Source organism: Hydra vulgaris, chromosome 03, assembly GCF_038396675.1.
Source record: "Hydra vulgaris chromosome 03, alternate assembly HydraT2T_AEP".
In the NCBI taxonomy this organism is placed as follows: domain Eukaryota; kingdom Metazoa; phylum Cnidaria; class Hydrozoa; order Anthoathecata; family Hydridae; genus Hydra; species Hydra vulgaris.
Window position 1 is genome coordinate 49446722 of NC_088922.1, and position 144179 is coordinate 49590900.

At 27.8% G+C, this 144179-nt stretch overlaps 5 protein-coding genes and 2 long non-coding RNA genes across 8 annotated transcripts; 2 read left to right on the forward strand and 5 right to left on the reverse strand.

The window, feature by feature from the left end:
- Positions 1-10086: 10086 nt before the first annotated feature.
- LOC101235661 (rab-like protein 3) lies at positions 10087-62872 on the reverse strand. Its single transcript, XM_065793534.1, has 10 exons — positions 62755-62872; positions 51046-51137; positions 45156-45273; positions 44729-44827; positions 29172-29208; positions 18204-18258; positions 15072-15155; positions 14293-14364; positions 10585-10629; positions 10087-10512 (listed from the first exon to the last, which is right to left on the reverse strand). The coding sequence occupies exons 1-10, from the start codon at positions 62801-62803 to the stop codon at positions 10474-10476; spliced, it is 690 nt and encodes a 229-aa protein (XP_065649606.1). The 5' UTR covers positions 62804-62872; the 3' UTR covers positions 10087-10473.
- On the reverse strand, positions 32981-37830 carry LOC136078240 (uncharacterized). Its single transcript, XM_065793533.1, has 2 exons — positions 35707-37830; positions 32981-35623 (listed from the first exon to the last, which is right to left on the reverse strand). Exon 1 carries the CDS (start codon positions 37520-37522, stop codon positions 36512-36514), a length of 1011 nt encoding a protein of 336 aa, XP_065649605.1. The 5' UTR covers positions 37523-37830; the 3' UTR covers positions 32981-35623; positions 35707-36511.
- Positions 62873-77479: 14607 nt separating the features above from the next.
- Positions 77480-79743, reverse strand: LOC100198539 (fibroblast growth factor 1). Its single transcript, XM_065793535.1, has 5 exons — positions 79565-79743; positions 78673-78973; positions 78288-78570; positions 78057-78160; positions 77480-77885 (listed from the first exon to the last, which is right to left on the reverse strand). Exons 2-5 carry the CDS (start codon positions 78694-78696, stop codon positions 77667-77669), a joined length of 630 nt encoding a protein of 209 aa, XP_065649607.1. The 5' UTR covers positions 78697-78973; positions 79565-79743; the 3' UTR covers positions 77480-77666.
- Positions 79744-88642: 8899 nt separating this feature from the next.
- LOC136078241 (uncharacterized) lies at positions 88643-102817 on the reverse strand. Of its 2 annotated transcripts, XR_010637630.1 has the most exons (4): positions 102475-102806; positions 102189-102373; positions 98298-98413; positions 88643-88824 (listed from the first exon to the last, which is right to left on the reverse strand). It is a non-coding gene; the product is annotated as an uncharacterized LOC136078241 (long non-coding RNA). The 2 variants fall into 2 exon arrangements; XR_010637629.1 differs by having other exon boundaries at positions 98298-102373; positions 102475-102817.
- Positions 102818-103391: 574 nt separating this feature from the next.
- Positions 103392-108343, reverse strand: LOC136078242 (uncharacterized). The gene is made up of 2 exons (XR_010637631.1): positions 108170-108343; positions 103392-105703 (listed from the first exon to the last, which is right to left on the reverse strand). It is a non-coding gene; the product is annotated as an uncharacterized LOC136078242 (long non-coding RNA).
- Positions 108344-108618: 275 nt separating this feature from the next.
- LOC105846314 (putative fibroblast growth factor 1) lies at positions 108619-110222 on the forward strand. Its single transcript, XM_065793536.1, has 4 exons — positions 108619-108743; positions 108887-109154; positions 109472-109575; positions 109729-110222. The coding sequence occupies exons 1-4, from the start codon at positions 108705-108707 to the stop codon at positions 109948-109950; spliced, it is 633 nt and encodes a 210-aa protein (XP_065649608.1). The 5' UTR covers positions 108619-108704; the 3' UTR covers positions 109951-110222.
- A 10288-nt stretch (positions 110223-120510) lies between these two features.
- LOC136078744 (uncharacterized) lies at positions 120511-121413 on the forward strand. The gene has a single exon (XM_065794539.1). It carries the CDS (start codon positions 120511-120513, stop codon positions 121411-121413), a length of 903 nt encoding a protein of 300 aa, XP_065650611.1.
- The last annotated feature ends 22766 nt before the right edge of the window (positions 121414-144179 follow it).

Sequence of the window (144179 nt, forward strand, 5' to 3'; positions counted from 1 at the left end):
TTTAATAAATGGAAAAGATTCTAACGTTCTCGTCTAACTTAGAATAATAAATATTAAAAAAAACAAAAACAGTACCTAATATTTTTAAAAAGGGAAAACGGTATAATACAAGAGGCAGCAATCCAAAGGGTTTAATAAATTATCTTTTTAGTGGTTTTTAATATGGTTCATGCTGAAACGGCTTTTATATTAGCATCATTTTAGATTTGATGACGGTCTAAGCTATTAGTTTCAAAATACAACGAATAGATTAATATTTTCAATTGCCAAATAAATGGGAGACTTTTAATAAATGAGCGGGTCAGAATATTAAAATAAGTAAACAATAAAAAATAAAAAAATGTTGACGAGAAAATTTTATTCACATTTTGGATGGCTGCTGCGAATAAAACTAATATTAAATAAAATTAATCAGAAAAGTTTCTGAATTAAGGATGGTTTAGCTTCTCGAATGTCACAAAGTCTATCTTATGAGGTAGCATTATCATATTCCTATAATTGTTATTTACTCAAAATTTTACTTATTTATTATTTTTGTATTTCAAAGTTCCATAAAGTGCATCATTTTCATAAGTGCATAATTTTAAAAAACGTTTAAGTACGTAATTTAAACCTTCTTAAACTCAATTTAAACTTTTAAACGTTTTAAACAAGTTGAGACTCTTAAACGTTTTAAAGATTATTAATTTTATTTTATTTATATTTTTTGTTATTGCTGTAATTTGTCAAAACTATTAGAAAATACAACGTGGTTGCAAATTTGTATTGAATATTAAAAGATACTTTTTCAATAACTTTTACATTATATAATTATTAAAAATAAGAATATAGCGTTATGGTAAATAGTAACAAAAAAAAAAAAATTTAGAATGCCGAATTTTTAACTTTTGTTTTAAATATTGAACTACCGTAAACCGGGGTTACTTTAAACGTTTTTGAGATATTTTTACTTGCTCTTTCGTCACTATTGACAATATTTGAAATTTAACAAAATGAATATAGGGGCTAAGATTGACTCTTACATAATTCAAAATCAAAGTAATATTTAAATAAAAGGATTTTGTATAATATTAATTTAAATAGTCATTCAAAGTTACCCCACAAATGGGGTAACTTTGAACGCGTTTTTTTGTAAAAGCAAAACCTATCCAAAAACGCACTGTTTTGTTTTAATATTTAATAAAAACAACAGTGTAGTTTCACACTAGTTTATTTTTGCTAAAATAAAATAATAACAATAAATTTTATAACAAACACCCATTTAGTATTTTATCTTATTTTAATGGGTAAGTTTTAAGTGGACTAGTTTTACTGACAGCCAGTGCAAGTGGAACATCTTTACATTTTGCAAAAAAATCCTCAAAAAAAATGCTTTTAAAAAGGACAAAAGTAATTTTTTTTTCTTCCCTTTGAGTTTTTTCCTTGACATCAACATAAAACAATAGTTAAGTAAATTAATTACTGCTTGGCTTACTAAAATTACAACTACCATCTGGCAAATGATTGAAGATTATACTTATATCTAATAGGTAAATCCTATATTTCTTTCAAAACCACTAAGCTAGTAAGTTGCTAATTACCTTTTGATCTGAATAAATGTAATGTTTATAAGTAAAGAAAGAGCAAAGGAGATTTATTTTTTGTAACTGTCTGTGCTTTTTTTGGAACAAGAGGCTTTCGATTGATCAAGTATTTTCCTCTAATACTATTAAAGAGGTCATACAATGTAACATCATGAGGTTGCAATAAATGGGTAGAGTTACCAGTTATATAACAAGATACTGTTTTCTTCGCAATATGATACTATTTTCTTTAGTAAATTCAAGTACCTTTTCACTGTATAGATTGCTTAGATTATAACTAATAGGAACTATAACTCCTAGAATTTGACAAAAAACAAAAACAAACCAGTCAAAAGAGTGAATAGAATTAAACCGTCCTGACTTTAACTGTATTGTACATTAGGTGGTCCACTTTTGGTCCTTGTTGTCCATAAATGGTCAGCTTTAGAAACATAACCAGAGACAATTTGACTAGAAGAAAATTTTTGTATATTTGTATACTATGGATTTTCCATGTGCTTTCGGATTAGGTTTTTAAACTTTATTATGCAAGGTGGTAACTTACACCCAATGAACATCTAATGCTTTCATCTTATAATGTTTATTGTTAACATAAAATTTGAAAACTGGCACTCAGTATAATTTATATACTGTCTTACTTCAGTTTTTTATCGTATAAATGTGGGATAGCACAGCTATAAAATGCTAAACAAAAACAAACTTAAAGATAAATAACAGTACTTTCAACAAACTTAATTTTAACACAATATTGAATGTTCATACACATATTATATGACTTATTTTTGATACAAGATTTGAAATTTATTAGTGTTTTGCAAAAAAATTATTTAGATACACAGACACACAGACAAATATATATATATATATATATATATATATATATATATATATATATATATATATATATATATATATATATATATATAATTATATATATATATATATATATATATATATATATATATATATATATATAATTATATATATTTATATATATATATATATGTGTGTGTGTCTACATCGTAGACACACACACACATGTTTAAATATGTGTATGTGTTTATGTTTATATACACACACGTATATAAATATTTATATATCTGTGTGTGTTCACATACAGAAACAATGTGTATGTATGTGTTACTTACTGTTTATACAAATGATACTTTAATTTTTATTCATAATAATATTATATATAATACATGTATGACAAAGGAATTTTTAAAGTTGTTTCATGTTTTTGACTATTATGTGGGGTTACTTTGAACCAAATTCAACAGACTTTATAAATATCTATCTGAAAATAAGATTTTATATAAAAATCAATACGGTTTTTCTTATTTGCAGATGACACTATTTGTTTTATTCTCACAAAGATATTACTGTTCTTTTTAAAATATTTAACGAAGAATTAGATAAGATCAACGAGTGGTTTATAAGTAACCGACTATCATTAAATCTAGAGAAAACAAAATTTATCCTATTCCATAAACCTAGTAAAGCCGAGAATATTCCTCTTAAACTACCCAATCTTTTAACCAATAATAAAATAATTAAAAGGGAATTGACTACAAACTTTCTGGGAGTGCTCTTAGATGAAAAATTGTCATGGAAATTTCATATTAAATATATTGAAGGTAAGATCTCAAAAAATATTGCCATGTTATACCGAACAAAACCTTTTCTTAATAACGAGTCTTAAAAAAATTTATGTTTTTCGTTTATACACAGTTATCTTTCATACTGTAACATTTCCTGGGGTAGCACTAATCACACTAAACTTAAAAAAATTTATAGTAAACAAAAACATGCTTGCAGGATAGTATTTGGGGCAAATAAAAAAACACATTGCGAACCTCTCTTACGTCAGCTTGGAGCTTTAAATATTTATAAGCTTAATATTCATCAAGTAATGTTATTTATGTTTAAAGCAAAACTTGGGTTTTCTCCAGTAACATTTCAATCCTACTTTAATGAAATCTCCCATAAATATCCAACCAAATTTTCAGTGAATAACTTTGTGGTTCCCATAAACCTTCTTAAATTAAGTTCGTACCAAATTCAATATCGGGGACCTTTAGTTTGGAAAAAACTTCTTCCAATCTTTAGTAAAAAACAAAACTTCGTTTTAAACTGCACTTTGCAAAGTTTTAAGGATGATTCAAAACGGTATTTACTGAACATGGAATTCGATATATTAGATTTCAAATACCTTTTTTGAAAACAATTTAAAGGTTTGGACTGAATTGCTTGAAAATAAATTAAATCTTTATCACTTTCTTTAGCTTTTATTAAAATGGTTTCTAACCATTAGTATAAAAGATAACGAAAATAAAATTGTTTTTTTTGTTCATATTTTTGATGATATTAAATAATCGGCCCAAATACTTATGTTTACATATATTGCTTTTTTTTTTTAATTAAACAACGCCTTTTTTTGTGTGTTTTTATAACTTTCATGATTTTCTGTCGTTTTTACTTATTTATTTTTAAAATAATTCTGCTGGAAGATTGTCAGCAACAAATTATTTTATTGCTGAAGTATTTGATTTGTTTTTGTTTTTGTATTTATACTGTCTTTTTGTCTTTTATCATTTATTGTGCATGTAAATTTTTGTGTGACGGGGCTCGGTGATAAGACAACCTGTCTTCTTCTTGCTCCGGCCAGGATTTTTCTTTTATTGTAATTTCTTTTTTGTAATATTTATCAACGGCAAAATAAATAAATAATAAAAAAATAAAAATAAAAAATAAAAAATAAAAAAAATAAAAAATATTCAAAGTTACCCCGAATGCGAAAAAATGTATACAATAAAGTATGTTATGCTATAGCAATCGAACATAACTATAGTAGGCTAACAAACGTCTTTAGATTTTATATGCCTAATAAATTTATAAACAAAAATGATGCAACTTAGACAACAAGCTGCTACACTAGCTGAGGCAGTGTACAAAGTATTCTGACTAATTTTTTTGAGAAAAATATCCGAAATATTTAATTCGTTTTTTAAGGAGTAATAAAAACCAATAAACAAAGTAAAACTTTAAATAATCAAAATATAAACTATTTTAAACACTTTGATGTTTAAGGTTTGAACAGATTCATATAAGTACTTGCCATATTTACAATTTGAAAAAAAAAAGATTTGTATTCAAAGTTACCCCGGTTTACGGTACTAAATTATTCAATAATTAAAAAAAAAAATCAGAATTTTTTTTTTTAAATAATCAAAACTTTTGCCTTAAATCATATAAAATAAAACTTCAAGTGATATGTCAAGTTTTTAACATTTGCTCTTGATTAATATTTAAATTGCTCGTTAACTAAAAAACAGATGTGAAAAAAGGCCTGGAAGCGGCCTCCAGATCTTTTGACTCTGAGATTTTTTTTGGAGGCATATTATTTATAGGAAAATCACTTTTATCTAAAAAGATTCATTGAAAGTAGACAAGCAAGTTTATAACACTAATAACAGGAAAACTTTGTTCAAAGTCATTGAAAGATTTCTTTATAAGTTAAGATGAACTTTACAAAACTGAGTGGTACATAACGAAACTAAAGTATATAAATTGGATAATTAAAATAACATTTATTCACAGATACAGGTCTGAAAAAATACTACTGAAATAAGGTTTTATAGAAATAAAAATCTACAGCTTGCATGTATGGGTACATAGAATGTTTTTTACTTTCTCACTAGATATTTCAACACAATGTCGAAAACAAGACGCCAATGGAATCGATGGTTTTTCATGATTTCTTTCTGATGCTCGTGTATTTTTTGGCATAAACAGCCGTGCCTCTTTATAAATAGCTGTAAAACGAGTCTTTAAATACACGTGGCCAGGAGCATTAGACCTATATATAAGCGTTTTAACATTAAAGTACACACCCTGTAAATATCCATGGCTAACATCACCCGAAAGGACCGAACAAATCCTTTTAGATGGGCATTATATAGACCTAGTGTGAACATTTAGAGCTGTTTTTGAAATCTTTTAACTACGTCCGAGCCATTTTTTTCATTTTTAAGTTATATAGTGAAAATAATCAAAATCCAAGATTTTCCAAAAAAATAAACAGCTCAAAATCATAAATTACAGTGATTTTTTTAAGTTGTAGGTATATAGAGATCATAATAAAATAATTTTAGGTCATTTCAAACATCCAAAAGTTTGTCAGAGCCATTTTTCTCATTTTAACGTTCTATGGTAAAATAACCACAAAGTGTAAAATTCCATAAAGTATATTTTCACAACTTGCTTGGTCTGGACAATATTTATGATAAAAAATAAACAGATTCTTACATATTGCAAATTTGAGACTAGAATTAAAAGCTTTCTTCACAAAATGCATAATCCAAAAACAGTTTTTAAATTTCTCAAAAAATTCTAAAATTTACAATTTCTAATTTTTTTTAGTCCAAAACATATATTTCTGAAAAAGTTGAGTTTGTAGGTGTTGTTTGTTACAGATGCTTGCTGTTATAGTCAACAACACAATTGAAGAGTTGTTTTCCATATTCTGGATGAGTTGGGATGCGCTTGTACCGCTCCCAATGAACCTTGAACCTTGAATGCATTGCTTCGGTTGCTTGTTCGCTGAAGATTCCGAGGGAGGTTTGATGTTTTTCTACAAATTCAGAAACATGGTAGAAAACAGCATGGACCTTAGGTGTCACCAATATTGGCAAGAATAGGAAAGAAGTTTTAAACTTCTGAATCGTTTTTTTATAATTTTCCTGCAGAGTTGTTCCAAAGCATGAAGTGACAACTTCTTTGAAATGTCTTAGAGTTTCAATGAAACCAAATGCTTGATAGGCACAAGCTTTTTCTGCTATTCTTTGGAGAATGTCAAGGTTTTGCAAAAGCTGATGACATTCATTGTCAGCAAAGTGTCCGCCATGGTATGGCTGGAGCTGAATGTGCAGCAAAGTTGGCCATTCTTTGGCACCAGGCCATAACTCAGAAAGATTCTTGAAAAGATGATTGACAATTCCAAGAAGAAGATGGAGTTCCATTGGTGGAATCACATCCAAAATGAGTGTTGAGTCATCCATTTTAATCAGTGGTGGATGGATTACATTGTCAAAATCTTTTGCTGATTTTGTATCCGATCCAGCTGCAACATAGGCTTCAAATCTCTCCTTGATTGATCCGAAACTTCTGGATGTTCCACATTCTGAGAGATTGTCAGAATCAATGTTGCACCAGCAACAAGGGTGTTTGCTTGAATGGGATTGAATTCCGCAAATGATGTTGGCCATCTTGAGATCGCATGAAATGCAGAAAGAAACATCATTTAATTGAATGATGTTCATCATCAATTTGACGTTCTCATATGTTTCAGAAACATTTTCAGCGATGGCAACTATGAGCTGCCGTTTGACACCTGTGTCTCGGGCAGATGAGCTTGTCAGCAAGCGAAGACTTTTTTGTTGAGGACTTCTTGTTTCATCATTGAAACAAGAAGTCCTCAACAATTGTTGACAACTATCAGTTGTCAACATTGCTGAAATGTTGACAACTGATAGTTGAAAGAAATCATTCAACGATTTTCCTACAGCAGCAAACTTTTGCTGGAAAAATGGCTCAACTAGTCGAGTTTCTGTTGCTTTGTTAAGTGTTGAGGCAAGTTGTCCCATTCCCGTGTTGGATAGTCCTGTGTTCAACTGAACATTTAACAAGCTTTGCATTGTAAGTGTTGAACTGGTTGATTTGCGTGCAGATGCTGGGCCTAAAAAGCAAATGAAATAAATTTAACAACTTTTTGTTGGACCAGACATGGACCAGATGTTCGTGTCAAAGGCTTGACAATGATTGCAGAGAAGTTGTAGATTGCAGGAAGTGAAACACTCATGTCCCCAGCATCTCTTTTTTGCAAGAGAGTTCGGCAAGCATTGCAAATAGCCTGTGGGACTCTTTCATCTGCAAAGTCAATGTCTGTTTTCAACAATTTGTGAATTCTTCCAATGATAAAGTCATTTAACTCTCGGTCTCCTTTCCTCATGCAAAGAAAACAAACAGACTTTCTGCATTCTTCATGTGTTTTTGCTTTATTTGGCATTTTTGATGCTTTATGTCTTCATTTAAAAAAATGATCTTCATTCAACAAGGAAAAATAATTATGAATGTTTTTTATTTCATAAATTTCATGATAATCTTTATGTGTACACAATTTTTTTGTGTACATAATCTTATTGTGTACTTCATGCCAATGGAAGGGGGATGACAGGGAAGGATTTAACCCTTTTTAATTTGAAAAGTTAGTGCATGCATGAATGCGTGCGTGCGTGTGTGCATGCGTACATGTACATAAAATCATTGCTGATGCTTAGTCATTACAAAGTAACTAAATTCAAATGAAATTCATTTTTTTTAATTTCCAATAATTATTTGACCTTCTGGGATGTTTGAAATGACTTAAAATTATTTTATTATGATCTCCATATACCTACAACTTAAAAAAATCACTGTAATTTATGATTTTGAGCTGTTTATTTTTTTGGAAAATCTTGGATTTTGGTTATTTTCACTATATAACTTAAAAATGAAAAAAATGGCTCGGACGTAGTTAAAAGATTTCAAAAACAGCTCTAAATGTTCACACTAGGTCAATATAATGCCCATCTAAAAGGATTTGTTCGGTCCTTTCGGGTGATGTTAGCCATGGATATTTACAGGGTGTGGTATAGAACTTTCTTGTAATTCATGACTGGCAATTTGAAAAAAATTTTAAATGTCGCTTTTTGCATTTGGTACACAAAAAATGGTTTACGCTAGTTAACATTCAAGATTGCTTACACCAACTCAGGAGAGCTGAATATTTCTCGATCTGACTATGTATATTATTACATTCCGGAATGGAACTATGCCAAGACTCACAATACTTTTGCTCAATGATTTCAATATTTGGACGATCAATAAGAAACTCATGCAATGCTGCTTCCATATGACTGTTTCTTATTACTATTCTGCAGAACACTAGAATAACCCAAATGTTAATTATTTAGCATACCTTTTATTTAGCATACATACCACAGCACTAGCAATGTCGTTACCAGAACAACCCGACGTTTCGAATTTAATGTTGAATTTGGTATCAAAAACATAGCAATACATACATTCCTGTGCTGGTAAAATTTTACATTGAGTACAATATTTTAAAAAAAAAAACTCATACAAAGCTTTTTCAAATTTAACGACCCATCAAAGTATTTTTTGCAGGAAACTCTTCGACAATAATGTGACTCCACTCGTGGAAACAAGTTGATATGGTTTTCTATACTCTGTTCAATCAGTTCAAAAACATTTTTTTTCAATGTTTTGTTGAAATCGGATAATTAAAAAAAAACAAATTAAATACAAAAAATGTTATACAATGCAAATAAGGGTTTATTTCCTCTAATTTCATTTATAAAATGAAATTGGAGGAAATAAACCCTGATGTGAATATATACTTAATTTGATTGGTTGATGGAAGAAAATTTATAATTATTGCTATTTTGGACATAGAACACTCAGTTACACCTGATTCGACACTATTAGAAACTTTAATTTTATTTTAAAAGTAGTACAGGTAGAAAGAAAAATTCTTTTTGTATAACGTTATATTGTAACGTTATATAAAAATATATTTTTACACTTACATTTACATAAATTAAATAATTACATATTTATACCTAACTTAATTAAACTTTTAATACGACACTTGTATTCCGAGCTGACAATTTGTTGATCAGTTTACACGTATTTAAATTAAAAAAACGACTATTTATGAATATTTCTTGGGATGGTACTCCTAAGAAATATAAAAAAATTTCATTGGATTCATAGTAATAGCAAAAGCTTCATTTTTAAAATATTAATACGTCGTTATTATTAAAAATATTTTTTTTCTTATTTGAAAATCTTTGCCTCGATAACTCATTTAAAAAGTAAAAATAACCAAATTTTAGTGAATTACTCAAAATGTACCAGTTATTTTACCATGAAATTTGAAACATATTTTGAACATATTAACAAAATCAATTTGAAAAAAATAAATAACTGAGAATAAAATAATAATTTAGAAATGGTGCATAAAAAGCTAACAAGCTCTAAAAAACTAGTCCTGATGAATATGATAAAATTTCAAGAACTAAAATGCGTTGAACAAAAACCTTTTCTCAAATGAATTTTATCATTATGAAGAACAAAATATCTAAATTTCAGCTCTTTTGCATATTTATTCGTAAAGTAATCGTTTTGCAAACTTTTTACAAATGTTTTTTTTATTTATCGGTTGCTATGGGTTGTTACGGAAAAAACTATTGATTTGGTAGACATAATGCCAAATTATTAATACATGTTTGATTAAAGGTTTATGTAATCTGTGAACAAAAGAATAATGAGTCAAAGTTAATTTTTTTTAATTTCTTGGGGTACCACCTTAAATAATAACATTTAACCGGAAGTTAATTTTTAAAAAAGATACTTGACCGGCGCAAAATACAATTCAGCGTTTCAAAATATGGATTTTTTTATTTAAGAAGGAAATTCGTCAAGTTAAAAATACATAGTACCTCATATCATAGCTGTTTTCTAAATTAGTTAAAATATTTTTTCTACGCAAATCAATAAAACTATTTTTCTATACAAAGTCAGGCTTTAAGAAGTTAGTCAAGTTATGGAATACTTTAAATACTACTTTAAAGACGACTTTAAATATATATAAAGAAGTTGTTTAAAAATAAAAGTTTGTCACTTCCTTTTAGTATTTGATAGTTTGTAAACGCTTCCTTTCGATTTTGATAGTAAAAAAAAAACAACTTTTAATTAATGAATTTTGAAACAAACTTGTTAATTTGTTCATTTGATAATACTTGTCTTATGAAAAAGATTTTAACCATCAGAATACTTTTTTTCTACCTCGCCAATATTCATTCTCCTGTAATAAAATACAATAAAAAAATAAAAAACGTTTAACACGAAAAAAAAAATTGCTTACAAATCTATTTACCTGAGTAAAGTTTCTTCCACTTGGATAGAATCTGTTCTCTATTACCTATATGCAGAAAATCAATTAAAAAACCATTTTTTGAAATATAATGCAAGATTTTTCACTTAGCCATTTTAATTTAGTCCATAGCATAATTAGTAATGTGTTTGGTGGGTTAAGAAGGTGGATCAATAAATATCCTTCGTTTATTTTTTGAATGTTACTTAATCATTTACTAAATGGATTGCCTAAGAATGTTCTCCTCCTTCAAATCAGTAGTTTTAATTATTGTTAAATTTATTTTCAGCAAAATCCAAATAATTAGCATCCTTGTTTGATATATATATATATATATATATATATATATATATATATACATACATATATATATACATATATATATATACACATATATATACATTATATATATATATATATACATATATATACATATATATATATATACATATATATATATATACATATATATATATGTACATATATATATATACATATATATACATATATATATACATACATATATATATACATACATATATATATACATACATACATATATATATATACCTATATAAATACCTATATATATATATATATATATATATATATATATATATATATATATATATATATATATATATATATATATATATATATATATATATATATTGCATGGTTATAACAAATATTTCTTTTGTTCAGCTATGCAGAAAAAAGTAGCAACAGCAATAAAAAAATTTATAAAATAAAATTTAAATAGAAAAATGGAGAGAGTTGATGTAAAGATTGGTGTACATCAGGTTCAGAGCTCAGTCCTTTGCTTTTTATTATTTTTATTTGCTTTGCTTTGAAGGCTCTTTCTAAAGAGTGTTTGTTTGGTTTTTTTGGTGTTTGTTTACCATGTGAACTATTTTATCCAGATGATGTAGGGGAGGTTGGGGTAAAGTGGATCGAGGGGCACAGTGAATAAGAGGCATTTTCTCAAGGATTAGAATTTTGTTCATCTTGATAATATAATCATTTTATGTGCTCATATATCAGCTATCTTTATTCATAGTTATTACCAAATAATTTTTGACTACCGGTTTTTGGTAGGTGATTTTTATTTTTAACTAAAGTAAATTTTCTTACCTTCCTTATGTTTATTATGGAGATCATGGTTAAAATAATTTTGAAAGTTTTTCTTCGGATTATTGATATTTTTGCTTCGTTTTAGTAGTTTAGCTTTTCTTTTAACAACACTCATTTTTCCGAGAAATTAGACTTAAACTCGTTATGTTGGGGCACAGTGAATCGGGGTACAGTGAATAGGTTGGTTCACTATGGCCCATTAACGATCTTAAAGATTAAATTCATGCATTTTTAACAAATTACACGAAAATGAATTTATTAGTTTCAAGTTATAAATAATAATATTTGAATAAGTTTTTAGCTTTTTAATATTTTTTTATAATAATAAGTTTTGTTTTCAATAAATTTTTTTTTAATTCTCAATTTTTAAAATGTCGATTATTTCGATTTCGTACTTATCGAATTATTAAAAGTATGCCAAAAGTATAGTGTCTTTACTCCATCAGCCTCAAACTTATTTGGCTATGCCCCTATTCACTATCATTAATTTACGGCTGTGTTCATTTATTCACTGTGCCCCAGTACTGGGGCACAGTGAATCACATAACACAACTCACTTTAAACCTTTCTGTGAGCCGTTAGATAATAAATATTTTGGTTTCGCTGATTTCTTATTATGAAGGACATATATCTCAATCATTTCGCCATGAAAAAAATAAAATACATATTTTTACTTCTGCTCAATTTAAAAAATGAAGAAATCCGATCCACTGTGCCCCAACTTTCCCTATGCTTGATTGCAGAGACAGAAGAAGATATATTAAAAATATTTAGAGTTAAAAAGTAGTAGAGGCAAAGGGCTTGAGATAAACATGAACAAAAACAAATTATCTGAATTGTAAAGTTAAGAATTAGCAGGTGGAAAATACTGAGAACAATAGTAAAATGCTTCTAACAGCAAGAGATTTTTCATTAAGGATAAAAGGAAAACTATACATCACATGCAATTAGAATACTATAACTTGTCAGTAAAACATGGGAAATTAAGGTTGATAATGTCCAGCGTCTTAAAACACCCGAGAATGATTATCAAATGAATGCATGGTGTGACTCTAAAAGATAAGAAAAAAAACAATGATCACAAACAGATTAAGAACAGTGTGTGTATTTAAAAGAATGTGTCAGGGAACATTAAAGTTTAGCAAGTAGAGTGTAAAAATGTTAGGGTATCACCTAACTTTCAGTTAAAGAATAAGGTTGGTCAAGAAGATATATTGTGAGGAATGACCAACTCACACAAGCATAGAAACAAGAATACTAAAATAATAACTATTTTTAAAAATTTAACAAAATAATTACAACTACTTCATGTTAATAGCTAGTAATTTTTTGCATCAAAAAATTATCTCTGATTTTTATTAAAATTTTGCAACTCAAGTTCAAATAATAGTACTAATACGAAGGTCGGGTCCATAAGGGGGACAATTACTCCCCTCCTTCTCTTTGATATTTCAAAAGGAACTTTTTTTGGTTAACTTATATACTTAACATAGAATGTTGTTTGAAAACGGAAGTAAATTAGAAAGTAAATTATCGGCCATTTAAAAGTAATATGAAATTTCAATTAAATTGTGTGGTGCAAATTTTAAATTGAACAATTAAAATTTTATAGTTACGTAGATTAAGACAATGTAAAACTAATATTATAAGAGAAGTTAACTAAAAAGGTTTTATGATTTGAGGGCTCACAAATCATGAAACCTTCCTTTTTTCCTTAGACGGTTCAGATCCACCCCTGAATAATTTTTCTAAAAATGAAAATAAACTGTAAAATGTTTTTAATCATCATAAATGTTATACCTCCCTAATACATCCCTGATCTTTTTATTATTCTTTTTTATTTATTGTTCTATAGATTATCTTATTTTATAATAGTATCTTTTAATAGTATTTTTATAATAGTACTTTTTTAATAATAATATCTTATAATATATCTGATCATTTTATGTGTTTTCGCTAATTTAAGTTGAAGTTATTCCAACTTAACTTCATAAAAAAAAGTTCCTTAAAAAAAAAAAAAGGTTTTTAATTTCAAATATATAAACATTAATTCAAACCAAATTCAAAACAAGGAAATAGTGAATATCAAGATAATATGAATAGGAAGAATCAAAAAATACTTTGAATGTGCTTTGAATTAATATTTATATAAAAGCATAAATCATAATTTAAAATTTTATCTCCCAAATAAAATTTTTAATTAGGAGTATGGCATACAACTGGCATAAGTCACTTAAGTTTGAAAAAGATTTATTTTCCTGGTTTCTCCCTAATTTTTCAAAATTCAACTCAATTTCCCTAATTTTTTGTACACATGAATTCTCTGACTTTATTCTGTTTTCCCTAATTTTCCTGATCTGGCAGACACCCTGTGTTATTTTATGATGATTAAAACCTGAAAAATATATGAACTAGGGTGTATTCATTTAGAGTTTCTACCTGTCTTAAAAAGTATTGACATGTGTTGTGCATAGACAACACAAGAAGTTTTCAAGTTTAGCAGTGAAAAAATTTTTATTTATTATTTTAAACATTTTAAAATCTCACTTAAAAAAAAAGTTACACAAAATGTAATACTTTTTCAAAATAGCTACTGAGAGCATTCCATTTATTGCTTGTTGTAAGTAGTTGGCTTTCTTGAAAACAGTTCTAAATTTTCAAAGCAATGTTACAGATAATATATACTACACACACACACACACACACACTGACACACACACATATATACATATCATACAGCATTGATACATATAATATTAATAACATACACAAATACACACACACACACACATATATATATATATATATATATATATATATATATATATATATATATATATATATATATATACATATATATTATAAACCATTGATACATTCATATAGCAGATATACATATACAGTTTTATTGTACTTTTTTGAAGTTTAACATCCGCAGCTCCACACTTGAGTAATTTAAATCATTTTTCATAAAGCAACTTTATTAATTACATACAATATTATGGTAAAGTTAAAGCATTTTTTTACAATCTGATACCTTAAACCTAGATACCCAAGTGTATCAGGTTGTAAAAATTTGCAAAGTATTGAGACTTTTAAATAAAAAGACAACTTATCAAGACATTCCGGTAAATAAGTTGCCTTCACCACAGCAAATGAGCATAACCTGCCTTACACATATACTCAAATATATTACAACTTTATTTACATGATTATCAAACAAATATCATGGTAAAATTTTAATGCATATATTAATTTCAATATAATTCTTAAAATTTGCAAAATGTAAGCAAAAACTATAAAAAAAACATGTAACATGCAAACCTGTGACATTTAAAAAAAGAAAAAATTAGTACCATGTCCACAAAAAACACTTCTGTATCATCTGTTAATCCAATATGACTAGTAGTTTTATAACTTTGATCTTGCGATGTTTGACCCTAAAACAAAATGTATTGTTATTAGCAGTCAAATATGGATCCTTGAATGCCAGAATCTTGACTTGAAAAATCTTATAATATAATACAATTCTGAAATCCATGTAAATTAATATTAATGTATAAAAAATATAAAATTTAAATTGATACTAATAAAGAAATATTTTGGTATATTATTAGGTACATATCAATTTTATTTATAAAATTATGGCTGTTTGTATTAACTCATAATTTCATAAACAATCTTACATCCAAACAAACAAACTTTAATACTTTCCTCTTATTGTTAAGATTCATTAAGTTATCTTTTAAAATTTTTTAAGAGGTAAACAGATTCTATCTGTTGACCAGCCTCGCACCCCTTCTTCATCTATTAGGCTGGCGCAGATGTATTTTTAATACATTGTTTCCAGTTTAGGATGTTGAATGCTGGATCTTCTTGACTCAATGCATGAGTTTTGCTTGTGTCTCTGTTTTTATGACTAAGCAACTCATTCTATTATCTCCTAATGAGGGTACAGCTCTAAAACTCAGTTTTATGGTTCTGAGGCCAGCTGGTAGTCAGGTTTCCTGAACTCTGTGGTAGCTCTCAGAGAGGCTGATTATATCAACAGCTGAAAAATATCAAAGTATTAACAGTACCATGTTGCGCATGGATGGTGTCCCTGTTTGTACTTTTCGTGTGCATTGTAGAGGCTACATTTGGAGCCCTTTGTTATGGCTTAGAGTTTATTAATATGAATGAGGCAATTGCTTGGGCTATTAAATAGTGTACTGAGTTCTATCTATGCCTTGAGTAAAGTTCTTTAACAAATTTAAAAATGACTAAAGTACCAAAAACTGTAAAACACAAAAAACGATCATCATCACCAAGTTCTCTAAACCTATCATTCACTAATATTCGTGGTCTTCGAAGTAACTTTTCTTCTGTTGAGTCTTATCTCTTGCAAAGTTCACCAGACCTACTTGCTTTTTGTGAGACTAATTTGAGTTCAGCTGTCACATCTTGCGATCTTAGTGTTGATGGTTATCTTCCTTTAATTCGTAAAGACTCCAATAGTCACAGGCTTGGCCTGGGCATTTACATTCATAGGAATTCACCCATTTGTCGTGAAACTAGGTTTGAATCCACAGACTATTCTTTCATGTGCTTTCGTTTAGCACCACTTCACTCTATCGTCTTTCTCTTTGTTCTATACCGCTCTCCTTAATCTCAAGACTGCACTCTTTTTGACATTATTTCTGATCATATTGACCAAGCCCTCTTTATCTATCAGCTAATATAGTTAATGTTGGTGACTTTAATGCTCACTACTCTGAATGACTTGGCTCTAGTGTCAGTGATTCTGCAGGCATTAAAGCCCACAACTTTTGCCTTTCTTAATCCCTAACTCAAATAGTTAACTTTCCAACTCGCTTTCCAGACAACCCGAATCATTTACTTTCTCTACCCGACTTATGTCTTGTTTCTGATCCTAGTCAGTGCTCAGTTTCTCTACATTCACCCCTAGGTGCTTCTGATCACAGTTTGATCTCTCTAAAACTAATATCTCATTCTTCTTCATCACCTGAATCCCCCTATTATCGTACCTCTTACAACTACCTTAAAGATGAATGGGATTCTTTCTGTGATTTTCTTCGTGATGACCCTTGGGTAGAAATCTTTCGTCTTCCTGTCGACAAATGTGCTTCTTACATAACTTCATGGATTCAGGCTGGCATGGAATCTTTTGTTCCCTCTTGACGATTCCAGGTCAAGCCTCACTCTTCTCCATGGTTTTCCTCACACTGTGCTGCTGCCATTGCCAATCGAAACCATTACTTCCATATCTATCAGCAAAACAATTAAAAAAATAGAGGTCTGTTTATTACTGCTAGAAACCATTATAACCAGGTTTTGTCTAACGCCAAAGCCGGCTATTATCAGGTCATGAAATCTCGTATCTCATCTCAAAAAATAGGCTCCCGTGACTTCTGGAGAATCTTTAATAGTATTAATAATAAAGGCAAATCTTTAATTCCACCTCTCTTGTATGGTTCAGACTTTGTCACCTCACCTAAAGACAAAGCTGAATTGTTTGCTAAAAACTTTTCATCAATATCATCTCTTGATTCCACTTGTTGCGTTCTACCTGATATTGCCAACAAACAGGCTGATCCGTTGCTTGACATTCGTATCACTCCAGCTTCTGTATCTAAAGTGATATCCTGCTTAAACTCTTCTACAGCTTGTGGCTTGGACGACATACCTGTTATTGTCTTGCAGAAGTGTTCTTCAGAGCTGTCGTCTATACTCTCAAAACTATTTAACAAGTGCTTATCAGAGTCTTGTTTTCCAGCCTGCTGGAAAGCAAGACTTTTATAAGCATATATATCTAAAACAGTTGGACCTGCTCTTGCAGCCAACCTCCAACCATTATCACATCGTCGTAATGTTGCTTCTCTTTTCTAGCTAGTGCCTCTAGTGCAATCTAAAAAATTGATTCTCGTGTTACTCGTCATTCAATTAAGTCTCATCCTTTTTCTGTGACTGTTCCTAAGTGCTCCAAAAACATTTATTTGTCTAGTTTTTTTCCTTGAACATCAGTTCTTTGGAATTCGCTTCCATCATCATGCTTTCCTGATTCATATAATTTGCAATCCTTTAAGTCATCCGTCAATCGCTATCTTGCTCTACAATCTTCATCTTTTCTCTTCCAGTAACTTCCAACTTTAATTAGTGGCTGCTTGCAGCCTTGTTGAAAGTGATGATTAAAAAAAAAAAAAAGGTTCATAACTGTAAGGAGATTAGGTATAATTGAAATGAGAATCAAGACAATTATTTTTAAAAAACCTAATGTATAAAAAGAGTCTTGGTGCCCTTATTATTTACTCAATATTTCTAATTATTGGTCTCTGCAAACCTAACAATTATTGGTCTCTACAAACCTGACAACCTCTCTTATATACAAAATAATAAAATGATATTGACTACTTCATTATTCAGACAATTAAAATTGTGGTTTTTGCAAAATATAAATAAAAATAAATAATTTACACATTAAGCAAAACCTCTTTTAATCCAAGTACCAATATAGGAAAGCGTATTATATTTTCTTCAAAATGACTAAATCAAAAGGTATGGAGTTTTTTAAACAGTATAACAAATTAAAATATAATTAATATATAATGAAATACTACATTTATATATATATATATATATATATATATATATATATATATATATATATATATATATATATATATATATATATATATATATATATGCTTTTATTTTAAGTCTAATAATCTGGTTTTAAAATATCCCGTTTCAAATTTATAAATGCCAAAAGTAAAGGCTACAATTACACAGACGAAAAGTGAAAAAGAATATTGTGGTGGCCCATGTGAATTATCAATAACAGATCCAAGCACTTTTAGACAGGTTATTCAGTACTATTGTTCATATAAATCCAGATGCAGATATCGTATTAGTGACTCACCAAATAAGCAATAACATAAAATCAATTTGGGCTACAGTAAACCCAAGTATACCTCTTATAATGGACAAATCTATTAATAGGAAAGTTAAAGATCTTCTCGTACTTGTTAAGGATATTATTCGCTAGCACAGAAAAGCAAGCGCTAAAAGAAATCTTGATGCAAACTTAGACAAACTTTTTGATATTTCTGCATGTTCCTGTTCATTAGATGTGTTTCCCTGTAGTGACGGAAAAGTTTCATGTAATAAAGAAAATTGCATAGAAGAACACTTTGCTCTCAAAGTAATAAAGTACCTCTTGAAGACAGAGCTTATCTTTGTGATCAGAGGAAAAAAATTGGTTCAAAAGGTGTATGTCAACTTTCTTCAGTTGATGGATTTTCTATCAAAAGGATTCAAAGACTTGATAAAGAACGAAAAAAAATATCTCATAAGCTAGTTGATGAAGATGAATCCCTCATACCACACGTAAACTTAACTGAAGAAACAAGTATTTTAACCATTATGGAGGTAAATATTTTATAAATACATGAAAAATTTGTAGTAGATGAAACAAAAAGTATTTTCTTTTATTAACTATTTTTAGGATGAAGGTGAATGGAAACCAATAAATGATCCTATTGGAAAATACAACTTGGTTAAACTTCCAAGATTTGCAATGGAACTAGTCAGAAACGAGTGTTCGTCAAACGTAGGTGCAGCCCTTGCAAATTCTTTACTACATGACTTAAAATATTTCCTGAAAAATGATGTTGATATAAAAGATATTTTGATTGACAAATGCAAATTAGATAGGGCCAAGTCAAAAGTAAAAGTCGTTAGTGAAGATGTGGACTCAGAACAAAAAAAACAGTTAAATTGTCTTGTGGTTGATAGCAAGCTCGATCAGATAACTAAAACAAGTAAAGTAATAAACTCACCTCAAGGAGAAGTACTAAAGAAATGCATTAAACCTGAACATCACCTCACATTTACTTTTGAAGATGGAGAATCGAGTGGAAATTATTTGACTCATAGGACAATTCCTGTCACTGGTGCTACAGGAAAAGATGTGCTGAAAATATTCAGGATAGAAATCAAGTTTTATTTGAATGAATTGAAAACCCAATTGTAGATAGATATATTCCAGAAGAAATACTAACAGACCTTAGTTGCGATCAAAGACTTTTATTTGAATATTGCAAAGGAATAGGTAAGGTAAAGTTTCTGATAAATGGGCTGCCTATAAAATTGGACGGCTAAACCATGCAAGGTGGTTAACACTAGCTATTCGCCTTCTTTGTTTGTATACAAGAGACAATCAACCAACCGTTTCTTTAAAAAAAATGTGTATATTTTATTGTTCAGGTTTACGCTCCAGCGTACAGTGGGCCAGAATTCACTTTTACTGGACAAAATTCATAACTAATTTAATATTAGGGCTATATTGACTAAAATTAGGATGAGTAATAATATGATGTCTGCGCTTCTTATGAAGGTGTTATTTTTTTAATTCGTTGCTATGGATACTAAATTTCGGATAGCAAAAATCTAGTTTTGGTATTTGCAGATATTTTTACGAGTGCTATGTTTGCCAAATTTTATATAAGTACCAATATGAGGTTGCGCTGTTTAAAAACGTGAATATATTTTTTATTTAGTTGCTATGGATACCTAATTTTGCTTAGCAGCAACTAACTTTTATTAGTTGCATATGTTTTATTTGTGCTATGTACACTATTTAGCACCTGTTTTATTATGAGACCCTTGCTCGTGAAAAGCACAACTTATTTAAGTTTAATATGATTAACTAGTGTTATTACACGTGCTATTACGCGTTGCTAGATAAACTTGTTTTCCTGTAGAAAAAAACTGTATTCTAGCTTAATTAATTAGTTTTTTCTAATTAGCAGATTTTACGAGCGTCGACAGAATTTTTAAAATTTGTATGTTTGTATTGTTTCCATGCATTCACAATCATCAAAAATCTTTGACAATGTAACCTATAAGTAGTACAAGCTTAGCAAACAATAATTCACAAGAATTTGAAGTTGACAATGTTGCAACTTTGCTTTGTTTTTAATGATGATTTTTGAAATAATAATGTAGGTCTGCCGAGTTGTTTATTTTTACTATCCTTCATTAATGTGGTATCAAAACCATTTTCAAGCCAAGCTAAATTCTTTATAATAAACCTTGCACCGGTTAGTTTACTTTGAATCCATCTCTTAACATAATCAAAATAAATAAACGAAAGACTGTTGAGTCAAATAAATTAGTAAATTTTGCTTCTTGTGACACTCATGAAGCCTTAATAAAAACAGCTTTTCAACATCTAAAATGAATAGCCACAACCAAAGCAACCAAAATAGATTATTAAATCAATTTGGTTTGACAAGCACTAAATAAATAAGAACAAAATTTAAATTAGGATATATATATATATATATATATATTATTGTTCAGTAATACGTTTTGTATGACTAAGACCGTATTATATGTTTTCCACGTTTTTTAAAATTTTGTTCAAATAAAAATTTTTGAGCGCAATTACAGATATTTTGTTAGGTAAAAGAGTTCAAACGTAAAAGATCAAGGGTGGGATCAAGGATGCATACCAGTATGCTCCCTTGATCCTACCTATATGCACCCTTGATCCTATGCATGTATACTTGATCTGAGTTCAAATTTATACCATGAATGTGTAAGAATTATTTTTAAGTCATCAAAACTATGTCTATAATAAAAACCATTATTATTAATTTTACTACAAATTTATCTTTCTTATTAGAAGAAAAAATCAATTTAAAAAAATGTTATTTTTTACTGAGGCTCAACATTTCCCCAGTTGTTAAAGTATGATATTACTTCTTCACTATTTTCTGAAGTAGAACTACATGCACCTCTTTGAAGGCATCTCTTTAAAGTGTTGTAATTCTAATGTATTGTCACTGCTGTTTAATTATATATATTTTTTCCATCACAATCAAGGTCAAGTTTTCTTTTTCTTGTCATGAAGATATTATTTTGCATTTCATTTCCTAAAGCTTATTTAGTTCATTTTGAACAGGAGTGTCAGTGAGTATTCGGGTGCGCTGATGCTTATGTCCTTTAATGGATACCCTTGATCCAGCTTTTGGAAATAGCATAATTTTTCTAGACTTGTTTGATGAGAGATATTAATAGAAACACTGGATAGTTGACTTCCAGGGTCAGATATAAGCTGAATAGGCAATACACTACAAGCTGAACCTGATGACAGACTTGACGTCAATGATTAATTAAAAGCTGGGGTATGAACAATAGCAGAAACTGGACCAATCCTGCATGAAATGTTAGATAGAGTAAAAGCTTGTGCTTGCAACTGCAGCTATATCATATATGGTCATTAGTCTTAGATTAGATACAATCCAATTATCACAGGCTGCATAAAAATAACGTTTCAGTGGCCCATAAACTGACCGTCTAATGGTTGCATCTTGTGACTACAATGTGGTGGAGAGGACAACATAGTTATGTCATTTTTTTTAGCTAAATCTAAACAGAATTGAAACATGGCTCTAATGGTTTTCAAGAAGTAAAGCACTGGATTAGCTGCTGAACATTTTACATTTTGAATAAAATGTATAATCTACTCTAAAAACATTGCAACATTCATCTAACCAAAAGGGTTTGCAACCCCAACACATCCAGGTGGACCACCATTTATCATACTTCCTTTAAAATGAACTCTTAGGCTTGCAGACTGTATTTGGATTTAATTGATATTCCCTTACATATCTCTTAAGCCATTAAATTTATTCCCCTCTCCTTAGATACACAATAAACTTGCATTTCATTTTCATTAACTTTACCTCTAGGTGGCCTATCCGTTTTTCTTTTTTTATGATACACCATGTTTAACTGTAAAAAATGAAACGTCTTTATAAAGTTTTACTATACTCTTAATTTTTAGACGAACATTTATAAAGATTTTTATCTATAAGAATCTTCTTTATTAACAAACACACACAGATATATATATATACATATACATATATATATATATATATATGTATATATATATATATATATATATATATATATATATATATATATATATATATATATATATAATATATATATATATATATATATATATATACATATATATATATATATATATATGTATATGTATATATATATATATATATATATATATATATATATATATATATATATATATATATATATATATATAGATTCTTCCTGATGAACCTACTGATGATGAAACACATTGTTAAAGTAATCAAAAATTAGGTGTTTTTACTAATTTATATATATATATATATATATATTATATATATATATATATATATATATATATATATATATATATATATATATATATATTAGTATATTTGGTCTACCGGAAAGTTCTATCTGTTTCTATAAAAATAATTTTTGACGCGTTAGCATATGTTTATTTAGTGTGAGTTTGGCTGATTATTTTATATATTTAAAAGCATTCATACAGACATTGCAAATTAACTCATAAAACTTATTTTACGTTTGTCTTAGTTATAAAGTGATATCGTAAACACGGCTACTGATAAAGTTCATTTACATCATTGTATTTTATACGAATTTCAACAAAAAAGAAATGCTGCAGAAGCATGTAGAAATTTATTGAAAGCGTTTAAAGAAATTATTGTTTCTGATAGGACATGTAGAAGGTGGTTCCAAACAGCATATTTTTTTTAAGATAAAAATTTTAAATAAAATCAAAGTATTTTTTAAAAATTAAACTCACAAATAACTCACGTTCAAATTACTTGCTAAAGTTAATTTTTTTTATTTTACATTTGCGTGCACAGATTTTCATTCAATTAAAAAAAAATCTTGATAATATTATTCTAATGTTGAATTTTTTTATTTTATATCAAAACTGATTTTATACAATATTAAAAAAATTTTAACTTCATATTAAAAGATTTGTTTTATGTTATATTATACATTATAAGAAATTGTTTTATGAATGCTAATGAAAAATGAAAGTGTTGTTTGTCTCTTTTTATTCGCCTTCATTAGGACGGGTTGACATTTGAGTTTCCTATTACAGCTCAATAATAGAAAGGAAAAAAGTTAGTAAACCCACAATGAATAATTTAAAATTTATTTAAAAATATTTCATTCATTACTATGATTTCACTTGAGTGAAATAATAATAAGCTACGAAAAAAAAAAAAGAAAATGAAAAAAAAAAAAAAAAGTACATTTAGTGGAGAAAACGTTCCTGTTTTTCAATGTTTCAAATGTTACATACAAAGATCTTAAACAAAATTTCATCTTTTTTATTAAATTATTATTAAACTTTAAATAATAATTTTATCTCTGATTTTAATGAGCAGAGATATAAAATAATTTTTTATCTCTGCTTATTTGAAAAACTGTAAAAATGAGATATTTATAACTTTATTAACACTCGTGCGCAATTTTTTTACTATTTAAACTTGATACTCAATACTAAGAAGACAATTATTTTATGAAACACTACAACAAAAATTACTAGTGTTACATAAAAAAAGATTTTACTAAATATATATATTTTTTAGAATCCTATTATAGAAAATTTTAAGTTGACCTATAAATCATTTATTCATTTATTACATTTACAGCAAAAACTTATGAGAAAATGAAAAGATCAACAAAAAAAAAAAGTGACATTTAAAAGCAAAAATGTTCCCAGTTAAATACAGCAATTATTATATATTTTTATATTATTATAAAATTAATTTAATAAATATTTTCATTAAAACAATAATAAAATATAAACTTCAATTACTCATGAAAAATGTTTTTAACCACCAGTAAAATGAAAATAACTTAAATAAAGCAACAAAAAAAAAAATAAGAAAAATTAAAAACGAATTTTTAAAACCCAATGCTTTTATTTGTTATTAAAACACAAACTTTGCAATCAATTATTTCTAATATTACTATTTTTTATTAAGCCATTGCGGTTAAATTTATTTTTTATGAAGTTTTGCTAATCACATATAAAAGTTATTCTACTTCTTCCCATATAAAAAATAAACTTAATTAAAGTTAACTAAATTAATTGACTTATTGCAAAACTAATTGTCAAATATTGTATTGTCATCAAGCAAGAATATGTATCCAAATTTTGAAGAAAATCTATCATCAGGAAAAGACTCAGAACTGATTGCAAGATTTGATGGTAACAGACAGATTAACAGACAGAGACGAGGATTTAATAAAAGCATCAGAAAAAAGATATAGCTTACGCTACAACTTCGTCAACAAAGCAAATTAAAGTAGCAGGTTGTAAACAATAAAACTATATTGAAACGCTTATTTAAAATTTAAATGATTTTATGAAATTTAAGTATATGCATTTTCTAAATTTTTACATCAAGGTTATTTTTAAAACTTTATTTTTCAAAACTCTGATTTTTTTTCAACCGACCAATATTGACCGGCAAGAATTCATTTTGGGAGGTTAAAAGAATAATTTTAGTCATTTGAGGTGATTGTTGACCGCTGACCGGTCATTATTTTTCCTGCTGAGTTTCAAAAATTTCAAACCAGTGATTTCGACTTTTCTGATCAGTCATGTTCTGGGTGTCCATCTTTGATTGATGACAACATTATTAAGAAAATGTTGGAGCAAGATCCTTTTTTGACAACATCGGAGATTCAAAAGATAGGATAAGTATGGAAATATTAGGACAGGATAAGTATGGAAATATGGGTGCCATATGAATTAAGACAGAAAAATTCGGATGATCAAGTCGCCATATGCACATCTCTAATTGCTTGGAACAGAACCAAGCCATTTCTGAACAGGATAATAACTGAGGATGAGAAATGGATTACTTATAAAAATATCGTAAGAAAATTGTGAACCAGGAAAGTAACATAAGAATATTGTGAACCAGGAAAACCTAGTCCTTCTACATTTAAACCACATTTGACTCTGAATAAGAAGTTTGTGTATTTGGTGGGACATTCAATGACCAATATATTGTAAGCTTTTAAAACCAAACAAAAAGCTAAGTTCGGAGAAGTATTATCAGCAACTGAATAATTAAAAGACAAAAATCCAAGAAAAAAGGCTGGCGATGTTCAATAGGAAGGGCATCATACTGCATCATGATAATGCCAGGCCGCATGCTGTAGGGACTCAACAAAAAATTGCAGAGCTAGGCTGGGAGATTTTGTCACATCCACCATATTCCCGGGACTTAGCACCAACCGACTATCACTTGATTTTGTCCTGACAAAATTTCTTGAATGACAAGAAATTCAAAAACGAAGAAGATATCAAACACAGCAAAACAAAATAAAAATTTGTATTTTATTTTGTTTTGCTGTGGAACAAAATAAAAATTTGTATTTTATTTTGTTCCAAAAAAGGACAGAACTTTCCAGTAGACCTAGTATATATGAATACAATACAATCGTTTAAAGATTGGAATCAGAAACGAAATAAAGGAAAACATTAAGTCATTTGAGAGGGTTCTTGATATGTCAAAACCAATTGGAGTTGATTTGGTACATCTTTTTGTTCTAAAACAATGCAGTTCATCAATTTCATATCCTCTTTATTTAATATTTAAAAAATATACAGAAGATGGTACTGTGCCTGATATTTTGAAGAAGGCTAATATAATGCCCATATTTAAACAAGGGAGTAAGTTGAAACCAACATACCGCGGACCAGTATCTGGCACATCAATACCATGTAAAATATTAGAAAAAATAATTGCTGATAATATAATCAAGCATTTAATAACAAACAAGCTATTAGCAAAGGAACAGCATGGCTTTCTGAAAGGTAAGAGCTGCACAACGAATTTACTAGAATTTTTTGACACCTTAACAAGTGTATTATTAAACGGAATTGCAATTGACATTTTGTATACCAACTTTTGAAAAGCATTTGACAGAGTATCACACATAAAATTATGTACTAAGGTTTATGCTTCCAGCATTTTTGGTATGCCTCTTAAATGGATTGAATCATTCTTATTGAATAGGAAACAATGAGTAGTGATGGGAAAATGCAAGGCAAATCGGGTTGATGTGTTAAGTGGTGTACCACAGGGTTCTGTGTTTGGCCTACTCCTTTTCTTGATATTCATAAACGATTTACCAAGCAGACTTCTTAATAAATGTTGTTTGTATGCCGATGACAATAAAAAAATTGCTCTTATTTATACCAAGGTTGATTTAAAGTCATTTCAAAATGATGAGATATAATCAGACTAAAAATATTAGATTTAACAACTTTAGAAGTTTGAAGACTAAGAGATGACCTTATACAACAATATAAATTATACAACACTTCTTTACAAACAGGGTTGTCTTTGGATGGAATAATTTACTGGAATTGGTAGTGGAGTCTACATCAGTCAAAGAGTTTTAATCCAGACTTAAACTGATTTACTTGCAGATAATATTGAACAAGAAAAATAGATTGCAGTATTTTAGACAACTATTGTGTTTATAAGTTTTTGAGACAACTATTGTGTTCGCTGTCATAGATATTACCTGGCACTCTACCTCAACAGCATTTGAATTATTATTAAATTATGTAAAAGTAGGTGCATAAACGCATTAGGATCAAGGATGCTAACCCACTCCATATTTACAAAAATTCTTTTTTTGTCATATTATATATATATATATATATATATATATATATATATATATATATATATATATATATACACAAATAGCCTGACTCGCAGCACTCACTTGCGAGTCAGGCTATAAGATAGTCGATGTAGCAACACTCCGCGCATTATTTACAGTAATAAAAATAAAAACATTTTATCAAAAAAATTAAAAATAAAAATATTTTATTAAAGAAAAATAAAAATAAAAACATTGTTTATATTGTTAAAAACATTCAGAATGTTTTAAAAACATTCAGAATGTTTTAAAAACATTCAGAATGTTTTAAAAACATTCAGAATGTTTTTAAAAACATTCTGGTCAATTAAATTTGTGTTTTTGTGGTTTTTTTTAAAAACAATTAATTTGTAATTAAATTAATGGTTTTAACTTTCTGACAACACGCAAATGTTGGACGAAAGTCAAAAGTAATTAAAAGTGACGTATATGTTGGCGTAAGAATCATTTTTTTCCTTCCGCTCTTCCCAAATGCAACAATCTATAGAACTATATATATATATATATATATATATATATATATATATATATATATATATATATATATATATATATATATATATATATATATATATATATATATATATATATATATATATATATATATATATATAGCTTACCAAAAGCAACCATACAAGAGGTGAAGAGTTTGGTTGCAAAAACTCAAAAAAATATTAAAGATCTGAGGTATATTGTAAAAGTAAAAAAACTACTTTTTGTCATCAAAATTAAACCTTCTAGAAATAAATTTAATAGTGGTCTATTCTCTAACCAAAACACAATTAATTTTGAAGATACAATATTTATAACGTGCTTTAATAATATTTACAGCGTGCTTTAATAAGTTATGCAAGTATGGAGATAACGCTATAGGATCAAAGGTGCTTACAGATCAAGGGTACAATTCTCCTCTAAATTTTTATTTTTATAAACTATAGTTGCTATCACTGAACAAAATTTTTATAGGAAACATTTTGCTGTTGCTTTAATTTTTGTTTTTATTTTAATTAGAAAATCTTTTTTTATATTTTTTTACTTACTAAAAAATTATTATTAAGTAGGAGCATTTTTTTTGTGTGTTGTTTGTGTAACTTAGTTAAGTTGTTCAACTTTTTGCATTAAAAAGAGATGGGATGTGCAAGTAAAGAGAGATGGGATGTGCAAGTAAAGAGAGGTGGACTGTGCAAGTAAAGAGAAGTGGGCTGTGCAAGTAAAGAGAGGTGGGCTGTGCAAGTAAAGAGAGGTGGGCTGTGCAACTAGAGTGAGGTGGGTTATGCAAATAAAGAGAGGTGGGCTGTCCAATTAAACTCAATTGTTGGTACATGCACTGCACATATGTTTTTATTTACAAGAGGGTAGTTCTTCTACATGTTCAGTTAGCTTTATTGATTTTTTTATACAATTTCCTAAAATCATGCACAGAAAATCGTAAATGTTTGTCTATTATTTTTATAATAATAAAACTAGCAATTTCAAATTTACTCTCATTAAATTTTAATTTATATAAATATTTGTTAACCAAAAATGGTATACATTAGTAATGTTATCAAAGAATAAATAAAGTTTGAAACAGGAATAGCTGAGACTACTAGCTATTAAATCAAACTAAAAGATAACATTAACAGCAAAAATGCAATCAATCTGTTAGACTTGTTAATTTGACAATTTCAAGAAGATTTTAAAGACAGAATTTGATTAGGAGCTTTAAATGTAATTTTATCAAAACTTTGTTTATATTTTTTTGTTATCATCCAATATGATGGTGTTAAATGATATTTAAAAAATATATATATATAAAAACAGTAATAAAAATAAAATTTTACTTTAAAGTTTAAGAAGAATAAAAGAAAATAAATTACGTGGAATTTCTTTCTTTAGCTCCACTTATGCTTACACCTAAACAATCAAATATAAAATTGCTGACAACTAGATAACTCAAATAAAAATAGGAATTAAACATATATAATTCTAATGTAAATTCACTATAAATATGATGTGCGCCTATGTATACAGCCATGGTCAAAAAGATCCAAAAATCTATTATTTATAGCAACAAACCTGTATTACTGTATAGTGGTCGTATTTACTAGTAAAAAACATTTTAATTCAAAAACAACATGAACATAAAATAATAAAAAAGTCACAGTATAAAACATGTTTTAGTACTTTGTATGGACTCTTTGACCTTTTAGAACAGCCTCTATTATTTGCAGCATCAAGGCAACAAGAGAGTATTTGGGCGTTAATTTATGACACTTATGACCATGAAAACTTCAAACTTTCTGATTTTAAACCATTTAGAAAAATTGTTCTTCAAAATTTTCAACAATTCACAGAATCTCGCCTTATTGTTAAAGGTGTAAACAAGTACTTTGAAGATCACTTTACAATGACATCGCAAATGGCGGAAGCATTTATTAAACGGTGAAAAGGGAAAAACGAGAAAATGAAAACCAAAAGAAATTATTAAAAAAAAAAAAAAAAAAAAGGTTAAAAATAAAGTAAAATAACGAAAAATTTAAAGGTAAATAACGAACTAAAAGATTAAAGAAAAAATAAAATAAGAAAATGAATAAAAAATTAAAACGAACAAATAGAATTAAAAAAATAAAACAAAAACAATCAATCAAAAGCGAAGCAACATGTTAAAAGAAAAGAAGTTCAAAAAATGTTTGAAAAATAAGAAGAAGAACTGATTAAAACAAAAATAATTTGATACAAATTTTCTACGCTTTTCTGTTTTCGTCAAGAATAACAAATATAATTTATTTTTATTGTTGCTATTAATTGAGTGTTTTCATATTTTTTTGTCTTTTTATTTAATTTTTTATAGCTTAATTTTTTTTTTTTTTTTAAATCAACTTAATTTACCCTTGTTTTTATTTACTAATATTGCTATTTAATTTTTTGTTTGTTTGTTTATTTAATTTAATTGTCTTAACTATTTTTTAAATTGTTTTAACTATGAGTGACACCTAACCTAATTTTGTAAAATTATAAAAATTTGTAATTTTCAAATTTTAGTTGAATAAACGAATATATATATAGAATAACTATTGGCAGGTACCACCTCAAATCATAATTGGTGGACATTGCTTAACAGAAAATGCAATGTATCTTTGGTAAATTTTAGTTATCTACAGGACTTGCTCCAAGTCCTCTGAAAGGCATACTTTAAGATAATAATGAATGAATTACACATGATTTTATTGTATATAAATCATATAAGATATTTTCCTATTGGTTGATAACTATGCAAACCTCTCACGCCACACATGATTGTTTAAAGTGTTGTCAGTACGCACGTTTTGAATTTATAAATAATTATCTATAAATATTATGAGTTATCAGATCTTTTTGGCGATAGCATATATATATATATATAATATATATATATATATATATATATATATATATATTTATATATATATATATACACACACACACACACACACACACAGGCTTGGCCAGAAAAGCATGGGATTTCAAGTCATAATATGACACCACGCAAATACTATTTGATTTTACTTAACTTGACCATGGCTGTTAATAATTTTTGAAAATTTGTATACGTTTGTATGTGCTAAAAAAATCTTAACTTAACTATAAAGAAACTTAAAAAAAAACTTATCGTTAAAGAAGCAAATAAATCTTCGTAAAAAAAAAATAGCGAAAAGCAAAATAAAAATAACTTAACTAAAACCAAAATAGCAAAAATAAAATTAAAAATAAACTAAAATAAATAATAAACTATAACGATAAGATTATCTAAATTATGTTTGGCATATATAACTTTGAATCGTTTATCTTTACTAATGTTTTTGTAATGTATTCAGTAAAGAACTCAGAGTTTATTTGGGGATACTGCTTTTTTCCCCGGCAACGTTATAATGGAGGGAGGGGGAGAAGGAGGGGGAGAGGAGAAGTAGAGTTTGTGCCTCGACAATGATTTTTAATCATCAATTTTTCAATTATCATTTTAATCATTTGTGTTTATCTTGTTTAGTTTTATCCTAATATAAGGAGTTGGTTTAAAGGCAATTTTTTGAATACATGAATTTACCGGTGGTCGATTTACTTAAGTTACGATAAGAAAACCATTTTAATTAAGACTTTAGTAAACACTTTTGTTGCAAATACCATGCTATTAGTAAATAATTATTGAAAATTGTTTAAAGTATTTTAAACATTTATTAACTATATTTTAGGAAATTTTAATTTAGTAGTTACTAATGTTTTAAATAACTAGTAATTAAACTTTTAAGTATTTTAAACAACATTTAATTAATATTTAAATTACATAATATATTTACATATATCAAATCGCATAATATTTGTAAAATTAACAAAATAGTATTACGTCTTATATACGAATAACTATTCGAACAAAAAACATAAGCACTTGATAAACATATTTACTATTATTTTAATTTTAAAATTTTGATTTAAATATTAGCAAATTTGTTTATTTAAGTTTTATTAAAGGTTAATTTTTAATGTGATTTTAAAGTGCCTTTTAAATTAAAGATAATTAAAGAAGAGTTAATTACGGTAAACATAATTTACAAAATGTTATATATTTTTTGATTAAAAAATATATTATATTTTTAAAAGATATTAAATTTTAAATTATATAATATTTTTTATTCATTAAGTATAATTTAAAAAGTTATGTTTAATAAATAAGTTACATTTATTATGGGTTATTTTAAACAGATTTTATCAGTTTACTCATAATTGCCAAAAACAAAAGTTAACTTTACTTTGAATGGATATTTTAAAATCGTTTTATCTTTCGAAAAAGCACAATTTTTATACATTTTATTGTTATAAAATTTTACAAGAAGGTTTTTAAAATTAAGTTTCGTAATGACTTTTATTTCTATAAAACTAACGTTTATTTAGTAACCGAAGAACAGTTACGTCACGTAATTATGTAAAAAGCTTTAATTTCATTTTAATTCATTTTATTAACCGAAAAAAAATGAGGTATCTAAAATGAACTGAAAACTATTTGTAAAAAGCAAAAGAAAAATTAAAAAATAAAAATAATTTTTGGGCACCCATAAACTAAAACAGGTTTGGGTTCATCCCTGATAATATTATGCGAAACCCTTTTTAAATAAAGTAACTTACAACTTACGATTGTTTAATAAATGCACGCACTTAAAAGTTTAAAAAAAAATTCTTAAAAATTCTTCGCACAATAGTAAAAATAATTAAATTATTTAATGTAAATAATTTTTTTTTATTATAAAACATTTATAATAAAAAATAAATACTTATATAAATATAAAAAAATATATATTATTCATTAAGATTTTTACAAAAAATCATTAGCAGTGATTTGTTACTTTAAATGCGTTTCAATAATATAAAAACGTAAGTAAAGATCAAAGTTATTTAATTTAAACAACTTTCAAAAAAGTTTGTCTTTTTTTTCTTTTTCTTAACAAAAACTTTAATGAATCTAATATTAAGTTTATTTAAGAGATCTTTGCTATTTAAAGTCATCGCTTATAAAATTTAATTTTTTTTTTTACTTATAAAAAAACCTTAAATAATTAAATAATATTAATAAAAAATTGTATAATTTTTAATGATACTTAATAAAAATCATTAGCTACTTTATTTAAAAGCGTTTTGTTAATACAAAAACGTTACTAAAAATAAACGTGTCTAGTTATTTATTTTCGACGTAATTAAAAACCAAATATTTCAGCGCATTTGTTAAAAGCCGTGGTTAAACCATCAAAACAAAATATTATTTGCATGGTCATATGAAGGGCTCAGCGGAAAAGTGGTCTAAGCCACAATTACTTCATTTTTAGTAAACTGTAAAAGACTTTAAGGATCTTTTTAAAAATAACAGGAAAAAGTATCATTATCAGAAAAATAGTATTTATTATAAAGACAGGTGAAAAAATACACTGGTATATCTAGTAAAAAATTAGGACACTATATTACTGTGTTCTGCAATAACAAAAATGTTAGGCAACTTTGCCTCTTCAAAATTTTTAAAATATTGTTAATAGAGTTGGTTAAGCTAAATGGATGTTTTGTTTATGACTTGTTAATGATTCTTTTATATATGTAGCATGCACTAATTTATGTCTTCGTCACCAGAATCATCTGTAAGACTCATATCAGTTGCCTCCTTGTCACCTTTAAGAGCAAAATAATAGGGATGATGAACAGGTGGTATGAATTGTATTAGCTCAAAAAGATCACTTAGCTTTTCTCTTGTGAGTTTTCTACCATTGGGGTACAAGGGCTCAAGTTCAACATTGATAGTGGTAGATGGCCGTCCACGATTTCGCTTCGTTACGTCCAGCAACACGAATGTGTCACTTTCTAAATGTGTTTACTTCATTTGAAATGAAGTGGTGATCCTTTTTCCAATTTTATCCAGCATGTCTTTAGCCATGAAACTTTTTCGCCATTTGTTAATTTTTTTCTATTGGTTATCCCACTCTCCAATGATTTTGTACTGAGAAATTCATTGGTCTCCATTTTTCTCACAATAAATATTGGGGCCCTCTTCTTTGCATTTTTAATAATATATAATATAATAATCTATCTATAATAATCTATAATAATAAATAATCTATAGGTCTATCCAATGATTTGGAACAAAAATTTGGTCCTTCATTTTTTTTGGCTTTTTCAATCACAGCAAAGTCTCGGTCGCAGGAGGAAAAACTATGTCCTAGGACAATAATATATGATATAATAATCTATCTATAATAATCTATAATAATAAATAATCTATAGGTCTATCCAATGATTTGGAACAAAAATTTGGTCCTAGTACAAAAAATTTTTGTTCAATGGTTTTCAGAAATGGAGATTTGTGCAAAATATATTGTAACATAAGAGACATTTTTATATTACAATTTTGTTCACCGCAACTATTGCTATACAATATTAAATGGATCACAGTTTCTGGTATGGGTCGAAAAACATGCTCAAGGATACATGAACCTATCTCTTGAGTACCTCTGGATGCTTGTTCCTCACTCCATACATACATAAAACCTTTCTTTAAGTTTTCATCGTGAATTCCAAGATTGTAAGTCCACATTTGCCTTTTATAGTAAGGTATTCCTGTACTAAGCACTGGTGTCGGTAGAGTTTTTTGTAAGTTGAAAACTAATACCCTCTTGTTTGGATTTGTATGTGCATCTAGTGTATCTTCTTTCATTTTTTCTTTTACCTTTTGAGCCATCTCTTGATGAATAATAAGGTCCCTCCTAACAGTGTTCTTTTCTTAACCCTCTGAAAGACACCTAATTTTATTGTTAAATAGACCACATTTTTGACATGTATCTGATTGCGGATGGTGAAAATGTAAATTGAATTTTGTATTGAGTATGCGTCGAAATACAAAAATTGAAAGTGGGGTCCGATCATTTTCATTGCAATTGCAAACATATTTCTTGTACATCGTTGACATTCGTAAAGTTGGAGGCAAATAATTTCTGTACTGGTTGTCTTTTCTGCTATAGTAAGATTGGTACGTTGGAAATAAGCGAATAAATCTTTGAAGATATTCTGTGTCTTCATCACTACTTTTATTTTGTGGAACCGATTTACCTCTGCGATCGTCGATAGGTGTAACAACATTGAGGCTAGAAACTATATTATTGTATGATAAACTCAATGAAAAGTATATCTTGATGCTGCATTAATTATATACATACCTTCGCTAACATCATCCTCTAAAGAAGTGTTGTTATCTGCTCAGAATCATCACAATCACTTTTCATTAGAAACTTTTCCAAATCTGAGCAATTCATTTTCGCCATGTTGATTGTTGGATAGGCAACTTTTCCACAATTCAAATTTTATTTTTCTGTCAAAGTAAATATGATTATAGGTAGTAGCATTGTATGGATGGGTTTTGGGGTTAGGCACTTTTTCCACAACAAACTACATACTCAATGTACAGTTTGCAGTGATTATCCGGAAAATTTCAAAAATGTGGGTTAGACCACTTTTCCGCTGAGCCCCTCATATAAAGATTTGAAATCGCACGCCTTCCTGGCCAAGCCTGAATATATATATATATATATGGTTTTAAATGAATACATTTATTTCTGTGTATATATATATATGTCTCATGTCTCTATCTTTCTAATTTATTATATTAGAGATACTAAAAATATATATAAGATAAAAATATATGCTAAACTAAAATGAGGTCCAGCTTGCTGTTAAAACGAGGAATTATTGTCCTATTTTCTGCTCTTGCACGAATAAATCCATCTCACCTCTCAAAACCAAACACTGTTTCAGAAGCTGCAGTTACCTTTAAAAAAACGTATTTTAAGAAGATTTTTTGAAAGTTTCTATTAATTAACATATTATTAAGTATAAGGAAAAGCCCTTTACCTCTTTAACTGCCCTCCAAACTCCTTGTGTGTGAACAGGGAAATACGGAACTACCATAGGACAATCCACAATCATTTCTAGCTCACTTATGTTCATTTGACAGGTTAAGATGGGTTCATAAGCCTCTTCCCATGTTATAAGCTCAGTTAATATGGTTGCATCCAAGTTTAAATATGGAAGCTTGCATGTTCTGGTAGCTAGATTTCCCATTTCTAAATTTTTTCTAATTTCCAGAATTTTATTAACAGCAAATTCTCTTTCAATTTTATTTTCGCTGCAGAGTAATGTTTGCAATAAAATTTCAGAATAAGAATTCCATGCAGAAGATCTCACATACTTTTCAATAATCATTTGTACATTTTCATCTAGGAACCACATAGGGAAGTAAACTGATACAAGAAACTTAACAATTAACTCTAGATTTTTTAGGTTGTCCTCCTCTAACCCATGCTTGCATACCCACATTAAAAGCAGGGAAGAAACTGTATTGAGTCACCTCGAATGAACTAAAGAACCTGGTTTTTGGTTAGCCAAATCTTCGGTAAGAGTTCCATTAATTACTGTCTGGCATATTTTATAGGCATATTTCTGATCTGAAGATAACTCTTTTACTATTTCTTCACGAAGTTCAATTAGGCCAGAACCTATAGATATTGGCTTAAAAATTTCTTTCCATTTCAGTAATTTCTGTAAGCAACTTCCCAATGGGTCCAGAAAATCCTATCTTTGAGGTTGTCTTACCATCAAGCTCTTCTATTAAATGTCAAATACAAAGTTCATTTGTGTGAAGAGAACATATTAGCCATCATAATTTTCTTAATCTAGCTTCTAAACAATGGATAATACCTCCATTATGACCTGTATTTGTCACCGTGCTATTACAACCAATGAATTTTAAGCTATCTTTTACCCCATGCAAATTACACCACTGAAATATTTTATTTGCAATATGTTCAGCAGGTTTGATTTTTGATTTTTTAGGTATTTCTTCTTTGGTTAAATGATGAAGATATTTACCATATCCATCAGTCAAAGTATAGTGATCTTCCTTTTGAATTGAAGGATAAAATTTTTTAGCTTCATCATTAAATGTCAATACATTTGTTTTGTCACTTCTTCCATCAAAAAGAATGCAAGAAATATCTTCACACTCAAACCTGTTTTCTCCAATATCCTGACACTCTGACATAACTTTATCATTGGCTCTATGCACTTTGTTTTTGTCCAACAACAAATAAATAGCTGATTCTGGAACAATGTTAGCCTCCACCAAATCTTTTAAAAACCCAGAAGCAATAGCAGCAGCAGTGTTTGAAACTTCATACCTAATTGCAGCAATAGCTGTATTTTGTATCTTCATATAATTTCTCTTTAATTTAAAATCCTCGCTTTTATCTAGTACATGAGAATTTTCTGTGTTATAAGAACACTCTAACTCACTGTTTGACCACTCTACTTCGTTATTAAAATTTTTCAAAAACTCATCATATGTTTTTTTTAAATAGCAAATATTTATTATCTCCTTTTCTTTGAACTTTTTCAGATCATGTTCTTTTTTACTGTTTTGCTCAATTGCTTTTCGCTTCCTTTCAACCTCTTTATAATCTATTGATCCTATCACAACTTTAGCTTTGTCCCCCTCTTTGTTTCTCTGTGATTGAATAAATTTTAACTTTATCAAAGAAATCCTTGCTGATTTTTCACATTTACAGTTAATATGAATTTTTCGTTCACATCCCAGACAACTTGATTCATTACAGTAAAAAATTGCACATTTAGAATTAGTTATATCAAACAGCCGTGACATAGAATCCATTATGTTATCAATTTTTTCCTTTTTGGTTAATCTTTTTCTGCAAATATCCTGAACATCACAATAACTTTTTTTGATCTTTCTGTCAATGGACTTATCTGTAAATATTACTGGAGATAAAAAATCTGAATTTTCATTTTTCCATTGATTAACAACTTCCAATCTTGTCTCCCTAATCAAATCATCCAATGGATATATCTTCTTTTCTGACAACTCTTTAAACAGTATAGCTTTACGAAGAACAGCACCAAGAGTTGGTAGCTCAGATGGAATTAAGTCTCTTCCTTTTCCTGGAGATAAAATATTATCATATTATATATAGTTTTTAATTTATTATTATTGTTACTCTTATTTTATTATTATTGTTCTATTATTGTTGATAAAATGGTTACTGTTCATAATGTTGTTGTTGACAAAATTTTATACAAGAAAATATATTCATGATTTAATACTCATGATAATAGTAATAAAATAAATTAATAACATTAAATGATATAATTGTTGCGAATATAATATTATCTTTGTATTATAAATATTATTTTAGTAATATTATTAAAATATTACTAATAATATAAAGAAAATATTATATTCACAACAATTTTATTACCTATTAAATCGGACATTACTGTGCTTGTTTTTTTTCTTGTTTTATACCACTCATTACTGATTATATATTTTTTATCACCACTTTATGACTGTATGACTGAATAGTAAAATGAAGTATTGAAAAATGCTTTAAAACAAATATTTAAAATAACTTATATTCCCGAAACATTCCTCAGTGTTTAATATTTTATCAAGAAGTTTCTTGGGCTTTTCGTTGCTTCCGCAAAAAATCTGTTTTTGTTTAAAGTTAATTTTTTGGTCAACAAAAGACCAATTTTTGCAAATGAAGACTTTTTTTAAATCATCTTTTTTAAAACTGAACTAAAATGCATATATTTTCAGACAAAAAAAATACTTGGGGCCAAGTTTTTATAACAAAAAAATATGTTTTTTGAAAAGTACGGGATGCCTTAATATATATATATATATATATATATATATATATATATATATATATATATATATATATATATATATATATATATATATATATAGAAAATAAATATATATGATTTTAAATGAATAAACTTATTTCTATGTATATATATATATATGTATATATATATATATATATATATATATATATATATATATATATATATATATATATATATATATATATTTATATGCCGACCTTAATTCTGAGGGCTGTATATATATATATATGTATGTATATATATATATATATATATATATATATATATATATATATATATGCCGACCTTAATTCTGAGGGCTGTATATATATATATATATATATATATATATATATATATATATATATATATATATATATATATATATATATGCCGACCTTAATTCTGAGGGCTGTATATATATATATATATATATATATATATATATATATATATATATATATATATATATATATATATATATATATATATATATATATATATATATATATATATATATATATATGCCAACCTTAATTCTGAGGGCTGTATATATATATATATATATATATATATATATATATATATATATATATATTATATATATATATATATATATATATATATATATATATATATATATATATATATACAGAATTAAGGTCGGCATTCAGCAATGCTGACCTAACTGTCTATCTAAAAGTGTTTGAGGTCGGCAAAAAATTGCTGACCTCGTTTCTATGGTAAGACCTTTGATTTAAATTTTTTTTGCCGACCTGATGCTGACCTCAAAAAGATTGAGGTCGACAAATTATTGCCAACCTTATTTTTCCTAATTCTGAGGGTTGTATATATATATATATATATATATATATATATATATATATATATATATATATATATATATATATATATATATATATATATATATATATATATATATATATATATATATATATATATATATATATATAGGGCATTTCCAAAAAATCTTGCACAGAAACTCATTTATGTTTTTACTATTATTTTCATAAAAATAAAACTGACGATCTCCAATTTCCTCCCATTTAATTCTAATCAATATAAATATTTTGTAAACAAAAAATGGTATACATTAGTAATGTTAACAAAGAATAAATTAAGTTTGAAGTGGAATCACGCACAGAACAGAAAAACTTCAACTTTAGTTACTAGATAAATAAACTTTAATTCCTTGGAAAATATAAGTTTCAGCAATATACTTTTTTTTTAAATAATAATTTAAATATTAGTAAAGATTTCCAGAAAGTTAAAGGATCGCACAATATATTATGCAGTTCATGAATGATCACGCATAGATGTTGCCAATTTGTCAATTTCATGTAGTTAATTTTATAAAAATAAATTGCTTGTGAGTATTTCATTTTTTATGTGTGTTATTTAGATGAGTCCCAATTCAAAATATTAATGGAAAAGTTCTCTTTTGTTTGAGCCAGGAAAGAAAAATATAACCTAGACTTGTTATGGTGACAGTAAAGCACCCTCTTAAGGTAATGGTGTGGTCAGTTATGGGTAGTAAAAGACTTCTTTATATAGTTGAAGGGATGATTAATCAATATAAAAAGAATTAGCAATATTAATTCTTTCAAATTGGTTTCCTGATCCGACCGAATGCATCTTTATACATGATTTTTCCTCATGCCATAAATTATGTTTGTGAAAAAATATTTTAAATTTTTTTTTTCTGATTTACTTTGGCCAGTAGGATATGCCATATATATATATACACATATATACATAGAGTTTTGAATTAGATTTGTTCATGAACACCCACCAAAATTTTTTTTTAATGTTTTACATGACATCTTCAGCCATTTACAACGCTAAACTTAAATTTATGTTTATACTCTTGTCAAATAAGAATATTTTGCAAAAAGTCGCACCAAAATAGTCTGGAAATAAAAACACCGAAATAATTTGCTCATGCAATTTAGTTCATTTGCCCTCATGAGTGAGGGTGTTGAACTCTGAAAAAGTTCAACACCTTCACACAATAAAACCATCACGTGTCTGAAAACCATAAACAACAGCTGCTGCTTCAGTCACTTGTTTAACAACTCTTTCACAAGACTGGATGTGGAGAGGATAGTAAGGAACTTCCATAGGAGAATCTATTAATTTTTGTAAATCTTTTTTTGTCATATTACATGTAAAATTTGGCTCCAAGATTTGTTCGTTACTCCAGTTAATGAGTTCAAGAAGAGTCATAGCATCAAAGTTAAGTGTAGGTTTTTTCTGTTTCTTACACTTACATCACCTTGCTTTGAATCTCCTCAACTTTCATAATCATCTTAACTACAAAAGCTCTATTTTCATTTGATGAGATTGCAAAAAGAGAAATAAGAACTCAGAAATAAGAAATAAGACTCAGAATGAGCATGAAATGCCCCATTTTGAATAGACTTACTAACAGCATCAATAACTTTGACTGTTTGACGACTTAATAGATTAAGAAGTTTGATTAGATGATGGGGCCCATCAACAATAGAGTGCTTTACTTTGATTATGAACCACATATGAAAGTATACTTGAGCCACATACTGAGAAAGATCAAGATGGCTTGCAAGGTGATATTTTAAAAAACTTTTAGATTTTTAAAAATATCACCTTGCAAGCCATGTTCATTAATGTAAAGCCAAAAATTGCCTAACCAGTTGTGAGCCACCTGCTATGGAAAAGATTACCATGTTTTCTGTTGACAATTGAAAGATTCAAGATACCTAATTCAAGACATGAAACTAACTTGCAGCTTAGTGAAGCATCGGTTGAAATAGTCTTTAAAAAAAATTTGTTTAAAAAGATATCATAGTCTTTTTAAAATAGTAATTTTTAACCATTTCATGCTCTAATTAGTTAGTCAAGTTAAAAAAAAAGAGTTTTAAACATTTCTTTTTAAAAATAGAAACAAAAAAAACTAAGCAATTAAATCATTCAATTGCAACGGAAGATTTAATTTAACTTACTCATAATTTAAAGTATTTAAAAAAATTATCTTTCAAAAGAATTTTAGAATACTTTCAAACAAGTTATTATATTTATCATAAAAAAAGTATGACTACATAAAAAAAAATATAACATAATTTGTTAATTTACACAAAATATGTTTATTTTAAACCACTATAATTACTTTTTTATTTTATTTAAAGCCTACGCGTAAAATAAAATCTTAAGAAAAGATCAACAATTAAAACTTAATTATAACATAACAATTTTTTTTTATGACATTTAAATTGTTAAAACCTCAAAACCGCCGTGGTCAAATTGTAAAGAAAAAATATTATAAGCATGGTCAGTTACAGCGTGCGATCGCACGCATTTCCTGTTATATATATATATATATATATATATATATATATATATATATATATATATATATATATATATATATATATATATATATATATAACACGCTAAGCCTGATATATATATATATAAATTTATTAATTGCTCTGTTCTTTTAAGAACATTAAGCACTCTATTTTGTAGAATACATTTTAAAAGTTGTATAAATATAGATATATATATATATATATATATATATATATAAATATATATATATATATATATATATATATATATATATATATATATATATATATATATATATATATATATATATATACAACAATTTTTAGAACCTATATGAGAGAAGTTAAAGACTTGTCTGTCTGACTGCATTAAATGTTTTAAATGTTTTAAATTCCTCTCAAAGCAAACATTGTTCAAGACATGGGTATTTTTATTTCATGAGGCCTTCCCCATGCATTGGTTGCCTGTAAATGCTGAGTTTGTTTGATCAGACTGTAGCATTCAAAGAACAAGAGCTGCTTTGACAAAATATGCTTTTTTAATGATCAAATAGCCTATTGGTATTTTCAAGAACCAACTACATGATTAGCAAAAGAACTTTTGTTTTATCAGGAAGATCTAGCAGAGGGAGGTTTACACAACTTTTGTAACTTGCTACCGAGAATTTTATTTTCTTTAAACAAAAAATGAGAGCTTTTTGGATTAATTGGATCTAGTCATCCTAAATACCCGATTTCTCTGAGATTGCTAAAATCATTATTGATTTATAATAGTTGTGATGCAAGTATATGGTATCTCATTTGGCCATTTGTACAGCTTTAGAAAGTAGCAAAAGCCTAAAAACTAATTATTTAGCAAAAAGATAATAAAAATAATGGAAAACTCATATCTAAAATAAATTATAAATTTGTGTTTCCAAATATATAACATGACTGATTTGCAAATAACACCACACACCATCAGGCACATTACATTTAGCATCAAATGACTGAATTTGGCATGCCAAAAATATAAACTATTGCTCTAAACCAGATTGTTTATTATCAAATTGTATACTGGCTAACTCAATAATTTAAAAAAGCTTAGTTACAGTCAGTATTAAAAAATGTGAAAAAATGTACCCATTGATGTTCATCAGTTAAAGCAACTTGTCTAATAAGTATCATCTTAAATAGGTCACAAGATAATGGTAAAGTTTGATAGCAAATGCTTTAAATGCAAGAAGTTCTAAGTTTGATGCCCACCATATCCCTGGTAATACTGAGTATAACTAATTTCTTCATGCAGCAGCCATCTGTTCATCTTACTATCATGTTACTAAATGAGTTAGAGTGGATTAAGGAACAAAAAAAAAAAGGAGAAAAGAATAGCCCCCTCTTGGCTTCTGAGTAAGTAAATACAGTACAAAAAACTCACGAATACAGTAAAAATAGTAAAAAATGAATACAGTAAAAATAGTAAAAAAAATCATGTAATTTCAACTTTTGACAAGTAAACCTGTTGTTTTAATTTTTTGACTTAAGAGCTCCTGGCAGAATCAAATGTGAAAACCTTTAAAAAAAATTGCTTCCATAAACATAAATAGTGCTTAGCATTTTAACTAAAAGTTATATATAAAAAATTGTAAAAAACAACCCTTTATAAAGTAATAAACAGAGTAAACATTATCTTCCTGGTTTGGCTATTTAGGCTTTTCTATAGTCTTTAAATATTCATCTTTTTGTCTTTACTTTTTCTGAATACTTATTTGTAAAGTTATCTACAGCAACATTAGGCTTTCTTTTATGGTAGATTCTGGAGACACCAAATCTATCTAAAGGTGGGTGTATGGTATCCTTCTATTCTGACCATGATTTAAAAACATGATGCGCTGTGAATTCTGTACAGCAAGCCAGACACTGGGAAAGAATAAGAAAACTAGTTATTATTCTTTTCAGTTTATGATTGCTTTTCCAAGATTTCTTTTGCTTTTAAAATATGAAAATGGTTTTAAAAAATTAAGTTTATATTATTCAGTGCAGAATTTATTATTAAAAAATTAAAAACAAAAAAAAGTAAAAAAAAAAAATTTTAATTTATTTAAAGAATTTAAATTGTTTTCAAAAAACTATACTTTAATAGCTTGTTGGCAATAGCATTGAGTTTTTGCTTGTAAAAGCATAATTTTTTTTTCAAAGCTGGCAAGGTTTTGAGCAATGTTTTTAAGATAAAATTTTAGCTTTAAAGAAGCTCAATTGTTGCGAGCTTTTTTTTTTGTTAACTCACCTCCCAAAGCCGAGAAGGCCACTGCACCTGATGAGGCTACTTAATTGTAGTTATAACCCTCTCTCAACTCTATAACTCTGAAATGCGAACCTTGACAAACAAGGCCGCTGCGTGGAGAAACAAGTTGAGCGAGGTACTACCAGGGACGTGGTGGGGATCGAACTTGGAACCTCTCGCTTACGAAGCAAGCATTCTACCACTACACCACTACTGCATAGGCTTGTTAAAAACCTAATTTATAATTACATATTTGCAAAATGGCTTCAAACTGGGTCAAAAAAATTCAAAGCTTCCTCTCCATTCAATTAACTTATGACTGCTAAAAAAAGACTTTATAAAATTTTAATTTGCAATATCTTTTGAATTGAATTATAGTATTAAATTTTAAGGTTTTTCTTCTGAAATGATTTTTGTCTGCCCCTGAAAGTTTTAGGAAAATCCAAGAACTCAACTATTTCAGGCCATTGATTTTGCCTTATACTTTAAAAAGCAGCTCTTAAAAACATAAATTTTAGAGTTTTATTTCATATCTTTTAATTTAACTTTGATTAAACAAAAGCAAAAAATTATAAACCAGTCATTTCCTGCCTTCCAGCATTCAAAACTTCCTTTAACCAAAATTGAAGATTTGTAAATGATTTACGATTTGAGAGATCATGAACAAGAATCAAACCTAGACAAAAACAACTCTTCATAAAATGTTTTAAAAGCATCTGTTGATCATAGCAAGTTTTGAAAAAAAAAAAATTAAAAAAAAAATTGTAAGTTTGAAATAAAACTGTATCTTAATTAAATTTGGAAGAAAACAAAAATCTAGAGTTAAAAATATAGATCTTTTTTAATATAAGTAAATATAAATAAATAATAATGAATATGAAATTAAATAAGTTGTAAATAAATTAAAACATATTAATAACATGAATAACATAACAAATAATAATAATAAATAAGTTAACATAAGGCTCAAATTTAGAGTTAAAAAGTTTAAAAAGTTATCTTACCATTCACATTTGAATAAAAAATACCACGACTATGCTTGTTTCCAGATGAACCTCCAACATCCCAGAATTCAAGAAATACATCACGTGAATGTCCATGCTGTCCAGAATATGTGTAAGGCTAAAAATATTTTTAATATAGATTATATTGTCAATTGATTTAAAATATTACAAACAAATCACTATACAAAAAATTGTAAATGTCAAATGATGTTACATGGTTGTCCGACAGTATAAGATGACTCAACCGCACACAGGGCAGGGTTGGCAAAATAACCCAACCCAATCCAAAAAATCCAAAAAAAGACACCTTAAAATAACCTAAAAAAAAAACCAAAATATATTTGGGTTTTTTTTAAATGTCCTATTTTACAACTGATAAGTCAGATTGTAATTCTTATAAATGCTTTATTATCAACAAGTGCAACTTTTATACTGAAAATTTATTTATATACAAAATGGTATTTAGAATATAATTTTGAGTACAAACACCTTACAGAATAATCCAAAACCAATCAATCTTTTTTCTGTAGAAAGTTGGTAATTTATTATTTTTTTAAATCATATAGCAGGCCTTGTTAAGAAGCGTTACGCAGCTCGCATTTTGCTTGCGAAAAGGCGATTTGTCTACACGCTCAGCAGTTTTGCGCTACGCAAAAACTTATATCTTTTAGAATATTTAAATTATCTTTTGATTATCGTTAACGTGACGTTTATTTAGAAGAAATAAAGTCGTAAGTAACCGCAATTGTAAACTAATAGATTTTTTTGTTAAAGAAACAGTTTGTTTCATTTTTTTTTTATTAAAAATTAGTTAAAAAAAATAAAGTGTTTAAGTTTTATCTTAAGGAATTAAATATATAAATTGCTTTTAAATATAAAAATTATTTTAGTCATAATAGTTTAAAAAATACACGATTTATTTTGATGTAAAAATTTTATTAATAACATATTTTATTTATTGTTAATTCAATAACGTAAAGTTTTAATGACGTTCATTTAATTTATGAAAATAAATTATGATCACGAATATGTTATCGGTAACTGATAAATAACAAAAAAAAACTCTATTGTTTAAAAACATTATTAAAAAGAGTTCACAAATTAAATAAGAAAAAATTTATTAACAATTGATAAAATAACCAAAAACCAAATGTAAAACCATAAGAAAATAAACAAATATTTTACGTTTCATGAAAAAAATATTTTTTTCAAAATAAAATTTAGTTTATATTTGAAAAAAATAATAAAAATGATTTTTTTAATAAGAACTTTGATTTTATTTGTAACTTTTGTTATAGTGAGAAAAAAAAAACTTTTTGTATGATTTTTAACGCGTTAATAAAATAACTTTAATACAATGCGGTACTTGTAAAGACGCTAGTGACGCAATATAACTTCTAACGATGCAAAATATATTTGCTGAGTTGAGTTACTTAAAAATGCGTTACGCGTTTTCGCTACGCAGCGAAATCTCGTAACAAGGCCTGATATAGCTAAAGTCAAATATTAAGAAAATATTATTGAAATATGTACTAAAATATTAAATTAGTTAAATATTTATAAAGGAAATAAAACTCTAATAACTAAATTTCAAAGTACAAGATATTACTAGTTATTTAGTAACTTTACTCTCCTCTTAAATGCCAATATTTCCAAATAAGTGTTTTATATATGTCATTTTATATTGGTATTTAATCTTTATTTTTTAAAACTTATGTTGTTAACTGCAAACTTCAGTACAAAGCTACAAGCAAAACCCTATGTATAAAAATCGTTAAAATTTATTCACAGTCTAGATATGGAAGGTTATCAGGCAAAAAAAAAAGATGCTACAGTTTACCAGACTGTGGACTTGTCCTTGTTAAGTGCATACAACTTTAAAACATAAAAAACATTAACACGTGCAAGCAAGTTTGCAACATATTTGCTCATTCAATGAGAAACATGTTAGAAACTTGTATGCACTTCACAAGGACAAGATTTGTTAGTGAAAATGATACTCATGCTCGTCAGTCTATTTTACAGGTTTTAAATATTTTATATCAGCTACAAATTTACAACATGTACCGTCAACAAGGGTGACTAAGAACAATGGGTTGAAAATGAACATCAGTACCAAGTTTGCTAAAAGGTGAAGAAACACACGCAATAGAACTATATATTGTGTTACTTTGATTCAGTTGCAAAACTGAGGTGATAAAACATCTTCAAGGAAAAAAAAAGAAGAATCTGGTGGTGAAGACACTGTAATGGTTCTTAACAAATTTATTTTAGATATTCTTAAGAACAATCTAAGTATAGAACAATCTATCTAAGGCACAAATCCATTTGCAAAACAAACCTTTCCATAATCTAAAAAATAAAAACATTATGAAGTGTCAATGTCACATCAAATAGGCTAATAATTACTCTCACACCATTTTAAAAATATGATTATGATCACATAAAATAAGAAAATTAAGGTAATTACTGCATAATGTTGATCAGGCCTATAACTTTTCCAGGAAGCTGGACAGTATAATTTTCTGTTAAAAAAAAAAGTAGTGATTCGGCTAACAGTTTCTTCTATGATGCAAAAATGTTTAAAAAGTGTTCATAGTCATCTTGATTGACAGTAGTTTACAAGGTTGCATCATCATGTTGCAAACTTGTTGATTACATGTTGTAAACTTGTGCAAACTAGTTTTTAAAATGACATGTTGAACATGTTAGTATAAAAAACTAGTTTGCAACATTTATAATGTCTTACAAACTTTGAATAACTCAATTGTCATAATAATTTTTATAGTGATTTTTTTTTAGTCAAAAATATTCTGAACATGTTTTTAATTATGTGCAATTAACATCATTTATAGTTGAAAGAGTCCCCTTTTGCACTATAGATATAATGTGGCAGTAGACTAGTGGTAAAACATTTGGCTCGCAATCAAAAGGTTGAGGTTCAAATCATGTCTGCTGAAATTACTGTGCTCAATTTATTTCTCCGCACATCGTCCTTGTTTAAAAATTTTAGTTGTTAATGTTGTTTGTTAGTAAAAATGGTAATGTTATGTTCTAAGTTAAGGATTAAGACAAAATATTTTTAAAAAATAAGATGCTTCCTTGACTAAAGTTGTCACTGGAGCAATAGGGAGGTGAATTTATGAAATTAAAAAAAAAAAATTATAGTACACATACAATTATAAAAATTTGGTATTTAGATTGGTTTTTAAAAAAAAAAAAAAAAACCCATAAAACCCAAAAAACCCCAAAAAAACCCATTTGGGTTGGGTTTTTAAAAAAAAACACTTGGGTTTTTTCCAACCCTGGCACAGGATGACTGAAATTTAGTACCAGTCATTAGCCTAGGAGGGTGACCAGACAGTTACTACTTGTGTTTAATATGTTTAATAATACTTGGAAGAATTCCTTGTGATTATTTTAAAGCAATGTTTAAAAATCATTTAAAGTATACACTATGCTGTCTTTATATATTAATGCTGAACTTAATGATAATAGTAGTTGTAGTAGTAGTAGTAGTAGTAGTAGTAGTAGTAGTAGTAGAAGTAGTAGAAGTAGTAGTAGTAGTAGTAGTAGTAGTAGTAGTAGTAGTAGTAGTAGTAGTAGTAGTAGTAGTAGTAGTAGTAGTAGTAGTAGTAATAGTAGTAGTAGTAGTAGTAAATCACACAGAACTCTTAGCAGCCACCAAAACCAGGGTAATGGCAAGAATGAGTCTCTCAGCACAATTTTATAAGGAATATACGTAATTTAATAATAGTTATATAAATATATGAATAATAACAGCGTCATTTAAAATTACGCAAATTTATGGAAGTTTATGGAATTTATTTGTCTATGGAACGATTGTGTATAATCTTGTTGAAAATTACTTTCAAAAAAATCATGCCTCATCAAAACCAAAATCAAGATCACGAAACATTATTTGGTTTAATCCACCGTTTTCACAAATTGTAAAAACCAATGTCGCAAAAAATATCTTAAATCTAATTTAAAAGCATTTTCCAAAAACGCATAAGTTTTGTAAAATTTTTCATAGGAATAACTTAAAAGTCAGTTATAGCTGTCTTCCTAACACCACCAATATTATTAATTCACACAATAAAAAAAGTATAATCTAACGTTAACAAAACAATCTAAACCTAACAAAATAATCCATGAGGTTAGGGTCTGGGGAGTTTGGAGGCCAAACATTTGGACTGGTAAAGTCATAATAATTTTCACACAACCAATTTTGACTTTTCCCAGAGGTGTGTCAAAGGGCCGAATCATATGGCCTACCGTTGGCTACTCTTGTTATTCAGGGTTTGACTACAGTCTTCAGCAACTCCACACAACCATCTGAATTCAATCTGAGGCCCTCTCTGAAAAAATGCGGAGGCATTACATCTCCTCCAGAGGACACACACCCGAAAACCATCACAGTTTGGGGAAATTTAGTCTGCATTACATGAGGAATGTCCATTGGACTGTATGCAAGCCATCTGTTATTCTGCGTGTTGTGTTTTTGATCCTGGCATAAGTTTTTTCCATCGGAACAGAACCAGATTGTTTGTAGCTAAGCAGGATGTTTCAATTTGCTCAGAAGTTTCTTTGCTTTTATCAAACGACTTTCACGGGTTTTTTTTTGTGAGTAACTGACTTTTGCGGCCCTTGTATTAGTAGTGGCAAAGGTCTTCAATCAGTGCAAGCTTCGTAGTGGAGGATGAAACATTCATTTCATGTGACAAAACCTGAATTCCAATGCCAGGGTTTTTCAGCACCTTTTCCTGCAGGTCTATGAGGAAATCTGCTGTACGAACACAATCAGATCGTCTTTTATGGAACTTTCTTCTTGCTACAGCCTTGTGTCACTATTGGGAGTCTCTAGTCATCCATCCTCTCTGACATCTTGTATATTATAATATTTACTTAATTGGTTAAATATTTAAAATTCAATTCCTTATTACACTTAGATTTAAAAAATATCAGAGGTTATTGTCAATTTTTACCAGTTGAATCAAAAAAAAATTTGCATTTTCTTAAATTTTTAATTTTTAAAAATTTCCATTTATTTAGTTAAAAAATACAAATTTTAATTTTTAAAAATTTCCATTTATTTAGTTTTTAATCAGTAGTTACCCTTTTGTTTTAGTTTGTCAACTAAAACAACTACAATCAAACCACTACAGTTGTTTAAAGGTACTATTTACTAATATGTCATACACTGCTAAACAAAAAACAAAAAACAAAATTGTTTGTAACTCAAACTAAAACAATTTTAATTTTTTCATTCTTAATAAAAATTTTATTTTTATATTTAATTTAGATTTTACTGTATGTTGAAAATATGCATAAACAAATGAAAATATAAGAATAAAAACATAGGCATTACATGGAATAAATGAGCTTCATTCAAGTGAGTGTATGACGAACTTGAAAAATATGAGTGTAGTAGGATACTTCAAATTTTCAAATTTTAATTATTTATGCATCTTTAACTAAAAGTAATATTTTTTAAATATCGATTTGATCCTCATACTTACTAACATATTTAATTAACTAAATATTTAGAACATACTAACATATGAATTGCAACCAAATCATTTGACTAAGAAACTATTAGTATATATGTTTTTTCTCAACTGTTTTAATCAAATTTAAACTAAAAAATTAAAAGTATTTCAGTACTTAAGTGAACATATATATTAATAAACAAAACATTTAAAGTTAAAATAAATAAAAATATATTGATAAACAAAACATTTAAAACCAATAATTTGCAAATGTTTTGTTATTTCAAAATGCTAAGGGCATACTGAAAAAATGTTTTTTTAAATCTCATTTTAAACATTTGTTAAACTTTATATTAATTTAAAGATAATGAAAAAAATAATAAGAAATCAATTCTTACTAATACTTCAATGCTTGCACCAATTGTTGAAGAACAGTTGTAACAAGGGCTTTGTGAAACAAGGCTGTTGACAAATGTGGACTTACCAACACCTTATAAACAAATATGAGATTAAAATTGCTTTATGATTACTATTTTATAACACAATTGGAATTTAAAGCATTTCAAAAAATTATAACTATAATAAAAGATTCATAAAAAGAGCAATAATAGAATTAAACTAAAAGTATATTAATTAGTGTGTTTTAAAACGTAATGTGTTCAGATACAATCTATACATAACTATTTCCAAAACACTTTCTAAATTGCAGCCTGCTTTTTTTTTTAAAAATAATTCAAACAAAATCTTTTTGTATTAAACCATGGGACGTAGAGTCAAATTCTAAAACATCCATTTTTAACTAAATATTTCATCCTAAATACTCACAATAAGTTCTTTTTTTATAATTAACAATTGTAACTAGACCATAACACAGTAATGGTCTTCTTATTCATCTTTTTCTAATTTTTTTTTACCTTGGTTACCTTTTTTTTAATTATTAATTACAAAACTTTTTACTTGATTTAACTGAAACAATCTACTTTTTCCCACTTTTAATCCATGACACATGTGTTAGATTAAAAATCAACCTTTTAAGTAATTTTAGGGACATCTTGGTTAGTGGACCACCAAAATTAGAAATAAATTTAATTTCATAAAGCTCTTTTAAAGTATGTGTAATTACAAAATATTTATATGAACAAATACAAAGAAAGCTTTGCTCTACTGTTACAATGTTTTCTTTGCAATTAATGAATATTTAATTGTGTAAAAACATATTACAGTTTTTACACAATTAAATATTCATTAATTACTATTTTATTTCATTAACTCAAAAGTTTTATTATTTCTAATCTTTATTGTTTAAATTACATCTCTGCATGATACCACCATTCTACAATGGCACATACAAACCAAAAGAACGCACACAGTAACTACCCCAGAGAGCAAGTAGACAAGACTATGAAGGCCATAGCTGCTGGTATTCCAGATAAAAGGGCCTTTGAGACCTACAAGGTTTCCAGATCAACTCTTTGAAATTATCAATGTGGTAAATCAAAGATATTGGATTTGCTTGGGATCTGGCTTTGTTGAGACATCAAATGTATTCTTGATAAACAAAAGAGAACTTCTCTAGGCAAGATTAGGCTTACAGATTTTTGAAAAGGCACAACCTAATTTTACAGAGATCTAGTCAGAATATTTTAAGGAACTGTGCAATTGTAAGTGAAGGACAGATTATTTTTTTTTTTTAACAATCTACACAGCCTGATCAGGGATATTGTCCTTCTAATGTATTGAACTATGATAAGACTAATCTCAGCAACAACCCTGGCTCCAAGAAAATGATTTACAGGCCTAGAAAATATCATAAAGATTTAAATGTCTTAGCAATTTGTTAGGAATATTTGTATTTAATTGTCTTTGTATTTTGAATTTTATTTTAATAATCTAGTTTTAGGATTTGAAACATACTTTCTTTAATTTTTAGTTTAATCAATAAGTTGTGGTTAAATTTATTAAAGCTCAATGGCTGATTTTCACATATAATGTGCATTTTGTAGGAGTAATTCTTGAATAAAATATACAAATTTATAGCTTTTGCATTTAGCAAATTATTGAAAAAAACTGTCAAAATATGGCCATATTACCCCATCTGATGATATATATATATATAAAGCATTCATTAATGCTAACCTAAAAGTGTTTCAGGTTGGCAAAAAATTGCCAACCTCATTTCTATGTTTTATGGTAAATCCTTTGTTTCAAATTTTTTTTTGCCAACCTGATGCCAACTTCTAACAGTTTAAGGTTGGCAATTTATTCCTAACTTCTTTTTTCCCTTTCTGAAGGCTGATAAATAAATTACAAAATTTTATTAATAATGAATGAGTATTTGCTAATTTTTTTTTTTTTTGTCATTTGTATGTTATTTGTATACAATTTTTTGTTTGTATGCAATGTTTTTATTTGTATGCTATTTGTATGCATTTGTATGCAATTGTATGCTATTTAAAATCATTAAATATATTACTTAATGATTTTTATTAAATATCACTTATATTAGGTACGTGACAATTGCGTTTTACGGAACCGAACTTTGTGCTAAAATTTTGTGCCACGATTTTTGTAGTCTCTTAAAACTTAGCGTGCTTGAGGAAGGCTTTCTGAAATAACTTTTTAGTATTCGTTATCAACATAGATTATTTCTAGAAAGAAGAATAGTTAAAGCTTATTTTCTATTTAATTTTAATTATACTCAATTGATATATTAACTAGTTTATTGATGTCAAAGTTTTGGTCGTACTTCTGTGGTGAAATTAATATCCAGGATATAGTCTTTTTTTTTTCTATTCAATTTTTATTTTAAAGTTATTCATTTATCTATGCTCCTGCCAAATTTCATTGAAAAATATTGTGTAGCAGTCACCCTATTTCTTGCTGCACTTTTGTTACCTAATTTACATTTTCCCTGATGTTAGCGCGGGAGACAGAGGGGTCCATTGATTATTTTTATATATATATATATTTTTTATATATAACATTCATATTACTAATATTATTAGCAATATTTAAATTATGTCATAAATTAATATTGTAAACCTAGATACTTTATAGTGAAAATATTTCACTATAAAGTATCTAGGTTTAAAAAATTTGTAAATTTAAAAGAAATTGTTTTATTTAAACGATTTTCAGGCAATAATAAAATAAGACTTAAATTTTATATTTCATTTAGAAACAAAATGAAAATAAAATTTAAGTCTTATTTTATTATTTACTGAAAATCGCTGTTTTAGATGCTCAAAGTTGTGAAATGGCATCAGCCAATAACATCAGATAGTTACTATATATATATATATATATATATATATATATATATATATATATATATATATATATATATATATATATATATATATATATATATATATATATATATATATATATATATATATATATATATATATATATACTTCCTAATTTGAAAAAAGTAGCTGAGCAGTTTCAGATGAAGAGTTTTGATGACAAGTTTGTGTCAATAGATATGTTAGACTATGTTATGATTTACAAAAGCATTACACTTTTAGATGGTAATTTATGGACATTGCATATTTTTAACAAACAGATTTCAAAGGAAAATAAAGTTATTAATCATTTGCCAAAATTTCTTAATAAAACTACTGACATTAAAATCTTCTCATTTGTTAAGAGTGCAAGAATTTGGTCTGGTAATCAAAACTTTCATGAATTAATTAAGCAAAAACTAATAAAAATAAGTCCAGAAAATTTTCAGTCTAATCTAAAAGAAGATGTTGGCATTATAGAAACAAAATTTATGAGCAGAATGATTTTCGATGGCAGAAAACAAAATCAAACAGTTTTGGAATTGGGAATGAGATTCATCAAGGTAGTATATTGTCACCACTTCTATTTAACTTTTACATACAAGATTTGATTTTATCAATATCAAACCTTCGTATTGGATGTAATATAGGTGGTATATTCATGAATGTGTTGGCCTACGCTGATGATATGGTTCTAATTGCAGCTTCTTGGTTTTCTCTTCAAAAACTAATTAGCTTTACAAATAAGGAATCTTCTTTAATTAACATGTCCTGTAATACCAAGAAAACTGTATGTTTGGTGTTTAATCGAACTCAAAAATCAAAAGTTATACCAAACTCCTTCCCAGAATTATGTGTGTCAAGGTGTGAAATTGCTTTTGTTGAATCTTTTAAATACCTTGGTCATATATAGTAAAAATGACCTTACCGATGATCTTGATATAATCAAAGAGGTGAAGGGCCTTTACACACATACAAATATCTTAATTAGGCGCTTTCATTTATGCTGTTAGGTTAAACTGTTTAAAGCATATTGCATTTGTTTATATGGTGTTCCTTTGTGGCAAAATTATAATGATAAAACAATGGCACGCCTTCAGTATTGCTACAACAAATGTGCTAAAATGTTTTTCGGATACAACAAATATAATAGTATATCTTACATGCTTTTAGAGCTCAGATTACCATCTTTTCATACAATTATCTTAAACTATAGACATGCTTTTCGTAAACAGTTGATGGCTTGTACCTTGGTGAATCACTCTATGCATTCACTTAATCAAAGTTTAAAATAATACTTTTCTTTTAAAAACTATGGACCTGGTGCCTAATTTGTACATGCCTGTTGTCTGAAATATATTTTATTTGTTTATAAATAAACATATATATATATATATATATATATATATATACATATATATATATATATATATATATATATATATATATATATATATATATATATATATATATATATATATATATATATATATATATATATATATATACACACAAATGACTTACTATGTGCAAATTTTTATATCATTTTGTAAAAATAAAGTTAATTTAATTTTTGTTTAGATGAACTTGCTTTAAAGAGGATCAGTTAGTTATATCCCTATTATATAAATTAATTTAGTATTTAGTCAAAATATATATACATAATTAAAAAAAAAAAAATTTTGTTAAGTGATTTTCTGCTAATATATATATATATATATATATATATATATATATATATATATATATTAGTTATATATATATATATATATTAGTTATATATATATATATTAGTTATATATATATATATATTAGTTATATATATATATATTAGTTATATATATATATATATATATATATATATATATATATATATATATATATATATATATATATATATATATATATATATATATATATATATATACAAATGACTTACTATATGCAAATTAAAAGAAGGGTGCCTTTGAACTTTGGAGGCCCTGGGCAAGATCAAAATGTGAGGCCCCCCTAAAATGAAAAAAAAAAATTTCAATTATTTTTACCAAATTATTATTATAGTCATGACTTCATTGAAAGTTGACTTTACGAGCTTTAATATTAGCAAATGTTTCAACTAATGCACTAACATCTATGTTCTTTAACTCGTCAATTTCAATAGATATCTCAGCTAAGCCTGCATGTCTGCACTGTGACATATTTGACCTTAAGTAGGTTTTAATTAATTTAAGTTTTGAGAAACTTCTTTCTGCGGAAGCAACAGTGAGTGACAATGTCAATAAAATTCACAATGCTATAACTAAATTTGGAAAAGATTGTTCGTAGCAATTTTCTAAAATAAACTTGATCAGTGCCTTAGGGAGCAATTTTCCTGGAACCATACTGGATATTGCTTGGATTTCATCAAATAATCGATTTGAAATCACATCTGAATGTCCATCTTCAGTTAAGGCAACCTCTAAATGTTTGCTATGTTTTTTAAGTGCTTCAGTATTTTGGGTGACTTCTGGAATTTTATATAAGAATCCAAAAAGCTCAGAAAGTACTAAAGGAATTAAGGATGCCAAACTTTTTGCACATACTGTGCAAAAAGTTTGGCATCCTTAATTCCTTTATCACAAAAGTCATTAAAATACTTGAGTAGTTTCGGTTTCGGTCAATTTCGGTTTGTGCTGTTGATAGATCATAGTCTGGAGAATGCATTTTTTTGCTGACCAAATTTACTTGAAATAATGTCATACCATACACTCAAGCTTACCATGAATGTAAATTTGGACATTTGCTTAGCAAGATTATTTGCCTGAAATTTGGTAGATGTATCATACTCTGAACTGTTAGCAATTTCAACTAGAGCATAATCTTTGGAATATTCATATTTTAATGTCTTAAAGCTTTCCACTCGAGACTCCCATTGAATATCAGACAGTGGCTTCAAAGTCAAAGTTTGCACTGATTTCATCAAAATGGCCCATCTGATTTTAGAACCTGAGAGAAAGTTATAAACTTTTGTACCAAATCAAAAAATGACACTGCTTTTGAAGAAGATTTTGCAGCATCACATACCATCAAATTTAAACTGTAGGGACTATATGGCACAAAAAATGCTCTAGGGTTAATTTCTCTTATTCTTTTTTGCACTCCAGAATGAATCCCTTTCATGTTTGCTTCATTATCATATGATTGACCTCGACAATTTAATATATCTAGACCTGCTTCTGTCAAATGTTTCAGGAAAGTTTCTGTTAAAACTTCACCGGTTGTCCTATTTGCATCAACAAATCCAATAAAATGTTCTTCAACTGCAAATAACTTGCAGTTGTAAAATCTAAGAACTAGGGTTAATTGTTCTTGATGAGTTACGCCTGTAGTGCAATCCATAATTATTTAATAATATTTTGCATTCTGACAATTTAAAATTATAGATTTCTTTATCTCTGAACCCCAAAAGTTGAATAATTTGGTTTTGAATGTTTTTGCTAAAATAGTGATCACTTACTTCGTATGATTTAATTTTTCTTAGATGCTCTTGAAGTATTGGATCAAATTCTGAAATCATTTCAATCAAGCCCAAAAAATTTCCATTGCCTTTAGAAAACAATGTATCAGTGAGTCCTTGGAATGCTAAATTGTGAGAGGCAAGAAATTTTATAACTGAAATTATTCTCTTCAAAATGTTTTGCCAATACTCCACTTCTAATTTGATTTTTTTTAAGTTGCATTCATTGACAGTCTCATTTTTCTTCATTCTTGCAGCCAAATCCATCCACTTTATAAAGCACTCCTTGTGGTTTACGGACTTCTCATGGTCCTTGAGATCTGATGTTATATGTTTCCAATCAGAATATCCATTTTCAGTTAATTTTGTGCTCCTTTTTCCGATAGAAAATATTTTGCAAGGAAAACAAAATATGCTGTTTGAATGCTTGGAATAAACTAACCATTTTCTTTCATAGGTTTCCCCTTTTGGAAAATGCCCTTTCTAATACATCACAGAGAATTTTCGTCCATGGTAATCTTTTGGAAAATCTTCCTCCTTCAGTTTTATAGGACCTTGTTGAACCAGAATTTCTCTAAATGAATTCATTAAGATTTTGGGCCAAAGAGCAGGACCCTCAATTCTGAAATGCAACAATTAAGGAAATTAGAACTGGATCTTTCATAAGAGAAGAAAAATTTTTATAGTAGAGTCTCGATTATCCGACTAATACAGGACCAAGGGGTGTCGGATAAGAGAAAAAATTGTCGGATAACAAGGATATGGAGAATGAAAAAAAAAAAAATTTATATGCATTAGTAGGTTACAGTTTTTAATGTGATTGTGTGTATTTATATTATTTAAATAACGCAAAACAAGGCGAAAATATGGAAAATATCAATATAAACTATGAAAAGGAAAGGTAAATTAACAAATAAAAAATAAAAAAAATGGGAAAAAAAAATTCTTTTCGGATAACCGAGTGACGGATAACAGGGACTGTACTGTTTTTATACAAAAATAATTTCCTACTTACTGTGATGTTGATGGAAACGTAATATTTTCTTCAACAAGATTATTTTCTGGAACATAGAGGGGCTGTTGATCACCTTCGGGTTGAGGGCCATAAATCCCATTATCTTCTTCAAGCTGCATTGGACCTGGATCGTCTTCTCCATGATGATGAGGTAGTGTATCTGGATCTTCTTCAAGCTGTATTCAACCTGGCTCATCTTCTCCATGATGATGAGGTAGGGTATCTGGATCATCTTCAAGCGCAGGAAGATTGCCAAGATCATCTTGAGGTTGTAGATCTTCAAGCTGAGGGTATCATCAGGATGAGGACGATGTGCAACTTTAGAAGTAGCAATCTCTTGAGTATTTGCATCACTCAATGGCTTAAGGTGACGCAAAATTGAATTCTTCTGAGTGGCAAGATATTTTTCTTCCTCAAGTTTTCTTTTTCACTTATTATGACCAGATTCAAACTTTCTCACAGTCATAATTACTGTCTGATGAGTTTTGATGTAGCAACCAATTTCTTTCTGCACCAACAAGGATGAAGAAACAAAACAGAACTGACTGAATGAAAGTAAAAAAGCCAAAGTACTTTGGAAAAACGAGTATATCAATAGTTATAGTATATTTATTCCGGTTGATATGCTTATCTCATTTAAATTGTTTAAATATTCAAAGTTCTCAAATCCAAAGAAAAAGATTTGACAGACATAAAAATATTAATATTTTTATTCAAAGTTATATATTTAAGTTTTAAAATTATGAGGCCCTAAAAATCCTGAGGCCTTGGCAAAATCCGGAATGTCTCCCCCCCCCCCCCCCCAAAGGCAGCCTCTGGATAAGGTTTATATATTCTTATTTTTTTTTTCAGTATGGTTTTAATTATAAAATAGTTGTAAGGTTGTTTTATGTATTGTCTTTTTATTTTTTAGTATCATCTTCATCCGTTACTGTTGGTAAGGTTTATATATATATAAATATATATATATGTATATATATATATATATATATATATATATATATATATATATATATATATATATATATATATATATATATATATATATGTATAAATATATATATATATATATATGTATGTATGTATGTATTATGTATATTGTTAATTACAAATAATTTTAAGTATGGTTTCAGTTATTAAATAATTGCACAGTTATGTTGTGTATTGCTTTTTTTATTTTTTAGTATCAACTTCATTGGTTATAATGGGTAAGGTTTTTATATTTTTGCTATACTATGCTATAGTATTTTATATTTTTATTTTTTAGCGCCATCATCATCTAAACAAGTTGGTAAGGTATAATCTAAACATCTCAACATGATTGTAATTACAAAATAAATACAAGGTTTTATTTTTTATTTTAGTGCCACATGCATCTGTTCCAGTTGGTAATGTCATATATTTTCAATAAGAATTTTTAGATTTTAAATGACAAATATTTTCCAGTATTGACAATTAATTTACATATATAATTGCAAGATAATGTAATATATTTTTATTTTTAGTTTTATCTTCTTCTGTTAATACTGGTAAGGTTTACATATCTTTACTTTTTAACAACCAAATAATTTTAAGACGATGCTGTATTTTATGTTTATTTTTTAGTGCCATCGTCATCTGAACGAATTGGTAAGTGAACTTTTCAAAATGATTGTAATTGGAAAATTATTACAAGAATTTAATTTTAGTTTATTATGCCTATTTCTTTATTTTAGTGCAAATTTCATATGTTCAAGTTGGCATATATTTTCTCTCTTTGAAAATTGATTTAAGTATTTTATTATTATTATTATTATTATTATTATGCTTTTTTTTCTTTATCTGTTGCAACTTGTAAGGCTATATATATCAACTTTGCTACATGAGTTTATATAAAAAAATATTTGCAATTTTTGTTTTTGTATTATACTTTTGTTTTTAGTGCCACCTCTGCCTACTCAAACTGGTAAGACAATATTTATCAACTTTGCATTAAGATTTAAATAAAAAACATATTATATTATATGATTTCTTTGTTTAAATTTTTTTTAGTACCATCATTATCTGCTTCAACTGGTTAAGTATATAGTCGTATATTTAAAGATAGCAAACTGATTTAAAACTATAATATTATTTTTATTTTTACCCAGTGTTGTCATTTATCTATTAAATTATCTATGTTTAAAATCATTTTGTTAATTCTACTTTTAATTTAATTTGCATAATCTAATTGGAATATTACTTTTTTTATTGTTTTTATATTGTCATTATAGAACCAACTTATGAAGATTACATAAAATATAGGTCTCGCTACCAAAGACCGCTCACCAACGCATCATTTTTGCGTTGGTTGCAGAATAATGGGGAGGACAAGCCATCTTTTAAATGGTCTCATCCTCTATACCTGGGTGGTCGGACCTATCACCAAAGACGAGGTGGCAGAAGAGGCAGAAGCAGAGGTGGAAGTGGCAGAGGAGGTCAGGGTGGAATAGCAAATGTTTACTTTCAATGCCAGATCCACCCGGATTTTTTTTGTTTTTACATTTTTTTGTTAATACATAAAGTTAAATTTTATTATAAAGTTAAACTTTATGTATTAACAAACAAATTTTTTTAGTAATATATACCCAATTAAATAATAATTTTTGGTTAGAAGTGGAAGGGGCATTAGAATGCCCCTTTCTTATGACAAATTTGGATACACCCTCCCTTATACTCCACTCTCTTATGACCATGGATGCACCACTAATGTATCTTTTAATCTAGTGGAATATGTTTTTTATTTCTTTGTTGTTGTACTTTAAATATTCAATCAGATATTTCAAGAATTATAAGATTTTTTGATATTATAGTACTAAAACATATGAGTTTTACCTTCATCTCCCATATTTGGTGGTTGTCTGGTATGAATTTATTTCTTAATTTATTTCCAATTTCATAATTTATTTTTTAAATTTATTGTTAAAATTTTAAAAATAATTATTTTTTTTAGGTTAGGAGGGGGGTGGGTAGGTGGTGGGCATACACCCCTTCCGTAATAGAAACACCACTTTTATACGTAAGATTGTATAATATAATTTTATATTGTGTACTAATTTTACTCATTTTAGTAAAGATATAAATATTTATAAAATCAAGTCGTTTTTGATCCTAGGGTGTATCAAAACATCGCCACCACACCCACTCTATTGCTAACATACACCTCTCGTATATTTGGGTGGTTTACTGTAAATTTAAAACAACTTAAATGTGTATTTATGTTGCTTATGTCTTTAAATAAAACTTTTTTTCTGAAAAAAGTGTTCAGTTTTATACAGGCAAGGTGGTGATTTGGTGCCCCCTCTGTCCATCTAATACACCCGGTGGTTAGAGTTTAACATAAAGTTGTAGCCCACTCTTACACCTATCTTTTGACACCAAGATATTTGTATTTCGATAAGAATTGGTAAAGTTATGACAATTTAAGTGAAGAAAAACATTATTTTGACCACAGTTTCTTCAACAAATCCATATATAGAAAAATTGGTACTTAAACCGTCATAAATTTTGAACCAATTGTTCAACTTTGATGATTTTTTCACCTTTAAAATACTGTAATAATCCTCTTTCTAATGATATTTAACATTATAGTATTCAAACAATTTGAAATTTTTTACTCGCGTACCTACTTATATATATATAGTATATATATATATATATATATATATATATATATATATATATATATATATATATATATATATATATATATATATATATATATATATAAAATATATATATATATTTTATATGTATATATATATATAATATATATATATATATATATATATATATATATATATATATATATATATATATATATATATATATATATATATATATATATATATATATAGTATATATATATGTATATAAATATATATATATATATATATATATATATATATATTTATTTTTAACCCACATATGTTTTAGTACAGACATATTTTCTAATTTGATAACATTATATAAGAACTTTAACTATAATAATTTCTTTGACTGATAGCCAATTCAGTTCATTAAGCATATCAACACTATGTGTAAACCAATTATATTGGAGGATAGATCAAATTGCTTTGTTTTGCAGCAGCTGAAGGATTTGAAGTTTTCCTTCATTTGTTCCTAATAAGAGAGGCAAAGTACTGATTGTGGGGTGAGAAATAGAGTGTGGTGCAACTATTGTATTTAGATATTCTAATGATTATTTAGACTCGCATTTAAAACCTAAAATGCTGTAAAATTTTAAAATCAATTTTATTCCAAATAGAAACATACTGTTTAAAATCTATACCAGAATCTCCCAACACAAGTAATTTAATGCGATCCATATGAGCCGCCATTTTATATATTTACATATTAAAGTCGAAAACACGGAAAAGTTTGAAGTACGTCCGTACTGGGGAAATGACAATAAGGACTTTACACAGCGTACTTTATAACAGGCCTATGACGTCATTAACTAGAAGCGAACATTTTAAATTTTTTATTATTCTGCAACATAAAGTCGAAGTGCTTGTTAAATTATTTAGTCAATTTTTAAATTTTTAATTTACTTTGTAATAAACATGGGTCGTTAATGCTGTGTCACGAATTACAACAAAAATTATGGTAAAAGATCTAAAGAAAAAGCTTTTTGTCTTCGTTGAACACCAGAAGAAAGAAAAAAGTGGTTGGCTGTTATACCAAGAGACAACATACCAGGAAAAAAAATGACACCGTTGTTTGTGAAAAGGACTGGCCCGTTGCATATGTTTTAAAAAAAGAATATGGCAAAGAAAGACCTTGTGATCCTCCATTTGTGTTTAAGTGTGTAAGTGCGTAAAACTAAGTTTAATACCTAAATCTAAGAGCGATATAAAAAAATATTGAATATATAAAAAATGTAAAATATAAAAAAAGTGAAAAGTTTAAAATTTCAATAAAAAATTAAAATTTTATTTTAAAAAACCAAGATTTTGAATATATATAAAAACGGGTGATATAGACGCCCTTCTAACGCATACGTCTTTTATGTATCCATATTCTCCTTTTTAAGATCTTTCTTTTGATACCAATTTTTATGAATTTTGACAAAAATTGACAAATTTATGACATTTTAAGTTAAGAAAAATTTGAAATTTGGTCACGGTCTCTTTAACAAATTCATATATCAAAAATTAAGTACTTAAAATGCTATAACTTTTTGCAGAATTGTTCGATTATGATAATTTTTTCACCCTTAAAATACTATTTTCAAGGTCTTTCCAATTATATATAACAATCTAGTGTTTGATTAATTTAAAAATTTCATGTCAAATACCTACTAAACCATCTGGTTGTCCCCAGAACAACTTTAAGATCATATGCAGAAACTAAAAATGTTCAACCTGACAATTTGTCTACTTTCAATTTAAAAGATATTTTAAAATCTTTCAATGATTTGAAAATAAGCATAGGAAACTATATATTTAATGGAGTTTATATATTATAAAGAAAATCAAGTTTTGATTCAATCGTTAGAGTTCGTTCATAGCACATTGTGTGCAATTATTTGGTCTAAAAATAAATAACAATTTTCAGTCTGCATCTTTTCACTTTGAAGTCAAATGTCTAATAAAAACACTCTTGCAGAACAAAATTACCATATTAAATAAATGGTCGCATATCGAAGAAGAATCGAATTTAAGTGCTTTACAATGTCACGTGCTATATATAATTGTCTCCGAGAAGATTTTGAACTTCACAGTTCGAAGTCTTCTTGGAACAGTCGGAATTGAATGACGAGTAACACGAGAGAGAATTTTAGTTGATGGCACAAAAGACGCTAGCTCCTTTGAGCAGTACCCATTATAGTGTTTATAGAAAAGAGAAAGAGAAGCAACATTACGACAATGTGATAATGGTTGGAGATTGGCTGCAAGAGTAGGTCCAAACTTTGTTTACAATGCGTTTTTGCCCCCTTTCCAAAAGAGAAAGGGCATTATTTGAAGATCCGCGCCAGATATGGCAATAGTTTTCCTACAAGGACAGACTTAAGATTTATATAGATAAAGAATAGAATAAGTAGTAAGAAAGTGGCAAGCACAATGAAGAGATGCAACCTTAGAAGATGCTAACTTTGCGATTCATTTGATATATGGTTTCCAAGAAAGATCAGAGGTAAGAGTTAATTCTAGAAGATGAAGGGTAGATACCTCATTGAGTACATTACCGTTTACAAATATAGGAAGATCTAGATTATTGCGGTAACAATTAGCTGAAAAAAATTGAGTTTTATCTGAGTCAAAGTTCATCAGCCACTGAGAGCCATATGCTGTAGCAGAAGTGAGATCCTTTTCAAGCTCATGTTTATTCTTTTTGTGTATGAAGTAGCAGTTACATTAAAAGGTTGCAGTTTAGCTGAACGATAAATTATACGAGATTGAGTTTTGTTGATGGAACTAGTGATGATGGCTTGATTGAAGAATAACCGTGGTACCATTTGTAAAAAAAAAGATATAACTTTGCGACAATATTAAACTTGAGCCTCTAGAACCTCTGTCCTAGAAGCTCAAGCCTAATATCTAGAGCGTGTTCAAAAGTATTCAAAATACGTTTTCTATAATGTCAAAGACTGCTTTCACAAAATTCTTACTAACTTTAACAACTTGATTATTATAATATGCAATACATAATATAACAACATGTTTTTAGGAATGATTACAAACAAAAAAGTTAAAAATATGCTCTTTTAAATGACCAATTTGATTGAATCGACGACTAGTTCTTATGAATCTGTTTACTAGAATATGGAGTTATTTTTGATAAGGTTTTTTCTTATTCTTTTTTTTTTTTTTTTTCATGTCTTTCATATATTTCAGTTGTTTTTTTTCTCATTTGAGTCTGTTAAGGTTCTTTAATTTCAATGTACCAAGTATTTCAAAGTACCAAGCATTACTATAAATATTTATACCTTCAAATAAATATTTACATCTTCAAATGAATAAATTAATTATTGTTCAATTAATTTAAAAACAACGTAACTTCGTTAAATTACAAGACATATATTACGCTATTTAACAGTGTAATATATCCAAAAGGATTTACAAATACAAATATAAAAGAATCTTAATACTATTTATTTATTTATTTTTATTATTAAAAGAAATTAATAAAAGATTTGTTTTAACTTTTTTTTTTTAATTTGTTTTAACTTTTTAAAGAAATTGAATAAAAGATAAATAAACAAATAAATTAAATAACGTAATTACTCCCAATCAAAAGCTTGAGAAAAATTCATTGTCATTTTTCAAAAGTTTGCTTAAGTCTATTTTTACATGGTTTTCATCTCATTATTCAAAAGCGTGTTCCATGGATTAAGACCTCTATTTGCAATAGAAAAATTAGTAGCAGAATAGTAGATTTTAGGTTGTTTAGGTGGTCAATTTCTTTCCATAATTTATATTCATCGAAAGATACATTTTACAAAATGATAATTTTATTAGGCAGCCCATTTTTCAAATTTTATATTGGTTATCGTCGGCCATTCTTATGGAATAAATTAGTTTTAAAAAATTTTACTGAGGATTTTATTCATCACAGTAAACAACTTTTCTTTTATACGAAAGCTTAAAGAACTCATTTTTACAATCAAAGATTTAACAATATACATCTTATATCTTTTAGTGATCTTCCTTTTTACCCTCTATTTAAACATAAACTTATACAAATTATAGATGTATCATTAACAACTGTAATCTACATATATAGTAGATATAACGCATCTTGTATTTATAACGGAGTATTCTAAGTTTCTTACTTCGTTAACTTATTTTTCATATTGTAAATATCTTATAATTTCTTAGCGGTACTCGACGACTAGACCATATGGTCTTCCTCGCGTTCTTTTATTTTTTAATAACGATCATTATATATATTATTATATTAATTAATAAATCTTAATTAATAAATCAAATTGCCTGGGCTAGCTTTAACAACCAATAAGCAATATTCGCATTGAGAATTTCTCAAACTTAAAATGTTCAGTAAAGTTGTATAATTTATATATGGGAGTAATTAGTATAAAGTTCTGAAAAGAAATCAGGGAATTTTTAAAAATATTTTTCTAACTAAATGATTGGATAAATGGGAACTTTAATGTAAAACAAATCATACTAAGTTATTATTATTTTATTGATATTACTTAGTAAATCTATCGTATGAGAATCACATCATAGTCAAGTTTCACTATCTGGTTTATAGTTTGTTACAATGGTTGTCTTTTTTGTCTTAGAGTTATAAAAACCATTAGGAAAACAAACTTCTTTTTTAAATCTTGTAAAAATTTTTTTCAAAGTTTTTAAAAAAATTTTATGAAACATTAAATGTTTTGAGTTGCAAAGTATAAGTACTATATTGTACAAAATTTAATAGAAAAATCATACTTTTTTTGTCATTATTTGATTTTTTATGCGATTATTCAATTTCACTTTTACTACTCAATTAGCTTTTTGACATTTGTTTTGGTTTTAACATACACATACAGCTTCCCTTTCATAATAAGCCAATCAGATTGCACATATCTCTGCCTATTCTGAGCCTGTATAGGCTTTCAAAATATGCGAACCTGCATCACTTCCTTATCTCTTTTAAAAAACTTAGAAAATCTGTTATATATAAATAGTATTTTTTTTAAATAAAATTTAATTTTTTCCAATAAACAACAATTACTATTATAAGCAGTTTGTCACTGTTTATTATAGTTATATTGCAAATATTATATAGCTATTTCGTTTACATATTAAAGAAATAAGTATCTAAATAATAATCGTTTTATTCAAGTTTCTATAAAAAGTTTGACTTAAGTAAATAAGACAACTCAGGGTGAGATAAGGTAATACATAATTTTTTTTTAAAATACAGTTCTCTATCTTATCAATAAAGCGTTAAAGTATCTATAAAAAAATTTTTTTTAAGAGATTAGGGTCCTAACACCAGGTTTTTGTGAGGGGCTTCCGACTCACTATGGTCACTCACTCGCATGGTCCTCAATTACCACCCTGGAATAAAAGGTATTTTAACGCTTTATTGACTAGATAGAGAATTGTATTTTTAAAAAATTATGAAAAACTCCTTAAATTTACAAAAAGGCTCCTAAATCTGGGTCCCCTAAATTCGCTGGACCCCACTCTCCTCAATTGGGGGATGTGGGGTAGCCTAGCCACGACTCTAATGTATATATTTGTTTTGTACAGTTATTTTTTAGAGTCTGCGTAGAACAGCATTATGTAATAAAAAGCTTAGAGAGCATTATGACAGTTTGTCTGTTTAATTCTTGGCAATAATTGCTTGCTCATTGCGTAATATTTGTGTATATTTAATCAATTAAACATACACAACTGCCAACGTCTCAGAATACATTTTCGTAGTCGCACATCTAGTGGCTCAAGGCTAAACGTCCAGCTATACTATATCCACGTTCCGGTTTATAAATATTAACCCGATTCTCTTTTGATAGTTGGATCCGTGGTTGGACGCTTTGAAATGAAGTTTTCCTATCTCTTCGGATAAACTTACTTATATCCAACTGCTGTTCATGTAGCTTAATTGTCCAACCTATCACACTCTAATCACAGTGTTAGAGTTTCTAGCTTATACGGTAACTATGTTTTAACTTTTTTATGACTTTTTTTTATAGCTTTGATTTCTTTATATATGAAAAATAGCTATATTATCAACTAATCATTACAACAATCGAGGGGTCAAATAAGTTGTTCAACGGTTCGGAAAGAAATAAAAATTCAACAAAAAAAGTAATAGCAATTCTTTTTTTCAGACAATTAATTAGTGAGTTACAAACTTTTTCATTAAATTTTCTATCATTCATTTTGCAATCGTTCTCTACTTTTTATAAATTATAAATATTTATAAAAATGTTATAAATATTTTTTAAAAATGTTTTAACCAATCATCTTTGTATCAACGTCTGCACCATCAAAAAAAGGCAGAAAAAATAGGATTAATTAATATAAAGAACTTATTTCACAAATCAAAATAGAAAGTAGTAGAGAACAACAGCACTAGTTTCTCCAAAAGATTAGATATACTAGTCTCTGTGTACAGTACAGTACAGTCCCCTATCTGTTTAAAATTTGTGATTTTCCTTTATGTCCAACTAAATATTTAAAAAATATACATTTACATATGGTTCAAACAAAATGATATCCAAAAATCATTTATATACATTGAACAAGTGTGGAACATCAAAGTTAAATGAGAATATATCTCAAAATAGCAAGAAAAAAACAATTACATGGTATGAGTGCAATACCTGATAATATCATAACAAATAATTAAGAGATCATAAATGAAGTAAATAAAAATCCGTGGCGTCGACGTGGTTAATGTCACCCAGAGCGGTAAACTTTTGGTGTCACCCCTCTAGATTAACAAGTGAGAGGTAAAACTAAAAATAGTCCTCTATATCTAGAGATTTATAAAAAAAATGTTTTTAGAAAAAATATTTGCGTATATTTGCTTTTTTGTTCATTTTGATGTCACCCCTGTGTGTCACATTGTGATGGTGTCACCCGACACCATCACGATGTGACACACAAGGGTGTGATGCAAGAGTATTCACCTCAGATAGATGCAAGAGTATTCACCTTAAGGCTCTATTTGTGGACCCTTAATGTTTCTGATTTATGTAAATTATACCTATCCTCAAACATACTTAATTTTGTTCTTTTTGCTGATGACACAAATCTTTTTTATACCCATTCCAATATAAAAACAATTTTCACTACAGTAAATCGAGAGCTGGAAAAACTTAATTGTTAGTTCAAACCAATAAATTCTCTTTGAATATCAGTAATACTATTTATTATTTAATCACCAGACTACATCATGACTTGCTTCTGCAACTTTCTCAGCTAACTATAAATAACAATATAATAAACAGAGTTCCATCACTTAAAATCTTAGGAATAATATTTGATGAACGTCTTAATTGGAAAAATCATATTACGCAAATTGAAAACAAAATTTCTAAAACTATAGGCATTATGCATAAAACAAAACACCTACTAAGTAAAAAACGTTGAATAGATTTATACTACTCTTTTATCCATAGCTACATTAGCTATTGCAATATTTCAAAAATATTTTAAAAAATACTTTACGCTTACTGATGTTTTGTCATCAAGCCCCTAGCTTGATAACAAGACTTCTGTCTTCTCTTTGCTACTGTCGTTCTTAAATTTTATTAAAATTCTATTGGTGAAACTTGTAAGAAAAAAAGTATTATAAAACTTTATATAATAATAATATTAATAATGAGTATTAATGCCCCAATTAATACTCTTTTTTTCAACATAGTCTAGATTTTGTGTATATGTCAAACCAGAGATGTAGTCAAGACAGTAAATGCCAAGACTTTCGGGCTCAAGACCAAAACCAAAACTTTAAACTTTAAGACCAATACCTAGACGACGAGAAGACGGTGCCCCCATTCAATGAACTTTTACAAACATTAGTCAGCGAATTGGGACCCTTTTTGTACCATAGTTCGGCAAATTGAATTTTTTTTTTAGATTCAGTTGACAAAATGGGACATGTTAAGGAATTAGAGAATTTCTTTTTATAGTTGGCAGTCTAAGGCCCACCTCCTCCCCACACACACAAACATACATACATAACGCCTACTTGCGTCGGCCCTGCCAGTAGCTACATTAAAAAAAAAAAAAGTTAAAGTTAACATATTCTATTTAAGTATTTTATGTACTTAAAGTGAAACAGGCAACTATGTATCATTTGATTTACAACTTATATTTTGACAATCTAAAAAAGACTGATTTGCGTAACAAAATTTAATACATAACTTTCAAGGTACAAGTCTTTATGAGAGCGGAAAGTTGCGGTGATCAACGTTTTACTATCAATTACTCATCTATCCATTCTGTTAATTTTTTTTTTAAAACCAAGAAAGTACAAGACAGTAAAGATTCGAGAACAAGATCAAGATCAATACTTCAGGTTTTCAAGACCAAGACCAAGACATTTTAATATGTTTCAAGACCAAGACTTTAGGCTCGAGATCTACATCTCTGTGTCAAACATAGAAAGTGATGATAACTATTAAGAACAGAAGTAATACACGTGTTGTTTGGAACACAATGAACATGAATAACAGCTTAAGAAAAGAGTGATGGAGTTTAGTATAAACAATTTAAAAAATCCATTTTTTTAATTTTTATCCAATTATTGTTATTATTGTTAAATTTAAAGATACCAAATAATTGCTGTTATTTTAAAAGTAGTATTACAAGAAATTGCAATTTTCATTAAACTCTTTGTTAAATTTACTGCATTAACGTTATAGATACTACCTACAGTAAACTCTAGAACTTATTACGAGTTGATTTTTTGTTTTTTTTTCACTTCAAAAATTGTAAAATTAGTTCTATAAATAAAAAAGTAAAAAGGTAATAACAGAAAATCAGATCCTAAATTGTAGACTAAATGACACCTTTAAGTCTAGAGGGAAATAATTTAACTGCCATTACGTCCCCTCCCCGCCCTGACCTCTCTATATTATAAGTTATATTTGTTTTATAATCTAAATTGACTAAATCAAATTTAACTTGTAATATAGAGAAGTGAGGCCGGGAAGGGGACGTAATAGCAAATAAAATATGCTCATAAGTCAATTTAAATTTTTAAATACGCTTAATCATTTTCTATAATAGTTAACATATTTAACTGATTTTAAAACACTTTACCAAATCCAATAATAACAATAAAATTAAGTTATACGCGTTGGACTATAAAACGTTAAAAACATTGGTTTTGCTATTTACATTTATAAAATGTTTTGCTTTAAACTTTTCAACACTTAAAAAAACTTACTCTCCACATCAAAAGCATAGCAAGTTGTTTCCTTATTTGCATATAATATCAGTTTGCTTAACTCACATTTTTAAATCCGTTGCCAGCATTTATCTTCTGCAAAGCGTTTAATTATCTAAGTAATTGAGTTAATTTCCTCAGTACATTGATTTGTTTTTTTACATGATACTTCTTTTAATTGTTGTTTTGGTATTTCCATATTGCAACCTATTTTGAAACAGCCTTGAAAATTTTTGTTAATTATATGGAACAAGATAGTGTTTGAGTGATACGAATGGATTCTTTAGTGCCGCAACAACATCTGAAAAGGCACAATACTTACCTTGTTTTTGTTATTGAGTGACATAGCTCTTTCTCTCATAGTACTTTTAACTTTTTGATTTTTTTTTTTAATTTTTTTTGTGCTCATAGAAATGTAAAGTTCATAAGTGATATCCATTCTAGGTTTAAAATATTGATCAAGTTTTTAAAATATTCACCACGTGCATTTTTGCAAGCTAAGCATCGTTTTTGCATCTATTCAACAAGATTTGTAAGTTCTTGAGCAGCCGTGGCGCAGTGGTTAGAGTTCTGGCTCAGAAGCCAGAGATCCCAGATTCAACGCTAGCTCCAGCCCAATAAGCGACATTGGTACGGAAGGAGACGTGAACTTCTTGTTAAATGTTCTCCCGCGGTGCTCCGTGATAAGACCGTAAGGACTTCTGGGAGCACCTAAAAATAGCTACAAAAAAAAAAGATTGTTGTGAACTCTTTTCCAAATTGTATCTAGTTTTTTGGTTTAAGCTATTTATTGATCTTATTCGGATCTTGACCTTTTTAGATCCTATCAAAATATTTAAAAAGGTTTTAAATGTCACTAAACTGATCATGATAAATAATTTTATGCAAATTTTTATAAAAAATTTAGAAACTTATACCACGTCGCACAGTGAGTCAAAATCCATAAAAAACGGCACAAAAAAAAACCCATAAAAAAAGTATTGCTGGAAATTAATTAATTTAATTATGTTACTAAATACCACTAAAAGTCAATAATTAACTTTTTTGTGAACAATTTTCAAGATTTCACCAATTTATACGCCTTTTTCCGAGACTTATTTATTTTATTTTATTTATCGGAAAACTCGTTCAAAAAAATCTAGCTTTTGTGTCACTCTTTTAAGATTGACATGGGTAAAAACAGTTCAAAATTTAATTTGAAGTCATATGTTTAAGATGTTTGGCAACTACTAACAACATTTTTGACAATAAATTTTGTTTTTAGTTTTTCATTACTGAGATCTCAAAAATGTGTCATAAATTGATTTTTTTAAATTAGCTTAATTATGAGTTTAGTTTAAAAACTAAACGATTCCACTAGATTCCATGGTAGTTTTAATATTTTCCCATTAATAGGTATATATGAAAGCAGAAAAAATAAAAATCATTTGCCCAAACTTGCCCCAATTAAAATAAGACCTTTCAAATATTTCGGTTTTTTTGTGTGTTTTTTTTTCGTTTTTAATTAAAACTTGCCGTATAAAGTAGCGAATATTAGTTCATTGCTTTCATTCATTACACAAATTATACATTTAGTTCCTATTAGTAAAAAAACTCATGCTCATGCAGATGGTGCTAATTATCAAACCTCAAACACCAATATATGCAACGTTTGATGGCATAGTGCACGTTTTAAAATTAAAACTTGTGTATAAAATAACTTAAAATAGTTCATTGCTTACATTCAACATGAAAAGAATACATTTAGTTCCTATAATTCAAGAGTTAGAAATTAATCATGATAACTTACTCGAGGCTCTTCTACGTGAGTTTTGTAGACTGGAGGGTCTATACTATGAAAGTATTGAAAAACCTGAAATGATAAATCTAACGAAAACTCTAATAATATTTAAATGTAAATTCCGATCAAAGTTGCGGAAGTATGCAAGAACCCTCTCTAGACTTTTAGAACACGAGCGAACTTGGTTGAACAAAGATATTACAGTTAACAAAAAAAATGTTGCATCAGCTTCATGTAGAAAGTGCAAGAACTGGGAAGATTTAGGTGATAGAAGCAGAAGATCTAAGGTATTAATAAATAAATTAAATTCAACCCAGTTAAAAAAATAGTTTACAAGCTTAAATATTAAATATTATCTTGTTTAAGGTTGCCAAATTGGCTGAACATCCTGCTGAAGCATTGGCATTAGCTTCAATAAAAAAAGCCACTAGAGATCCTAGCAAAAAAGACTTCGTTGATCTTGTGAAAAGTGCTACAAACTCTGAAAAAGATAAAATCAAAAAGATAAATTTTCCGATAAAAATGAAAACCGAAGATGCCTTGAGCTTAAAAATTCAGTGTGACCTTTCTGATTAACAGTATCAAACTATTAGAAATTCATCGATAATACATAATGCAGATATTTATCCTTCACTTCATAAAATTAAGAATGAGAAACACAAATGTTATCTTGAGGGTTTAATTGTGACAGAAACATCTGCTTCAACTTCTCTACAGGGTATGTTTAATCATACTCTGACAAGGATATTAACTGTTACGGAATGCCAAGACTCTATGAGAATGTTTGCTAAAATTGGGGGGAGGTTTAAAGGTCTACTTCATTTTAAAGGTGGTTTTGATGGTGCCTCCAGTCAAAGTGTCTATAAACAAAAATACACTGATACAAATATTGGTGAAGCCCAAGTTAATGAACAAAGTCTTTTCCAGACAGCTGTTGTTCCACTTAAATTAACCATCATGAACAAAAATGTATGGTTAAATAAAAAGCCCTCTAGTACACATTACTGTAGACCCCTCCATCTCCAATATCAAAAAGAAACGGAAGAATTGATAAGAAATGAATATGAACTTTTAAAAGCAGAAATAAATAGACTAGTCAAGTTTGAAGTAAAGTTAGAAGTAGAGGAAGGCAAACCGGATACGACTATCACATTTAAGTTCAAACTAGATTTAACCATGTTTGATGGTAAAGTGGTTAATGCCCTCACTAACACTCTGTCCTCGCAATCATGTAATGTTTGCGGAGCTAAGCCCAGTGAACTTAATAACCCAGCATTGATCAGATCTAAACCAATCAATGAAAAAGTTTTATCTTTGGGTCTTTCTACTCTGCATTGCTGGCTCAGATGTTTTAAATATATTTTACATTTAGGATATAAATTAGACATTAAAAATACTTTGCCGAATCCCCTGCTGAAAAAGCATTAGTAAAAAGTAAAAAAACGAACATTCAACTGAGGTTTAGAGAAGAGCTAAGTCTTATAGTTGATATGCCCAAACAGAGTTTTGGCAACACTAACGATGGAAACACTGCCAGAAGAGCATTTGAAAATGCTGAAAATTTCGCTGATATAACGGGAGTGGCAGTAAATGTAATTATTAGATTGAGGACAATCCTAATAGCAGTATGCTCCTGTTATGAGTTGAACTCTGAAAGTTTTGGCCAGTATTGCTATGAAACTACAGCTCTTATACTCAAAAACTATTGCTGGTATGTGATTCCCCCAACTGTTCATAAACTCTTGGAACATGGTGTGCAGATATCTGAGGCATTAGAACTGCCAATTGGTTACTTCTCTGAAGAGTAACAAGAGGCTCTAAGTAAAGAAATTCGCAAAGCTAGATTAAACCATACAGCCAAAATATCTAGAAAGAATGTTATGAAAAACCAGTACCAATACTTGTTGATTAGAAGTGATCCTGTAATATCAAACACTTGTTTTAAAAAATACAAGGTTAAAAATGGAAAAACACTTACCCCTGAAGTTTTATCTTTGTTAATGAAATCTTTGTAATAATGAAATAAAGCCTTTTTATTAGTATTAGGTTTTCTTTTTTTGTTTTCTTGAAAGAAAAATTAGATAAGATAAATATTTATTTTGTTTTTAATATATTTTAATATTATATAATATTAAAATATTTTTCGAACCAGTTTTTCTTTTTAATTAATAAATGTTTTGGTTTGAGGAATTTAATTTTTTTAAACTAAGTCAGTCATTGTGCGCGTAAAAGTCTCTAACGCGTATACGCGTAAGTAGTACGAGCCTTAGGCACAAGAAATATTTAGATTAAAAAATATGTTGTATTCTTTTATATGGTATTTTGGATCAAGGAATTCGATTTTTTTATATAGGTTATATTTTACGCGCGTAAAAGACAGTTACACGCGTATGCGCGCGCCTTAGGCGTCATAGGTACGCGTAAAAATTATTTTCAATGGAAAATTTAAATTTTTTGACCCAAAATACGATAATATTGATGTATCACATAATTATATATGATAGTTATATAATTTTTGTCGTTTTTTCACCTTTCTGACTCACTGTGCGTCGTACTGACGACAAAACACGTTTTATTTTAAACACGTTTAATGTTTAGTTTATAAACTGTATTAAACAACAATAAAACAACATGGCGAAGATGTTTTATATTAAAAAAAGCTTTTTATATTGACAAAAAAATCTTACAGTATTGTTTTATTGCTGTTTTGCATTGTATACGCTTTTAAAATAAAACATGTTTAATCGTCAGTATGAACGTTTGCTCCCTTATTTATTTGTTTTTTTTTTACAACTTTTTCCAGTATGTTTTTGTATTTCTTTAATAAAACTAAAATAATAAAAAAGGTAACACCAAGTGAACTTGTAATTGACACCTTAGTTGTAACAAAATAGTTTTCCGTCCTACAAAAAATAAAATAAATCTTTCGCAAATATGGTTATTTTTTTATTACGTTAAAAAAAAAAAGTGAGATAAATATTTTACTGCGTCAGTTTTTTTGATATGTACACATATTTTATTTTTGATTAATCATAAATCGATGTAAAATCATAAAATTATTAAAGTTAAATTTTGGTTTAAAAACATAATATTGTTGTTCGGAAATTTGTTACATATTTAAACATTCAAAATATATACATATAAAAACTACATAGAAAATTACACCAACTTAACAAGAAACATTCCGTAAACAATTACAAATAATACTTGTAGACTATTTAAGCGTTAGTCAATCCGGATGAGTTTATTTTTAACATTAATAGTTAAACGGCTCTTAATACATTAGCTAATCCGTGTTTCCGTATTTATATATAGGGCTTCTAGTTTTAAAATATGGTCTGCAATTCCGATATGAAGTAATGAACTTAAAACTTCATAAAGGTGATTAACGATTGCTTTATTTAAAACAAAGTTTTAAATATGTTTTTTTGTTTACTAAGAAAATTATTTTATCAACTTTTTAATACGATTTGCAACATTTTTGTTAATAAAGTATTTACATAAATTATATATATATATATATATATATATATATATATATATATATATATATATATATATATATATATATATATATATATATATATATATATATATATATATATATATATATATATCTGTGTGTGTGTGTGTGTGTGTGTGTGTGTGTGCGTGTTGTTATTATCGATTTATACAGATAAAAAAGTAAGTAATAACTAATATTATATAATTATAGTGAAGGGCAAAAAACTTTTAGAAAACATTCTTTAAAAGTCGTTTTTTAGTTATAGGATTATAATTAAGAGGAACTCGACAATTGCGTATAATTAAATATTTTTTAGATATATAATGAGTTTCATTTTACTTTAATTAGAAAAGTATAAATAAAGTTATTAAGTCACCCTATGAATCGGGGAGGTATAAACGCCACGGTCTAAGCCCCATATATCAAGGAGATGTAAAATGCATGGTGTAATTCCTATAGATTTAGGAGATGTAATAATACATTAATTAAAAGCTTAAATTACTAAAATTAAAGATCCTAGAAAAGAAGTTCAAAATGTTGAAAAACGTTAAACAAATTTTTATTCAGACTAACTATTTTCTCATTCACTCTATAATTTAACAAATAATATAGATATATATATCAAACATAATAAATTGTAATACTAAACTAGAATAAAATAATTATCATAATTGTAAATATTATAGAATGATTATCATAGTAATATCTAGAGCAAAATTTCTATTGGATAAACAAAAAACAATAAAATGATGATAAACGACATTAATAGAATTTAATATAAGTAATTAGAAATTATTTACAGATTAAGGATGCTATTTAAAAATTGATAAAATTCAAGAAGAATATGGAGACTTGACGAGACTTAAATATTGTTAAAGTTATTTTCTTTCTGTTTGCAAAATAAATATATTTACAAGCATTTTAAGATATAAAATAAATAAATATTTACAGTTAATTTTTTTTTGGTTAAAAAGTAAAAACTATACTAATATATTGTTTATAAGGAATGCTAAAATTTAAAAAATATTTATATAATTTTTTATTTATAATTTATTCATCGGATGCAACTTTTGTTTGTATCTGATGGTATTAATATAAACTGTGATGACGTTTGACCAGGTGCTGTACGCCTTACATTGCGAACTTTCCCATTAGCTTTCAAATTTAAAAATAAATCGTAATGTTCATTTATAAAGTATTTTACTGAAGCAAACGTTACGTAACCGTTTTCTTCCATGTAATGATAAAATAAGCATTCGTCATTTTTGGTAGGCTAAAAATAAAGAGGAATAAATATTTAAAAAAATTCGAAACACATCCAATAAAATGCAATAATAATCAAATATAAAAAAGTGACTACCAAATAATTAAAATGATCTACAGTGTGAATAAAAAGTTGTTTTTAATTTTAAAAAGTTTTTTAATCCGTACAGGTTCTGCTTACCGTTACTATTATCTCTCCTTTTTCATTAATGGCTATATAATTTTCTGTAACAAAATGCCTCAGCATGACGATGCTTGTAGCGTAAGATTGAATCTCAAATAGCCCTTTATTAAAATAATAAAAAATATATTCACAAGCATAATACTAATAACGCGAAACTTAAATAGAAACCTACTAATTTTGAACTGATTTATAGCTTAAAAAAAAGTAGCATAAAAATATATAATTTACCATTGATATCATTATCTTTTTTCATTCCTACAACTTTTTTGTTAATGATACCAAGATTCATGCCGTTTCTACGACGCGCATAAATTAAACGACAATTAGACCAATACTTTATTGGGTATGGTGTATCATTATTTTTTAATATTGGTTTAACTAATTTATTTCGTTTTAACGCAGATGCCTGTATCAAATTCCACTCTTTAATTATGATACTTTTAACTTCTTCGACTTCTAAAATTGGTTCTTTTGTTAATGTTGGTTCACTCGTTACAAAATAGATAAAAAGCTGTTAAGAAAAAAAATACAAGTTTTTAAGTCAAAAAAGAAAACAGACAAAATGTATTGCTACTCGAGTAGAAATATAAATAGCGTGGCAAAGTTTTCATACCATATATACGTTGTAGTTAATCATGCCTTGATACCTTTGTTTTCCACGCTATACAAGAGAACCAAGTAAGATATGGATTTCCTCGCAATGATGAGAGTTATAAAGGTTAAAGATATTGCCAAGACACCGGAACCAAAAGTATGATTCTGATTCGTAGGCAAATTTAAATAGCGCTATTTTGCATAGAATTACAGGCGTAACGGAAGAAGCATTTTAAAGTTTAAAACAATAAACTGATTTAAAAAAATTCTTTTCCTATTTTTATGTTGTGTAACGGAAACGCTGAAAAATCTTTAATTTCCTGAAAGCGGAATAATCGTCACTATAGTGAGAATACCGCAGACTGTAGTAGAAACAATCATTTATAGATAACCATTTTTTAATTAAAGTTGAAAATACCATTTTCTTTGTTGTCATATTTTTTTAAAAGTGATGCAACTATTATGCAACAAAAAGTGACGTAATTAGAATAAACTATAGAATAAAAAATTTTTAATTTATTGATATAAAAATGTTTCCTAAAACTTCCAGTTGTGAATCACCTCCAAAAGTAACTAATTCTTTAAACTTCGAGAACTTTACGCATAAGTACAAGTTATCTCATACGTCGTAAAAATTTATTTTTACGACGTATTTAAAAAAAAATTTTTACGCGCAACTTTTCATTTTTTACTCATTTAGGGAGAGGCAGACCCCAATCCAGCCTTTTTATTCATTATTATTTAAACGAATGTCTTATATTATAGCTATATAATAGAGAATAGGAGAAAAAAAACTGCCGTTTCTAGATGCGACTAATACGATTGCACAAAAACGTTTAAAGATTTTAATTTTTTTTATTATTTTTTTAACTTAAAATAACTTTAAAATAAGAAAAATAATAAAAAAATACGTGTTCCATAAAGATGTTTAAATTAAACGGAGACAAAGTCATTCTAAAATTCGCATTGATTTTTTTTCGCATACAACTTCTGACGACAAAGTGGGTTGCTTTTAAGATGTTTCCTTGAACCCTGTTAACTTTTTCATAAAGAAATCTTAATTATAAGATGTTATTAAATTATTCTTTGCCTTATTTAAACAAGTAATAAAAAGTTACCACATAATTGTTTTCCGGAAATTACCGTAAAAAAATATTTTTTAAATTAACGATCACTTTTAATGATATCTCGTGGGAAAAGCAAAACAAAGTTTACAAACTACTTTATAATGGGTCATTAGAGGCATATCTTAGCCAAACTTTCCAAAATATTTTTTTATAAAAAACGAATCGTTGTATTAAAAAAATTGCATAATTTAACAATGTTAGTTTTTATTGCACAATTTTGAAAAAATTATGTAATACGATTCAAAAAATTAAAAAAATGCAATAATTTTAAACTTTTTAACTTTTAATAACTTTTTAAAGAATTTTTTTTTAAATTTTCTTAAAAAGCCATAAAATTAACAACAAGGGCATCTGCAGATGGCTATAATCTTTTCTTATAAAGATATTTATGTTTTTTTTTTTAATATTTAACAAAGAATTTGTTAATATAAACGAATGGTTTATCTGTAACCGACTTTCATTGAATGTAGAGAAAATTTATTCCATTCCATAAACCAAATAAATAAATAGTAAATCCAATAATATTCCTCCTAAATTACCTTACCATTCAACCAATAAAATAATAACTAAAGAGGAATTGATTACAAGCTTCCTATGAGTGATTTTAGATATATGTAAACATATTTTATATGTTTTCATAGCCTGAAAGCATTTAAAGTACGCTTTCATTTTATCTACATCAAAACCCTTTCTTAATAATGCATTATTTAAAAACAATAATTTTTTTAAAACTATTTATTTTAATATTACTTCTATTATTTTTTACTATTTTATATTTTAAAACTACTATTCGTATTTAACTCAAAATAATTTATAGTAAACAAAATAGTAAACATGGTAATATTTGGGGCAAACAGAAATGCATATTAAAACCCTCTCTATTACGTGAACTTGGGGTTTTAAACATATGCTAATTAGATGATGCCATTTATGTTTAAGGTAAAACGTAGTTATCTCCAGTAACATTTCAGTCTAGCTCTAATAAAGTTAGACATAATCACAACTTTAAAGATTAACTTGTCATTCCTATAATAAATCTTAAAATAAGTTTTAACAAAGTTCAATACCAAAATTTTTTTGAAAAATTTTCCTTGTGTTTTTAATGAAAACGTTTAAAATTGCCTTTGAAAACTTTAAGATTGAATTAAAACGGTATTTACGTTGTCTTCAAGATCCCGGTGGACAATCGGCGTACAACTAGCTAGCGATATTCGTAGCAATAAAAACAGCCACTTGGATTTAACATTTTTGGACAACGAGGATTGCTAATTACATAAGTTAGCAACTAGCTAGCGAGAATTCATAACTATAAAGAAAGTGATTTAGCCGCGAGGATCCTTTCCAATGTTTGCAAAATACGTTTTAACAACGTTAAAACGATGGTTGAGCTTGACGTCGCCCTGATTTTTAAGTTGGCACTTTGCCGACGTCAGTTTGCGGCGGGTTTTAATACGATGTTGTTTAATGTTGGCCCAGCATAGCTGTGCTATCTAGGTAATTAGAAGTGATTTTGTTGAAAAATAAAAATAAAAAATAAAAACAAGTTCTTATTACTTATATTTCATTATTTATAATAAAGAGTATTTCAATTTTTATGGATTTTAAGTTTCATGGTTACACTCTTGTTCTTTTTTATTTCCTTAATTGTTAATTGAAATACTATATATTAAATATACAATATTTTGTTTTGATGTAGTGTTTTTGTACCAGTAAGTACCTGTATTTTAAGGTATAACTACGCTCAAACTAATGATCTACGCAGCAGCATTTAGCTGTTTTGGTTTTTGAAATACTTGTAATTAAAAACTTGGAATAAATTTTACCAAATTTTAAGCAATATCGTTATGAAATGAATTTTTTAAAATATAATACCAGACATATGAAATGTATATGCTACACAGTCGGTAAGCGCTTTCGTTTTGCTACGGTGAATAACTTCTTTGAGTGACCATCGTCCCGGGTTTTTTTTTGAAAAGCGCAATTAAAATTTTTTATTTTAAATACATTTTGCGTTAAGCTCTTCTACGTAAACTTGGTACTGTAGTTATCTTAGGGATCCCGGAAGCATATTTCAAGCGGGTGTTCTGCACTCATGCTTTGCAGAGATGCCTGAATCATGGGTGAAAGGTGAGCTTTACACCTATTGCACTTTTGTTTTCCAGCATTTTATGGGTGCAACGGGTGCAAAAAAGAGTAAAAGTGTATATAGATAAAAGTATAACTTGTAACAAAATACTTCCATTTTATTGTTTTAAAAGATTACACTAAAACATTTGAGTAATATTATGTACTATTTTTTGTCAAATGAAAAGATGTTTTGTTAAATAAAAAAAAAAATTTTTTAAATAAAAATGTGGAGGTAAAAAACAAGGTTATATAATTAAATAGTTTTATACTTAGATTTTATCCTTTTTTTTTTTGTAGATAAAATTGTTAGATTAAGTTTGGAAAAAAACTTTTTCCAAAATAGTTTGAGACTGTTTAAGTTTGAACTTTTTTTAAAAAAGGCCACATTGGCAGCCTTAATTTTGTTTTGATCTTTAATGTTAAATTTGAAACTTGATTAAAGAAGTAAACACAGATGTAAGTGATTTTAATTGTTCATTTTAATTTCCAATTTATTTGATCGTTTTTTTTCAATTTTAGTTTCATGTGTTCTTAAGCAAATGGTAATTACAGTAGAATCCCAGATTTCACTTTCAGGGCCGACGACACGGGTTTCAAAGTGGAGAGGAAAAAATCGTCAATTTTTAAAAAAAGTCCTCTATATGCAGATTTTTCTAAAAAAAAAAAAAGTCCTTTAGAAAAAAAGTGTGTGTATGTGTCTGTGTAGGAGGGGGGGGGGGACACGTGCCCCCCTGGCGTCGTCTGCCCTGTCTTAAACTTTTTTTACCAACCTACTATAAAATCATCCGCTTAAGTCGTGCCGTTGTTAAGCCAGACTATTCGCTAACTTATTTTTTGGTATCCCTTCGGCAAAAAACTTTGCTTAACTAGGACTTTTATTTTGAATTGCATATAATTACATATAATGTAACAAAACTTCCAATACTTAAAAAAAAATTCCAAACTTTGAACACCCGTTCAAAGTTTGGAATTTTTTCCAAACTTTGAACGGGTCAAATATTGTTAAATATAACTAAAGATTATCACTGATTTCTTTGATTTGTTTAAACTTCGATTAAATTTTATTTATTAACTAAAGACTTAAAATATTAAAGAACTAAAATATTAAGTTAATAATAATAAGTTCAAAATAGTCATTTAACGATCATAATAATAATAATAAAAATAATAATAACGATAATAATAAGTTTAAAATAATCAATAAAAAAACCAGTTTAAAATAATAACTATATTTAATGATTATTTTTATTATTTTGAACTAATTTTTTTAAATGATTATTTTGAACTTATTATTATTATAAAATAATAAGTTTAAAAAAATCATTTAAAACTCAAAACGTTCAAAAATTAAACACATTTGCGTCAAATATAATTTTACAAACTAAACATTTTCACCTAACGGGTGATGCGGAAGTTATCGGACAAAATAAAAACGTCAATAACTTATTTATTAAAAAAAAACAAACTACTATTATATTTTTTTAAAATAAAGCATTTATTTTTTAATAAAAATATATTATTTTTTATATGAAAAAACACCACCATCTGCAATTGATCTCAATTTTGCTCTGACGCCTTTCATATACGACTGTAAAAAGTTTACATCAATTTCTTGTAGTTTTAGTTTAATGCGATCAATCAAAACTTGCTCTGTTGAAGCTTGCCAATCTTCCTCGTAAACCTTCTATGCCAAATGTCCCCAAAAATTTTCAATTGGTCGTGCTTGAGGCACATTTGGGGGATTGGATTCTTTATCAACGTAATAGACATATTGGTCCATCTAATTTAGAGAACCTTTAGAATAATGGGAACTTGCTAAATCTGGCCAAAATAAATAGTTAAAGTCTCCATAATACTTGCGAATAAATGGAAGAAGTCGTTTTTCTAAACATTCATTAATATAGATTGATGAATTGATCGCTACAGCCTTGGAAGTGCGAAACAATGGCTCGGACATACCACGGTCAGATATGGCTATCCACATTAATCATTTTTTTGGAAATTTCTCTTTTCCTATAAAACGAACACTTTTTGGGCATGTCTTTTTGTTGTTTGTGTAGTATCCAGAATTTCCAGGAATGTTGTCCCCTGCAAAACAAAAGTATTTTTTGTCATCGATGACTAAAGCAAGTTGGTTAACTAGTTTCCTGCTGCTTTTCTTTGCTTTTATTTGTTGTTCTAAAGTGTATTTTGGAATCTTTTCACGTTTTCTATATTTAATATTTATTTTTTTTAACTGACGACCATTTGTCGATTGACTTACACCGAATTTAACACCTATTTTTCTCTGACTGACCCCTTTTCAATTGTTGACAAGTCTCGTTAATTCGGCTTTCTTTTCTCTAGTCCAGGATGTCGGACGACCAGGGTGCTTTCTATCAGAAAACGATTTAACAGTTTTAAGTCTTTTTAGGTTATCATATATTGTACTTCGAGCAAATCCTTCCTTTTCAAAATGATTTACGATTTTTTTTTTTTATATATTATTTTTGTTTACAAAAAACATTTTTAGTCGCTTTCGAAAAGATTCTCGTTCAGCTGCATTTAACCTCATTTTACCACAAAAACTGATTATTATGCTCAAGTAATAATCAGTTTTTATGATAAAACCAAAGATAAGCCACAAAAACTAATTATTATGCTCAAATAATGAAATTAGGATTTGTCCGATAAATTCCGCATCACCCGTTATAAATTCGATTCGGTTAATCTCCGATTAAATTTTAATTATTAAAAATATCGATGATTGCTTAAAGAAAGCTAGTAAGTAGAACTATAAAAAAAAAATACATAATACTTAAAGAAATCGACAAAGGAAAACCATCTGTATATATGTCTATATATATAAGAAATATGACATTCCAAAACAAACACTGTCTGGATAGTCAAAAAAAAAACACGCTATATTCAGAAGTCAAAAAAAATAAAACCTGTAAAGAAAATGAGGATGTCTCCATAAACGACGATTTGGATAAAGCGCGTTATATGACACCCGACATCAAATTATTTCATCTCCATTGACCTAAACTCAATATTTTATCAATCCAATTCTTTTTTTTAATTTGTTTAAAGTCCAATTGAGTTTAAACAAATTAAATTACCACGCACTGCATTAAACCTCACACTGTATGAAAAGCAAAGTCCTAAAACAATAGCTAATAAAATTTATGCTAATTTTGTTTCGTTTTTCTTATTTTTCATTGGTCATGTTAAGATGTTACCAATGAAATGACCGCTTCTTGGAGGGAAACAACTGCCGACAATATTGTCTCGTTACAACTCGCGTGATATATTCAATGCAGATAAGTTCGGTTTGTTTTATAAAGAACTTCTAAAAAAGTATGCATTTGAAAGGTGAGGAATGTAGTGAAGGTAAGAGTTGCAAGATATGACTAATTGGGCTTTCTGCAGCTAACAAGTGTGCAGAAAACTCTCAAAGTTTGTTATTGGGAAATCAAACTAACACCGTTGCTTTAAAATAGTTAGAAGCACTCCAAGCCGTTACCGTGTGCAAAAAAAGAGCTGTATGACCTCTGAACTATTTGAGGAGTGGGCCTGAAAAGATTACAGAAATTTTCCATTAGAGTCTTATAAGTTAACATTAGTTATTTATAATTGAACCGGCCATTTAAATATTTAAAATCTTAAATCAGTCACTTACGAAGATATGTTAACGATTGATGATATTGTTTCGGTTATGGGAGGAGTGATGACAGATAAAGAAATCGTTTAAGGTATTATTGAAGTAATTGACAAAGAAATGAATAAAGAAGGAGGAAACGAAACAACTAATGAAACGAAACGAAGTTTGTAATGTAATTGATACCCTTGATAATTTTTCGACGTTTCCTCAGAATGATGAAATTGGAAGAGTAGCTTTGAATGCTTCAAATGCTGTTTGATAAAGAATTGCGCGAGTCACTGAAACAAGTATCAATTTCGGAACATTTTTTGTTTAAAGTATATATTATATATACAAAAATATAAATTTCACATAAGATTATATAGTTCTGTATATATGTACACAATATTTATATATTGAAAAACATTTGATAAGTCTTGAAATTTTGATAAGTCGGACATTTTCAAAAAGTCCGACATAACGAGAGCTTTGCTTAATTTGGAGATTCGCTAAGTGGGACATTTTGTATATATATACCCCTTTTGGAGTCCAAGTTAATAGGATTTAATTGTATATGTGTTTATCATAAAACAAAGTTGCACAAAAATATAATTATAATGAAGATTTTGTTTCATTAAAATTAGAATCAAGGCTTCTTAATATTATTTTAATAAAACAAAATTGCCATATTGAAATATTACATTTTTACAATTTATGAAATGTTATAACCTTCAAACATGCAAATCTAATCATTTTTAATATCGTCCATAAGAACTTTAAAAAGGAACGTTAAAGGAACTTTAAAGACAATTTTGGAAAATATTAAAAAATGATTAGATTTGCACAGCAAAGTTTACTGTTTTTTTGATGACAGATCCGTTTAACATTTTTAATGTTAAACAGATCCCTCATTATGAATGACCCAATGAAGATTTCATTGGGCTCATTATAGAGTTTAATCTTGTTATTTTTGCCATGTGAGTAAGTCTAGAATTTTTTCATCTGTTTATCTAAACTCTCCAGTATATCTTGCTAATATAACTTTATTTGTATGGCTAGTTTTTATGACATAGAAGAAATATATAGTAGTAGTTTGCCTACGGTAGGAGGCTTAACATACCACTCGTAAAAACTCACTCTACGTTAAGCCTACGTTATGTTTAAATCATTGATACTAATAGAAAATCCACAAAACACGATTATGAGAATATTATGTAATCTTCTAATTTTATCAAAATCAACTCTAGTAGTTTCAGAGCAAAAAACAATTTTTAAATGCTCTTCGGGCAGTATTGCCATCACTGCTACTGCCAAAGCCAACTTTTGGCATGACAACAGATAGGCTTAACTCTTCTCTGAAGAGTGACTGAATCTCTTTCTTCCTTAAATTTACAGATAAATTCTCCTCAATTTTTTTTGACCTACACTTTTTAACTTCCATTTTATTCTCAAAAAAAGAATATACTCTAAGCTCTCCATATCTAGCAGTGAATGCATACCTCAACCCCCCTTCCTTTAATCCGTCACTGCCTTCTACAAGACAGTAGCTCGATGCATTTAATGTTAGCCCAAGATGAATATTTTGTACTTGAGTAAAATTTCACCTAAGAAACAGTATTTTTACTTTGTACAAAATTTTGTTACCTTTTCCACCTCTGCACCTCGGTGTTGTTGCGATGTAAAGATCAATGAAGGAAATAAAAAAAAGCTGTTGAAAAATGCGGAATACAAAAGATTATCTATGTGGATGTTGCAAACAAGTCACATAAATAGATTTTTGATATTAAAAAATGTTGGTTCAATAGTAGAAAAAACCTTTTTGAAAAATATTTATTAACTAACTTATCTATGCAAGTAAGTAAAGGTTCAAAGAATTTAAGAAAATATTCAAAAAATACATTTTTTTAAATTCTTTAATAAGTATTAGCTTCTCATAAATATATTTGGTCAATCAGTATTATGTTTTCAACTTAAGAACCGAAGTCATTAAGGTATACTATACTAGTTCGAAATATAAAGTTATACTAGGCATAGTTCGAAATATAAAGGAGAATTGTCTCAATCTGTCAACGTTTGTTCAGGTTCTTCAACTCAATCATATGAAGTACATCTTCACTTTTAACCTCATACTCATCAATGTTATCCTTATATTATTTATAAATGTCATTTCTAGAAGCATCTGTAGAATAATACAAAAAAAAAACTATTAATGTTCTGCAACAAAATAATTGAATTATTAATTCCTTTTTGTTGAGTTTTTATGAGTTTTTAATAAATTATCAGAATTGTTTGTTGCTTTTTATGAATGACTTATGATGATAAAAAGTTTTGAACTTCAAGTCTGGTTTTTTTTTAAAAAAAAACAACATCGAGAGTATGGAAATAGAGTGGTCAAAAAATGGCGGGCAAGCTGACCCGCTTTCCAAAACTATAAAACTTAAAAAAAAAAAAAAGACAAGGGGCTTTAAATTTGGCCGTATCTTTTAAACTCCAAAATACTTTATCATAAACTTTATTAGAAATGCCAAAATATTTTATGATAAATTTTATTTAAAATATTTTGGCGTTTAGAAGAGACAATCGTATAGTTTAAAACCCCTCGTGTTTTTTTAGTTTCATAAAAAAAAGGTCGAAACATAAAAAAATATGAAAAAAATTTCAATCATTTTACCATGTCAACAAATAAAAAAAGATTTCTTTAAAATTATCTTAATTAAAAATAATTTCAACTAAATACCCAGCCAACATTCACACACGGGTACCGTACGAGGCCCATACGGGTCGTCAACTGGGTCCCGTATTGGAAGACCAACGGTATCCCGCCGGATCTTGGCCGCAGTTTCCATGTGGGGCCCATATGGGTATGCCCGCTGGGTATGCCGTATGGGTCCCAGTCAAATCCCGTACTTTAAAACCGTAAGGGCTCCATTTGGGTTTGCAACTGGGACCCATATGGGAAACCCATCGGGAACCCGCCGGATCTTGGCCGCAGTTTTCCTCTGGGCCCCATACGGGTATGCCCGCCGGGTATCCCGTAAGGATCCCACGAGGTTTAACCATTGCAGGTCTTGCAAAACTACGTTTAAATATTTAAAGTTTACAAAAAAAGCAAATTTATATATAACTTGATTGGTTTATTTCAAAAAAAAATAATTAAAATTACAGTCGAAATTAAGCAAACTTTTAAACGATTCTTTTATCGTGTACCGAATGCTTTCACGGTTATCTCGCAAATTGGAAGTTTTTCTATTGATTTCTTTGAAAACCTCTTTACAATATCTCGTTTCAATATGACCTGTAAAAAAATTAAAGTTAACTGTTAGTCTTAAATTTTATAGGTAACAAATTATTTTTAATATGTTATAAAACTCTTACGAATTCGCCAAAAACTCTTCAGATAAAAAATGTAATTTTCACCATCGAAGGTAGAAAAATATAATCTTTAATTTTTTAATCCACATTTATTTGAACGTTTTAAAATGTACTCGTAATAAATAAGCACATGCTTGTGATTCATATAATAAATTGATAACGTTCCTTTAGTTACTGATAAATAAATAATATAAAACTATTATACAAATATAATTTTATATTTATATTGAATATGTTGAATATAATCTTATACTGCTGATTTAGGTGAGCAGTGTGACAAAATACTGAAATAGCTGCTGCCGGGGGCTAATAAATTTTTAAATATAACCTTTAAAATAGAGTGAAACTTTTTTCATTTCACACTAAGGTTTCATTAATTAAGACTCATCAGAAACCTTATATAACAGTACCGTTGCTACTAGATCCAAGCACCCCCTTCCTTCAAAAGGGCCCCGAAATTCTTAAAAAATTTTTCAATAGATAATACTAAAAAAAAAACCTTACATTTTTAAAAGGGCCCCTAAATTTGCAACTGAGCCCCTTAGGCACAGCTCTGCTTTTATATATATATATATATATATATATATATATATATATATATATATATATATATATATATATATATATATATATATATATATATATATATATATATATATATATCTACCTATCTATCTATCTATCTATCTATCTATCTATATATATATATCAGGGTGTAAACTAGCCCTGTGGAGTCCGATCAAATGTGGTATTCCCACATTTGATGATTCCCACATGCTCATAAAATTAAAAAAAAAAAGTCCTTTAGAAAAAAAGTGGTGGTGTTGTCGGCCCTGCTTATCAAGTCTTACTGCAAAGTCTATTTCAAGTAGTACATGTGCTTTGTCAAATAAGTTTTTTCAAATTATTGAGAATCCGTCAGCGTCAGATACTTACAAAATTTTGATCAATGCGAGTATAATGGGTAAGTCTTTTAGTTATTGTTTTTCTTTTTTTGTTTGGTAGTTTATATCAACTGAATTAGGTGATCACATCAACTATTTTTTTTTTTTACTTATGGGCATCGACTAAAATCTTTTTTTACCCATCTCCTATTTTTTAAAAAAATGCTGCTGAAATATAAGTTAAATACAAAAAATGTTTTGTGATTATAACAATCAGGTAAGAAAATGTTTTACGATTATAACAAACAGGTAGAAATTTATTTAACAAAGAAAATAGATTCTTTTACTTTACTGCTCGCTTGTATTAAAAGAAATCCATGTACATGAATGCCCAATAATGAAAAAGAAATATATATTTAAATGAAAGCGGCAATAATATATTAGGGTTAAAATAATATCTAATATATAATTCTTAATAATAATTAATATATACTGATTAAAATAATATAACAATATATAATTCTTAATAATCAAAGTTTAATTTGTTGTGTCATTATGAAGCCAATTTAATTTTGTGTTGATTTCATGTTCATCTTAGATAAATGTTACAGTATTTTTTATTTGGAGTAGAAAAGGAAAGATGAAAATAAAGACCCCACAAACACATTTTAATCTCGGCGGGGTTGGGAGGGAGGGAGTGGGGAAGGAGGGAGTGGTGAGATTAAGAAATATTTTGACTAATTCCCAATTTCGTCAAAATGCTGAATCAAATTTATTCCTGGTTTACACCCTGTTTATATATATATATATATATATATATATATATATATATATATATATATATATATATATATATATATATATATATATATATATATATATATATATATATATATATATATATATATACAACCCTCGGAATTAGGGTCGGCATTCGGCAATGCCGACCTAACTGCCGACCTGAAAGGGTTTGAGGTCGGCAAAAAATTGCCGACCTCGTTTCTATGTTTTACGGTTAGACCTTTGTATCAAATAATTTTTGCCGACCTGATGCCGACCTCTAAAAGATTGAGGTCGGCAAATTATTGCCGACCTCAATTTTCCTAATTCCGAGTGTTTTATATATATCTATAAATATATATATATATATATATATATATATATATATATATATATATATTCTATAGATTGTTGTATTTGGAAGCACGGAAGGAAAAAAATGATTCTTACGCCAGCACATACGTCACTTTTAATTACTTTTGACTTTCATCCAACATTTGCATGTTGTCAGAAAAATAAAATCATTAATTTAATTACAAATTAATTGTTTTTTTAAAAACCCGCAAAAACGCAAATTTAATTGACCAAAATGTTTTTAAAAACATTCTGAATGTTTTTAACAATATAAACAATGTTCTTATTTTTATTTTTTTACTAAAATGTTTTTATTTTTATTTTTTTTAATAAAATGTTTTTATTATTATTTTTTTTACTGTAAATCATGCGCGGAGTGTTGCTACATCGACTATCTCATAGCCTGACTTGCAACAGAGTGCTGCTATTTCGACTGACAAATAGCCTGACTCGCAACAGAGTGCTGCTACATCTATTATCTTGTAGCCTGACTCGCAAGGGAGTGCTGCTACATCGACTGAGGGTTTGGTTGGGGCAGGCAGTCTATCAATTGATAAAAAAAAAAATTCCGGTCTTGCATTTGAATTTTTACTTTTTGTCAACAAAATACGGAAAAAACTTTCTGACAACATATAAGAGTTCTATATATATATATAAATATATATATATATATATATATATATATATATATATATATATATATATATATATATAAATATATATATATAGTGGGTTGCATAAATATAAAGTCAGTTGATTTTTAATATGATTTTTTTCAAACAAACAAAAAAGTTGAAAATTTAAATTGTTTTAAATGTTATTAACAGTGGTTTTATAAAATAATTAAGAAAAAAGGTTTTTCAAAAAAAAAAGTTTAAAAATTTTTTTCTGAAAAAACTTTCACACATGCACAAACACATATAGGCATAGATTCAACAACTCGGATGCATAATTCTCTAGGAAATTCATTCCAGAGCTTTTCTAACGCCTGCTGTAATTCCGCAACACTAGCTATGCTCTCTTTGACCAATCTCTTGTCTATCTAAGCCCAAATGTTCTCAATGGTATTGAGATATGGAGAACGAGCTGGCCAAGGCATGACCGTAATGTCTTTCCAATCAAGCCACTCTTTAACCAAGATTGCAGTGTGAGCCATAGCACCATCGTGCTGAAAAATCCATTATTGTTGTCTTCCGTAAAAAGCTCTGGCTGTTGGCAAAAGTTTACTTTTGAGGATCTCTTTGTAGTTGTACTGGTTAATTCTGCCGTTATAAATGTCGTATGACCCTGTTCCTTTATGGGAGAAGCACCCCCAAATTCCAACTGATCCTCCTCCGCCTTGTATCCTTGGTACACAAAAACACTCTTTGAACTTTTCGCTAGCCAACGTCTTGATTATAAATCTTGACTTGCAATTTATCACCTCAAAATTGGATTCGTCGCTGAAAATAACTTTGGCCAAGTTTTCTACAGACCAGTAAAGTGTTTCTCTACACCACATCTGAGACACGCAAAAGTGGTTTTTGAGCAGTGACATAGCAATTTAAGCCTTATTTATTTAGGCATCTTCGTATAGTCCATCTACTAACACTAACATTACCAGGCATACTTGTGAACCCTTCAGCAAGTTCATGGAAAGAAATTTTAGGATCTTGTGTACTCTGTCGATAGAGATAACTTTGGTCTCTTGAAGTTAGCTTTAAAGGCCTACCAAGTCTTGGTAAATCTTTGACATCATTATGTAGCTCATGGTTTCTCAAAGTTGTTTGTACACATTTAAGCAAGACATTGCACATTCGAGCTATTTCTTGTTGGTTTTTTGTTTTATATTTTAGCAGACCTACAATTTGCCATCATACCTTGTCTGAAACAGCTTTTCTGCCCATTTTTGTCTTTTTACTTTACCAAATAATTACTATTAATTATTACAAATAACTCAAGATATAAAAATGATCAGGGGCGTGGTGGCTCTAAAAAGCCCATGCGGATTTTTATTAAAAGGCCTATATATGCGGGATTTTACCATATATGCTTGATGTAAAGGCCTATACGAAAAAATATATATATATGTATATATATATATATATATATATATATATATATATATATATATATATATATATATATATATATATATATATATATATATATAATAATTGACCTTATTCTAATAAATCATTAATACAAACCAACAAGTTGAGATAATACTATTTGTAATTAATAATATTGTTTGTAATACTTCAAAATAAAAAATGGTAACAACACGATGCAGCGCTTTTGTTTTGATTTTCTTAAAACACAACTTTAACGCAAGCAAATACGATTAGTATTTTATTGTTTGAAGAATATCGACTAACACCAAATTAAAAATCAAAGATTTTCATTTTTTCTATTACTATATAATGATATATACTTTATTGTATAATATAAATTTTTTTAAATTTTATATAATTTTTTTTCTAAAATAAATATGGAAAATCTTGAAAAATAAGAAAATCTTTTTATTTTATGAGAAAATTCTTTTTAGTTTATACTTATGTTTAATTCGGTGTTTTAACATTTTCGCATAAACTCACAACAGCTAAAATGCCGCTTTAAAAATGGTGCCGTTATTGACATAGTTTAAACATAAAAGTTTTTATAATGTAGTTTTATTTAGCATTTCATCATCCTTTTTTTAATCTGTCTGAGGACAAGATATAACGGAGTGATTTCTTTATTTACATACAATAATATAAACTGTATAAAAATAAAAAACCTAATTTAGGTTTTTTATTTTTATACAGTTTATATTATTGTATGTAACTAATATTTTTATACAGTTTATATTATTGTATGTAACTAATAAACGTTACAAAAATGCAAAACATGAGTTTGATCCTTATTTATATAAAACTTAATTTAAAATTTAACACCAAAACATTTTTCTTAAATGAATTAAAAAGCAATTTACTATATAGTAATTGTAACGCAAATTACGATATAGTAATTGTATTGCGTTTTAATTTATTTAAGAAAGATGTTTTGTGGTTAAACTAAGTTAAATTAAGTCCAACAATAATAATAGCTATTATTATTGTTGGGTCTGCGGACTTTCTTAAATTTATTTTGTAAACACTATGATTGTTAAAAACCGTTTATGGGTTCATTATTTTTCTTATGAAAAAAATATCATAATATGCCTCAAAACATCTACTTTGTTTTCAGAGCAATATTATTATCATGCAAAATACTAATATAATTGTGCTCAAAGTTGAAGACTTTAAATCAAGCGATTAATAAAAATTTAATTTGTGCTAACATAAATATTTTAAATGATTGTGGAATTTTTTTAAAATGTAGAAAAAATTAAAATTTGCCAAAAGGCCCATATTTAGATGAAAAAGTGAAAAGCCCATGCGGGAATCCCGCTTAGCCTCTGGGGCCACCATGCCTCTGAAAATGATTATTTTATTTTTGCAAGAATGTTTATATAGTTAGAAAGAAATCTCTAAGATAATTGTGAAAAAAAAAACAATTTCACACAAAGTAGTGACAAAGTAGAGTATGTTTATGCAACCCACTGTATATATATATATATATATATATATATATATATATATATATAACAACTAAAAAGCTGCAAATTCCTCAAACATGATCTATTCGTCAGAGGATTCGTCTGCTTTTTAAAAGCTTTTTATCTAAACCTTTTTTTTTTTTTGTAATTTCAACACAATTATCACCTTCATTAGCTGAAACAAAAGATTCTAAACCTCGATAATTTTAAATTGTAAACAGTGTCTCAATGCAATGGTTACTGATCCATAAAAAATAGAAAAATTAAACTCCTGTTTATATCCATGTACGTATTTATTTGAGCAACCCTTTGTTCTCTGAACAAGCTTTTTTAATTGATCTTAAAAAGTTTTGTATTTGAATGAGGGACATTATAAAGTACTTTAAAATTTAACTGTATCATTCCCTAAATGTATTAAAGAATAGACATTGTAAACTAGTTTATCCTTACTGTAAAGCTCACCAAATAACTGCACAAAATAAGTTAGTAACTGGTAAGCAAAATCAACATATTTTTTCAACAAAATAAAACATAAAATTAGAACTGCAACCGAAAGTACTAAAAAGTTTGAGTAGATTTTTGGCTAAATCGTCCCCTTTAAACAACTGGCCCAGTGTATACTAAAAAAAGTCTAAATGCAGTTGCTTTCCATTTTTTAATACCTAATTAAGACCTTGGCTTGCTAGAAGATTTACTTGGAATGTAACAACATATCAGGAACAATCCACCAGATAAAGTATTGAATGTAATATGAGACAATTTACAACATTTGGGCTATTTAACCATAAGTTGATGATTCTTCACATACTCCTAAGTATACTAGATGCATAAAGTCTAAAAGACACTTTGTCACCATGTCAAAATTTAATTCCATTTAACACACCACTAAGATGTTCAGAATGCTTTTGATGACAAAAATCTGAATAAATGCTTAAAATTGATGAAATATGTGGGAGTATTATCCTGCCACACCACTCTTCTTTCTGAACACAATGCTCACATCAGTTATAACCATTGTGTCCCTTAATACACTTAACAATTGCTCTAGCAGGTGCATCACATATGTTAACAGCAAGATTGATTTCATACTCAATATTTTATTAGATAAAACCATCTTTTGGAAGAACTTTGAACTCTACCAAAAAATTATGTAGATAATCTTTTTTTTTTTTAAACATCTTTGCTTCCAACAAGGCTGCAGGCAGCAACTAATTAAAGTTGGAAGTTACTAAAAAAAAAAGATGAAGATTGTAGAGCAAGATAACGACTGACGGACGACTTTAAGGATTGCAATTTATATGAATCAGGAAAGCAAGATCAAGGAAGCGAATTCCAAAGAGCTGATGTTGGAGGAAAAAAACTAGACAAATAAGTGTTTTTGGAGCACTTAGAAACAGTCACAGAAAAAGGATCACACTTAATTGAATGATGAGTAACACGAGAATGAATTTTAGTAGATGGCACAAGAGACGCTAGCTCTTTAGAGAAGTGCCCATTATAGTATTTGTAGAAAAGAGAAAGAGAAGCAACATTACAACAATGTGACTATGGTTTGAGGTTGGCTGCAAGAGCAGGTCCAACTATGTTTACAATGCGTTTTTGCACCTTGTCTAAAAGAGAAAGGGCATCATTAGAAGAACCGCCCCAGATATAACAACAGTATTCCATACAAGGCCGGATTTGAGATTTATAGAGATAGAGAATAGAATCCGAAGTAAGAAAGTGACGAGCTCGATAAAGAGATGCAACCTTTTGCAGATGCTAATTTTGCAAATGATTTGATATATGGTTTCCAAGAAAGATTGAAAGTAAGAGTTAATCCTAGAAGATGAAGAGTATATGACTCATCGAGTACGTCACCGTTCATAAATATAGGAAGATCTAAATTATTTTGATAACGAATGGCTGAAAAAAATTGAGTTTTATCTGAATTAAAGTTCACCAGCCACTGTGAGCCCCATGCTGTAGCAGAAGTGAGATCCTTTTCAAGCTCAAATGCCCCCTCCAAGCAATCAGAGGGTGTTGGTTTCTTATCACGACAAGAATAAATGGTAGTGTCATCAGCAAACAATGCCAACGTGAGAAAATCTAGAAGATCGTTTATGTAAATTAAAAAGAGTATAGGGCCAAGGATAGAACCTTGAGGAACCCCTGAAGTTACAGAATAAGAAGAAGAGTGTTGTCCTTCAAGGACAACTTTTATACTACGATTGGATAGGAAGGATTCAATAATCTTAAAGATGTTACCATATAGACCATAAGAAGAAAGCTTATGGAGAAGACCAGCATGCCAAACTTTATCAAAAGCTTTTGAAATGTCAAGAGCGATGGCCTTAACCTCTCCACCTTTATCTAATGCAAGATAAAACCTATCAGTTATTACTGTTAGCAAATCAGCTGCAGAATGAGACGATCGAAATCCATATTGATAGTCAGAAAGTAAGTAATTAGATTCAAGATGAGAAATTAAGTGTTTGTAAATTAAAGACTCGAAAACCTTGCTTATGATAGGAAAAAGACTAATGGGACGGTAGTTAGGCGAATCAGATCACTCTCCAGAATTTTTGAAGATAGGGATAACAGATGCCGCCTTCCAGCAGGCTGGAAAACAAGACTCTGATACACTTCTGCAAGACAATAACAGGTATGTTGTCCGAGCCACAAGCTGTAGAAGAGTCTAGGCAGGAAATCACTTTAGATGCAGAAGCTGGGGTGATATGAATGTCAAGCAATGGATCAACCTGTTTGTTGGCAATATCAGGTAGAACGCAACTAGTGGAATCAAGAGATGATATTGAGGAAAAGTTTTTAGCAAACAATTCAGCTTTGTCTTTAGGTGAGGTGACAAAGTCTGAACCATACAAGAGAGGTGGAATTAAAGATTTGCCCTTCTTATTGATATTATTAAAGATTCTCCAGAAGTCACAAGAGCCTTATTTTTGAGATGAGATACAAGATTACATGACCTGAGAATAGCGGGTTTTGGCGTTAGACAAAACTTTTTTTATAATTGCTCTAGCAGTAATAAACAGACGTCTGTTTTCTGGAGAATTGTTTTGCTGATAAATATGGAAGTAACGGTTTCAATTGGCAATCGCAGCAGCACAGTGTGAGGAAAACCATGGAGTAGATAAACAAAAATGGAATTAGGTTTTTGGGCACCACTTTTTAAACAAATCTCTAAAAATCCAATTTGGGTTGCCCAAAATTGCGAGCCCAACAGCAACATTTATAAACAGCAAAAACATTTTGAACATTTTTTTTTTAAATTTTTACATGTATGTTTAAATTTTGTCACTATTTTAGATATTTATTGAATAATTTCCTACATGTTTTAATAATATAAAATATTTATGGAGTATTGTCTTTTACTATCAGCTATCAAGCTGATTGAACTGACTTGATTAGCTTCAGCTTTAATTTAAAGCTAATGAGTTTAAAGCTGAAGTTGAAGTATCAGCTGCAACTCCTAACTTACAGACAAGATAGTTAATGTGATGTATATACTTTATCATAATACATGTGTTTTTTTTTATACTTGAATACTTATTTTTTTATTTTATAATACATGTTTTTTTTTTAAATGTGTTTTTTTGTAATACTTAATACTTAAGAAAATATTGACTTTAGCGGAACATTCTTTAGATAAAAATAATATTTTCATGCATTACTTTAATTGTGGTAATAAACTAAGGTAATATTTACTCCGATCATTATATTTGTCCCTCAAAGTTCATGCAATTCTATCATACATCAGTCTCTCACTAATTCTGATAAATAAAAGTTATTACCATAACTATTATAATTAAATTTACTAACCTGTTATTACTTATATTAATCAAAAATACATTCTGGTTGAAGTCACTTAAACTCATATCAATATGCAAATATTGTCAATAGCCAGGGTGTAACAAGCAAAAATATTCTTAAACGTGCTGCAAAATACAAGATATACATAAGATACATAGTATATAAGACCTATTTTTGTTCCTTTAACCTGGAACTTATTATTATTATTCCAACATTTTAAAATTAAGTTATGGTAAAGAAAAACGGTGTTTAACTTAAATAAGCATATGGACATGATTTATATAATAACTATTATCTGTTTTTTAGTTATATTTAATTATATTAAAGTTATCAAGCTAAATTAAAGTTTTATAATTAAAGTTTTAATGCAAAAGTTCATATCAATACAAATTTTATCAGTATTGTAAACGTAAGTTAAGCATTATAAATATTAACAAGTATAAGTATTGTAAGTATAAGTTATTATTATGTATATTATGATATTATTTTTAATATAACAAGCGTACAATTTTGAATCAAAGTCAAAAAATACCAATAATTAAAAAAATGCAGGTGATGTATAACAATGAAGCCCTTTTTGCATTTATATGTAAACACTTATTTATATCTGACGGTGGGTAAACTTAAGTTTACCTACTGATGTTAACTCAGTACTTATTTAACATTAGTCATTTTGCTTGCATAAAATATAGGAAAATCAGTGGAAAAGAGTGGATCTGTAAAAGCTATTTAAAAGCTTTAAATTCCCTAAATATAACATATCCATCACAACATTCACCTGTTTGCACTTTTTAAATGTTTTTGACTAAACCAATATTTTGATTAACCTCAAAGCAGTTATTACCATCAGTGATGGCATAACTAGCAAAAACAAAACTTTATATTTTGATCATTTTAAAAATGCAAACGGTGTCTCAATGGAATAGTTACTACATGTTTAACAATTACTGTTAAACTTTGTAAATTAATTAAAAAATATATTGAAAAATTCTTTTATAATGGTAATAAATAAGTAAAATTTTAAAACAATGTCTTTTTAATGGAGTTTCACAGTAAAAAAATACACCGAAAATTTTTTTTTTTTGATTACTATGTAGATAAAATTTATACCAAAGTATAATGCATAAAAGTTAAATTTTAAAATTTATTTCACGCACAATAAGAATTATAAATGGCAACCATCGAAAAAGTTTTGTATTGATTTTCTCAATTATCAACTTAAACCTCAAGATCTTTCGGCCCTGATAAAAACCAGATAGAACCCAATCAAGCAAATTTCCTTGATTTATTTACCATATGGGACATGTCCAGAAACCAAAATACTTACCCGTCAAAATCCCGTTCCCGTAAACCCAGACAAAAACCATACGGTATCCGCCTGTCAATGTTGGCTGGGAATGTTTTTAGAACAATTCCGCCATTGCTCTCTTATGTAAACGAATGTATAAATTATCTAATGATATATAATTTTAAACATTAAATTCTTGAAAGATTTTCTCATGCATAAAAGTAACTCAAAATAAACCACAAAATAAGGAAACAAAGACAAAATAGAAATTAATTTAAAAAAATTCGATTTTCAAAAATTTGTGTTCAATTCAATGATTTAATAATTTCTATGCAGCAATTTGACTTATTTATAGAAACGAAACAGTTTTTTATAGATATTTACAAAACAAAATTTTTATAAATTTTTTTCAAATTGTTCATATACATATTAAATTTTATTTGACAAGGGCCCCCTCCCTCTCAAGCCCTTACTTGTCTACGGCCGTGAATGGTTAACTTTTGTACCCAGTTCTTTAACTTCTGACTCCAAAAAAAGGGAAGACTTTTAATTGAAAAAACCGAAATTTTTTGTTCAGTTTAAACTACTTTTTGCACAACATAATTTCTTCTATTTTTTTTTTTTTTGGTTAGAGCATATTAACTTTTATATTACTATTCTTCAGCGTTCGTTTTAGGTCAATGGTGATAAGACAATTGGTCTTATGACTTGATGATAAGACCAATTATGTCTTCTTCTTGCCACTGCTATTTGTATTTATATTATGGTTTACGACTTGAATAAATTTATATGGCAAAAAGAAAAAAAATTTCTTTACTTAAAGCTTGATTTTAATTTCTTTACTTAAAGTTTGATTTTCAAGTTGTACTTGTAATGCATCAATTATTTTTTTTTCAAATAGAGTCTTCCAGTTCACAATTTCTTTTTTTTTTTCAAATAGAGTCTTCCAGTTCACGATTTCTTTTTTTTCCCCCAGGTTTTTCAGTTCATGAGTTGAAACATTGTTGTTGCATACATATGTATGCAACAACAATGCATAAACATATTGTTTTAAATTCCATAACTTGTTTTGTTAATTCTAGTTTCTTTTTAGGGCTAATTTTTATAGTTAATTTAAACTTTTGTTAGTACTTTCAAGACCGTTTGCTTAAATTAGTCTTCAGAAACTTTTTTGAATAGTAAATAGCTTCAACTTTACGCTTTTGTTTTTGATTATAAGATAATATAAGTCTTTCATAAGATTTTTTTTTAGTAAAAATGTTAAACATTTATTTCAGTTAATGTTAGTATAAAGTTTAAAAGTATAAAGCTTTCAAACTTTATACCACTATTGTATGTATACGTTTTTTTTAGGAACCTTTTTTAATTATTTCTTAATTTGTTATTAATTTTTGTTATTGTTATGTTTTTGTTATGTTATTAATATTTTTGAAAACAACATTTTTTTCTTAATTACTCTTACTTTCGAAAACAAACTAAAGTCATTATCATTATTAGCAATACAGAAATTGGAAAAAAAACTTTAAAAAAGAAACTCTGCACCTTTTGGCTGAGCTTTTGTCTTCTAAACTTTGATATCAAAAATATAAATATTTATTTAGCATTCCAAATAGTTATTCTAAAAGGTGACTTTTTGAAAAAAAGGGAGTGGATGCAGCATTTTTTGACTTTTGAGATTTATTTGTTTATACTAGTGTCAAAGAAAAATGCTTTGCAAAAAATTGCAATGATCAGAGCTTGGGAACAATAAAACCTTCAAAAATTCTCCCCCCTGTCCCAAAAGTGTGCGCAAAAAGTTGATAAAATAATATTTTTACTACTCTCAACTAAATTTTTTTTCATCAATAAATTTTAAATCTAATAGATTATTCCTTTAGCGTTAAAAAGACCATATAAGTTTTGTAATCTCCTTAAATTAAAGGAGGTTCAAACTGTATGCTCATGTAATTATGCAGATAATACGACTTTGTGTTACAATCATTGTGTCACAAAATAATATTTTGCGCTTCTGAAACACATTAAAATCTGTGATGATCAAAACTTTTGGTATTATAAAAGTGTTTTTATAATTACTTATTACCGAAACACACTTTTTTTTATACATAAACAAAAATGCTTTTTTTGCAAATCAATACAATCTCTTTGTCTTCAAAACAATACAATCTCTTCATCTCTTTAAGTATTAAAACAAAACAAAATTATGTTTATGTGCGTAACTCTAACATGGAAAATATATACATCAAGTCATATCAAGTCTTATCAAGTCACTAATTTATCTTGTTTCTGACAAATTAGTGATCTATTGTTTATTTAAAATTAATAACTTAGTGGTTAAGCTAAATAAAATTATAAACAACAGCATTCTTAAACATTTAGTTTATATATTATAAAAGCAATAAAGAAAAAAAAACTATTTTTAAAACACATAACATAACATAAATAGAAAGGTTTCTTTGCAATCCAGTCCAATCTTTTTTCTTCAAGTTTGAAAACAAAACAAAATTGTGCCTATGCGCACAACCCTTATGTGTGTGTGTCTTAAAAATATTTACCTTTATCAAGATATTGCTTCTACTATAGTAGGATTTCAAAATAGCTTAATAATATCTTACTGTAGCATGTTGCCAGTAGAACTGATTGTGTTGGGCATAATTTATCATATTTACTATAATCAACAAAATTGCCTTCAATATAATTTTTGATATCACTAAGAAGTAGCAGAAGTAGAAGAATATTTTTCACTCAGTAGCCTTTTTATAAGTTGCAGAATCCTTTAGCAATAATAACAGTGGTTACGCTAAATAAAATTATAAACAACAGCATTCTTAAACATTTAGTTTATATATTATAAAAGCAATAAAGAAAAAAAAACTTCTTCAGATTTTGAAGTTAACTGACTTTCTTTAATGTTTTAAAAATTGACGCAACATCTTTATTTATCTTGTATGGTACTTAAAACATGCATGATATTATTTTCTTTTATATAATACTGACGCTTTGTAGATTTTGTAGATGCAATATGTACGTATATCTGACGGAATTTGTATCGTGTTTTGCACAAATCCTACAAACAATACTATCTGTGTCAGTACTGTTATACGAGTACATTATTATTTTGTTCGTTCATATATACATACAATACCAAATAAATCTGTATTATATTGTATCTACAAATTGCGTCAGATATACATATATATTGCATCTACAAATTGCGTCAGATATACATATATATTGCATCTACAAAATCTACAAGGCGTCAGTATTATATAAAAGAAAATAATATCATGCATGTTTTAAGTTCAAGATAAATAAAGATGTTGCGTCAATTTTTAAAACATTAAATAACTAAGATTAACAAAAGTTTTTAATTATTTAAAAGTAAAACTAGACAATAAAGTTAAAATTAGGACTGAATATATTTGTTATAATTAGTTATTAAAATTATTCTATACTTATATTTATAATCTATAATATGTTTTTAGATTTATAAATAATATGTAAATAATTAAAAATATTTAATTATTAATAATTGCTTTGTATCAAAATCAAATAAGTGTTGTTTTGTTGCACGTTTAAAATGTTGAGTTGAAGTTAAAGTTTTTATATTACTTGTTAAAAGCAAGTTCCGTAACCGCGACCCTCCATAACCGCGGCTTTCAGCTAGATATCGAAAAATCAGCTTGTTTTGATAATGTTTTTGGTATAATAAAGTTGTTTAATGAGTATTTAGTTTGGTATTTGTGGTTTAAAGAAAAAGAGTAAGTTGAGAAAATGCTTGGTAGAATACCATTTTTAAACTTAAACACAAAAAGAAGTATGTTAAGAATATTTATTTCATAAACATAAAGCACACCGATTTAGTAGCGGTTTTGCACTAGAATATCTGTTTGCATTTAATATCAAGTGACTTGCTCGTTTTTGTATTTTGTAGATCGTATTTAACTTCGAAGGATAAGTAAATGCCCAGATTATGTTGCAGTAGCTGGTGTAGCTATGAATAAATGCAAAATAAATTTAAATAACTTGTGTTAAGGAGAAGTTTTGTTTTATACATAATACCAATAATTTTAGATACCGTAACACTTAAATACTTTATGCCGTAAATACTTTACGGAATAAAGTAACCCATAACCCGTAACCCGTAAATACGCGGTTACTTTATGCCTTGCGGTCCTACTTGAATCTACTTACAGAAGATTTGAGTTTCATGCCTCTCCTGTTCAAACGTTTAAAAAGAGGTGCGTTTATTTCTTTTTTTTAATTTAATTAATTCTGTTATGAAATAATACTGCCTTTGCCACACACAAAACAATTTAACTTTAAGTTGGATGTCAAAAATGAACTGAATTTGCTAGTGAATTTCACTTGGCAGAACTTTTATGTGGTTTGTTATTATCGCACACACTACAGAGATAAAAAAATCTCTGAGTTTGCTAGATTAACACTTCGGTAAAAAGATTAGAATATTTGTTTAACTATTTTTTTATTTAGAAGTGAGAAAAAAAATAACTAATCACATTTAAATTAGTTTTTATGTAAAAGTGGGGTTACTTTAATCCGGACTTAAAGTAACCCCATATTATTCCAGGACTTAAATGGAGTAAATTATTTTTAAAAAGACATCTTATGCTTACCACGCGGTTGGCAGCTAATATAAAACGTAATTGGGCTGGATGTACAATACCACCTTATGTTGTCTACAAATCAGAAAATCTGTGGTCAACGTGGACTGTAAACAGACCCCATGGAACTAGGTACAATCGCACAAAACATGGATGGTTAGATAGTGTCATATTTGAGGAGTGGCTTACTGCTCACCTGCTTCCTATACTGAAAAAAACAACTGGAAAAAAAGTTCTCATTGGGGGTAATTTATCATCACACATTAGTCAGAATGTTTTAAAACTGTGTCAAGTAAACAACATAGTATTTGTGTGTTTACCTCCTAACTCGTCACATTTGACACAGCCTCTAGATGTTGCCAATTTTAGGCCACTAAAAAGTAAATGGAAAACTGTTTTGAATTCATGGAAAGAACCTTATTTCACAAACATTAATCAGTCATTTGAACGACAATCGTGAAGACCTTGGAACTTCAGTATTAAAGCGAAAAAAAAACCCAAATGTTCCACCAGGAAAAGGAATCTGTCCTGACTCAGATTTCTATTTTTCTTTTACTTTAAATTAATCTGAGGACAATTATTTAAACAAAACAGAAGTATTTCTTGATGTAAATTTTAGGTAAGAACTTGCTCTATCATTATGAAGGTATTTACTTAAGTAATTTGTAAAAAAATGAAACAAAACAGTGCAATAAGTATACATGGCTTAAAGAAACACCAACCCAGGTTAACATTATGCCACATTTTGAAGAACAAAAAAGTTTATCTGTTAATAATTTTAAATCAATGAGCTCGAATTAAAAGTTGATATCTTTAAAAATATTTTGAATGAAAAATTGAAAAAAAATTTTAAATAGAGCAAAATTGATCGTTAAATCTAAAAATTGCAATAAAGTGGATTAAAGTAACCCATGTTACGGTATTTTATTTTCTATTACTTTGATATGATTAATCCAGCTAATATGTTCATTAAGAAATATACCCAAAAACCTGATTGAGTATGCCCGTTTAGTTTTATCAATTAGTAGATCAGGTAGTTTTAAGGGGAGGAAGAAGGGAGGATTTCTGATTTTGATCATTTTGTAAAAAGAGTAGAATTACCTTTTTCGACATTTTTTAATTAAAATTTGAATTTGCCTTAAACCATTTGTTCAGATTCTCAAGTTCTTGATTAACCGTGTTAAACAATAGGGCAATGTTTGTGTGGCTAAAGAATACTTGCGTATCATCAGCAAAAAGATCGAGGTTAAGTATGTTAGAAGATGAGTAGATATCATTAATATAAACAAGAAACAACAATTGACCAAGAATTGATCCTTTTGGGACCCCACAAGTAACAGTCGTGGCGCAGTGATTGCGCACTTGCCTCAGAAACAAAGGATCCGTGGTTCAAACTTTAACTCTGGGCAAGTCTTGCGACATCGGTTCGGAAGGAGGCGTGAACTTCCAATTAAATGCTCATCCGCGGTGCTCTGTGATTAGACCGTAAGGACTTCTTGGGGCACCTAAATAAAATTAAAAAAAAAAGTAATACTTTCAAGTCGTGTTACTGTGTTTTTATATGATAAAGCTTGTTTCCGATTATTAAGACAAAAGTAAACCCATTTTAAATTGTCTTTCTTATTCCATAAGTATACAGTTTATAAAAAAGAATCTCGTGGTCAACTGTGTTAAACGCTTTTAAAAAAATTGTATTTAATCGTATATAAAAAGTGTATTTATTGTTATCAAACCCATTTAAAATTTCGTTGACAAGTTTGACTACAGCGTGTACTGTTGAATGGTGTTTTTGAATACCATATTGGTTATTATTTAGCAGGTGGTGGTTTACTAGATAATTAGTGTGTGTGTGTGTGTATATATATATATATATATATATATATATATATATATATATATATATATATATATATATATATATATATATATATATGTATATATATATATATATATATATATATATATATATATATATATATATATATATATATATATATATATATATAAATATATATATATATATATATATATCTATATATATATATATATATATATATACACATATATATTGAACTTGTATTTGCTAGCAAATACATCGTGCATTGAAATACAGAGTATCAAGATTAGTTGAAATGGAATGTTTTGCATTCCTTTATTACCTTTTAGATTTGACGGTAACATAAAATACCCGGATAACATAATATAACCGGATATTATTATCATTTTACTATTACAATAATTTTTTGTAAAAAGTTTTTGTTATGTATACTTCGTGTTATAAAATTACATTTTTTCAGGGCTACTGTTTTTTTTCTTTAAATTTTTTGCTCTTTAAATATCTTTAAAAAAACAATTTGTTATAAAATATAAAATACAAGAATACAAAAAATTTACACGATCGCTAAATAAAATTGTAAAATATAAGAACGCAAGGACCAAGTTTTCGAAGTGGAGGGTCACAGTCGTCAATTTCTGAAAAAAAGTCCTCTATATCTAGAAATTTCAAAAAAAAAAAAGTCTTTTTGAAAAAAAGTGAGGGGGATGGAGAGGGTAGACCAGTTTTCCCTACCTCCCTCCCCGGTATCGTTGGCCCTGAGGACTTACGGTAGCAAACCGTAAGGTCTTGTGTCGAGTAAACCTCTGATTGCGTGTTAAAATTTCATATTAATAAAATATTCATAAAATAAATAAGCAATTTTTTTAGGAGTAATATTTATTGTACTATTTTGTATTTATTACACCTTAAAATAACAAATAATTAGAATTAAAAATATAAACAATATTTTGAAAAAAAAAAATAAAGTTTCCGTTTAAATATAAGATTTGTTATAAATTATAAATATAAATAATAAAATATAATTATAAACATAAGATTTGTTATACAGCTTTAATGTATATTTATAAAAAAGCGTTAAATAACGATTTACATAATGTTAAATTTTCAGGTATTTTATTCAGTGTTTCAAGAGAAAAAAATGTTAAAGAAAAAGATTTAAAAAACGAATAATATAATGTATATATCATCAAAGAAAAAAGTAAATTTTTTTAAAAAGAAAAGTTTTTTTTTAAATTGCGAAGTCAAAATAGTAAATAAATACTCGAAATGAAATACAATATATTTCAAAATTAGCTTGAGGAATTTTGTTATCATTTCGTTAATTGCATATAGTTTCTCTTTTTTTTTTTCGGTACACAAATTATGAAAAGGTACAGTGAATAGATTGTTTTTACATTTAAACATAAAGAAAGTAACATTAAAAAATTACGCTTATATTTATTTAAAACTTTCATTTCAAATGCTCATAATTATTCCAAACTCATAAAACGTAACATTAGGAAATGATACAAAAACTATTTTGTTGCAGAATATAGTTAAATTTTAGAAAAGTAAAATGCTTTGTTTTTGTAAACTTTAGTATGCGTGGTACAATTTTTTGTTCCATTTTAAAGTAAATCATCCAGTTATCTTTTATAAAGTACAATTACATTAAGTACAATTGCGACAGGGGTACTTTTAAAAAAAAAATTTCTAAATAATTAACGTGTACTTAAGGAGATAATCTTGATGGTAATGGAGAAAAACAAACTTTCTTAACCACTATCGCGGTAATATTTTATTTGATCGTTTTTTTCTATTCGATGTTTCTAACAACTTAAAGACTTATTTTTTCTAATTAGTGAGTAAATATTTTGAAAACTCTAAAACTATTTCCTATATTTATTTGCAAAAATCTACTGAACATTTAAAATAAGGTTTGCAAAGGCAAATAAATAGTTCTTGAGTAACATTCAAAAATCAATTTTAATAATTTGAATATTGTAGCGGAATTTTAAAACTAAAATGTTGATTAAAAAAAAAATTATTTTATTTAATAGAATATATTAACTAATCTTTTTGGTAATAAAGTTTTGATTATGTTAAAAATTAAAATAACTAAAATTCAACTATCTTTAGAAAAAAGATTTCTCACCTTTAATTATTTTTTGTCTGTCACCAATTTCAAAACTAATTGTAATAAATTAAACGCTGTAAATAAAACCATATTATTTAAACTTTTTGCGCATTATCTTTTTTATAAAACAATAGCCGCTAAAGTCTATAGTGACGTTTTATTCGTCTATCAAAACTCCTAGCAATCATGCCATTCAACATCTCAGCTTTAAGGATATATAAATTAATAAAGCGCAAAATGACCTAATTGGTATTTAGGTTCATACTAGACAGATTTCCTAACTTTTCCTACAACCGCAGATTTTCATTTAACATTTTAAGGAAAAGACTGCTCTTATGTCATGGCATCGAGTTAATAAGATGACAAACGTATTTTCCGCATTGTCATTAGCACTCAAATATACTTTTTTTTAAAACTTCCGTTAATAATTATGTTTCTAATAATAATCTGTTCCGGTAAGAAAAAATCATATATCCCACCTAGATAGTGTTATTCTACAAAACTGCTAGTTAAAAGCTACTTTAAATTTTTCTGAAACAAAGTTCTGAAAGAAATGAACAGAGAATTGATCAAAGGTATCATTATATATATGGTAAGAAAAAAGTACCAACTTTTATTTTACTGCTGTTTAGCGTTCTGTAACACTTTCAATTTAAAATGAAAAATGTCAACTCAGCTATCAACTATAATATTTCCGCGGTTAGATTAGTGTAAAGATGGTTTCTTTATTTATAGAACCTGATATTTTTGGGAAGCGCATCCAAACTGTTATTGACTATTGAAAATATAGAAGAATCTATTAACAAAGAATGGATGGCAGCTCAAAAGTCTAACTGGCAACAATCAAAACAAAGTAAACCAATTCTTGTTAACAAAGGTATTTCCTACTCTTTAAACCAATGGACAAACTGTCGTGTCATTTATGCTCGCTGCAGAAATGGTTTGGATCTTGCTGTTGTAAATAGCAAAGTTGTTGGCATTAATTCTCCATATAGTATTAATGGTAAATGTTATTTTTTTTGATACGTTAAATGTTATTTGCATATTTATTGCATTAACAAACATATTTTATATACAACTCTGCCAGTTTTATAACAAAATACGTTTAAAACACCATTTTACATACATCTGTTTTTGTTTTTGTTTTTTTGTTTTAACCTCAAGGTCATAGAGTTCATTTCGGGCAGACCTTCACGGTACAAGGTTTCAGGCAAACTACCAAATCTCTACTGATAGCATTATCTTAAGTGCATTGATATGCACAAATAACTTATAATTTAACGTTTAATTTAATTTTTTTTTATTTTTAATTTAAATTAGGGATATTCGAGATACAATCTTATGGTACAAGCGTTGTAATGTTAAAACACGCTGAAACCAACAAATACCTGGGAATGGATAAAAAAGGAAACATCCAGATAATGGTTAAGCATTTTTATACACACGTTTGAATTTTCTATATTATTTCATATACTTATTTTCATAAAATGGCATCATCATAATTGCATTTATTTAATTATTTATTCGTTAGTTTTTATTTTTGTCTTGTTTTGTATTTATTTATTTGGTTATTATAGGCAACAAAGTCTGACGAGACATTGTTTTATCACTACCTAGAAGAGAATGGGTATATAACATTTGCTTCTGTAAAGTATTACATTAACGAGTACTATGATTTGTTCTTAAGCTTGCGGAAAAACGGAAAAATTCGTAAAGCCAACCGAACAGCAGCCGGTCAGTCCGGTTCTCAATTTTTACTTATACCAACTAATACTAGTAGAAGTTGTGTTCGTAAATAGAATTTTAAATATAAAGTAATTTAATTATTTAAATAAATGAATAGTAAATCGAAAAACAATTTTAAGTGATAAAGTTAGCAGTAGATAACAAATATTTAAAAGAAACCCACTTATTTTATAACTGTTTTTAAAATATTAGGAGTTTAATTCTTTATATATTGTATTATATCGATATTTATTGTTATAAAATTATATCTATTATCGCATCATACTTTTTATTAATAATAGTATTTATTTATGACATTTTATCTAATATTTATGTTTCTGTAAAAAAAAAATGATTGTTAAAAAAAAAATACGAAAGTTTCTTATACGTTTATGTCTTAACCGCGTCTTTATTTGAGCTGTCTGAAAAATAATAGTTTTGGCATACCTGAGTTAAACTTCATTATGTAGTTTTATTGCTATGTTCTCCCCATTTATAAATGCAGCTTTTTGAAAAAACCCTGACATTACCACTTTTTTTTTTTAAAGAAAACTTATTATTATCAAATTTTTTACTCTAAAAAAAATTAATTTCTAGGCATGGATGACACATGTTGCACTTAACCGCTAATACCGAATTTTTTTTTTAAACAATTTTTCAAATAAAAAGTAATTTTTTTTTTCGAAGTTTTTTGAACAAAATTGTTTCGTGTTTGCATTTAAAACTACATTAGATTTGAATCACAAAAAATAAACCATGTTTTACAATGAAACATGTTTCGATATAATAATATTAGAAGGTTTTTAGAGATTTTTTAGAGATGTACGCTATTTTTTAGAGATGTACGCTTGAAAAGTTTTTATCTTTATGCCTTTAGATTTTTATTAGTATGACATAACCAGTGAAAAATAAAACTTCTTAAATCGACAAAAGGGCCTCTAAAGTTACAGAATTTTTTTTTATTTCTAGTGGGGAAAGGATGCATACCCTCATTCCTCTCCACTGAATCCATCACTGGACATAAAATTTGCATCATCTTTTGCATATATATTTATATTATTAGCTTGCTTTGATTTTTTTTTCTCTATGAAATTTGTAATGAAAATGTTTTTTTTTTCTTTATTTAAACTATATATATATATATATATATATATATATATATATATATATATATATATATATATATATATATATATATATATATATATGTATGTATATATATATATATATATATATATATATATATATATATATATATATATATATATATATATTATATATATATACATATATATAAACTTTTTAGTATAAAATACTTCTGTTCTTAGTATTTTATACTTTTTAAAATCATTTATTTTATATTTCTTGTGGAAACGTTTGTATCATTTCATTTTATACGGAAACGAGTAAAAGGTTTTGCGGAAAATCGCAGTATGTGATCTTCCTACCCTTTATGTATGTATGAATGCAGTGGCGAAGGAAGGTCTTTAAATGTTTGAAATAATTAACTTTTAAACAAAAAGAATGTTCCAAATTTTTTTAGGTTCATATGTAGGACAAATGTCTGTATATATATATATATATATATATATATATATATATATATATATATATATATATATATATATATATATATATATATATATATATATATATATATATATATATATATATATATATATATGTATATATATATTATCTAACTTTTTTCTTCAACTAGATAAGTGTTTTTTACTAATTTATTATTGCTCTGATCTTTAAAAACATTGAGTACTCTATTTGTAAAATACACTAACATAACTTACATAAGAACATAACTTAACATCAGTAGTTAATAGTAGTGTTGTTATTAACTTTGACTAAATAGACAAGAAGTAGACTAGTTGAAAGTCAAAATTAGTCGACTTTGAAAAATCCATATGTCGATTTAATTTTTTTTTTTTTTTTTTTTTTTGCTGTTTAACAATAAATAATCAACATATATATACAAGAAAAAAATAAAAATATGTCCGTAGATACAAAGAAGACAGTAAAATCTTGCCAACATGCACCGTTTTTGTATACACAATAAAAAATAAAAACTGTTCTTTTTTACAATGATCTTTATAAAATAAAGAGTTAAACAGACAGGGGCTCAAAGAAGATGAAAATGACAATACGTCATCGCAATCTTTTCATAGAGCATCTTTATACATTTTTAATAGAATATAGATATTAAATTAAAAAACCATAATGGGCATAAAACTGCTGCGCTAATCAGTTAATCAAAAAAAGATCAAATAAAATAAATACTAAAATAATTAAAATTACTTGGTGATCCCTTTAAGCACAATTGATTCTCAAATTTTAAAAATTTCCTTTTTTATTAGAAACTTAAATGAACTTAATGACTTTGCCATACATTTGAATCCTTTTTGATAACTATTCCATATATTTGGTCCTCGATATGCAATGCTATATTCAGCATATTTATTAAAGTTTTGAGGCAGTTTATATTAGTTACTAATATTTGCTCTTAGATAATAGTTTTCATTTATGTTTAGTTCAAACTTGTTATTAAAGTTTGCAGGAGAGAGATTATTATTGAGTCGATACATAAAAATTAAATGCTGGTTGATAATTATTTCATAAATATCCATCATTTTCATATCTTTCATTATAGGTTTGGCGTATTCACGCTTATTTTTAGAGTAAATGATTCTGCTAGCATGTTTTTGTAGACTATAAATTTTTTAAGTTTTGATGGTTGCGTACTCGCCCATGTTATGTTTGCATAGCATATGAAGCAATGAATTAGTCCAAAATATATTAGTTTGAGACTTTGTTTATTGATATATGAGCGAACTCGATACATCATACCAATTACATTAGTGATTTTAAATTGAATATATCTTATTTGAGGAAGCCAGGATAGATTCTCATCAACAAAAACTCCTGAGAATCTAATACTGGCTTGTTTTTTAATTAAGTTATCATTTAAGATAAGGTCAGGCAAGTTAAGAGGAAGGTTTTCTTCTTGTGTTTTTTTATGGAATAATATATAGTTTGTTTTCTCTAAGTTAAGTGAGAGTTTGTTAGCCCTAAACCAATTATTTACTTTATTTAGTTCAATATTCATATCTAAGTACAATTTCTTGATATCATTGTTAGTAAGAAAGATATTTGTATCATCAGCAAACATGACATGTTTTAAAGATGCATTGCAAAAATCATTTATATAAATTAAAAATAGGAGTGGACCAAGGATAGATCCTTGGGGAACTCCACACAAAACATTTAAAACTCCAGGTTGTATATTACACACGTATTGTTTTCTATTGGTAAGATAACTTTTAATCCAATTGTAAGTTTTATTAATTATACTATAGTGCTTTAGTTTATCTAATAGGATGCAATGGTCAACTGTGTCAAAAGCTTTTGATAAGTCGATAAATACTTCTTGAGTAAATTTGTTTTGTTTAAAACCATACGTTATTTGATTAACTAATTCAATGATTGCATGCTCTGTTTAGAGGTTTTTTTGAAATCCAAACTGGTTTGGGTAAAAAATTTGTTTTTAATGAGGTGATTATAGATTCTATTATAAATTACACGTTCAAAAAGTTTTGAAAATATAGAAAGTATTGATATAGGTCTACAATTGGTTATGTCTGAATGTTCATTGCATTTAAAAATAGGAATTACTTTTGCTAATTTAATTACATTAGGGAAAATCCCCAATGTTATTGATAGCTTAAATATATGGATCAGAGGTCTGCTTAGACTGATTTTATTGAAGATAACTAAATCGCTAGTTATTTCATCAAACCCTAGTGCTTTCTTTTTTTTTAAAGAGGAAAAGGCTTCTTCGAATTCTTTATAGTTGAATTCATTATCATACATGATAGCGTTATTTGCGGGTTTTAGATTTAAATGAATCAGATGTTGGACTTATTTTATTAGCGAGATTAGGGCCAATATTTATAAAATATTTGTTAAATTCTTCCGAGATTTGTTTTTTACAGAATATGTCAGTGTTGTTAATATTAATTCTTTTTGGTAAAGAAGTTGAATTTATTTTTTTCCTTTCCATTATCTCATTAATGATGGTCCACGCTTTCTTATTATCAGATTTGCATTTAACGATTTGATTACTGTAGTATTTATTTTTAGTCTTTTTGATAAGATTTTGGTAAAAATATTTATAATTTTTCTAGTTTATCTCATTTTCAGTGTTTTTATGTTTTTTAAATTTATTATAGAGTTTTAGCTTCTTTTTTGAGCATTTTATCAGTGATTTATCCATCCACGGATTGGCAACTGCTTTTGTCTTAATTTGTATGTTCTCTTGAGGACAGGTTTCATTAAAGCAATCTAGGAATATATCTAAAAAATTATTGAAAGCTTCGTTTGTGTCATGACATCTATACACGTTGGACCACGTTTCTTGTTTTAGTCTAATCGATAATGCATTAGTATTACTCGTTTTAAGATTGCGTTTTTTCAAATTTATAACTTTTGGTTCACAATCAGACATGGCTTTTAAATTTCTTACTTTTATAAACATCGGAAAGTGATCGCTAATATCAGTCATAAATATCTCGGTTTCAAATTCCATTTCCAGTTAATTATTAATTAAAATATTGTCTATTGCAGTTGCCGAGGTTTTTGACACTTGTGTTGGCTTATTAATTGCTGACAAGACATTAAATTTAAGAAGCATATCAAAAAAGGATTTTGTTTTCGGAGACTTTGAATAGGTTAGAGAATCAAGGTTCATATCTCCAATAACGTATAAAGTTTTATTTTCTTTATTTATTTTTTCAACCGTATTTTCGGTAAAAGTTTGAAATGATTTGATTTTGCCACTTGGTGGACGATAAACGCATCCAATTTAAATATTTCAAAATTTTTTATTTACAATTTCAATGAAAAGGCTTTCGTAATTATCGCTTGAGAAGCATAAGATATTTTCTACCTTAAAATCATGCTTTTTTGAGACATAAAGCCCTAACCCTCCACCTTTTTTTCCATTTCCTCTTGTTTGACTAATAAGTTTATAAGATGGCAAATTAAAAGTAGAATTTAATTCAAGAGAATTTTCAAAATCATGCCAAGTCTCTGAAAGAGCTATAAAGTCGAACGTGTAATTTATAATATTTAAAAATTCTTTTAGTTTCTCAAAATTTTGCTGCATACTTCTAATGTTGATATGCAAAACTGAAAAAGAACAATGATCGTTTATCATTTTAAAATCAAAAGGATCAATATATGGTGTGTCAATTAAGTTCATTTGGGTTTCTTGAAAAATATTTATATTTTCTTCAGACAGGTTATTTAAAAAGTTACCCTCAAATAGGGAGTTTAGGCAATATTTATAGCGAATGTAAATATTTTTTATATTAAATGCATTATATTCCTTATTATATTTCATTTTCAAAATGGTTTCAACCACCTCTCTAGCTTATTTAGTTCCAAAGATATACGTGTTTAAATATTTTCAATTCATAGACTTTTTATGAAATATTTTCTTAAAGTATCTCGTTAAATTTTTGGCACCCCAAAAAAAACGCTTTTATCTTTTTTTTTTCTTGCACAAAAAGTTGCGTAAACTAACTAATAATAAAATTTTATTAGAAATTAAATTATAAATCCAAATTATTTGAACAATTCATAAGTAGAATTTTTTGGAGGGTTAAACGCAGACGTACTATGAAATAGTCAATTAACAGTATAATATGTTTGAATATGTTTTAAATTTTTTTGTACAAAATAAATTTTCAAATGTTTTAATTTATAATACGTTAAGCGTAACAAAACTTTGATGATAAATATTAACTTAAACTATTTTTATTAAAATAAATTAATTTTATTTTTCTTTAATAAATTATCAATTGAACAACGTGGACCCAAATAAAACAGGCCGAAAACGTCAAAATACGTACAAAATAAACATAAATCTAAAATTTATTTTTACACAAACAAAAAAGATTTTAGTCAACGACTTGTTAACAATTTCAGTATTATTATAAATTCAAAAAGAGATTTAACCGCTTATAGTCTAGTGTTTTGACTAATTTATTGTTTTCAGCACTTACGATAATATTTTATGGATAAATTTATCGTAGATAAAAGATCTACGATAAATTTCTATTTTTTAATGGGGTTAGGGCTTTTAACTTTTTTAAAAATTTTGAAAACAATGAATGAAAAACTCGTTGAATTGTTCTATTTTATTGTGTTTGGCTTTATTTGGTTGTGTACTTTCGAGTCCACAATTGAAGGGGGTGGGTGGGGGGGAGGGGGGGGGGGGGGTGGGTGGGGGGTGGGCGGGGGGGGGCGGGGGGCGTTTTATAATTTGTGAGAAACTGTGCCACCCCTTTTTAAAGATGTCTTAAATCGTTTTTTCCTCGAAATAAATTATCGCACTATTATTGTACCCAAGTTTGACTATATGTTGCAAATTATTTGAATACAGAAATTTCAATTTTCAAAATTCATTCAAAACTTTGCAGACATCATATCTGTAAATTTATGCAATTTTATACATAATTTGCTTTGGCTATTCCGTTCATAAATTAGACAAAATTGTCTAACTTACTTAACGAAGTGCACCAATGACTTTGCACTCCATCAGTGAGCTGTCATGTTGCCTAAGGTTAGCCCTCCTTTTCTGGATTCTTTCCTTTACTTGATAGGCAGTTCATGTAAAAGTAATAGTATTTTTGCATATGCTTTTTTTTTTTTTTTTTAATAATAATGTACAGTTAAGCTGCAAATAAACAACAAAAAATTAAACAAAATTGGTACAGATAAACATATCAGATATGATTCATACTATTTATAAAGATAAAAACCACTGAACTCAAATGCAGTAAAAACACTTTATTGGAACATAAAAATAAAATAAATAAGATTAATAAATACTATAACATTATTCTAAATTTACATTAAATTAAATTACCTTGTAATCCTAGCTACAAAGAATATGATTACCTTTTTCAAAATCAATTAGTAAAGGAAATGACCATACTTCATCAGGTTCGTTATTATACTTAACAAGGGATGTAGTTCGTCTACCGTTTAATTGATCAATTTGAACAACTTGCCTATGTTTCCAAGATACTTCATGAGCATCTTCTTCTCTAACACGATGTTGTATAGAAAAACCTACAAAATCAGATGGATTGTTAATAAATTTTGATAAGGAGTGCTTTTTTTGTTGCTCTATTAATTTGTTAAGTCTTGCATCTTGAATTTTTTCCATTAATTCTTTTTTTATGTTTTCAACAGCTGCATCACGTATTTTACGAGGCTTTAAATTATTACTTATATTATTTAAAGATTGTTTGTTTGGTGTTAAATTTGCTTGAATAATAATAATAAGATTTTGATATAATTCCTCTGAAGACAAGTTTATCCTTTTGCTTCCTTCTACCATTGTTTTACAAAAAAGTTTTTTGTCACAATCGACATCTAAGATTATGTAATAAAAATTAAATTGAGCAAGGATTACTTTTGATTTCAATGGCTCTTCTATATAAGAAACTGTTTCCTCTGCTTCCTCTAATGATATCCATGCCCTTACATTTAAGTTTATCAAATCATTACAAGCTGCAACTTTTTTATGTTGTAGTTTAATTTCTTCTCGATTTTGTTCTTCTTGCTTTGCTAGAAGGTGCATAGCTTTATCTTTTTTAAGAGCTTCTTTTCTTTCATCATATTTGCTTTTCATTAATGTTACTTTAGTTCTTAAATATTCAAGTAATTGTTTTCTTTCTTCATCTGTTTTACCATAAAGCCATTCTAATGTTTGGTTCTGAGACCACATTGTCAAAGCCTGGATAGTTTGAACATTTGCATTGGGTTTTGTGCAAACCATTAAATCCAAAATGGCAAAGTCACTTTCTGATGCTTTGTTAGTGACAGGGACATTAGAAGCAGCTTCAGAAACCGAGTTAGATGGATTTCAATATTTACCACCTGGTAACTGATCAGCACACTGACGTTCCAAAATAACAAGAATCGCATGGAAAATACTTTCAAGTGATTGCACAGTTAAAGAATCAAACCCATCATTTTGAGTGCATTCAAACAGTTTGGTGTAAACCACACCTTGATGAAGAAGATTAGTATCCTCAAAAATTTTTCCATTAGCAAATAATAAAGAAGATGCGTCCATACAAAGTGATGAAAGTCTAATTTTTAAGCGAAGTAGGTAGGGGTTTAAAAATAATATACTATCAAGTGATTCGATAGTTCGCCACATTGGACCAGTAAGTAGTCTGTCAACAATACCTAATGCACGAACTTCAGCAATGAATACAAGATTTGTGATGTCTTCTTAAATTGCTTTTAATAAATTATTAGGGTAAGGCCAAGCATTAGGAAATTCTGTTATAGCATCCTTATGATAGTATAGGGCAGCTGCATTGTAATATAAAATATTAAAACGGTTTCCAATAAATGGAACAAAAAAAGATTTATCATTACGAGAAGAAAGAAAAGAATTAAACCATGATGCAACACCAGCTTCCTCACTACCCCTTGAATGAAATGCCTTACATGTGGTACGAACTAACCTTACAGCACCAGATTCTTTACCACTTAAAGCAAAAACAGTTTCAAAATCATTTTGAAGCAGAATTTTTTCAAAAGAATTCAAAACCTCATCAGTTTCTGATGCAAAATTAGCAAGCAAATGAAGTTTACAGAAAAAATTACTCATGTCCTTCATATTGTCTTTGACACCTGAAGAAAGCAAATGCCAGTTATTAATTGCAATCAGCAAAAGTTGTTCTCCTAATGTTTTTAACTGTGAGTTAAAATGAGGATTAACTGAAGATAGATCAGACATTATTGATTTAATTGATGTTATTAACTTAGCAAAATTAATTTCTTTTTCAGTGGCTGAGTTGCTAACAACGTCACAAATGTCATCTACTATATTAGTAAAGTTTTGCAAGACAGTTGCCGCATCTTTTCCAACCACTTTTGACAAACCAAAAGATAAAGTTTTCCCACTGGTTGTAGTAATTTGAAAATTTTGATAATGCTTATGGTATTTCTGAGTACCATCACCATGCAAACAATTGCCTATGTTAGAGTTTTTATTTGTCAAATTATTTTCAAGCATTGCTTCAGCAACTTGAAGTTGATCTAAAATTGAAGCTTCCTGCATTAACCTACATTTTACAGCGGCTGATGGTAGCCTAGATATGTTCTTTTTTGCTAGTTTGTTTAATACTAGTTTTATGACTCCGTTGACACTATTTATACTCACGTTCATTGAAAGAAGTTTCATGATAGTTTCTCAAATGTTATCGCTATATCTGCCATCTTCAAATGTTATTACTTCCTCGTCATCTAACAAAGGAACCAACTTTTGAAGTTCTTGATTCTCCTCATTTAAAATGTTTGTCTTATTACATAACGAAACAACTTCATCCTCTAAACTTATAACATCTTTCATATTGCAGTCATTAATATAGTTGGTTTTATTTGCAAAATAATTTTTAAATGACTCACTTTTTTTTGCAGCTTTATTTTCTCGTTTTTTAATTCAGAAATGTTTATATCGGAATTTTCAAGAACTGAAGTAATATCTTCTATTTTTTTTTTTTAATTGCGATATTTTATATTTTGTTTCTTTTTTTAATAAATTTATTTCATTTTTTTTAATTTCCAGTTGAGTATTACGATATTTTATTTTTTTATTCAAATTTCTAACATTAAATGATTTATTTTTGGACTTTAAATAGTTTGTTTTCAATAATATTGAGCTTTTCTTCTTTTTCACAATAAAGTTTTTTAACATTGTTTAGTTCACTTTCAATTAAAGAGTTTTTTGAAATAAGTATTTGCAGATTGCTTGACATATCTTCAAAATCCTTTAGATGCTTAAAATCAAATTCTAAATCCATCATCGATTCAAGTTTCCTTTTTGAATTTTTATTTTCTTTTTTGAGCATTTTGTTTTCACTGATAAGGATTGTTTCTTTACAAACTTCAGAACTAATAGATGTATTATTAGGAATATTTGTCACAGGTGGAATAAAGGCTTCACTTAATAACAAATCCAACTTTTTATTTTTGCGTTGTTTCTTTATTTTTTTGATATTATCAACTAATCTATTTATCTTTTTAGCTAATTGTTTTTCATAGCAGAGGAGCTTAACATTAAAATCACTGCAAAATTTACAATATAATGTATATACAATATACAATATAATTTACAACATAATGCATTATTAGAGGCATCTTTTAACGTTAAATACCAATTATAAATTTCTTCATCTCAACTATTTTTTCATAAATCAAGTCAAAAAAATCTATATAAATTTAAATCAATCTAAACATCATACCTAAATTGATATCCAAAAATTTAATGAACTATAAGGTTATTTATTTATCAAAACAATCATTGTTTTGATAAATAAATAACCTTATAGTTAATTAAAATTATTGATATCAATTTAGGTATGATGTTAAGATTCACTGTTACAATGGAAGTAAGTTTTAAATAATAATATTATTTAAAACTTACTTCCATTGTAACAGTAAATCTTAACATAAGTCAAGTTACTTAATAAAAAAAAAGATTTTCAAAAACAGAATATGACATTATATATCCAAGTGATCCAATCCCACCTCGTATGTATGGTATAATTAAGGCTTATAAGCCTGAAAAAGCTTACCATATGAGAATAGTTATATCAACTATCAGCACACCTAATTATGGAATATTTAACTACTTAGTTAAAGCAATACAACCTATCATAAATAAAAATTATACACGTTTGAAAAATTCTTTTGATTTTATTAACAAAACAAACTCATGGAATGTAGACGTAAACGAAGTTCAAGTTTCATTCAATGTAATAAACCTGTATCCATCTATCCCACTTAAAGATCCCACTACTTTAATTCTTACAGATCAATTAGATAAAGATGATTCCTACAGATGTTCTACCAAGCTTACTATATCAGAAACTAAAACACTTATTGATCTTTGTTTACATCGTTGCTACTTTTTGTGGAACAACGAGATCCATGAATTGGAGAATTCCGGTCCTATTGGTCTTTCATTCATGGTTGTATTGGCAGAATCTTTTCTGCAACATCACGAAGAAAATGCCTTCAAAATTGCAAAGACATTAAATCCTCCTCTCGACTTAAAATCCTATTTAAGATACGTCGATGATAGCCATGCTAGATTTTCAAACATCCAAGAAACAGAGAAATTCAAAATAATCCTAAATAAACAACACCCTGCAATACAATACACAATTGAGACAGAAAGCCATAACAAAACTCTGAATTTCCTAGATATAACAATAATACATAACAGCAAAGGTAAGTTTGAGTTTAAAGTCTACAGAAAAGAAGCCATTACAAATATTCAAATAAAACCGCACTCGAATCACGACGAAATTTTATGCGCAATATTCAAAGGTTATGTTCACAGGGCATACTCCATATGCAGTGTTACACATTTAAAAAATGAGATAAACTTTCTTATTCAAGCTTTTAAGGAAAATGGGTACACCGAAAGCTAACTAAAAAGTATTGCAAATCAAATTAGGAAAAAACGGTCCCTAAAGAACAATAGAATTCAATCCAAGAACAATGCTTTCCCACAGTATTATTACCGTGGATACCTTCACTATCACCAAAGTTAAGGAAAATATTTAGAAAAGTTGGCTATAGAGTAGTTTTTAAATCAAATCCTAATTTAAGAACATTATTAACATGTAAAAACAAATCTAGATTGCCCCAAAATTGCCAGCCTGGTACATATTTAGTTGAATGCAATTGCTCAAAAAAATATGTAGGAGAAACAAAATTACAAATTAGAACAAGAATTCAACAACACCAAAAAAGTTTAAATGATGGCAAACATTATCAGTCAGCAACCGTTGTTTAAAAAAGGAACTCGTCTTGATGCCGCTAATTACAGACCAGTATCTATCACATCAGCTCCATGTAAAGTAATGGAAAAGATTATCAGGGAACAGATAACTTGAAAAAACGAGCTGCATCTCATATAATCAACATGGATTTATGTCCAAAAAAGGATGCACGTCTAACTTATTGGAGAGTGTCGATTACATCACGAAAGAGTTAAGTAAAAGAAATTTTGTCGATATTGCATTTTTGGACTTCGCGAAAGCGTTTGATAAAGTTTCTCACCGTAGACTACTTCATAAATTGAAAGCATATGGGATTAATGGCAATGTTCTAAAATGGATTGAGTCATTTTTGATTAGTAGAAAACAACGAACTGTTTTAGGTGAACACTCTAGCGACTAGACCGATGTTCTAAGCGGAGTTCCTCAAGGGTCTGTACTTGGTCCATCATTATTTATCATTTATATAAACGACTTAACGGATAAGTTAAAATCAGTTCATAAAATCTATGCTGACGATACTAAACTGTTACAAGAAATAAGACCTGAGTTTCACGATGCTGATCGCCTGATCCTACAAAATGATTTAAACATTGTCACAGAATGGTCAAAGGAATGGCTGATAGAGTCAAATGTTCCAAAATGTAAAGTTATGCACCTTGGTTATGGAAATAGTAATCATGAATATGTAATAAATGATGGAAATACATCGCTTACTCTTGAGGGAACGGATATTGAGAAGGACCTGAGTATTTTCATATCTAATGATCTAAAATGGAATCAACATATACAGGTTGCAACACGTTTGCAACCTGTATGTGTTGCAAATTCGCAGATCATCTTCCAACGTCCTAATGCGTGAATTCACATATAATAATGCTCGTCACATTTTTTTTACAAATTGTACTGTCAATGATTGGAATAACTTGTCGTCAGCATGCAAAAAGGTTCCGTCAGTTAACGCATTTAAGAATAAAATTGACAAGTCTTTTTTTTCTCCAGCTGCAAACAGTACATTTTTTACTGAAGAAGAGCTGCACGTTTATTATTTAATTCGTGCTTTAGCAGCTACAAATATTGGCTTTTTAGATACTATTTGTCATAGATGTAAACTTTAATTAAATGAAAGCAATCTTTTTTCCCCTTTTCCCAATTTTGATATCAACTTACTTGCTATAAATAACAATTGCTTTTTTTTTTTACTTCAAGTTTATATTTCACAAACCATAAATTTTTGTATAATTTGTTGGTTTTGTTTGTTTGTTTTTTAATTATTTGTCATTTTATCTACGAGGACTTATTTAAATATATTACTATTACTATTACTAGCAATTGCAACACATAGCAAGTTTTGCTCTGAAAAAATAAATTGGGAGAAAACTAAAACTCTTAAAGTTGAAACAAAAAAGTTCGACCGTAAAGTACGAGAAGCACTCGAAATACAGAGGCACCAATGTTTCCCATCAAATGGTGGAATAAATCTCGATAATGGGTAATTTGTCAAAACTAAATTTTAGACTCCATTTTTTATATTCTTCACAGTTTGTAGATTTTTGACCTAACCCCAACGAAAACACCCGGAAAAATCCTTTTGAGGGATGATAGTACATACCAATAGGAGTTCATAGCAATAAATCTTAAAACCAGGGATTACCATCCGTGGAACTTTTTTGCGTTTGAAGTTCTAAATTAGAGTGAAAGTTAGTTTTCTTTATTTTCCGAATTCAATAATTAGTTTTACAAAAAACTTTATAAAACAAAAAATGTTCTACATAAAATTCTAAACAACTCTTATCTTATTCATATTTTTACAAAAACGCGTTTTTAACCTTCAAAATTCGAGACAAAAAATCGGCATTTTGTCTACCATAATGTCACGCTGAAAAATATCTTTTACAACCATCGTGTCACACTGAAAAACGATTTTTTGACGATCTCATCTAGTCACACGGAAAAACAACGCTTTGTTTTGGGAAATGGCTCTTGAAAAGCTTGACTAAGCTTTAACTTTTGACTCATTACCACCAAAATGCCTAATGCATCAAAAACACATGATGAATGCAGAAAATCTGTATGTGTTGTGTGCATGAAAAAAAGTGATAGAGAACTGACAGTTGCGGCAAAGGAAAAGATTCTTCAATTCATTGAACCTGATTTAGAATTCAATGATGACAGGGTTCCATTAGGAATTTGTGTCAACTTCAGATTTCAACTTGGAAAATTGGATGGCTCCATGAAAAAAGTTCCAACACTTTTCAACTTTCAAAACATCTCAAAAAAGCCTTCAACTCGCTCATCACTTATTTGTGATTGTTTGACCTGTCAAATAGGTAAACTGAGAGGAAAGGAGCAACATCCTCTGAACAAACTTGAGGACTCCTCTGAAAAATCAATCAGACGGTAATCCCTAATTTTAAGATTTATTGCTATGAACTCCTATTGGTATGTACTATCATCCCTCAAAAGGATTTTTCCGGGTGTTTTCGTTGGGGTTAGGTCAAAAATCTACAAACTGTGTCTTGCATAACGAAAAAAGAAGCCATTCAACTGCTGACGTCAGTTAAAAAAAGTTTTTCTATTAAACTGTTTTTTAACGTTCAAAAAATTTTGTAATATTTTACGAGCTGATGATGCTGGTGTCCATAACCCAGTGAAAATTTCTCAAAATAAATAATTACTTGTATAAAGAGAGTTCGTTGCTTTCGTATTAATATATATATATATATATATATATATATATATATATATATATATATATATATATATATATATATATATATATATATATATATATATATATATATATATATATATATATATATATATATATATAAATATATATATATATATATATATGTATATATATTTATATATATATGTGTGTGTGTGTGTGTGTGTGTATACATACATACATATATGTATGTATATACATATATACATATATATATATATATATATATATATATATATATATATATATATATATATATATATGTATGTATGTATATACATATGCATATATATATATACATATGCATATATATGTGTGTATATATATATATATAATATATATATATATATATATATATATATATATATATATATATATATATATATATATATATATATATATATATATATATATATATATATATATATATATATATATATATATAACTTGAGATAACTTTGCAATAAATAAAATCTAAGCAATATAATCTTAAAAGTTCATATTATTGAAATATGCGCGTGTCAAAGTATCCGGGCAGAAAAAAATACTTGAAGTAGATTTTTTTAAAAACATTTTTTAAATTAAAAATGTTGTAATTTGAAGTAAATTTCTTTAATACTTCCTCGGGAAACCCTTGGTATTGATTACTGCTTGACAGCGACAAGGCATTGAGTCCACCAGCTTCACAATCTCATTATTGCCAATTTTTTCCCATTCTTGTTTCAGAATTTTAAATAAATTATGCTTACTTTTTGGTTTACAACCTGAAATTTGTCGATCAAAGTGTTCCCGTAGATGTTCTATAGGATTAAGGTCAGGACTTTGCGAAGGCCATTCCATTAGTCGAATTTATTTGATCTTGAAAAAGTCTTTCACATGGGTTGAAGCGTGCTTTGGGTCATTATCCTGCTGAAATATCCATCCTTGAGGCATTTTGTCTTTAGCATATGGTAGCTTAACATCCTTACTAATATCTTTGTACATATTTTTGTCCGTTATGCCATCAATCAAATGGATTGGATCAACACAATCTCTATTGAAGCAACCCCATACCATAACGTTTCCACCCCCGTGCTTTACTGTTGATAGCTGGTATTTAGGATCGTTTCTATGGCCTTTTGGTCGACGAACATATCTAATACCATTAGATCCAAATAACATAAACTTAGATTCATCACTAAAAAGCACTTTCGACCATTGTTCTCTTGACCAATTCAAATGTTCATTAGCAAATCTAAAGCGTACTATTCGATTCTTCATAGAAATAAAAGGTTTCTTTGCAGGACGTCTTTCAAATAGATTTGCAAAGCTCAAACGACGCTTGGGTGTGTCAACACTACATTTTACAATATAAATTTTTTTCATTTCAGCATTTAACAAGACAGCATTTTTGCGTGGATCATTTTTTGCGGCACGAACTTAAATTTTATCTTGTCTTTCAAATGTAATTCGAGGCCTTCCTGACTTTAGAGAGATTCTATTGTTATTTCTTTCCTTATATCTTTTATATATATCTGCTACTGTTGATTTTCCTATATCAAACTGATCCACTATGTCTCTTGTAGTTCTGCCTTGTTCAATTGCACGCAATATTGCTTTTTTGTTAGCTAAACTTGTATATTTTCGCTTTGTCATTTTTAAAATTTATTCAAAACAATCTTCTTTTTAATTAAAAATACTCTATGCTTTGTTTACCGTTTTTAAACATTACATAAAAGCCGACTAAAGTATTGCAATTTTATTATTTTAGTACTGCCCAGATACTTTTGCACGCGCATATTTCAATAAAATGAACTTTTAAGATTAGATTGCTGAGATTTAGTAAAAATTCATTTGTTTTTAGAATCGTTATCAATTTTTTGACATTCCAGTGAAAATTTGAAAGAAATTTGACTTTTCATTCAAAAGTTATCTCAATTTATGCGCTTGTCCGGTTACTTTTGCACGCTACTGTATGTAGTAATAGTAATAGTAATACAAGCTACTGTAACGACTGTTGTTGCGGAGCATAAAGTTTAAAATTTATACTTTAACAGCCGTTAACAAATGTTTATCTAGTCTAGCTTTAAAAGAATTTACTGTCATTGCAGAAACCACTTTTTTAGGTAAAGCATTCCAATGAGGTATCACTCTGTTCGTAAAAAAATTGTGTCTCAGGATTGTTTTTGCAAATTCTCTTTAAAATTTCATTGAATGACCTCTTAGACTTTGGGAAGAAGCTTTATGAAGCTCTTTATACCACAATATCTTATCAATCCCAGTTGTTATTTTGAAAAACTCAATAAGATCACCTCTTGTACGTCTTGTTTCCAGAATTGTGAGACCCAACTTTGCCAATCTTTCATACATTTGACCATTCAGTTAACAAACTAATGTCATTTTGCATATTAATTAGATCATTATGTTCTTTTACAACAGATATGATTTTAGTATCATCAGCGCATAGTTTTGATATTGAAGAGATACATTGAGGAAGATTATTGATATATAACAGAAAGAGAAGAGGACCCAATACAGAACCCTGTGACACACCACTATAGACCTTGCACCAATCTGATACAGCCTCACCCATTACCACTCTTTGTTTTCTGTTTTTAAAAAAAAGATTCAATCCAATTTAAAAAATTGCCTTTTATTCCATAGTTAGAAATTTTATATAGTCGATGGTGGGACACCGTATCGAACGCATTTGCAAAATCTAGGAACAATATATCAACTGGATAACCATCTTCAATTTTAGTTGTAATAATATCGAAAGTTTCTAATTTTGTTGGGCACCCTTTATTTTGTACAAATCCATGTTGTTGAGGCGTTAACAGATTGTTTTCTGTTATATAAATTATCAGCTTTTTCTAATTATTTTCTCTACCATCTTACTTGGTATCGATGTTAATGAACTAGGTCTGTAGTTGCGCGGATCTTTCTTGTCTCCATTCTTAAAAAGTGATGTAATGTATACAGATTTCCATAATTCTGGCAGTTCTCCTGAATGAATTGATTTTTTGAATTTTAAAGACAAAGGTTTGGATAATCCTTCTGCACAATGCTTTAGCACATAGGGACTGATGTTATCACAACCAAGTGACTTGTTTTCATATATATATATATATATATATATATATATATATATATATATATATATATATATATATATATATATATATATATATATATATATATATATATATATATATATGAAAACAAGTCACTTGGTTTCATATATATATATATATATATATATATATATATATATATATATATATATATCTATATATATATATATTAAACCAACAACAGCATTACATCTACGTGGCATTGAATCAACCAAATTAATTAAAACATAAATTGGTATTTCCTCCCAAGTGCGCTTAATCAACTCAAACAAATCGTGCTGATTAGATGGTTTCCGAACACTAATTTTTCTCTCAATATGTTCCCAAAGATGTTCGATTGGGTTCAGGTCCGGAGATTGTGACGGCCATTCCAAGATACGAACTTTCTTTTGAGCTAAAAATTCCGTGACTAGCTTGGAGGTGTGTTTCGGATCGTTGTCGTGTTGGAAAGTGCAACCACGCAACATTTTGTCTTTTGCATGTGGCAGCATTATATCTTTGATTATTCCTTTATACATGTTTTGGTCCATAATGCCTTGAACTCGATAGATTGGACCTACTCCATCACGGCTAAAACATGACCAAACCATTACTGAACCACCACCATGCTTTACTGAAGGAACTTGGTACTTAACATTATCTCGAAGACCTATTGGACGTCGAACATATTTAAAACCATCAGAACCAAACATATTAAACTTTGACTCATCACTCCATAGTATTTTCGACCATTGATTTGATGTCCAAATTAGATGCTCAACGATTTTTTGCAGAAACAAAAGATTTTTTAACAGGACGACGGCCAAAATGGTTGTTTTGTCTTAAGCGACGCTTTACTGTTGCATAAGAGCAAGAAATTTGATGTGACTGTGTAAATTCTCTATGAATTTTTTTAGCACTCTTACGCGGATCTGCCTTTGACGATCTTACTACAACATTATCTTGGCGAAAAGTTGTTGATTTCAGGCGTCCTGACTTTGTTGAAACTTGGAAGTGACTCCGTTGTTGAAAAACTTTTAATGTATAACCAATTGTTGATCGCGGAATGTTCATATCTATTGAAATTTGACGCACAGTCTTACCGTTATTAAATGCTTGTACGATCAACTTTTTCACTGCCTCGCTTAAATATTTATTATGTCCCATTGCAAATTATTGATCATTGAATGTTTTTATAAAAATCTGGCTTCAGAAAAAGAAGTTAAAATAGTTTAAGTTATATCAACATTGTTAGAATTTAGTTCAATTACTTTTGAGCCAATCATTTCCATTCTTTTAGCAAAATTTTGAGTAATTACTCCCAAAAAGGAATTTTTGTTTTGTTTTTCATAATTGTATTATAATTGGACACGCTTACGCAAAATTTCATTTAAAAATGTTTACTTCATGAGAAAATTATAACCAAAAAGGTGTTTTTCCAATTACTTTTGGACGCTACTGTATATATGTTAGTATATATATATATACATATATATATATATATATATATATATATATATATATATATATATATATATATATATATATATATATATATATATATATATATATATATATATATATATATACATATATATATATATATATGTATATATATGTTAGTTTATTTTACAAATAGAGTGCTCAATGTTCTTAAAGAACAGAGTAATAATAAATTAGTAAAAAACACTTATCTAACTTTTTTCTTCAACTTTAAGTTTCACCATTGCTGGATCATCAGGAAGAGTTCTTCATGATGATCCAGCAATGGTGAAACTTAAAGTTGAAGAAAAAAGTTAGATAAGTGTTTTTTACTAATTTATATATATATATATATATATATATATATATATATATATATATATATATATATATATATATATATATATATATATATATATATATATATATATATATATATATATATATATATATATATGAAAGTAATAATAAAATCATCTTTTTAATAATCAATAGTAAAAACATTTAAAAAAAAAACTAATTTGATAAAATACTAACACTGATTTAACCATTAACTTTTTACAATTACATAATAATAACATAAACAGTTGGTAAAAATTTTTTAGCATGCACCAAAAGTAGGTTTTTGTTATTTTTAAATTATTTTCAGTTTGCGCGTAAGCATAAATATCTTTCCAGGTCCGCAGTTTAAACAATTTTCACAACCTACTTTTGGTGCATGCTAAAAATCGCTAACCGCACAAAGTATGGAAACGGAAAAAGAGTTCAATGGTGAATTTGATATTGAAATATTATTTTTTTCTTTGGAAAACGATTTTCTTTTTGCAGACGAAAGTTTCAATAAAGATTTAGACGCCTTGGTGTTGAAGTTGTCTAGTGAACCTGTTGAAAGCACACTTTCTTGCACAATTTGCTCTAAGAAGTGCATATCTCAAAGAGGCCTTACAAGGCATACATATTCAAAACATCAAAGTATTCCTTTGGATTTAACATTACAAAATCCTCAACCACCTATTCTTCTCAGCGAATTTAAAAGTCTGCTTGATAAAACATTACTACCTTAATTGACGACGAATCCTATCCTGATTTCTATAGAAATGAGTTAAGAATTAATCATGTAATTCTATTAGAAAATTCACAACAAACCCTATCTCTATTAGAGGCAACAATAGCTAGTTTTAAAGAAAGATGCAGAAAAGTTTTATCCTCAATTTTTACAAAAATATTAATTGTGATATTTGTGAGGAATTTTCATTAACAGTCTGACTAAAAAAACAACTAGACTTTTTGGCTATGAACTATGCAATCATGTTTTAGCATTTCTTAAAAACTCATTTTACAATAATTCGTTTGTAAACTTAAATGATTTATCGTCAGCTGAACTTTCAGATAGAGATAAAGAAATTATCTTGTATCTAAGTGTTTATGTATTCAGTACATTTTATTGCGGAGTTCGCAGTTCGCGGTTATGGGAGCAAAAGTTAAGCACAGACTGCCTTTCACTTCTTAATGCTGGTAAAATAGAACATTTTTTTAAGAATCCTGAAACATTCACTAAGTCTTACCAAAAATTTGAAGATGCTAAAAATTGAGGTGGTTTGTGGAAAGTGTCTCCTCCAATTTTAGAAATCTTTACAAAAGTTGAGCTTCTCTTTCGCCAACAAAGTAATGGTTTTGCAAAAAAAAATTGATTCAGAACTGATTGTAACCATAATTTTAAAAAACAGTGTTGTTATGCAAGCATATCTGAACTTCGTAGTCTTTGCACAAATCAAGTATCCGAAGAACTGTCTTTAAACTTATTTTATCATCTGGTTACACTTTATGTTAGAGTGAGATCTTTTTCATATGCAAAAGAAAAACTAAGTATCCACAAACTTAAAGAGAATCAAACAAAGTCAAAATCACTCTGTTCAAAAATGAAAAAAACATCAATTGGATTCGAATAAATAGTTTAATTTAATATCACATTCAAAAACGGCTATTTTCATAGCCACAAATTTCACAAAAACATACTTGGCATAGTAACTCAGTTGTTTATTTGTCATTTAAAATTTTAATATGAGAAAATGTTTCGATTTTTTTGTGTCAATTAGGGTTTCTCATTTCCCGGAAATTTAGGATCCCGGGATTCCCGGTGTTTAACTTATTCATCTCGGGATTTCCCGGCATAATTTTTAAATAAAAAACAAGCGGTTTCTGGCAAACTTATCTTAGCGCGCTAATCTATATTACTATTTAAAACAAAATATTGTTTTAAAAAACATAAAAAATCAATTGATTTGTCACTTAATCGTGGACGAATTTTCCCCATAAATATACCCGCGGCAGAAAAGCTCTTTCTGATTCAATTGATGTCAGCTTGATGGTCATTAATGTGGAGTATATTCTTTCTAAACTTTCGCTACGTTTTCCAGTTGCCTCAAAAAGTTTGATTTCTTTTGTGAAGTTTTTTAAATTGCTAATGTCTTCTAGAGCTGCTTTTTCTACTTGTTTGACATTACAAATAGTCGCATCCAATTTTTATTCAAGTGCCAAAATATTTTTGCCTAATAAATTTGGAGCAACAGCTTGAGGTATTGACGGTTCAGAAACCATGCTTTCATTGTCACAACTCACTTCAACTATTTCATGATTTGATGAACTAGTGCTAGCATCCTCTATGTACAACCTGGTATAAATTTTTGCTGTTGCTTTTATTGCATGTTTGGACGGTAAGAGTAGTTTGGAGTTGATATTTGATTCCTGATTATAACTAATTGGGTTGTTTAAAAATGTTAGTAGTCCAATTAAATTAGCATTTCTGCGTTCTTCAATTCTCTGCTGCACAGATTGAAACAGTTTATTAGCTATCAAATTTTTTTTTCCCGCGTTATTGTCCAAGATGAATATCATTACACCTTCTGCGTCAAGTCAAGAGTAGCATTATTTCTACCAAGTCTTTCTATTCCAACTTTAATCGGTTGCAGAGAAATTGTTATGGCGTTCATAATCGCATATTCATCTTCGGAGATATTCAGAACTTCTTTTATATCGATCATTGCTTGTAGTATACATGTTTTTATTATAAGGAATCTTTCTAGGATTGCAACAAAACTATTTCACCTTGTTTTGACATCCAATATCAGCTTCAGTTCTTTATGAAACAGATTTTACGTAGATTTTTAAAACGTCATTTTTAAAAGATGATTTGCGGAACATTCGAACCACTTTTTGAACCTTCTGAATTGTTAAGGCTATATTTACGCTATTTTGTAAATCATCAATAAACGTAACCCATGTTGAGCTGTATGACTCATCATTACAGTCAAATACATTATCAAACTCATCGTAATCACTCAAACTTTTATCGGAATCTTGCAACTGCGATTCAAAATATTTTGCTGAAGAGTCTGAATATTTGTAAAAAACATCACATACTACCAAATGAAGTCCGTGGGCATAATACAGCTGATGTTCAATACCACTTAGCCGTCCAAATTTTTTCATTACGGAAGCTCCGTCAGTGACACTAGCTATGATGTGCTTTTTAATTGATAAATTGAAATCTGACAGTTTATTTTCTACCAGATCAATAATTTTTTCTGCAGGAAGTGATCCACCTATCAGAGTCAATCCCAGGTTGCAAAACTTTGTTAATAAGTGTAAATTTACATTTAAATAACGTCGATTTTTTAAAGACGTATATTCGTCTAACGATAAAAAAATCGTGACCCGCTAGATATTTCTTTTGTTATCTCTAAAACCACAGTTTGTTTAGCTAAATCATATTGTTTTTTTTTATCATACTCATAACATGGGATGGACTTTTTGGCAATAACATGCCTTTTTCAGACAATGATTTTCTAATAAATTCACTTTTTGTTATGGCATTAATTGAGAAGCCATCCACCGTTGCTGGCTCGGACAAAATTTCCTCGATAGTTTGCTGTTTAACAAACAATGTGATTTTCTTTTGCACAATTTTAATTTCCGAACCAGTATCTTCATGCTGACGCTTCATATTTAAATCCAAATTTTTATATGCGTTTTTCAAATGACGAAGGAGCCCACTTGTCGAAAATCCTTTGCACATTATCTTTACATTGCACGTAAAGATAACATACACATGTAAGTACTTCTTACATGTGTATGTTATCTTACGTATGACTTTATATGTCTTTGTTTGCCTTTTTTCAAATACAAAAATTATTAAATATTTCAATACAGAAAAAGTTTAACTTTTCAATCATTTAGAATTTTAAAAAATAAACTTACTGTTTTTGTCGCAAGAAATCTTTTTATTTTTTACTCATATTTTATAATAACGAGAAAAAAGAAAACATCGCATTGCAAATTGCAATGCATTCCTTGAGTTAGATAGTTTAAGATTCAATAACATTTCTTGTTGTGCAAGGTTTTAATATAAGATATGAATACATTAAAATGCAACTAAATGCAATAATATTTTTTTTATTTTTAGTTGAATTAGTTCAATCAGTAATCATAAAATTAAAAAAAAGTAATGCAAAATTAAAAAAAATTATGTTCCAGGATATAACAGTGATATCCCGGGAAATCCCGCTGACACTTTTATCCCCGGCATCCCAGGAAAATGGAATCCCAGAATCCCGTTTGAAAAACCCTAGTGTCAATAAGTCATAGGTAAGGCCCTTAAGACTTTAAATCCAAAAAACCCTTATCAAAATGTAGTACAAAATTAAAATATACACACAATAGTTTTAAATTTATAATAAACAAATATTTTCAGGTTAACTTTCTGCTCTGACCGACTTGTAGAGAGAGAGTGTGTTGTTTCATTAAGGTCAGAACTGGGTATTTTTATTGTGATACTACCACTTGGAAGATTGCCATCCAAGATTAAGGAGCTCCTACCTCGGTCAGGTCACCCTACTACAAATTGTCTGTATTATATATATATATATATATATATATATATATATATATATATATATATATATATATATATATATATATATATATATATATATATATATATATATATTTATATATTTGTTAAACACCCACTATATATTACAAGTAAGGTAAATAAAAAGTTTCAAAAAAAATCTCTAGGATCTAGGAATTTTATTTTCAAGAACATCCTTGAAGATTGTTCTTTGTTCTTTAGAGTTCCAGTACTCAACTGCACATTTTAAGATTTTAAGATCCGTTTCAGGAATTATATTTTTTAAACCAGTAATTTTTATTTTTTCTTTGTGTTGCATTAGTTTCTCTGTATTTAATTTATGACTATTGCACAGAGCCTTGACGCTATCTACAAAAGGTTATGGACCTGATTCGTTGTTCAACTGCGACTTAAGAATATCAAATGTCATTTTATTTTTCAACAGGCGAATAAATAAGTTTATCTTATTTTGTTGCGTAATTATAGATATATCTTCAATACAAAATAGGGGATGTATATAGTTTTTACTATGTTTTGAAACGTTTAGTAGTGACTTCAGTGCAATTCTTCCTACTATATCAAGCTTTTGCAATAACATTTCTTTATGGTCGCAAAGCTCAAGACCATACCATAGTGTTGGAACAGCTAAAGTTTTATATAACTGAACAATAGAGTTTCGGTGAACAAAACGAATTCCAGCTTGAACTAAAGACTGTATTACTGCCCTGAAATGGGATATTCGGTTATCAATGTTTAAACGATTAAGTCAATATTTTGTGTCCCATATAAAGCCTAGATGAGTAAGTTTATTGTCTAGTTTTATTTTTTGGTGGTTGAGTGTTATCGTGTATTTTTTAATTTGATGTTTTTGACGGTTTTGTCAGCATTCAATTTTATGCAATTTTCTTTAGTGTAAATGTTACAGATATTAATTAGCTTTTGTAGGCCAGAGAGGGTGGAACTAAGAAGTATAATGTCATCAGCATATGCTACAACACCCGTGTAGTTTCCATTTATTGATGTTCCTACGACACTTTCATTTTGTAAGGTTTTTAGTAGGTTTTGAGTGTAAAGGTTGTACAAATGAGGCGAGAGAATCGATCCCTGTCTCACTCCTTGCGTTAGATAGAATGGAGATGATTTGCAACCTAGATAAGACACAGAAGCACTACTTTCCCTATATAATGACGATATTGTATTAACAATATACAGTGGTAATTTTTTATTATTGTACAGTTTCTCAAAAAGAATGTCCCAGTTGCAGCTGTCAAAAGCTTTTTCAGCATCGAGGGAACAGAGATAAACAGGTGAGTTGTTGTTGTTGTAGTGTTTAATTGTTTCACTAATAACAAATTCGGCGTGTAGGGTTGAGCTATTTTTGGTGAAACCGAATTGAAGAGGATGAGCTTCTTTTAGATCTGGACAGATTATTAGGATTATATATTCGATTAGTTTTGTGAAGATTGGAATGATGATGATACCACGGTAGTTATTTGGATCAGTTAATGATTTTTTATAAGATTTAGCAAGTGGTATTACAAGTGATGTAGACATCGACTTTGGCGTTTGACCATGATTAAGAGAAAATGTGAAGAATTTTTTTAGCCATTCTATTAGGGCTTCACAACGCAAATATTTTAAATGTTCTGCAGAGATTCCAAATGCATCTTTGGTTTTATTTAATTTTAGGCAAGAGATAGCCGTTCTTATAATTTCATCTGATATTATTACAAAGTCAAATTTTGTACAAGGTGGAACTTAAAAACTCGTCGCGGAATGCGTTATAGATTTAGTGTTCAACCGTTTTTCGAAACTATCGGCGAATTCTCTTGTGATTGACTCCTTGTCCTTTTTATTATTTATTGTAAATAATTTTGAGTTTGCATCAGTCTGTATATTTCTAAAAGTATTCCAGAAGTTTTTTGGATTGGTATTTTTTAACATCTTGATTTTTATGTAGTTTTTGTAAAGGTTATAGTTTTGTGCTTTCTTAACAGCGTTTCGGAAATTTTTTCGTGCCATTAAGTATTGGTTAAAAATGTGCGAACTTAAATCTTTTACGAAACCCGTGTCACACCATTTCTTAAAATGAAATGTAAGAACTTTTTTACTCCTATTTAACTCGGGAGTCCACCAAAATTTCGAATATAATGATTGTTTTTTCTCAGATAAGTGTTGGCTAAGAGCCTCAGATGCACTTTTTGTAATCAAATTATAGATTTTGATAAGTTCTTTATCGTAATTGTTATTTGTAAGGCTAAGACTTTTAATATTATTATTTACGAAATCATTACATAATTGTATAAAACCTTTAATTACGTCCACTAGTTCAAATTCACTCGATTTTATAAATTCTGATAGAGCCGCGGTGTAATTATTTTTTGTGGGACTTGATCTTTCTAGTAAATCGTATATTTCGAAAGGAAAAGATTGAAAATAACCAAATACAATTACTTCTCCGACACCCTCATAATTATTAACAAAGGTCTTTAATTATATCTAATTGATTTGTGTATTCATCTAATGATGTTCGATTATTCCGCGATGAAGTTAGATAAATACCAATTATAACAATGCTAGTATTATTTTTAACAAGATTTATAGCAAGAATATGATCATCTTCATATAAAATAATGACATTTTGAAACATATGTTTCCGAACCAGAAACGCATTTCCGCCAAACGGCCGACCTTGATCGCGTTTATTTGCCTGGTGGAAGTACGAAGAGTGGGTGTTTTTGCAAATATTTTTGATTATTGAATGTTCAAGTTTTGATATCCAATGTTCGCATATAAAAGTAATATCATGGGAAGTTATCAAGGATTCAGTGTATTCAATGTTTGATTTAAGCCCATGACATATTACATACATGATATATTAGGGTGCAGTGAATTTTAGTTTTTTTTACAATTCATTTAGCCTGGGTGTGCAAAACATGTTTATTCATTTCAGAAATACTCTGGAAAAATATCAATGCTCTAGAAAATTATCTTGTGGTGCCCCAAGACCTTTAAAATTGTAATGGGTATGGGAAATTATTATCAAAAAAATAAACTTTTTTGATTTTTAGTTTAAAAGGTCATTTTATATGCAATAAACTATAAAATAACAATTTTTTTTTAAAAATAATAATTTTTTTATAAAATATTTATTATTTTTGAAATTTTTATAAAATTTTGCTTCTTTTGAGACCCAACATGACATACTTTTGAAAAACTTTTTTTATATAATATTAGGGACCCATTACAATTTTAAAGGTCTTGGGGCACCTCAAGATAATTTCCTAGAGCATTGATATTTTTCCAGAGTATTTCTGAAATGAATAGACAACTTTAGCACACCCAGGCTAAATGAATTGTAAAAAAAACTAAAAGTTACTGCACCCTAATATATATATATATATAATATATACATATATATATATATATATATATATATATATATATATATATATATATATATATATATATATATATATATATATATATATATATATATATATATATATATATATATATATATATATATATATATATATATATATATATATATATATATATATATATATATATATATATATATATATATATATATATATATATATATATATATATATATAAATGTTACCATACTCAAACTCGTGAAAATAAAACTTTAAACGAAATTATGGCTAAAAATATCAAAAACAGAAAACAAACATTCAAAAAATTTAGAATTTATATTAAGAAAATATTTTATATATGAAAAAAAATTCTAGTCCTCTCTTGTATTAGCTATTTGACATTATATATATATATATATATATATATATATATATATATATATATATATATATATATATATATATATATATATATATATATATATATTATATATATATATATATATATATATATATATATATATATATATATATGTATATATATTTATGTATATATATTTATGTATATATATTTATATATATATATATATATATATATATATATATATATATATATATATATATATATATATATATATATATATATATATACATAGCATGTGAGCTTAATCAAGTCAAAATTAAATTATGACACCTTACACCCAAGTGAATAGGTGTCAAATAAAGGTTTTTGTTAAGTTTCTTACTTTACAGATGATGTAAATATGCTAAGAGCAGACATTTAACCACTGATCTATTGCTTCTAATGCAAGCAATCTAACCACTACACATATAAAGGCTCCCCCATGCACCCAATAATAGGAAGGGACAGCAAATTTAGGGAGCTTTTTTCAAATTTTAGAGGTCCCTAAACCAAATTTTACGAAATAATAATCTAATACATTAGGTACATTAGGTAATCAAATGTTTTTTAAAATTATAGTGTCCTAATGACAGTTTTTGGGAAAATTACATTTTTTTATATATCCAGTGGTACCTATGAAAAATAGATGAGTTTTTAGAAAATCATCCAGTATCAACCCTGATTACGCGCTATGTTTATTACTTGGCAAACCCATGATGGTATAAAGATCACAGTTAATTCTGTTATTGAACTTGTCAAATTTTTAATTAATAACAATGTAAGTTATGTATTAAATGAAAGGTTTTGTCAAGATCCTTAAGTCCCAAATACAATTTTATTGTTATCAGAGGCTCTATAAAAACCCTAATATTTAAATAATGTCCTTAAAGGTTCTCTAAAAAGCATCATTGGTGCTTGTTTACATTGTAACAAAAGTAAAACAAACAAAAAAACAAGTCTGCAAAATATATGTATATATATATACATATATATATATATACATATATATATATATACATATATATATATATATATATATATATATATATATATATATATATATATATATATATATATATATATATATATATATATATATATATATATATATATATATATATATACATATATATATATAACTTTTCTATTTATTATTATAACAACGACTTTCTTAATTAACTGAACAATATTTTATGCTACTTAAAGTTTTTAAAAAGATTTGTGGCTATAAAAAGATCCGTTTTTACGCAAATTCATTTATTTGTTTTCAGCAGTACAAGGAGACATAAGAGTTTTTTTTTATAAAATCACTTAAAAAGTTAACTTTTTTATCAACAGATTTTTCAAGGTAAGTCCATTTTCTGCGTGGTATATGTGTCATACTCTCCTCCATTAACATTTTGTTTGATTCACTTAGACAGTTACCTGCAATTGGGTGAAATATATGTTGATTTCGAATAGTATTATCATTGAATCCAAAATCAAACAAGGATTATCTTTTCTTCTACTAATTGACCGTTGTTATCCAAAGTAATTTCCTAAAGGATCTTGACAAAACCTTTCATTTAATACATAACTTACATTGTTATTAATTAAAAATTTGACAAGTTCAATAACAGAATTAGCTGTGATCTTTATACCATCATGGGTTTGCCAAGTAATAAACATATTACTTCTATCACTTTTTGAAAAATTTTCTGGGTCTTGATTCAATAGAAAAAAGCCAACCAGAAAGGTAATTTAAAAATTTTCTTTTAGCCATGTAAATCGAACATCATTAGTATCAGAAAATGGTTTCAAAAATGAGGTACCTTTTTAATATATAATCATTTGTATTACGAACATTTAAGCAATCAAAAAAATCATTAAAATATTTGCAAAACTGTGCAGTTCCAGCTGTATTAGGTGGTGCATAGCTTTCTAATGCAGTACTACATGAATTACTTAAAACTTGTGCAGCTAAACAAACATTCATAGGTAAAAATGGAGTTATTTTGATGTGCTCAACGGTTAGCTTTGGACATGCATGCAATTGACATTTTAAGTCTTCATAAAACAAATCAGTTATATGAGACCATAAAACATGTTGACCCTGATTCCACATGTAACAATTGTTTTTACCAGCTCCAGAATGAGAAAGGCTGTTTCTTACTGTTTTCATTAAATGAGGGACATCACAAATAAAATATATAAACCTTTTATCGTCATCATCAACAAATAAATTATCAGTGCGGTAAGTCACATCAACATTACCATTATTATCTTCTTTCTCAGTCAGATTAAAATGCATTTTAAAAAATTTTCTATTCGATGATGCTGTGGTGATGATGTGGTGCTCCACCACAAGTAACAGCTACTACTAGAAAAGTAGTAGCAGTTACTTGTGGAGCATCATCGAATAGAAAATTTTTTAAAATGCATTTTAATCTGACTGAGAAAGAAGATAACAAACTAGGTTTCTAAAATGCCAAAAACTTTCAAAAATAGAGAAAAATAGAGAAAATTGCACTAATGTAATATTTATAGTAGCAAAGTTTACAAAGCTGTATTTGAAAGGATTTACAATATATATTAATACTTCTAATTAAGAAAACTAATACACGAGAAGCAAGTTTGTCTGCCTGTTGTAATGTTGCAAAATTAACAATAGGATTGCCCAAATCAACATATTCAATTAATTCTCCAGAATGTTTGTTCCAAACAAGATTTTCTTGAACTTTCATTTCATCAAGAACTAGGACAATAAACTTTCTTGAGCTGAAAAATGTTCGACTTTTTTTTTTAATTCTTTGATTATATTTTCTTTAAATCCTAACTTTGGCTTTACATAATTTTTATAGTCACGCAATCGCCTACGACTTGGTAAAACTAAGAAACCAAAATTATTTTTCTCATTTAATCGTACTGCTTCATAAGCAGCTGGTGATTTTGCAGCTGATCCCAAACAGTAACGTATTATTGCTGGATGATAGCGAATCCCTTGTTTTGAGCTTTTTAAATATTTTTGCTGCTCTTCCCAAAACATAAATGGAGAAATCTTGCTTTTATCAGCTCCTGCTATTATTTGAACTAAATCACTTTCAATACTTTTACTTATAGCTAGATGAATTTTCAATCTCCTACTTCATCAAAGCTAATTCCTTTTTTGATTCTTTATTTTCCAGACGAACACTCTGTAATGTAAGCTTCAGACGATCTGGAGATGTAAATTTAATTGGTGCATTGAATTTAGCAGGGATACAAGAATTGGCAACATTTTTTTCAAACTTATGATTTTTTTTTCCAATGCTTTTGCATTGAGAACAGCATAACACTACTCAATCAGCATAATACATGACTGAGATTGAAAATACTCTGTCTGATTTAAGGGAAACTCATTCCTAGATAAAAATAAATCAAACTTTTTTGAAATACAATGTTTAATATGCAGATTTGACTTTAATGCGAATATATCAGTTATTCCAGAACACAGGCTAAATGAAGTAACAACAAAAATAAGATTTGAAGCTGAAATATGTTGCATTGACCTTTTATATTTTCTATATATTAAATGATCATCTGGAATGAGCCAAGAATATACACGAATGGTAAAAGCAAGACTATCATCAACATATATTTCATATAGAGGACATAAGTGGATTGTGTCATAAAGTTTAAATTCTGCCACAACAGGACTCACACTCACTGTCCAGTCACAAATCTTTAACTTGCTAATACGATTAAGGATTTCTTCGTATGATTTATATATGGGTTTAAAAGTAATAATACTATTTGAAACCATAGAAGCACCTCTTATAGCAACGATTGAAGATGCAGATTCCCTTTGTATAGGTATTGATGATATAAAACTTTTTTTTGGTAGACAAATAGTCGGTAATGATCCAGGTTTTTGTGACTTTCTGTTATCGTTATGAAGTATCATTTCTGGAAGATAATGCTTTTCACAAATAAACAGATTCTTACTTTCTATTTGAGCCTTCAAATTCATATCTTGAATACGATCTTTAAGAATAATGGCTATTAGATTTTTCCTCCAAGAAGTATTAAAACTATCGTTAGATGCAGGAATTTTAAATATTGAAACTCCCTTATGCCTCCTAGATCTACTGCATCCATAAATAGAACAATTAGCACCAGGCATTTAAAAGATTGGATGAAGAAGATGCAATTTAAACAAGCAGTTCGTAGAAAACTAATCGACGAAAATAAATTTTGTGCACTCTGCGGCGGACTGGACACTAAAAAATTGCTAACAAAGAGTTGATCAAGTGGCCAGACTATCTATTTCTTATGACTTTGATTAAATCGCGTAATATTTGTAAAATTAACAAAATAGTTTTACGTCTTCTATTCAAATAGCTATTCGAACAAAAAACATAAGCATTCGATAAACGTATTTACTATTATTTGAATTTTAAAATTTTGATTTAAATATTAGCAAATCTGTTCATTAAACCTTTACTAAAGGTAATATTTAAAGTGATTTTAAGGCGCCTTTTAGATGAAAGATAATTAAGGTAGAGATAATTACGGTAAACATAATTTTTAAAATGTTGTACTTTTTTGATTAAGAAACATTATATTTTTAAAGACATTATATGTAGAAAACATATAAAATTTTATTAAAGATATATTTAATAAATAAGTTACATCTACTATGGGTTATTTTAAACAGATTTTAATAAAACTTTTATTAAGTTATTGTAATCGTTATTTTTATTATTTTAAAAGTCAAAAAGAATCCGGAAAAGAAGCAAAAAAAGTTTACGTTTCGTTTTTTCGTTTTCTACACGTAAACTAAAATAGCAAGCAATTCAAAATTAAATTTGCATGATAGTTGTAAAGGCAGAAATTTTTTACTTTTGTTCATTTATTATTAAAAGCAGTTTACTCTTAATTGCTAAAAAACAAAAGTTAACTTAACTCTGAATGGATATTTTAAAACCTTTTTATCTTTCGAAAAAACCGTCTTACTCTAAATATCAATAAAACTGAATCTATTATTTTTCACACTCCAAAAAAAGATTGATATTTGTGAAAATTAGAATTAACGGTAAAAGACTTTTCCCATCTAAATATATAAAATACCTAGGGCTATTTCTTGACAAAAACCTATCATGGTAGTAAGAGACCGGAGTTGATATTTGACCGGGGCCGGGGCCGGGTTTGATAAAACATAGCCGGGGCCGGGTTTGCGACCGGGGCTGCATTACTATTGATATTCCTTATTCATCATCTCTATATCATCGTCATTATCATACTCATCATCATCATCATCATCATCATCATCATCATCATCATCATCATCATCATCATCATCATCATCATCATTATCATCATCATCATCATCATCATCATCATCATCATCATCATCATCATAATATCATCATCATCATCATCATCATCATCATCATCATCATCATCATCATCATCATCATCATCATCACCATCATCATCATCATCATCATCATCATCATCATCATCATCATCAAGCATACAGTTGATGACGATGATTAAGATGATTATGATGATGATGATGATGACAATGATCATTATCATCATCTTAATCATTGGCATCATTATCATCTTCTCTGATACACATTATAAATATAATTACTACTCTCATACTCTCTCTAAGATCATTGCTTCTTTTCCTATCTTTTAAAAACACCATATATCCATCTGATCTACTTTGTTCTTTCTTATTTGTCATTATAAATATTTATGAATTATATTATCTTTGTATATATTATTTTTGTGACTTTTTCTTATATTTACATAAACTTTCATAACAAATTTTCACTTTAACAAAATAAAAAAAAACAGCAACAACAACACAACAAAAAAAATCCAGCCCCGGCTAGTAAGCCCTGCAAATTGTGTTTGTTCAGCCGGGGCCGGGGCCCCGGTCACTATATCATGGTGTTAATAACTAATTCAATTAAATAAAAAATTCTCACGTGCCAATAGTATGCTGTCATTAATACGACAAAATGTTCCCCAACATGTTCTAATATCAATTTACTATTCCTTGTTCTCCTTACATTTAAGCTATTGTTGCACTGTTTAGGGTCAAAAGGTAATTTTCTATTACATCATATAAACAGCTTACAACGAACTTCCATAAGAATGATGACATTTTCTCCTTTACGATCTAATATCGAAAATAGGTTTTCTGAATTAAAAATTCTAAAATTTCAAGATCTTGTAAAGCTTTATAATTGTCTCTTTGTGTTTGATTTTCTTCAAACTAAACCACCAAATCTGTTTTTTAATAATTTTTTTATTAAAACAAGTGACACACAAATATTACGCTCGAAATACTGAAAATTTTAACTTGCACACTTCCTTTTTCAACACTATCAAATACGGCAAGCTCTCAATAAAACATCAATGTATTTCGCACTGGAACCAA

Excerpts from the sequence above, each read along its gene's own strand:
- LOC136078240 (XM_065793533.1), bottom strand. The coding sequence starts at position 37,522 with ATGGATTCTATGTCACGGCTGTTTGATATAACTAATTCTAAATGTGCA.
- LOC105846314 (XM_065793536.1), top strand. The coding sequence starts at position 108,705 with ATGAACAGAGAATTGATCAAAGGTATCATTATATATATG. Across the intron at positions 109,155-109,471 it reads TTCTCCATATAGTATTAATG|GGATATTCGAGATACAATCT; the intron begins GTAAATGTTATT and ends AATTTAAATTAG. Across the intron at positions 109,576-109,728 it reads AAGGAAACATCCAGATAATG|GCAACAAAGTCTGACGAGAC; the intron begins GTTAAGCATTTT and ends TGGTTATTATAG.
- LOC101235661 (XM_065793534.1), bottom strand. The coding sequence starts at position 62,803 with ATGGCGGCTCATATGGATCGCATTAAATTACTTGTGTTGGGAGATTCT. Across the intron at positions 51,138-62,754 it reads ACTTGTGTTGGGAGATTCTG|GTGTTGGTAAGTCCACATTT; the intron begins GTATAGATTTTA and ends TTTGTTTATAAG. Across the intron at positions 14,365-15,071 it reads AAGTGTTTTTTGTGGACATG|AACTGTTTTCAAGAAAGCCA; the intron begins GTACTAATTTTT and ends TTGAAAATTTAG.
- LOC136078744 (XM_065794539.1), top strand. The coding sequence starts at position 120,511 with ATGTATGGTATAATTAAGGCTTATAAGCCTGAAAAAGCTTACCATATG.
- LOC100198539 (XM_065793535.1), bottom strand. The coding sequence starts at position 78,696 with ATGATTAACTACAACGTATATATG. Across the intron at positions 78,161-78,287 it reads AAAAGATAATGATATCAATG|GGCTATTTGAGATTCAATCT; the intron begins GTAAATTATATA and ends ATTTTAATAAAG. Across the intron at positions 77,886-78,056 it reads AAGGAGAGATAATAGTAACG|CCTACCAAAAATGACGAATG; the intron begins GTAAGCAGAACC and ends CTTTATTTTTAG.